Genomic DNA, 144,179 nt, shown 5'->3' with positions numbered 1-144,179 from the left:
AAATCAAGGTGTCAGCAGGACCGCATTTTTCTGGAAGCTCTAGGGGAGAAGCCACTATCTTGCCATTTCTATCTTCTAGAAGCCACCCATGTTCTTTAGCTTGTGGCACCCCTCCTCCATCTTTAGAGCCAGCAACAGCAGGTAGAGCCCTTCTCACATTGCAGACCGCTAACCTCCTCTCCTGCCTCCCTTTCCACATTTCAGGATGCTTGTGATGACACTGGGCCCACCTGCACGATCCAGGACAATCTCCTCATCTCAAGACCAGCTGTTTAGCAACCATAATTCCATCAGCCACCTTAGCTTCCCTTTATCTTGTAATTTAACATATTCACTAGTTCTGGAGATTAGGACATGGACATCTTTGGAAGGCCATTAATCTGCCTACTGCAGAGTCAGGAAGAGAAGTGTTGGAAGAGAATGCCACCAATGACCATTAGGAACAGCCTGACTCCCGTTCCAGCCAATCTGTTAGGCTGCAAGTTTGCTGCCTCCTCCCAGTCTTGGAGGAAAGGCTACAGAGAAGATTGTGTGCTGGTTGCTGACTACTTGTAATGAGTGTGTTAGTTTTTCTGGGAACAGTAAAAATGGTCTGAAGTGTGTGATACAAGGTTTTGACTAGATGGGTAAGAGTGGCATTACCAACTGCCAAGACTTTTCTTTCTAAGAATGCAATAATAGCAATATGCCAATGCTATCAGAATCATCTCTGGAACCATTAGGTACTGATGTTTTTTGGTTACTTCACTGGATAATACATAAACGTCAAAAGGGAAGCAATGATTTTGCTCTGACTCCCACAATGCTGGGTTGAGGTAGCTGGCACTTCTGTTCCCACCTATACCAGAAAATTCAAACAGCAGTGTTACTTGCTAGTTCTCAGATCAAGTTATCAAAGAGGAAAGGGCAGCAGTAAATGGATCGTGGGTAGACTTCTGCATCTATGCTATGGTGACTTAGACTAGGATTACTCAATGGAGTTCTTAAGCCAATGAAGTGTTGGAACCTGTATATCCCCTGCCCGTTAATCATTCTTTAACACGTAGAGAGAAGGAATATTTTGTCCAGATTTAAGTACTAAAGGCATTATAATGATATAAATAGTGGACTCTACAAAGGCAAAAATTAAACAACAAAAGCTTTAACAGCACTAGATAGGAAGTCAATGTGGTATTTATGAAAGAACTGAGGAGAACATAATTGAAGGTTTCAAGATGCAGTCAGTACCAATATGAAGAATGCACACTGACTTCTACAGACAATAGGTAGGATACAAGGAGATTAATCAGGTAAGAAGAAAAAATGACTAGTATTCCATCCACAGAGAGAAGAAATTTGATACTTTAAAAATACTATTTTGCGGGGCTGGCCTGGTAGCATAGTGGTTAAGTTTGTGGACTCCGTTTCCATTGCCTGTGGTTCACAGGTTTGGATCCTGGATGTGGACCTACACACTGCTCATCAAGCCATGCTGTGGAGGCATCCCACATGCAAAATGGAGGAAGACTGGCACAGATCTTAGCTCAGGGACAATCTTCCTCAAGCAAAAAGAGGAAGATTGGCAACAGACATTAGGTCAGGGCCAATCATCCTCACCAAAAAAAATACTGTTTTGTATTTTCGGCTAATTGATAGAGCTATCATAGAGGCCTTTTGAAGAGTATTTTTTGTGTCTAATTTAGTACTATCATAGTGTGGTTAAAGTACTCAATGTTAGAAGTTTTTTGGCTGTTAGATTCATTGTGAGGATCAGATCATGAACCCAGGAGTTGGGTTCACATGGTGTTGAGGCTCAAATACCTGACTCGGCATCAGGTCTCTTGACCTCAGCCACAGGTCTGGCTCCATCTCAAATGTTCAGTGAACCTCATGTCATTCAGGAGCCTAAGAGGCCTAATGAAATAGAACCTTAGTCTAGGATGGTTTAGACAGCTACCTTGTTCTTTTATCCCTCCCTCCTTTTGTACCTCTCTGAACTTTCCATGGATCCTTGTTTTGTATAAAACAAAAGTATTAAAATGATCATAAGAGCAAACTTTACAGAAGACGAAAAAGTATTTGAATTTTTGAGAAAACTAATGAGAAAATGATATGACTATCTCTGCTTCTAAAAATAAATTAAAAGGCTAAAAAACACTGAAAGGAGAAGTTACTATTCTATTCTACAAATAAGAAAATACAATCAAAGAAAAGCTGAATTACTTTCTCCCCAAAGTAGATCAAAATATAGGACTTTTTTGTGTGTGTGAATGAAGGAAAAATTCATTTTGGCCACTGCTATCTCATTTTTGTTTCGTTTTATTTAAACGTAGAGTCTCTACGAGGAGAAAGTAATATGATGAAGAAAAGAAGTATGGGGCAGTAAGGAAGATAATAAATTCAAAGTAATTTTAATTCCCTCATGTATATGTACATATTCTTATATCTAAAGCCTAGGTATGCCTTTTTCCCCTGTGGAAAAAGAGAAATATATCTGGTGATCCAGTTATAAACTGACCAATATTTATTCTTGTGTTTCAAGAGAAATAAATTTGAAGTTAACAGATGAATATACCACTTATTTGAGTAATATTGTATTTCTAATCCTAGAAGCAGTTGGAAAAATGCTATAATTCAAAGCCTCATTTCCCCCATAGGAACAGTGGTATAATCAGAGGGACAATTGTAAGATATTTATGGTTAGATGTAATAAAAGTGAAGAAAGAGTTAAAATAAAACAAGATGAGAGTCTGGCAAGAAACAAGAATGAGAAAGGAAGAGAAATTCTTATGACTTGCTGCAATTTGGTTTTATCTTTTTGTTGGAATGGATATTGAATTTGAGGAGACACAATTACCAGCAGCTCTTAGAAAAGAGTGAGTTCCATACTTAATGATTCATAAATTTAATTTCAAAGTAACTTTTAGAACTTACTTCTTTTATCTACAGCTTTCTGTAATACCAGGCAGGTGGCAGCTGGGCAGAGTCTCTAGGCAACCATATCACTGTGCTCGAAATCTCTCAGATTCTGTCAGATGCCGACACTATCAGGACAAGTTACAGTGTAATATCTACAGGAGCTCTTGTGCAAAAGTGTTACCGTACATTAGCCGCACTCCCGACTACTTTCTAAAGTTGTAGGGACAAATAGAGGTCACAAATAGAAATGCGTTTTTAAAACAAATGATTTTTTAACTCAGGCAATACAAATACATCTATCAATCAAAATCTAAAAGTCATGTGACTCAGAATATTAAATCTGGAATAATTTTTTAAATGTTTGCAGTATAGAACAAGGAGCTTAAAAGGGAAATTAGAACATTAATCAAATCAGTTTTAATCAAATATGCAAAACACAAGAATATAAATGCCTGGTCCTAAGTTAGCTGTTTGATCAAGTTAGCTTCCCCAAATTAAAGGATTTAATAAAGTATAGATAGATTAAGGCAGATCTACATGAAAATTTCTCAGCAATACAATGGAACCTCAATTTGTAGCTCATTAATCAACTCAGATACATACCACAGAATTTTGTAATTTGTGGAGACCCTAAAGATATTCAAGAGGAGATTATATCATCCAGGGCCTCAAATTATTCCTATAATGTCAGTATCCAACAGGGTCGGAGGTAACCAAGCATCCAAAAAAACAAGAGCCTATGAACGAGAATCAGCAGAAACAACAGAAAACTGAAGTAGATCTACTGGAACTCTAGAGAGTGGACTTTTCAGACAACAGGCTAGGAAACAACTATTATTATTATAAGCCAAGCTTAAAATTATCAGCAGCAAAATGGAAACTATGAAATAGTGACACAGATGATTTGGAGAAGAACCAAACGGGAATTATAAAACTGAAAAATAGAATAACCGAAATGAAGAACTCAATGGAAGGGTTTGTCAGATTATATGCAGCTGAAGAGAGAGTTGGTGAACCAGAAGATAGCTTAGAAGAAATGAATTAGCTGAACGAAACATGGAGAAACAAAAAGAATATATTTTTTTAAGTGTAGGATACACAAAAGAGTATAGCATATATAGTAAGAATGTCTATCATATGCTTAGTTGGAGACTCAGAGGAGAGAATAGTAAGAATGAAACAAAAGCAACATTTGAAGAAACAATGGCTAAACATTTTCCAGAAATGAAGGATATCTATCCACATATTTACAAAACAAAACAAATACCAAGCAGGAAAACGTAAAAGAAATATACATGTATACTTATCATAGTGAAACTGCAAAAAATCGAAAACAAATAGACAATTTTAAAAGAAGACAGAGAATAAAGGAATAGGCTTATTTAAATGACACACACACAAAAAAACAAAGAAACAAAGTATGACTTTCAGCTTTTGTTGGTCTGGAAAAGTCTTGTTTTTGCCTTTACTTTTGGAAAATATTTTGCTGGGTATAGAATTCTGGCAATGGTTCTCAAGGGGAGTGCTTCCATCAAGAACACAACAGTAATGCCTCTAAAACTTCTACCTGGCCATTTTGGACTCCTTATATCACTGAACTAATAGGTAAAAAAGATGTTGGTCTACTGAGTAGAGTGATTGCTCCTAATTACCAATGGGAAACTGGATTGCTGCAATCCAATGGAGGCAAGGAGGACTGTCAAGAACCCAGGGGATCCTCAGGGATGCCTCTGGGTGCTTCCATGCCCAATAGTAAGAGTTATTTAAAAACTACAACAAGTAAAATGACTGAGGACTCAGACCACTCAGGAAAGAATATTTGGGTCACTGTACCAGGTAAAGAACCTAGAGCAGTGGAGATTCTGAATGACAGCAAGGGAGATACAGGATGGGCATCTGAAGAAAGAGGACATAGATAGTAATGACAACCTTGTGGCCAATTACCAAAATGAGGACTACAGTAGCTTCGCTATGGGCGTCTGTTTGTTTGTATTCCTTAGCATCTTCTTCTTTCATCTTATTTTCATTTCATATATAAATTATTAGAATTTGACTTTAAATTTCACTTTTTAAGTAATAGAATATTTAATGGGTCTGTGGCTAAATTTGAGGAGGAATTAACAATACAATGATTATTGAGACTGTGTATTTTTTATTTTGGGCAAAGAATAACTTTTCCTTGTCAGATGGATGGATATATCTTGTTGGGTGCAAATGTAGAATTATTTTGTTGATGAATGGAAGCTCAAATGTGTGTAGACGAGTGCATATGGAAGCTCAGTAGTCACTAGGTGGACCATGCCAATTATTATCAATTTAGTGTCTCTCTGCTCCAAATTCATATTTCATTGTCTACTCTGCAAAAATGGATCTGGACCCTTTACCCATTTTTGCCTTTGCCAGCAGCTGTAAGTTTTGTCAATGAAGGGCACCAGGGAGACACTGCAGGAGGAAGGGGCTTTCCATCCTGGGTCTGGTGTGCTCATTTGGCAGGATCCTGCAGCACATGCAGCCAGCAGCACTCCATGGCCAGTAGCTTCCCCTGGCACCCTCCTCAGGTGGTTTTGTAGCAGGGCACCTTCAGTGAAACATCTCCCCATGAACAGCTTTCCCTAATGCCCTAGAGTGTGGAATTTTAGCAAGTTCCAGAGGGCATATTTCCAGCAAGTTCCCCAGCACGGCACCATGGTGACTTCTCTGCCATCAGTGAGCCACAGCTGTGCCCTCTGCAATGAGATCTGGATCTCAGCCCTGGAGGGTCTCTTCCTTGAGTGCTCTACCTCAGTCCTAGGGGTAGTGGCTGCTCCTTGTAGCTGCTACTCCTATAAACTCTTTAGGATTCTCTTTACTTCTTATTAGCCAACCTCTCATTACTCCAATCCCCTATCACAATTAATAATTCTTTACATGAAACTTTCTCTTTCAAATTTCTTTTCCCTTCAAATTAATGTATGGTTTCTCTCTTCTAATTTGCCCCTGACTGAGATACTGTGGTTTTGTTTATTTTTATTTTTCCTGAGGTTTGTTGATTTTCTCAGATCCTAAAATATTTTTCTGTACCACCCGCTCTTTCTCCCCTTACTCTGGGACTCTACTTAAACATGTGTTAGACTGCTTGATATTGTACCACAGTTTCCAGAGATTTTGTTCATTTTTTTCAGTGGTTTTTTCTCTCACTTCATTTTGTTACATTTCCATTGCTTTGTCTTCAAGTTCACTGATTGCAGCGTCTAATCTGATGTTCATCTCATTCAGTTTATTTTTCTTTGTGAATATTGTAGTTTTCACCTCTCAAAGTTTCATTTGGCTCTTTATCATGTCTACCATTTTTCCTCATCTTTTTTGTGTTTTCTTTTACATCCTTGAGCATATTTAAGATTTATAAACGTTGTCTTAAGATCCTTGTCTCCTAATTCCTTTATCTCTATTGGTTTTTGTTCTTTTATACTAGTTGACCTGTCTCCTGGATATGGGGCATATTTCCTATTTATATGCAAGCAGAGTGATTTTTTGTAATCATTACTGGCCATTGTGAATTTTATGTCACATGTTGAATTTTGGTGTTTTCCTTTAATGAGTTTTGGCTTTGATACAACACTTTTATGAGCACATCATTTTGACACTTTCACGACTTGCTGTTAAGCTTTCCTAGAGTGGGCCCAGAGTAGAGCACTCTAGAGTTAATTTAGCCCTGGGACGATGGTATGGCCCCGCTGAGACTTCTGCCCAATACCCAATGTGGTCCCAGATTTCTTCACTCAGCCTGGGGAGATCACAAACTCTCCCCAGGTCCCTGTGAGCTCTGGAAATCATTTGGCCCACTGCTTTCTGGTGGCTCTTTTCTTGGTTTATGAAGATTAATCCCCAACACGTGCAGATCAGTATTTAGCCAAAGACTCAAAGGGAACCCTCCACAGATCTCCAAAGCTCTCTGTCTCTGCAACACCCCCTCTCTCTGGTACTCTCCCCACAAACTGTGACTACTTTGGCTGGTCCAAACTCCAGTCTCTGTCACCTCAAGTCAGCAAACCACCGGCTCCATTTGTGTTCTGCTGCCCTCCGCTTTCTCCTGGAAACCCCCTCTCGGCAGCAACCTGGGGCAACCGTTGGACCCTCTCCATTGTTTTCCTTATCTTGTAGTCACAGTCCAGTTTTCTAGATCTTATGGAAGGAGAACAATTTCCAAAGCATTTAATTCTTCATGGGCAGATGTGAACGTTTTGCAACAGCTATTATTTTATGCTTTCTTAGTAGGTAATAGTGTAAATGCAATCTACATTTAAATCTATTTAAAGAGAATACACCGGCAGGTATTTATTTCCAGGATTATAATAATCATCACGAGTTATTTTTTCCATCTACCAAAGTATCTCTAAAAGAGATACTAGTGGTACTGTGTTATTTGTGTAAATGTATTCTTTGCAATGAATTCATCCGACTTTTTTTGGACTATTCTGTAAGGCTTTTCATTCATTCACCCAACCACTGCCTTTCTAAATAAAGTTTTATGTCTGAAACTTCAATGAGTACACTTGCTACTTGTTGGATTTCTGAAGGAAAAAAAAGCTAGAAGAAAGGAAACTGATGTTTGACAATGGGGAAATCTGAGGATTTCATATGCATATATAATACAAGCTCACTGATAGGGATAGAGGGGCACTTGCCCAAGGTCACACAGCTAATGAGAGGCCATTGTGATTCTGACCACAAGTTCAAACTCCTTCCAAACCATAACATTGTCTACACTGAGTGCCCCTATTCATTGCAATGATATTTAGCACTTATAACATATGTAGAAAAGTGAAATATTTATTTTCTGAGACAACTGCTTCATTGACTGAGCTATGACCCTCATAATCACGCAATGGAGTGAGCACTGAACTCGGAGCAATTGACATGCATTCAAATACCATCTTGACATCGGTAAGAGCTGTGTGGCCTCCATCCAGGCCTTAGTTTTTTCTTCATGAACCACAGATAAACAGAGTAGTGAAACATAAAATTCTTCATATGCAAAAATACATTACTTTGTTTATTTGTGTCTGAGAGTCTTTAATCCAATTAAATTCTAGAATAAAAACTGTTAGCACCTAAGGTTTTCACCCTGTCACTTGATTCTATGATCCCCTTTTGCTCCTTCAAATATTTGCTTAATTACCTTGCTACCACTATAAAATATTCAGTGACAAGGTCTGGCGTATGGAGGACTGGATGTGCATTGCATCAGGTGGTCTGCCTGCTGCCCTCATTTACGGAGTAACAAGGGAATCTTGTCTGTGATGATCTGGATGGTCAAGGGTTAAAGATTAGCAATCTCTGCTTCAAAAATGACAATACATTACTTGTCACTTCGTGAATCTGAGTCATTCATATCAGCCTGATAGCTGGCATTTTAAAGAATAGATCTTTCTCTGTGATTTTTTCCATCAGATTTATTTTTGTTATTTCTGAGGAAAGTGTCACAGGAAAGCAATACGTATGTACATCTTCTGAGCAACCACACTGGATAAAGCATTAATAGAATAGGATATTGGCTTGTGAGTAGATCTATGTGGAAGGGCAGGGGTCATCTGGAAGGGTGTAGGTAATCAAGGGGAAAGATGGAGAAAAAATTTTGAAAACTTGGCAAAACAAAACAGTACTATCAACACTGAAAAGCGAATAGAATTTTAGCAGCAATATGATTCTACCACAGAAGTAATTCTAAGGCTTTAGCACTGTATTATAATCTTTCCTATAGTACAAAATTTATAAATGCTATATGCTAGAAAAATTCTCATATAGATACAAAGATGGATATTTATGACGTCTTTGGATAGAAGTAATCTAAATGACCACCAAGTCAGGAACAAATAAACAAAATATCACCATAAAATAAAATACTCTACACTATGGAGAGGCAGCAAAAACATAATGTTGGGTGAAAAAGCGAGATAAAATAATACTTACATAATAATAAAGGAACGAATAAAAACAGGCAAAGTGATATTATGTACCCACATATTAGACAAACTAAAAAGCTACACACTATTTATAGTAATTGCCTCTGAAAAATAGTGAGGGGATTGGAACTGGTAATAGTTAAAGGAGATGTTAGCTTCACAGTATATTCCACATCTTTAACAAACAGAGAAAGCAAATACGACAGAATTTTTTTTTATAGTTAACCCTTGGTGATGGGAAAATAGGTCATCCTAATTTTATTGTTACTAGCTTTCTGTAAATTTTGGTGGGGTTTTTTTGCTGGGGAAAACTTGCCCTGAGCTAACATCCGTTGCCAATCTTCCCCTTTTGTTTTTTTATAGGAGGCACTGCCACAGCAGGGCCACTGACAGGCAGGTGGTGTAGTTCTGTACCTGGGAGCCAAACCCTGGCTGCCAAAGCGGAGTGCACCAAACCTAACCACTAGGCCACCGGGGCTGGCCCTAACTTTCTGTAAATTTTAAATTTACAAATTTATTTTTCAAAAGAAAAGTAAAATAAAAAGATAATCAAAGCACAAGAATTTAGCAATGATTTTCAGTACTTTGTTTGGAGTGGTGTTGGAAAGAAGATATTGGGATCCTGTGTAGATTAGAGCTGAGTAAATGTGACTTTATGTGATCTCCTTCAAGCTGTGGCAGGGGGATTTCAGTGTGTTGTGTCCCCTGGAGTCTGTGGAGGTGAAGGTGTTACACACTTAGATACAGATGCAGCAAAATTGGTACACTGAGACATGCACTGTGAGCCCCCAAGGAGAACTTCAGCTGAGGGGATAAAAAGCCATTAAAAATATATATCTCAGTAGCATTGGATGGAAGTGCCAATACAATTTACATATTTCAGCAGGGCCCTTTGAAAGAAATGCCAAAGGGAAGAAGCAATGGCCAATTTTTTTTTTTCCTAGCTATTTTTATGGTGTTGACCAATGGTGGTTTTGGACATAGAAATTAGTGAACCTTAGAGAGAAAGAAAGGCGGGAGAAAGAAGGGAGGAGGAAGTATGGAACTGGAAGCCTGTCAAAATAATCAGAACAAAATAGAAAGGGAAAAAAGACTAAAAACTATTCCTAACTTTTCAGAAATCTTTTGAAGTTTAAAAAAAATCTAGTGTCTCGTACAATATTATTTATGCATTTATCATCCACTGATTGGAATAATAAAGAATTGTAGAAGCAGCTATTTTGAACTGGTACTATTTCTAAATAAGGTTTATTTAGTTACTAATTCAAGATTATCTTTACATACTTGAAAAATAGTAGCATACATGGTTATACATATACATATATATGTATATATATCCTTATTTATTTGGCTTACAGGCAACATTTACATTATCTCTGATTCTGTGGACTCCTTATAATAATTTTGTAGACTCCCCCCTTCCCATCAGATTGTGGCAGCAGTAATCTACAGAAAACTTTTGACTTTAGGTGTAAGATAGTTAGAATAAATGGAAAAGCAATAACTCTACAGAAATTTGTAGCATGCATTCAGTTGAGTCTTCTGTGGACTTAGAAATGGATTAAGTAAGTCTGTTTGCTACAGGCTAAGAAGCAGACCCAGGCCTCAAACTAATCTGTCAGATTCCAAAGCTTGCACTCCTTTCACTAAGCACCACATTGGTTTTTGTACACAATGCTAGAATGAGTAAAACTCAACATGAGCCCTAGAGCAGAGATTTAACCTTCAGATAAATCAGCTGATGTATTATACCAGTAGACGGTTATTTTTCATTCTTCCCAGCAAGATCCTTCCTGTTTGTATGAAGGTGAGCAAATAAACCTGGTACATTTCATGAGGCAATCTGGCAATATGTGTGGGGCACTGCCAAATGGGCAATATTTATAGCTGGCTTACTGTCTCTGAGTCCGTGGACACCTCATGGGTCCTGAGACCATCAGTAAAAACTGTCTTTCCATTTTGCCAATTTTAATGAAAAGAACATCAGGGCAGATCTGAATCAAATGTACAAATATTTAGTAACTGAAGAAAGGAACCAAATAACCTGGTGCTTAACCTCCTGGTGTTCCAGACCAGGGACACAAGCAGCTAAGCAATGAAAATGGAATTCTTAGTCGTATTTCCAGGACTCAAATGCTGACCCAAATCACATTTGGAGTACGGTTCTGTGTACAGTTCTGCATCTATACTGAAATGTGAGCACCAAAGAAGCAGAAGTTGATTCAGCATATCCTCCCCCACCACTCTACCCCCAGAACGCAGAACAGTGCTTGACACATAGAGGCACTCATAAATATTTGTTGAATGAATGGATACTATCGGCTGTGGGGTTTTTAGTATAAATCATAAACATAATTCACTTGGAATAACGATACCTTAGAGCAGAAGACCAAGATTCATCTTAAGGACTGATAACTTCCCTACAGTATATGAGAGCTTAGGCCCAATGCTTACTCCCTCATCTTCCTCATCTCAAGGTTAGCGAGGCCGCTGCCAGTCCTTCACCCATGGTCAGTTCATACCATAGGTAATGAGTGTATTTCACGTTCACCTACATTATCTCATTCAGTCATCACGACAAATCTTTAAGGTAAAACCCATTATTATTTCAATTTTACCAATGAAGAACCAAAATGTCCTTGTCAGGACTCAAACTAGTCTAAACAAAACTAAACAAAAAATATAAAAGAAAAAAAACTTTGATTCTATATAACTGAAATGTCCCGAAGTGGATCCAGGTAAGTTTAGATGCAGTGACTCAAAACATGTTATCAGAGCTCCCTTGTGTGGACTTTTTCCAGCTCTGCTGATTTCTCTGTGGGTTGAAATTTCTTCTCAAGAGAGCTCATACCTGAAAACTAAGTTAATACCACCCTTAGAGCTTGTGATCCTGGAGAATATCTCACTTACTCCTCTTTTCAGGAAGCTCCAGCAAAATTCTCAGATTGGCCCATTTCAGGTCCTGTGTCCATCCTAGACTCATCACTGTGGCCATTAGAGTTGAGTGTTTAGATTGCCCAGCCTGAGTCATATTACGAATGAGGCAAGATATCAGCAACCTCGTTAGGTAGGAGAGAGGTGGTTCCTAAAGGAAAATTGCTGAGCAGACTAAATGTGATAGATGTCCACAGTAACCACAGGCCCTCCAGGATCAGTTCAACTGACCCCATCTTATCAACAGAGTAATTGAGTGTTTTCTTAGGAACTGAGTCCCCTTGTCCAGTTCAGGCTGGTTGAGACCACCAACCCTTCAGTTGGGCCTGCACAAATGCTTGACAAGTGACCTTTTTGACATCAAGGAGCTAAAAGCTCCACCCTCAGATCATAGTAATACCTCCATTTAGTGAACATGCGTCCTATGAAGAGGCATGAAACTTGACTACACTTCTGCAGGTCATCAATGACCTCACTTCTTCTCACCTCCAAGCATCTGTCTCCACACTTCAGACCGCCCTGCCCTTCCTCCCATAAACTGTGCCCCAAGCCATGGATCAGGGATACAGATCTGAGGGCACATGCCTCCTGTCTCTTTGCAGATCAGTCTCGCAAAATAAAGCTACATTTCTTCTCCCAAATGCTGATGTCGCAATAATTACCTTTTTTTATGCACATTGGATAGGAGAACCCCATTTGTGTGGTAACAACAGTACCAAAGTGCAGAAAAACTAAGCTCCATACACAAAATTCCACAGCCATGAAGAGGCTGAGCACTTGAGTCCATAGCATGTAAGTGTTTACTGACTAAACAAACCTGAACCTGTGTTCTAACCCCAAACCCATGCCATTCCCATACATGTAGTGGCCTATTTTTTGAGTAAAATATTGAACTACCCCCAAATTCTCAAAGTGAACAGGGTTCAACATGTGGATTGACATAGAAAATTGAAACATAAGGGGACTTCTTAGAAGAACAATGCTACATGATCCTGCCCTATTGTCAAATGCTCTCTGTTACTCTTGCTTGTAAGGATTTGCTAATTGATCTTGCTAACACTTTGAAAATGAATCATTTTCAGCGCACACAGCCCAAAAACATCAGAGGTAGTTTAGCTCAATAAGAATGATAGAATATGCTCCCTTAAGAGAAGAGGAACAAGACCATTACGCCCCTACTATTTCTATCTGTGTCTTTCATCTATCGTGTTTCATCTACTCTCCTTTTCTGATTCTATCCATAAGAATGCTTGATTTGAATTAGTTAGAAAATGAGTGGCTAGTGTCTGTAAAATGTTCAAAAGATCTGTTTTAGCTTTTAAAAATCAAAATGGTTTTTATTTTCCCATCAAAGTGAAAAAGAGAGAGACAAATCTGACAAGTATCAAGCCCGGATGGAGACATTTGCATTAACGCTCTGACAAGAAGGTATTTTTCTAGTGTCAACAAATGGAGGGCTTTATTTTAAATGTTGCCAGATTCTGCCTAAACTCCATTATTCCATTCCGCACCACTACAAAAAGACAGATACTCTTCCTTTATAATCTCGGATTCCTGGGGAAAGACTGAGGCATCCTTTTTGGCTTTGAGGTGAATATGTGACTTTCATTAACATTAACGAGCGTCTTTGCGCTGAAAGAACAGACTCCATGTTTCTAAATGCTTGAGTGGTGATTCACGCAAAGCTAGAAAAAGCCTTTTTGTCTTATGCAGCTCTGCCCACTGTTGCAGTGCTAGGATTGCAAATCACAGCAGGCTGTCCTTTTAAGACGGTTCATCCATCCACAGTGGTTTCGGAACGCTTGTGCAGAAAAGGATGTCATGGCAAAGCAATGCAATGTGCCAGGCATGGCTCCTCACTCCAGCATCAAGAGACAAGGCTTTCTTCAGGCAACACTCTTGTTAGACCATTGTGAAAAGAAAGATGAAGCTAATTGAAAAACTGCTTGGGGCTCTATCTTTTCTCTGATAGGTTTAAAGTAAAAGAAAAATAGTAGTATTGTCCCTGTATTTACAAAGGCTGAAGAAAACCCATTGAAATATGTGGACGTGACAAACTAATCCTGGTATTTTTTTATCATGTATTTACCCCATAAACAGAATGACACAGGTTCTTTTATGCTCACTTCTAAGTAAGAAAAAAATACAACTTTATAATCTTTTGAGTAAAATAATTATGAAATAGGAAGAGATATTAATGGTTTTTTAAAGATCTAATATATCATATAAACTAGTCTTTCCAAGCAATGTTTGTGAGTTGTTAAAGATATGAAGAGAAGAAGAAATGACTGAAATTAATTCTGAAGACAAATCTCCGTCAAAATGAGAAATAGTGCACTAGCTTACATTAAATGAAAAATCACTCAGGTGGCATAAAGCAGATAGAATAAGTCAGTTTTTTAAAGGAACACAAATATTCAGAGGAGTGCTGTTTAAAAACAAAGAAGAGTGTTAAAGACTGGACGCTGACCAAGGTAAAGGATGGGCCCGGCCAGAGCACCAAGGTGGCTTTGCCAGCTCTCCTGGGTTTGCTCTGATTCCCCGGAGACTGACTATCCCTCAGCCCGTGGACCTCCCTATTCAACCAGCCGCTGCCCCCAGCTCTCCATGGGTGGGCAGGGGAACGCCCAGTGCCCACCTCCTCAACTCCGCCTTGTAGGTGCCATCTTCCAAGTCCATTTGGATTCGTGTTATACTGCATGGTAAAACCATGTGACCCTGGAGGAAATAGGGACCTATAGGGTTACAGGATGCTGAGGAAGAGCAGAGGGCACTAGATGTGTCGCAGCTGAGCATGCATCCTCTTAGAGAACACTTGTAGAAAACAGAAACAGAAATAGAAACACTTTCAGATAAAGCTCAGAAGCTGAGAGGACGACCACACATCTGTTAGTTTTTATCCAGAAGACACACCCGTCCTGAGTATATGACCCCAAAAGACTGTGTTGTCAGCAAGTTGAAAAGAAAAAGGGTGACGCGGCTTTAGGACAATATTAAAGGCCAAGAAGCTGCTGGGTGTTTTCCAGATTGCAAATATTTTTACCATGAAATCAAGGATTCAGCAATGATTGCTGAGAAAAGATGGGGGGAAAATACACACACACACACACACACACACACACAGAGGTTGTATTTTACATTTCCCAAAAGATAAGTAAATTTGTATTTAGTTGTGACCGAGGTTTGTTTGTGTCTAATAATAAGTTCAGAATCTTTTATCTCCTTGGGAAATCTGTCAGGCATCAAGCTGTATGGGGGAGCAAAATGCTGTGAGAACCTATCAGAGAGATTGAAAACACAGTCCTTCCCTTTCAGGTTCTTAAACACCGTCTGGGAGGATCAGACACAGGCATAATAAAGTTTTTTAAGGACAGTTTGCAAGCAAGACATTGCTTGAAGAGAGAGAGAGTGCTATTTTATACCTCTTGGAGCTGAGGAGCAATGTAGAAAATTTTCAAATGACTCCCCCCACAAAGTAAGCTGAGGCGCAGCAGCTTACTTACATCTGGACGCAACTACTTGTTAGATGAGTGACTCGTGAAGTGGAGAAGAGCTTGGGGGAGGAGAAGGAGCCAGCCTTAGACACCAGCTCTCAAGCCAGGAGGCAGAGCAGGCACCTCTCCTCCCTCACCTGCTTCCCCTGAGCTCTCCCCGCCTGCCCACCCCTCTGGATGACAGGCTTGCCAGCCCCTGGTTTTCATGCATTCCAAGGCGCCATGAATGATGTGTGGGGCTCATCTCGAGAAAACATCAATCTCATGTTCAAAACTCTTCTGGGCCTTGTTGCTGCCTGTTTGAGCAAGTGGCTCTGTCTTATTTATCCTCCAATATCTCCAGTGTCTGTTGCAGTACCTGCTCCTTCAGTGCTCAATGATTAACTCGTATAATGATCCATTATCTCCTGTCAATAGATAAAGGTCAAATTTCATAATCTAGCTCTCAAAGTACCCAGGCTGATTCCTTCACCCTGTCTTTCATCTCAACATCTCTCCACTTTTTTGTATATGTTTAGATTCAGCTAAAACGCTCCATTCATCATCTCTGTGTCAGGACCCCTGTTTCAACCTCCTCTCACTCTTTCTCCTCCTGGTCTACATATCTGGATCCCTTCTCCTCACCCACCTCTCTAACTTTCCTCTCGAACTTTCCAGTCCTATGCCACCCCTCTGTGAAGCATTCCCGATTCACCCCAGGATGGCTTTTTTCTTTTTTGAACATATAATTTGTCCCATCCACATGGCTTTTAGAAGATTCTCTCAATTGTAATTAGGTATGTTTCAGACAAGAATTGAGTTTTTCCCACCACCAGCACACTAATTGATACACAGTAAGAACCCAATAAGTATCTGTTGAATACATAAATGACAGACTCACACCATGTCTCCCTCACTGCCAAGGCAGAAATGTCAGACTTGAGCAATCACGTTTAATTTACAGCAACAGAAGAGGAAGAAGAAAAACAAGTCAGAGGGAGGAGCTTAATTACTGCACTTGACTTTGCCCACCTTTCCCATGCCATCCACAGCCATCTTCCATATACCCTTCCTACTGTCCAACAGACCCTGCATTTGTGGATGCAAATGTCTATTCACCAAAACACAAAATCTGCATCAAGACATGCGTTGTATTAAGACAATACAGACTATATGACAAGCATTTAGTAAAATCATCATAATGGGCTTTTGTGACCCCAACAACACATAAACCTGATTTTATTCAACTTTTTGCTTCAAAGTGAGGCTGGCCATCATCCCAGGAGGCATCTCAGTGAGCAATAACACTTACCCCCCACCCCATCACTTAGGGAGCCCTGTCAGAGGGACTGCTCTCTAGAAATCTCTACATCTCTAGAAAAAGATAATGCATCAATTAGAAGCATTCATGAAAATAATTTCCTTCAGGATAGTTTCATAATATTATATAAGGATATTTGTTAAGTATTTCTGATGGGTAGAAATTGAAAGGCATATAACAATATGTTACTACTTAAATTTCACTGCTCCTGACTAAAGAGTGGGCCTGGAAATAAATAGAATGTGCACACTGAGAAAACTTACCAATGATAACACCATCATTTTGTGATATAAATAAATTTATAAAGGAACAAAATAAGGCAGTGGTTCAATAGGGTGGGATTAATTAGGAATGTGAGGGAATAGAATTCACAGGACTGCTGTTAACTCACACTTATATTCTGGATCTCCTCCCATAAACCAACATCCTGTCCAGGTAGTGACTTGTCCATTGTGTAAGTGAATGAGAGCTTCAGTCCCAGAGTGACCCTCAAGTCTCCTTGTCACTTAACTCTGTACTCATTGTGCTGCTGCAAAGGCCCTGCCCATTTCTTCACTATGCAACTCAATAATTCAGTAATTGCTGATGTTTTTTGGAACCTTGTTTAAAATCCGGTTAAAATAAAACTATTAAAATTTTAATGTACTAGAACTGGATCAAATTCAGTAGCTTATGGTTAATATTAATCAAATGACCACCTATTTTATCTGCTTCAGATTCTCTTGCTAGACTGTTTTCAGACAGAAACATTGGAAAGTTCTGTTCTTGTTGTATAATTGCTTGGTGGCTAAAGGGCGGCTGACAATCTACCTCTGCACAGGTTTAAGAGTTTTTTGCATACACCAAGATGGAGCAAATAGTCCATCCATTGCATTTGTTTGCCTTTGATGCTCTATCATTATGAAAAAGTCTGGATTATCAATGTAGACAGGCAATAGAGGAGCTTCCTTTCGGTCACTCATCTGGCCCTAAGAGATGCCTCATTGATGTGGGCATTGTACAGACCACAGACAAAGTCCAAATGCTGACCCTCCATTAGAGTCAAAGCAATGAGTGCTGACAGTTAGGGAATATAAGTTCTCCAGATAGCAACAATTCCACCTACCTTCACAGTGTTTTCAACTCTTTCTTATCTAAGTGGCTCTTGGAAACTAAATATTCTATTTCCATTCAAGATAAGAAAAGCTAGGAATTCTTAACCTAATTATCTAGCACACACAAAACTGGAAATAATTGATTAAAAAATATTGTCCCATGTTATCCAGATTTCATGTTACCGGATAGGAAGTCTGGTGTATTATGAGGGAACATGGGAGACTTTTCCAGTCCGGTTACAAACAGAAAGTAGCTTTTTCCAATCAGAGAGGTGATGAGCGTGACATCTATCATTACACAAGGGAGAATGCTGATATCTCCCGAGAGAAAGAAGTGCCATAGGGGACAGTGATGCAGCCTATGGAACAGGGGAAGGCAGACAGCTATGGCCTCATGCGGCTGTTTCCATTAACAAGTCCACACAGCAGCGATCATCTCACAGAACACGATGGAGGAAAGGGAGCTTCCTGAAGGAATCCACTGAAAAAGACTCAGGACTTCAAGACTGCACTTTGAGCAAGTACATAAGCAAAAACCTAAAAATTATCAGTGCTGAGAAAAAATTATAATAAGGAAAAAAGCAGTTGGCTTAGAAGAGAACAATCTGTGACGCAAGGAAATGATCCAGAGAGAACCACATTTGTTCCCTTTGCCACATCGCTTAAGGGCTAATAGCACTTCCTTAGTGAGGAGGAACTGGAGATTTACATCTGAATCTACTGTGTCTTTTTTATAGTTTGTTGTGTGTAAATAATGAATATGACTTCCTTTACCAGCTTGGGCAACAAAAATGGTCACACAACTCTTATTTTTTTTAGTGAGGCACTTGTACCTCCACATATCTTTATTAGTAGGAATTCTAAGCACCTTTTTGGGAGAGTTTCTCTCCCCGAGGCTGTCCAAGCATCCAACATTTTTGTTCAAAGGGAGCCAGTGCAGTCACTCCAGGATCATTGCTCCCACAGCCTTCAGGATCACTCACATTCAGCATTGTTATCCAAAGCTGTGAATGGTAGAGATCTTGACAAGATTCCAGCCTCAGCCACCAAATACTGGAAGCAGTCTCGGCCCACAATCCTTAGGCTTTAGCATCAATCAGGTGTCACCAGATTGCCCTGCCCCTCCCCACATCGTGCACTGCTTTGCCAGACCTTGGCATACCCTTCCCAAGCAGTTAGCTCCAATAGGTTTCCCTAACTTTAAAACTCACTTAAGACTCTTAGCTTTTCCCTCCCAGAAAGACTCTAGCTCCTTACAGAAATAGCTTCAACTCCACCCCAGAGCTCTCGTTTTCCAAGAGAGATTCCCTTTGTCAAGGTCAAAACATTCTTCTGGGCCCATTCTCCCAGCAATGAGTGCCTAGTTGCCCACATTTGTATGTTTAAGAGAGGTCCCTCAGCAACTCTGAAACACAAGAAAGTCATACCTTTGGGTGACTATCTCTAGCTAACTATCGAAGAGGCGGGCAGAGTCAACGTTCTAAATTATTTGTCTGCATCAACAGACAATAGCACACAAAATTACAGATAGTAAACACATATTGACTCCTCATTTCAGAGTATGGTTTCACTCATCCTTCATGAATTATTTTATCATCTTCCTTCAAGTATTTTGATATTCAGTCACCTACATGAGGTTGATCCTTTCTAAGGAATATAGCTATTTTTAGTTACTAGTATGTGGGAAGAATAAAAAGGATGAGAAGCACCTCAGGAGGCTGCCTTGGGGAGTGATATTCCTGTTTTGGTACTTGAGCATGTACTAATGTAGGCATATGCTGCAGAGAGATATCCATGGCTGTCCATGCAGAGGGCCCTGGTGGAGCCAATGGCACAGGAATGATTATCCTTGCAAAAAGGGAAAAGAGAATGAGAAAGAAAAGAAGCAAGGTGACTATGTTGGGCAATTCTGCTCTAACATCCCAGAGCTCTTGGCCACTGGTGGTGTGAAGTGCCTCCTTCTTCCGCAAACACATGGACCTGCCAACCATCACTAGGAAAGCACAGAACCATAAGGATGATCCATTCCTATCTCGTGACAGAGTTAACACACGTCATAACATGGTGAGGCAATGAAAAAACGAGACAGTTCTGGTTCTTCAGTCTTTATATCTTACTCAATGTTGTGAGAATTTCTAACGTTTACTATTTGGTCATATCTCTAATAAAGCTTAGAGAAAACCTACCTCTCAGTGTTCTGAGGAATGAAAACCTGTAACTGGATGTCATCACTATCAATCATCTTGGATCTGAAATGAGATCTGGGGAGTTCAGTGTGGCTCTGGTATGCTGAGAGGTTGAGTACAGAGACATGTACACTGTAAAGTCTCCAGGAAAAGTGGGGAATGGGTCAGCAAGCTGAGGTCACCAGGCAGCCTGCCCACTTAATGCCTGTCAATTCCACAAGGGCAGGGATTGCTTCTGCCCCGGTCAGCACTATGTTACTATCGCCTAGCACAGTGCCTGGAACTTTTAAAAATGCTCAATAAACAGTTATTGAATAAGTGAATGCACTCTTTTATAAACTATTAAAACATAACTATATAGTAAAAGGGCTTCTCCAATGTTTTAGTCATTCCTATAAGCAATGGCACAATAATAGCAAACACATTCAGATATTCCCATGAATGCTAAAATAATAAAAACAAACGTCTTAAGATTTGTCTTGAGATTAAAGCTAAAGAAACTGAGGCCCAATGAGATTAAGTATATTGCCTAAGGTCACACACCGTTGGCAAGAGTCAGATCCGGGATTCAAATCAAGGATATGCCTTGAAGCTCTATAATGCTGCGCTCTGATCACATGACATGATATGAACACATACGCTGGAGTTAGTCACAAGACTTTGCCCAGAGAACAGTGTTATGAATACCACTTTGATTCACCTAAGATATTGGCCTGTATCTACTACAGTCATTACTCCACTGGAGGTCTGGCTTCACTGAAATTCTCTGCTCCTTTTGTGAAGTCTTCATGGCTTCTTTCATTTCTGCACCTATCCCAGGTACATTCTCTTATTATATATCAGTTTCTGCTTGGAGGCACTGTTTGCTCTCCACTGGGCTGAGTTGTGGCACTGTTTCCACATTTCAACTGCAGAAGATATGCCATAGCTTCCTATGACTTATTTCCCTGCCTCCCAAGGTGATAGTGGGAACTAATGCTGTTGGGGAAAGTTTGTTTTGTTAAGAGTATTGTGCAATCAATTGTAAATATTCTAAGGAAATTCAAAATAAAAATAATTCTTCATCAGATGCATAAGTTTGACCACACACATTCATGACACATTTTTCTTTCTGGTCAAAAAAAAGGAAAGAAGGTTTCCCTTCGCTAAATCAGAGACAGAATTAAGAAACTCCAGATCAGTTACGTTATCCTATCTGGCCAGAGGTTTTGAAAAGGTGATTGAAAAAGAAAGAAGTTTCTCCTGGCTTAAACATTGTCTGCCTCCTTTGAGCTAACTCTCATAATATAGTGATTATGATGATTAAAATGTACTTCATACAAATGCATGAGATGGTAAAACTACAGACCAATGGTCAGTAATCCCGAAGTAGGAAAAGGCCTCCAAGGATAGTATTGAAAGTAGTATTCTCCTGCCGAAGATGTCTAAGCTAGCGACAATGGATCATATTGTCTTCTCAGGGAGGCCCTGAAACAGAGGCACGCAAGCTGGCCCAAAGGTCGGAACTGCACTGAGAAATAACAGGTGTAATCAATGTCCATAAAATGTTTTCAAATACATAGTTTTGTGCAATGACTAACAGTAATAATGGTCCTAACCCAGGTGAGATGTACTGCTCTTAGAGTTAACTGCTCACCTGCCACTTGTCTCTCACAACAGAGTACCACTTAGGACATTTTCTCACACTTCCATAAATGAGAAAATCACGGCCTTGGTGCTCTATAAGTATTAGTTCCTGAGAAGACCAACTTACCCACAAGAACTGTATTCACATTGCCTTTCTGTGGACTTACAAAATAAAACTCTGTGGAATTACAGGCTTTTCTTACCTGGTCCCTGTTTTCTCCAAATTGCTTTGGGTTTCTGGTTATGTATGAAGGCTAAGCTTGGCCATCGTAACTGCTGAGCCTAAGAGCGGAGGCAGTTCTCTTTCTGCAAAACCATCGCAAGGGACTTCACTAGACTTGCATGTGAATTTTTTCTAATTGGGCCCAAAATTTATTTACTGAAAATTGGAAACTATTTCATATGAAGATAACTTCTAAATATAAGTAGAAAAAAATGGAAAAGAAACCACGTGTACTACAGGGTTTTTTGGTATTATTTAATTCAGATGAGATTTGTTCAAAAAAGTACTTGTAAGGAAATTTATTTAATATGACTAAAATGTCAAGGGGTCGATTTTCATCCCATCTTGTGCTGTTATAACAATGTAGATTTCCTTTATGCCATAAAGAAGCGTCTCCATGTTATAAAAGACAAAATGTTTTTCATGCATGTATAGACTTTAATCTGCATTTTTAAAAAAATTCCTTTGAGCCAAATTCTAATAAAACTTCACAGGAAAATTCCTACTGAGGCTGATCGAATTCCAATATAATTTGAAAGCAATTAAAGTTTATCAAAGGAATTGTGCAGTAGAGTTATCCTGGAAATGAATCAGGCCCAAAGGGAGTAAAACAAGCATATCTAGGTCTGGAGCAGCTCTAAGATATTCCTTAAGTTCTATTGATTCACTAAGACTATGGTGTTCCAGGGCGGGGAGCAGGGAGGTAAAAGCATTACAAGGCAGTAGTTTATGCAGATTCATTTACATCTCAGAAATTGAAGTTTCTTAAAACTCAATAGCTTCATTTCCAAACGGGCATTCCTGTACAACCTGTAGTATAAAACTTCTAGAATGCTTTATTACAATGTCATCTAAGTCTGATACAACACAGAATTTCCAGTTTAAAATCCTTTCTTCTGTGTTGTTTTTATCTTTCTTAAAAATGTCCAAAGGGCCATTATCTCACACCTCACTCCCTCAGTAAGTACCAGTTAAGAGCTTATTGCAGAAGCAGCACAAGAAACAACTCTACACAAAGGCAGGGAACATGTTTAAAATAAGGAAAGAGTGTTTCTGTGTGCATATCCTTAGGAGTTGCCTTACATCATCAGTGTATAATGCTTCATGTCTTTTTATAATACTCAATACTAAGACCCAAGATAATATTCTGCATTAAATTACTATAGGTTGCTTATCGTATCAATATTTGCTATATTAATATGTTCCAATAGAAGTGGATGGATTCTAAGAAAAATGAGGTTTATTGAATGTCTATCTATGCACATGCCATCTTGGGGTTAAGTTTGTAAAGTTAAGACTTGAAAATCATTAATCAGCAAATACTAATTAATCACTTTTAATTAATAAGTTAGAAGAGAGAAATTGGAGAAATAAAATTTCAGAGCAATTAACTCAATAAGTTAATAACTAATATTATGTCAATTTCATTGTCATTTTAAGAAACTTTATCAAACAGCACGAGTCTACCCTCAATCACAATGATGATATTTGACATAAAATTTTGAAAAATATGCTTACCCAAGTGAAAAATTCCAAAAGGGAACTGATTGCCTGACATTTTGAATAATGCACTACTTTAAATAACAGAGAATTACATCCAGAATGGCAATGTGAGGAACTCCACAGCCCTGCTGCTCCCCAAAGAAACAACCATAACTGGCAGAATAAAAAAGAAGAAGAGGAAATTTAAAGTACGAAATTAAAATATTAAAGACTGTTAGCTGTATGAGGGTAACTAGGTCAACCACCAGCTATTTTATAAGCAAGAGCCAGGGAAAGAGATAGCTAAGAAGAATTATCCTGGGGTCAGAACAAACATCGAAGCTGACCTCCAAACTACTCCTGCAAAGAGGCCTCGATTTTTTTTCAATTATTTTATTGAGGTCATAATGGTTTATAACATGTAATTTCAGGTGTACATTATTATCTATCACTTTCTGTATAGAATGCATCATGCTTACCACCAATAGTCTAATTTTTATCTGTCACCATACATATGTGCCCCTTTAACCCTTATGCCCAATCCCCAATCCCCTTCCTCTCTGGTAACCACTAATCTGTCCCAAAGAGGCCTAAATTTAACTGAATTCTATATGGAGTAATTTATGCCCCAAGGCATTGTCAAAAACAATACAGCAGAGCAATCAGCTAACAATTAGTGGACCTAACAGCTAGGTGTGATACCAATGGAGGCAAAGAGCTTAGTGACAGACCAAGGAAAGGGACAATCAAAGAAAACCCAGTTAAATCACTCTCATCTGAGGGTGACTGGGCACATGCCCAGAGCTGCAGCTCTCTGAGGAGCCACATCATAGGCTTCACATCACATGGAAGAGTAGATATGATGAAAACAGTCCAGCCAAACCACTAAACAAATAAACAAGCAAGCAACCACCAAAATAAGCCCCAGAGGGGGCAAGGGGAGGAAGAGGGTAAAATGAACAGACACTAGAGAAATATGGAACACTATTAAGTGCACTAACATATGCATAATAGGAGTACCAGAAGGAAAGGAGAGAAAGCAGCAATAAAAATGACTTGTCATGCAGAAAGGAACCCCATTACATTTAATAGTTAACATCTCATTAGGAAGAAGAGGCCAGAAGGCAGTAGGATGTCATACTCCAAGCGCTAAAAGAAAAACTGTCAACCAAGAACCTAATATCCAGCAAAACTATCTTTCACAAGTAAAGCTGAAATAAAGACATTCCCATATAAACAAAAACTAAAAGAATTTGTTGCTAGCAGACTTGCCCTACAAGAAATATTAAAGAAAGATCTTCAGCCTGAAACCAAGTAAGCCCAAACAGTAATCTGAATCCACACCAAAAAACAAAGAGCATTGGTATAGGTAACTATGTAACTGTAAAAGATAGAATAAATCCATATTCTTTCCTTTTTTCTCTTAATTAAAAAATAACTGTATAAAACAATGTTATATAGTTGTACTGTTAGGCTTAGAACATACAGAAATGTAACATATTTGACAATAACAGCACAAAGGAGGTAGGTAAGAACAAAGCAATACTGGAGTAAGAAAATGACACCAGATGGTAACTTGAATCCATAGACTCAAATTTAAAAAATAAGAAATGGTAAATAATAAGGTTAATATAAGAAATTTTATAAGTATATACTTGTTCTCCTTTCTTTTCTTAGCTTTTTAAATAGACATGCAATTATATAAAGTAATAATTATAACAATATATTGATAGGTTTGTAGCATATATAAATGCAGTATGTGGAATAATAATAGCACAAAAAAGGGGAATGAGGGAATAGAAAAATATAGGGGAAGCATTTCCAATATCTCACTGTAATGAAGTTAATACAAATCTGAAGTAGATTCTGATAAATTAACATATATGTGGTAAGCCCTCAAGCAACTACTAAGAAAATAAACTGAAAAAAAGTTAAATAAAAATCATTAAAGCAACTAAAACAGTACACTAGAAAATATTCACTTAATGCAAAAGAAGGCAATAGAAGAAGAATAGAGGAACCAAAAGAAAAAAAGACATGAGACAACAAAAAGTAAAATGGCAGACATAAATCCAATTATATCAACAACAGCATTAAATGTGAATGGGTTAAACAATCCAATCAAAGGCAGAGAGATTGTCAGGCTGAACGAAAAAAAAGAACCAACTTTAACCTGTCTACCAAGATGTGCTTTAGATTCAAAAATACAAATAGGGTAAATTTAAAAGGATGGAAAAAGATGTATCATGCAAACAGAAAGCTGGAGTGGCTATACTATCTGACAAAGTATTTTTTAAAGTGAAAATATTGCTAGAGATAGAGGCATTTTATAATGATGAAAGGGTGACTCCATCAGGAGGATATGAAAATTATAAACATACATACACCTAAACAACAGAGGCCCAAAATGCATGAAGAAAAAGCTGATGAATTGAAGCAAGAAACAAACAATTCAACAAGAACAGTTGGAGACTTCAATATCCTACTTTCAATAACAGATAGAAATAGGAAGAAGAGCAACAAGAAAAGAGAAGACTCGAACAACACCATAAGCCAACTAGACCTAACAGACATCTATAGAACACAGCACCCAACAAGAGCAGAATACACATTCATCTTAAGTCTACACAGAACATTCTCCAGGATGAACCATATGTTAGGCCATAAAACAAACCTCAATAAATTTAAAAGGGTTGAAATCATACAAAGTATGTTCTCTAACCACAATGGAGGGAAATTATAAATCAGTAACAGAAATCTGAGAATTCATAAATATGGGGAAATTAAGCAACACATTCCTAAATAACCATTAGGTCAAAGAAGAAAACACAAGGCCAATTAGAAACAAAAACGTAACAAACAGAACTTACAGGATGCAGCTAAAGCAATGCTTAGAGGAAAATTTATAACTGTAAATGCCCTTATTAAAACAGAAGATCTCAAATCAATAACTTAATCTTCCACCTTACGATACTGGAAAAAGCACAAATTAAACCCAAAGAAAGCAGAAGGAATAAAGATTAGAGCAGAACTAAATGAACAGAGAATACAAACACAGTAGAGAAAACCAACAAAATCAAATGCTGGTTCTTTGAAAGGATCAACAAAATCGGCAAGCCTTTAGCTAGACTGACCCACAAAAAAAGAGAAGACTCAAATTATCTTAACTAATAAACCTTCTGAGACAATATTACTTTACACATCATCAGGTACATTAATTACCAGAGGTGCTTATATATGTGTAAGCTATGTGAAAAAACACTCGTTTGTCACCTTTTTTCCTGTGTTAGGTAAACAAAATCTACCCTAAATTAAATTTCAAGATCTGTGAAATTTGTCATTTGTCCCTAGTTAACTCCTCCCACACACACCCTTTTGCTTTGAGAGGTTCCTTTCCCAACTTCAGGGCCCATCAAATACTTTTACTTTTCTTTCCCAGGCCACAATGAAAACTGGACAGATTTGAGATCAGTTACTTGCACTTCTGCTAACTGACAAAGTACCCTTTCAAATTCATTCCTACAAAAGCATCACTATAAACAGTATTCATATTCTGAGTCTGAGCTACCTGATTGTGGAATGAAGGGGCTTTCCATATTGAAGAATATTAAGTTTCTGCACAACCTGACCAATGGACACCACAAGCTGAACCAAATAGTTCATTTCAGTCATTTGACTCAGAAAATACACAGTAAATAAATTTGACTATTTCAATTTTAAAAAAAACATTTTGGAGGGGGAAATATGAGCAAATAGATAACAGCCTGAAAGTCATCGGAATTAGTGTTTCCTGTTATGCTTCTTTTGCATTTTTCAGGGACGGACAGTTGGAGACCACAAGAAGTGTTAGAAGTTAAGTCCAAGAACACTCTGGCTGCTCAGTGCCAACCCATTAGGAGCAGAGAGGCTGGGGGCCTGTGCACTGTTTCGTTCCATGGCCTGAACCCAGGGTCTACCAAACGAATGCCGGGACGCCATCTGATCGGCCTCTCAGTCACAAAAGGATTCAGATCTCATCTTTTGGTGTTAACTATAAATGAGGCTACACCTGCAGCCAATGGTCAGCAAGGGTGTGGTACCACTTTTTGTCTCTAAGTGTTTAAATATGCCACAGTTTTTGTAACTGTGATTGGCCATTTCTTCATTTTTGTATACACCACCAAAAAAAAGCATCCAGGGCCTCTCTCTGCCTCTCCGAGGCTCTGCCTGATGCTGCCCTGATGTGGCCCATGGTGATGGGCAGATCCCACCCCTTCACGAGCCTCGGCTTTCCTCACTCTGCTGCAGCTCTAGTCCTTTCTATCCCTGCCCAGGCCTCCACCAGGAGCCTCTTCACCTCCATTTTCAGGGGTACTTGGCGTGATACTTACTTGTATTTAAGACTTTCATTATTACAACTGCTACCTAACACATCCAAAACCTCTCAACACATACTTATTCCGCCTGTATTATTTCTATTTCCAACTTAGATATTTTGCATCACAAAAATCCCTCCAAATTTGGATTATGATGTTGAAGTCATTAGTTTTACAACAATAATTATAATAACAACAAATAACCTTTATTAAGCACTTGCTTTGTGCCAGGCACTCTTACATAAATTATCTCACTCTGTCACATCTAACTGCATCTAAGCATATGCTGAAATTTTCCAGTAGGACTTAAAATTAATTAAAATAAGGATATTGTTGCTCATCTTTGAAAGAAACATCTCAATATATGAAGAAGTGAAATCCATAGAATAAAATATTTTAAATTCTTACAAAATACACCACACTAAATTATCATAGGATACTATTAAATTTATGTTTTTATCATGGAAAATAAAACTATTCTCAGTATGTCGTACCCACTTTCTTTTTATTCTATTTCTTACACCTTTCTCAAATCTCTAGAAACCACAGCTTCTAATACATCAAATAAATACAATTAGATCCACATGTTCAATTAAATCTTTTAACTATGAAAGTTATATAAATGAGTATTACGTTCTTGCATTAACTCCCCAATTGTTTTCTATAACAAACGAGCCTGACATTAACCGTCGTATGAGGGCTGAAAAATAACATGAGATACGATTTTTACCAATCCTTCACATTCCATTTTGAAGCTGTATGCTGTTCTTGATCACAACTCTTATTTTATTATCAAGAATTACATTGCCCTCCAAATGAGTGAATTTTCTGTTGGAGACAGGAAATGAAAGACCGGTAACGCTGAAAATGTATTTTTCCTATTTCAATATTAATATACAATATATATTCATATTACTAACAAGTCTGAAAACTAGTTTCATTTCTTCTACACATAAGCAATGAACAGTATGTGCAAAAATATGAATACTAGCAGCAGTGATGAGGATATACAAGATGGGGTTTCTTTTGAAGGTACAGCCATTTCAAATATTTCACTAGAGCATGTGTACTGGCAGCTGTCACACACGTCCATCGAGTTGGATTAGATGAAGACAAACAATGCAGGCTTCGAGGATGAACCGAAGCTGCCGCTCAAAAGTTTCCATTTCTCATCCAAGGGCACCACAGGACCATTGTCTTCCTCCTTCAGGCAAAAAGAATGAATCAGTTATGTTACTGACATTCCTCCCCAGCAGACTGAAAAGTCTTTTTACAGTCCAACGAGAGACAGGAAAAACTCAAAATTTCCTAAGAAAATGTGGCAATTCCAAAAATATCTTCATGCTCAAGTCTGTCATCGCTGCAATTTTTCCACAGTCCACCATATTTTATTTCTATGGCAGAATCTACTAATGCAAAATTTCATAGAAACAAATATTTTCAACCAAAATAAACTACTGTTTGAATTTTCTAAACAAAAATGTCTATATCATGTTTTAATAAAGTTTTAAGTTATTGTCATTAATTTCATGTGTAATAAATATCACAGATGGTAATCGCTTGAGCACAAAGACCACCTCTTCCTAGTCCTCAAATAACTTTACAATTCTATTAAATAAATGGGTAAGTAATATAGAATAATACATGAAACAATAGTACTTTTTGAGATAATGAATTTCCCTTTTAGTAAAATGATATTAGCTAAGATTTTAGTTCAATAACTTCTACTCGTGTTGCCAGAGATGGGAATGGTGAAACTGACACTTATACAGTTGCTAAATGTAAACTGGTCCAGTCTTTTGGAAAACAAGTATCTATTAAAATTTAGAATGCATACACTTTTGGACCCAGAATTATGCATCTAGGAGCTTAACATACAGATACAACCATCTGATCATGCAAAGATCTTATGTGTAGGGATATTCACTGCAGCAAAAAACTGGACACAAACTAAATGACTTCCTTCCTTAATAAATTACGATGCAATGGAATACGCTTTAAAATGGTCCATATATGGTGTGGATGTGGATGTGCCTGAACATATATACATGTCCATGTATGTATGCATAGGTGCATATAAATATATATATAATTTCCGGTACAATTTAATAGAAAATATTTATAAATGCTGGGATATATATTTCCAAACTACATTTCAAAGAAGATAATGAGTCATGATCATGTCTTCAAGATTATGTCTCAAAGCTATGATTTCAAAGTTAAAATAAGACATTGTTTACATGTATATTTGACAATTATAACCTATGTAATGAGAAAACAGCCATTCTGAGTTGTGCCTAGGCATTTTACAGTATGACAACCCTGTTCTCATCCAGAGTCTAGACATTTAGACAAGGACCAAAGATTAGGATTTCTGCCACAAGTTCCCACCTTGCTTCTCCCAGGGCACCTTTAAAAATGACCACTCAGAGTTAAGCCCTCAAAAGCTAGTGACTGCCACCTCAATCACCTTATAAGTAATAGGTGCTTGCTACCCTGCTCTCCATCTCCTGATGACTCATGCATGACCTGGGATAGAGAACTGCCCTTCCCAAGGTTAATTGTGCCCCTGTTCTGGGACTTGTAATTAGCAAACCTTGTGACTTTACCTCCTTTGTGTCAGTGTAGTGAAACCGTGCCTTCAATCAAAATGGCCCCAGGGTTTCCACTTCCCCAAAGTGGAAGCTCAGATGCCAGGAAAGAGTTACCAGCCAACTCCTGTGGTTGGCTGGTGTCTCCTCATTCAGCAGTAAGAATCTACATATTCAACTTAACACACCAACTCTGAGTTTTGCAATAAATTATAAATCAAAGTGACTGACATGAAACTGACTGATGATTAAAATTGTAAAGCCACAGCATTTCAGAGCTAAACGGAGCCTAAAGATCACAATGTATGAATTTTCTGCAAAAGGAAAATAACCCAGAATCCTCCGTTTCCTAAAATGTGTTCCACGTAACTCAAGAAGTTGATCAAAAAAATGAATCCACATTCAAAAGAAGTTTGGAAACTCTGGTTACATATAGTAAACTATGGTTCTTTCATACAAAACTGTCTCAGAGTTCTTGTAAATCTCCAACGAGAGGATATTATATGCAGGCTTCTCCAAATTTATGTGGACAGTCATCTCTTGATTTGACAAACAAATGTCTTGATGGACGAAAGCTCTGCAGAACACATTTGGGAAAGGCTAGTCTAGAGGCAAATATTCCAAGTTTATGAAAGTAATGAAATTTCATTTCAAGAATATATCCAACCATTTTCAAAATTAAGCTGCCATGCTCCAGAACATCAATTAAGCCAAAGACAGGTAAGTAAATACACAATTGCTCTAATCAAACAAGGTCAGGTCTTGACCCAAGGCATTTTGACATTGAACATACATCCACATGTGCATGTGCACGTGTGCATGTGCTCATAGGTGTCTCACTCATTTTTGAAGCTCTAAGGCTTTGATTTAGAGGGTTCTCAATGAATGCTGAATGAATTCCAACTTACCTGAGTATGGATTCTGCTGGTGAATTTAAGTACTCACTCTGCTAAAATCTCCTTCATGGAAGAAAATAAAGGTAATAGCCTATGCTTATTGAGCTTTTTCTCCTCTATATTTTTCAAACAAAGAAAATGTCACCTTCTGATGCCAAGACACTCTGAGGATGATGTTTATATTAACTCCCTTCCAAGATGAATGTTTGATCTTGTTCACTGCAGATACCAGATTACCTGAGTGTCTTCACTTGATCTTTCAACTGATCACAATCTAGGGTACAGATTTGGAATCAGAGACCCAAATTCAAATCTCAGCTCTGCCACCAACTTGCTGCAAGATTTTAGGCAATCTGCTTGCCCCTCCCGAGCCTCAGATAACACCACCTCCTTTGCAGAGCTTGTGTGAGAAAGTACTATGACAACAGATATAATGTGACAACAGTGCCTCCCAGGCATATAACTGAGCTACTATTGACGATTTCAGTTGATTTTATAGACATTTCACTAGCTGAAAATTGAACTACTAAATGGCCTATTATTTTCCACAATGTGTTTGAAATTTACTTTTCAGTATTTCAGAGAAAGTTTTCATGGGATGGAATCATACTTGATCTCATCTGCACTGTGTTCCCAAGGTCCAGCATAATATCTGGCCCAAAGCAAACACTCCAAGAAAATGCAGGTATTTATGTATGTGTGTGTGTGTACATACACACATAAAAAAGTATAACAAAACGGCAGTAGCAATTGCTTTTTTTTTCTTGGTGAGGAAGATTGGCCCTGAGCTAAGATCTATGCCAATATTCCTCTATTTTTTGTATGTAGGAAGCCACCACAGCATGGCTTGATAACCAGTGCGTAAGTCCACGCCCTAGATCCAAACCCACAAACCCTGGGCTGCTGAAGCGGAGCATGCAAACTAACCACTATGCCATGGGCTGGCCCAAATTTGTACTTTTATTTGTATCAAAATTATACATGCACATAGTTTAAAGAGTTAAACAGTTCTAGAAGGTTTTTTATGAACACTATCAGTCCCCTGTCCCATATGGCACAAATTTCCTCTTCCTCAACTCTTTTAGCCGATTATTTTATTAAAACCATAGAACAAGTAGTGTGATTGTATTGCTCCTTTTCAATTTTCTATTTTAGTACTGTCTGTAGACTTTCCCTATGGAAAATGAAGGTGTGACTCTTGCCTCCCATCAGGCCCCCACACCTCCCCACATCATCCATACACACATAAGCTCTTTCCTTCACTCATCCTTCCAATATGGTTATATAGTAACTTTGGCTGGATCAATCAATATTCAATTTCTATTACTGTGATGATGTAAATATTATTCAGAGCTCAACTACATGTATTAATCCAGTCATGTGCCACCTAACAATGTTTCGGTCAACAATGGACCACGTATATGATGGTGGTCCCATAAGATTAGTACCCTGTAGCTTAGGTGTGTATTAGGCTGTACCATCTAGATTTGTGGAAGCACACTCTGATGTTCACACAACGAAATCGCCTAATGACACATTTCTCAGAACATGTCCTCGTCATTAAGCAATGCATGACTGTATATCATTAGTTTTCTTTTCCTGCACAATTTTTTTTCTCTAGAGCGAATAATTACCTTGGGATTTTTCCACTTCAGTTTTCTACGTACTCTATCAAAAACTACCTATCAATTGCCTGACTCTCCTCTCAAGAAGTTAAGGCATATCCTGCAATCTATCAATTTCATCTTCCTGGAGAAAGCTCTTCTGGAAACTTCTCATCTGCTCACATCTGGACTGACATCCTCTATGCCTACAACTTCATTTCACTATCATTCTGGCAATCTCCATTGCCATTCTCCTTTATTAGATTTCCTATTTTCTAAATCACACATCTGTTTTCTCAGCTTACTCCATTTTGGTGAAGCACATCTTTTAGTAGCTTCCTGGGAAATAAATTTTCAATGACCTTGATACCTGAAAATGACTTTGAAAAGTCATTTCACATTATTGAACGTTTGACAGGGGAAGAAATTCCAGGCAGGTTGTAATTTTGCCTAAGAATTCTAAAGGTCATGCTTCACTGACTTTTAGCCTCCAGTGTTGCTGTGGAGAAGTCTGATATTCAAATTCCACGTCCTATGATTTTGGCTGGCTTCTTTTCTCCCTGTAACTTCTCCCTCTGTGTTCAGAAATCCCACAATGGTAGTGCCTTGGTGTGGGTGTATTTTGATCTACTCTGCTGGAAATTCAGTGGGTCCTTACAATTTGTAAATTTATGTCCATGAGTTCGGAGAAAATTTTTTTAATGATTTTGTTGCTGCTTTCTCTCTCCATTTTCTCTGTTCTCTCTCTAGTCTTTCTATTATTTGGATAATGAGCCTCCTAGACTGGTCCTACAGTTTTATTATTTTATTCTCTCCGCTTTTTGCTCTAGTTTCTGAGAGATTTCTTTAATTCTGTCCTACTTCTCCTATAAATATTTTTCATTTCTTCTATCATGTTTCAATTTCCAAAAGCTCTTTTTTTTAATATTCCCTCTCTTAATAGCATCCTATTCCTGTTTCACGGTTGCAATTTCTTTCCTTACCACTCTGGAGATATGAATGATTACTTTTTTTGAAGTTTTTCTCTTCCTAAGTATTTAATCCTTATAGCCTGCCTTCCTCTGTGTTTTGGGCTCTTATACATAATAGCCTCTCTTCAAATACTCTTAACTGCTCATACCTAAGAATGGGAACCACCACTACAAGAAAACCAGAGCGGAGCCTCCAAGCACACAGGAAGCGCTTGTCTGTCGTGCCCTCGCCATAGTATGAGCCAGCTGGGTTATTTCAGTAGAAAACCCTCTGGGTTTCAGATTCTCCAGAAAGACTCTTCCAGCCCTGGGTCTGAGTAGAGCCCTTTCTGCAAGTATACTGGAGGCCAAGTGGGGGAGGAGGGGAACATGAGGTATGAGGATGTTATTTACTCACCCTATTTTCAGTGAGTTATCTTGATCCTCAACTGTGCCCATGTCCCCTAATAGAGAGATTTTCTTCATCATCTCGGGAGGATAAGCATCTCCAGGTATCCAGCAAAGGCTGGGAGGGGATTTGGAGATGTAACTGCTTCTCAACCAGCTTTTAACCGATACAGAGGATTTTACTCTCGCTTCACTTCAACTTCTAGAGATAGCTGTTGTCACCAATTCCTGGGACTTTGAGAATTTCTGTCACGTAAGCAGGCTTGTTCCTCACATCTGCCAAATCCATTACCACACAACCATCTGCTTCCAGCTTCCAAAATATTATTGCTGTTGTCTCCTCTTTTGTTTTCTCTATCCTTGTAGGTTTGTGTACTTAAAAATAATCTCTTTCCTGTTATTTTACTGCAGTTTGTGGTAGAAACAAAATTAATCACCTATGTTCAATGGATTATCATTATTTGATACAAAAGTTCCTTTTTATACATTAAGTTCTAAAGTTTCTACAATAACTGTATTACTTGGTAATCAGAATGTAAATTTATTTGGTAAAACAATCTAAAGAAATGACACTATGAATATACAACAACAATCAGGCTGACTTTCTCCCCTTTGGGACTTCCTCTAAATACCCATTTATCTATATATAAATAATAAGAAAGCTTAACTGCAAAAGGAAATCTTCTACTGCACAATGATCATTGTTCATAATGAGACCTTGAAGCATGGCCATATCCTAAGAAATCTTCTAAATCATCAGCTATTTCAATATAATTATAACAGATGCTATCTTTCATGTGACTATTTCTGAATCTTAAATTATCTTCTCTGAAGATACCCTAGGGAATGAGTGAAAATCAAATCGCTACTGTAGAATTTCCTGGAAAGCTATTAAAAATAAAAAAGCATGCATGCACACATGTCCTTCTCAAAGGCTGCTGCAGGGCCCAGGGCTGACCTCCGTGCCAGGGAGTCTGGCTCAGCTAACTGATAACCCACCAAAGCAAAGCTCTCTAAGTAAGTTAATTCAGTGTAAAATCTCAAAAATGAGAGTCTTTAAAGAACTAGCAATATGCTAGACATGAGGACTCTCTCTTTCAGAACAGTCTCTTTCTCCTGGACACTTGTAGAACACCTTCTTGGGCAGCTGTCACATGCTGCTTTGATTTGGAGTTGGCTGTGTACCTGATTTACTCCCAGGACTAGGCTGGAAGCTCCTTCAGGGGAGAGCCTTTGTCTGATTATGTTCATATTTTCACACAGCCCCTAGAATGCTGCCATACACACAACAGAAGGTTAACAATTAATGTCCTTCCTTTTCAAGCAAGGGCATACAGCCACCTTATTTTTCAACATACCCACTAATAACAGTATCAGATCATGAGGAAGGAAAGTAAGGACAGAAAGGAGAAAGAGAAAGGAAGAGGTCAAGAGCATCAAACGCCTCTGAAAATTCAAAGGGAAGAGAGTAGGAATGATGTTACTGGATTTGGAAATAGAAATCCAAGTGTATCAGGAATAAGAAAGGAGTACCAGATATCACTGTTCATTATTTAACATTATTCTGGAGGTACTAGATGGTGCAATAAGATAAGAAGAATTAAAATTATAAAGGAGGAGATAAAATTGTCATTATTTACAGATGCGATCAACAGTCTATTTAGAAAACTCACTCAGCTAAAAGGTTATCGGGAACTATATGAAAGATTAGTAAGAAAGCTAAGGGCAAACTTAAGCAATATTCTTTCAATGAAAAAATATTAACAACATAATAGAAAACTACACTAATCAAAATTGTTAGTGATAATAGCAACAACAATAATAATCGTAATAGCTCACATTTATTGAATGCTAACCCTCTGCTAAGCACTCCACTGTGTATTTTACCATATTTCATTTAATCCTCACAACATCTCTAGGAGGCCTGACTCTTAGTATCTCCACTTCATAGACGAGGATACTGAGGCTGAAAGAATATTAGTAATTTGCCCAAGTTGTGGAGCAGCAAGTGGAGGTGCCACGGTCCCCATCAAGCCACATCCCATCTGATTCCAGAGCCCTCCAGATATCTCATCGTACCTTCACAACCCCCCTGTGAAGTGGATACTATTCCGGCCTTCTTTTAAGTGATGAAAAAGGAGACTGAGAGATCTCAGTAACTTTTCAAGGTCACGGAACTAATTAGTGGCGGAGTCAGATGGAACCCGAGCCGTACCCCTCTGGGCTACAGAGCCTCCGGGTTCACCAGGGACCCCAGTGCTGGAGATGGCCGGCACTGAGAGAAGGGTTTGAGAGATGTTTGCTTCTTATTCATTTCGTTCTGCATTGTTTGGATTTTCTGCCATGAACATGTATTATATTTGGAGATACGGGAACAAAGAACAAAAACAGAAGGAAATCACAGGTGACTCTTGCCACAGCAATTTCAAAAGGGAGATGGAGAGGATCACATTTCAAGAAAGTGAGGAGTAAAAAGAGATGAGAAAGAGGTGGAAAGTATACAAGAGTGACTGACTGAAAAAATGGCAAAAACACCTTCTATAAAACATTCAATCAATGGTGCAAGCATAAATAGTATAACCCTTAGAGAAGGTATTTTAGCAATATTTTACCAAAAATGAAAACATGCATGTGCTTTTCCCCAGAAATCTCACTCCCATGAACTTATCTAAAAGAGATAAGGAGGCAAAGATATACAAGGACTTCATCATTTTCTCCCTTTTGTTATTTGAAATGTGGTGGCTTGAAAAGAGCTCAAGGTTTGCAGTCAAACCTACGTGGGTCTGAATCCTTGCTTTGCACTTTACTGGCTGTGACCTTGAGCAAGTTACTCAATGCCTCCCAGCCTCAGTTTCTTTACCTCTAAAATAAAAATGAAAACATATGCCTCACAGGATTGTTGTGAGGATTAACGAAATAAAATATAGCAGAATGTCTGAAACATAAAAAAGTGTTTGTTCTTTTCCTTCTCACCACTCACTAACATGTCTACCTTAAGGTGAATGTATAAATTTTTTAATCTAAACTCCAGGATAAATCATACAGCTTAGTCATTTCTACATCACTCTGCATCAAAGTGTCATAACATTAAACTTAGCTTTTAAAGTTATTCAGAAGTAAACCTATGTTGCGATACCTTGACACTTTCTCAATCTCAATTAGAACTAAACTAATTAACAAAATTGTTCTATACACTACAGTGCATCACATTTTTCTTCCTTCTTCCCTAATCCCTGGTGTGTTGTAAGGGTGATTGAGTATCTAATTACTTCTTAATTGAATGCACATATTATACATTTTTCACTAGTTCAAGCTTAATGCTTTTAGTCCAGAAATCAAAGTCAATGAAATTAAGTTGAATTGGGATTTGGGCAACTATTATAATGAGAGAAGGTTTGTATTATGTCTAATTATAAGTAAATGTGGGTTTTAACATTATTTCCTATGGAAATATTTCAGGTATAAGAATGTGCCATAAATGACTAATTTAGATGATGAATAACATTGTTATTCTTATTTACAATCTTTTATTCCTCATTATAGTGATTTTATTGCTGGGACCCACTAAATATAATCATTCTTTAAAGAAAAGATATCATTAGAGAACCGTTGGTTGTACCCACACTAAAACCAGAATGAACATTCATATCTGTAAAAATTACATGAGTTTCTCTGCAGCAAAAAGGTTATAGGAATTCTCGCATGCTGCAAACCGAGGAAAAACATAAATCTTGTAAATATTTGTAATATAACCAGTTACATTAATCAAAAACATTTACGGCAAACCATAAAAATATTAGTATCAAAATGGCATTCCAATTCAGTTAATATTTTACAGACAGTATTTCATGAGGGCTTTTCTTTTCCTTTTTGCCTTATGCAGAAGTGAAAAAACTCTGAAGTAGGTCTTCTCAGAGAACAAAGGTTTGTTTGCTTGTTTGTTTCCAGCTATGGGGAGCAACCATCTGGAATAATTTAGTTGAAGAACTTCAGGCAGAAGACTACATTAAATCACTTTTTGAGATCCAATTCAATGCCATGCTCCTGAGACACCTCTGAAAATATCTTCTGCAGACAAACCCTAAAGACCTTTATGAGCTTCTGACCACTAAAAGTACAACAAGGATTTAAAAATTTTGATAGAGTTTCAAGAAGTACTGTAATGGAAAACAGACTCATCCAAAACCAATGTGATTTTCTTATTTTAACCATTAATTTATTGTGAGACTGTGTTTCTTAGTGGGAAATTTCTTGATTGGGAAAACCTCCATATTACCTAACAAATATTTCCGATTCTGTCCAAGATATTGGGCATTGTCTAGACTATTTTAGCTTTGTATGTTATCAAAACAAGTTTTAACTGGAATGTTTCTTTAATTAAAACTAAAGTAGCCAAAAGAATGTGGCAAATCTATTTGTACTAACACAGAAATACCTCCAAGACCTATATAGTTAAATGAACAAATTTTTTGTATGGTATATTTTTATTAAAAATATTTTAGCATTGGCCCGGTCGCACAATGGTTAAGTGTTCATGTTCTGCTTTGGCGGCCCGGAGTTCGCCAGTTTGGATCCTGGACGCAGACATGGCACCGCTTAGCAAGCCATGCTGCGGTAGGCGTCCCACATATAAAATAGAGGAACGTGGACATGTATGTTAGCTCAGGGCTAATATATATATATATATTTTTTTAAATACACTGTTTCTCACCCTTGTGAGGGTCATGTCAGTACCTACCTTTCTCTTACATGGTTTCTTCTCTAACTTACCCTTTTCCCTTCTTGAGGAGATGGCTTCCATTCCTATAAAGAGGTCTAGGCTAAGCTCCTCCATACTGCCATGCCATAATCTTCTCCTCCTAGAGTTTTCTACATCTAAGTAATTTGCTATGTATAATCATCAGGACCATAACTCCCATGTAACGAAATAAAAATATTAAAAAGGTAGATCAGGGGACTTCAGTCATTTCACCATGTTTCTGTACCCCCTGTAATTGTTAATACCAAGCTACATATTAGTAGATCTAATGCAGATCAATTTTCTAAATTTCATTTTCAAAAGTCTCTGCACCTTAATAGCTGAGACATTTACATCATATGCCAATAACACAAACTTCCATGTGGATGGCAATAACAAACTACCATACTACCACCATGCCCCAATGGAAGATGGTAAGAATTAGTCATGTCATTCTTTCCCACCGTGCTCAGATGTGGATTCAGAATCCTCTCAAGACAGCTCATGTCAATCAATCAGAGTTGACACACAAGTTTGAGCTCTCTGTGCCACCCATGTCTTTTATTTTTATACATCTTCCTTAACAATCCTATGTAGAAGAGAGGGAGGATGTTCTTGCAACAGTCTAGATGAGAAATGATACTAACTTGATGGCTTGTGATGATGGAAATGGAGACACACAGATGGATCTGGGGGCTCTCAGAGGCAAATCTGCAGAACTAAATGACAAATTGGACAGATGAGGTGAGATGAAGAAGAAAGGTGTCAAGTATGACTTGGGTTTCTAAGAAAACTGGAAGAGAGCCAGGTCTGTGAAGGAAGATCGTAAGTTCAATCGTATATATTAAGTTTGAAACGCCTTTGACATATCCAAAAGAAAAGTCATACAGACACTTGGTCATTCAATTCCAGTACTTAATAGAGAGACCTGGCTCAGGAATATAAATGAAGGGTAACAGAAGGTAACAAAAGTTGCGGGCATAGATGAGTCACCTACAGAGTGAGCGGGCCCCCAGGCTGAGCCCCAAGGACCCCACCAGGAAGGGGCCTACTGGAAGGTCCATTGGGATGCTGAGCTTTTATATTTTATAGTTCCCTGGGCTATGATGACTCTGCTTTCCTAAGTCTCTATGAACTTCATCATGGAAAAGAGAAACCAGAGAGAACAGACAGCAGGTAAATGAGAAGGAAACTGAAATGAATGCCTCTTTATAAGGTTTTCTTAATAAGTCTCAAAATGGAAGAATAAAGTTAAAAAATTGATTTGGGGAAATTACCAAAAATGAGCACCCATGAGGTAAAAGGCATTATACAACAAGTTTAGATGAGATAACCTGGTCTCAGTGATTTTTTTTATGGAAAATAAATTCTTCAGGTTTAAAATCATGAAACTACTATATTTAAGGTATCAGAAAATATTAATGCTCAAAATACAAGCTGGCCCATGACAGCAAAATGTTCTCTTTTCTTCTTCCAAACACAATTTTGTTTAAATTCATGGGAGGAGAAAGAAACTAAATCATTCAGGAATTTTTATCCACAATAAATTATTAGCATTTCTAAAACACAAAAAGTTAAAGAAGACAGATTTGGAACCAGGGATTATTTTCCTTGTTCAATAATCTGGGGGAAAAAAGGCCTATACAGCATTGATATTTTTCATTCTTGGGTTAATAGCAATTTTTATATCTCATAATCAAAACATAATAACTAGGTTGAGCATCCTTGGCATTTTGGCATTTTCCTGAAATCATTTTGAAATCCTTTAGGAAATCCATTCCATTTTCAGGAAATTCTATATGCTACAGTAAATAGAAAACAGCTATATCCATTGAGCTTTCATTTCTCACCCTAATGCTGTGCAACATGTTAAATTATTAGAGTGAGGAGAGCCCAAGTTCTATTGACTGAAAATATGGCTTTGAGCTTTCCATTTATCCTGGAAGGATAATAGCTTTTACCTACTTGATCATTCAGAGTCGACATTCCCCCTTTCCCCACAAAGCCCCCTCCCTTTCTATAATGCCTTATCATTTTCTAACCTAGAACTCTTTTAGGTTATAAAGGAAAACTGATATGAAATTGATGTTAGCTATAGCTTTCTTAAAGCTAAGAAGACAATATTATTAATTACAAAAGCATAGTGGGGAAGAGTTCAACACAGTCAAGGATGACTCCAAAAACCCAGAAAAAAAAACAAGCACAAGTTTGACAAAAAGATCATTCCGAGATGCTTGCTTCATAACCCCTCTTTTTCTTCTTCCCTTTGTTTTTTTTTCTGACCTATTTGGAGTATACCTATATTTTCACCTTTTAAGGGGAAAAAAGAAACTATTTAAAGAGCCTTGTGGCATTGGCTTTACAGAAAATAATTATAATTAATTACAGTTACTGTAAATATGTGTGCAGTTTAACAATATCTGAGTCACAGGGGAAAGACGCAAGTCTTTGAACAGACAGAATAACCTTTAAAAAAAAAAGGCTAATACTTAATGAAACAAATAGGCAAATAGTCATGTTGTCAGAAGGTTAGTACCAATAGTATGATGTCAAGAACGACAAGTAAACTGCACCTTTCACTTGGTCTTATTTCTTGTTTGCTGTTAAGATTTGGTTCTCCCACATCATATAGAAAATTCAATGGGTAAAGGATCATTTAATGTCAGTTTGCTCCCGGGAATCTGAACTAGCACCGCTGAACTAAAGAATTCCCAGCACCTGGGTGAGTGATATGCCAATTCTTCAAACAAGTACAAAACCATAGTTCATACTTTTAAGTGGTAATATAAAAAGGCACAGATTATTCATGGGAATAATACGTCTTGGTTATCAAAGCCCTCCAGATGTCTAGACATGTCATTCAAAAAAAAAAAAAGTCACTTTAAGTCCAAAAACTAAAGTTATTTTATAAAACATAGCTAAAATAAATCTGAATTATTTTAAACATTTTTTAGAGAACTATCAGAAAAAAAATTTTTCTCCTTTTCGGTTCCAAGAGCTTAAATGAAACATTCATGCATTAAATTCAAAGTCAGACTGCCAAATCATTTCACTTTAATAAAAATTTGAATTACCTGCCTTAGGGCATTATTAAATATCAAATAAAAAGCACACATCCATAAGCCTGATTTCCCAATATAATTTTATGTAGAACTATGACTAGATTTGTATTACACATTTCAAGATAAAAGGATCAAAAATGTATTCATAAAAGGATGAAGTCAGAATTGGAGTTGCCTTTGAAAGAATTCCTGCACCATTCTTAGGAATTTTTGGAAAAATGACTCCCTTTAAGTAATTTCAGCAACCAAGATAAGGACACAAATCCATCCTCCTTTTCAAAACACCTAAATTGTAACCAATTTAAAACTTTGAAAAATTACATATTATCCTCCTAATGAATATGAAGTATCTGAAATAGATTTAATCTCATAAACAACATTTTAGTCTTTGTGTGTGTGTGTGAAAGAGAGGGATAAAACAGTGACAGTTATTCAGCTATTTAGAGAGAGGCAACTCTGATCTAGGACCAGATACGGATCAAAAATTCAAGGCAACAATCTTGTTTCATAAAAAGTGTCACTTAGAGTTGCTGATATTCACAGAGAGTATACTAAACCTAGACTGGAGACATTCATAAATTCATGTTCACCAAACCTCATCGCACCTCATTGCCTGCCCCTCCTTCCTGGGTCACTGCTATAAGCCTACCCTTCCAGCCTCACTCTGCTCCAATCTCCCGTCTTCCCTGCTGCCCTCACCTCTCCTAGCTACTACCCAATTCTTCCTTAAATAATCAAAGTAAGTCATGGGAGCATCATGGTGGAGTGAGCTTTCCCCATAAACTCTCCCCTCTAAGATACAATGAAAAGGACATTCATATTAAAACAGAGGACACCCACACAACACAAAAGGCATCTGAGAGACCCACGCAGCCATACATCAGAAAGCAGAGGTGCTGGAGCTCCCTGCCCCAAGGAAGTGGAATGATGTAAGAGAAAGCTTCTGGACAGCAACCCAGGGATTGCATGTGGCTCAAAGAGGAAATGGGGGAGGAGATTTTGGCCCTCTACAGGAACACCATCAATCTCTGAGGTCCCTCATAGCCCAGGGGAAAAGCCCCACACAGAAGTGACTAGCTATCACAGGGGTTTCTTCATCAAGCTAACACCCCAGGAGAGCAGATAGCAAGGGCAGAGCAAGAAGGCCCCAAGATCACACAGGAGAAAGGAAGTGTCCTTCCCCACCGTCCAGCACCCCAGTACAGCACCTGGGAGCTGTGGTACGGATCATAGCAGGCTCAGAACACACACCTCTTGACCCCCATCCAGTGTCAGCAGGTCAATTACAGAAGCAGCCATTAAATATTACCACAATGTGGAAGCACAAAGCCACACTGTCTAGCAGTATGAAAAAATATATTAAATCTCCAGATCAGAGGGAAAATTACGAGTACCCAAAACCAGTCCTGAAGGCACAGAAATCTATAATCTAAATGATAGAGAATTCAAAATAGCTATCATAAAAAAGTCAGTGAGTTACAAGAAAATGCAGATAGACAGTTCAATGAATTCAGGACCTACTTCACAAAAGAGATTGACACTATAAAGAAGAACCAATCAGAAATACTGGAGATGAAAGACAATGGATGAGATGAAGAACATGGATTCCCTGAACAATAGAGCTGATATTATGGAGGAACGAGTCAGTACTACTGAGGACAGAAATATAGAAATGCTTCAGATGGAAGAGGAGAGAGAATTAAGACTAAAAAAAAAATGGATAAGTTCTCCAAGAAATATCCAATTCAATTAGGAAATGCAACATAAGGATTATAGGCATTCTAGAAGGAGAAGAGAAGGAGAATGGAGCAGAAAGCTTGTTCAAAGAAATACATAGCAGAAAACTTCCCAAACCTGGGGAAGGAGATGGAAATGCAAGTGAAAGAGACAAACAGATCTCCTAACTATATCAGTGTAAAAAGACTTGCCGCAAGGCATACAGTAGTGAAGCTGGCAAAAGTCAATGACAAAGGAAAAATACTAAGGGCAACAAGGCAGAAGAAAATAACTTACATAGGAAACCCTATCAGGCTTTCAGTGGATTTCTCAGCAGAAACCTTACAGGCTAAGAGAGAGTGGAATGATATATTCACATCTTTGAAGAACAAAAAACTCACAGCCAAGGATACTCTATCTGGCAAAAATATCCTTCAGATACGATGGAGAAATAAAAACTTTCCCAGATAGACAAAACCTAACGGAGTTCATCGCCACAAGATGCCCCCCTACAAGAAATCCTCAAGAAGGCCCCCATACGTGAAAAAGAAAGAAGAAAAAGATTAAAAAGCCCTGAGTAAGGAGATAAATAGGTAGACAAAATCAGAAAATTGTAGCTGTCCATCAGAAAAGGTTAGCAAATATTCAAGTATAACATTAAAGATAAAGAGAAGGAAAAAAACAAAAGTAAACATAATCTTGTCATTTTAACCACAAACTCATGACACAAGATGGAGTAAGATGTGACAAAAACAACTTAGGAGGGGAAAAGGAAAGGATTGGATCAGCTTAGTCTAAAGAAATAGGAGGTTATCAGAAAATGGGCTATCTATCTCATCTATGAGATTTTTCATACAAACTTCATAGTCACCACTAAACAAAAAAGTAGAACAGAGGCACAAATAATAAATAAGGAGAAAACTAAGAAAACCAGCATAGAAAACTACCTAACCAAACTGGTAGTCTGAAATACATGGGACAAGAAACAAAGGAAATGCAGGAGAACTGAAAACAAGTGATAAAATGGCAGCATTAATTAATTAAAAAATTAATTAAAAAACTAATTAATTAATATGGCCCTCACATATCAATAATCACTCTAAATGTAAATGGACTGAGTTCTCCAATAAAAAGACACAGAGTGATGGGATAGATTAAAAAACAAGACCCAAAAATATGCTCCCTCAAGGAAACACATCTCAGCTCCAATGACAAACACAGGCTCAGAGTAAAGGGATGGAAGACAATACTCCAAGCTAATGGTAAACAAAAGAAAGCAGACGTTGCCATACTTATATAAGACAAAGTAGACCCCAAGATAAAACAGGTAAATAGAGGCAAAGAGGAGCAATATATGATGGTAAAAGGGACACTCCACCAAGAAAACATAACACATAAATATATATGCACCCAACGCAGGAGCACCAAAGTATATAAAGCAACTATTAACAAACCTAAAAGGAGACATTAACAACAACACAATAATAGTAGGGGACCTCAACACTCCACCCATATTAGTGGATAGATCATGTAGACAGAAAGTCAACAAGGAAACAGTGGAACTAAATGAAAAACTAGACCGGATGGACTTAATAGATATATATAGAATACTCCATCCAAAAACAGTAGAATACACATTCTTCTCAAGTGTGCATGGAACATTCTCATGGATAGACCATACACTGGGAAATAAGGCAAACCTCAATAAATTTAAGAGGACTGAAATAATAACAAGCACTTTTTCTGACCATAATGCTATGAAACTAGAAATTAACTACAAGACAAAAGGTGAGAAAGGGACAAAGATATGGAGACTAAATAACATTACTGAGCAACTAATGGATCATTGAAGAAATTAAAGGAGAAATCAAAAAATACCTGGAGACAAATGAAAATGAAAACATACCATACTAACTCACAAGGGATGCAGCAAAAACAGTCCTAAGAGGGAAATTCATCACAATACAGACTGACCTCAACAAATAAGAAAAATCCCAAATAAGCAATCTCAAATTACACCTAACAGAATTAGAAAAAGAACAAACAAAACTCAAAGTCAACAGAAGGAGGCAAATAATTAAAAACAGAGCAGAAATAAATGCAATTGAGACAAAAAAGACAGCAGAAAGATCAATGAAACAAAGAGCTAGTTCTTTGAGCAAATAAACAAAATTGACAAACCCTTAGCCAGACTCACAGAGATAAAAGGAGAGAAAGCTCAAATAAATAAGAGTAACTCATGGAAACGCTAAATCTATAAACCACCACCTCCATCTTCATTCCTATTACAGCACAGAAAGTGTCCATTCTCTTAACAAAAGCCATTCTCCACATCTGCTTAGGATTTCATCCCCTTTCAACCTCTCAGAGATTTCATTGCTAGGATTAGTCCCACTGAGAAACAGCATCTTCAGCCTCTCCCATGTACTGGCTCATGCCCCCCAGCATACAGAAAAGTTTTTGTATTTCTTTCATTTAAAAAAAGTCTCCCTCATTCCCATCCCATCTCTGTTGGGATTTCTGCTCAGATTTCTGCTCCCCTACCAGCTCAGACTATCAAGACCTGCCATCACATGGTATCTCTACCTCCTCCTTTCACACTCATCTTCAGCCTGCTGCAACCTAACAAGCATCCCTCATTGTCATGCCACCCTGGCTGACAGTGCTGGGACACTCTCTGATCTCTGCAACGTAGTGGTTAAGAAAAAGGGCTCTGCCAGTCAGGCTCCCTGGGTCCAATTTCCAGCTCTGCTGCTCAACGACTGCACTACTTTGGGCAAGTGACCTAACTTCTCTGTGCTTCAATTAACTCTTCTATAAAGTCTCATATAAGATCTTGTGAACACTTAATGAGGTAATCTCTATGTGGCATTAGAACATTACATATATACACATATTATATTTTATTTATATATTATATATATTACATATATTATAATATATATATATACACACACAAAATCTGTATGCCAATAACTCCCATCTTCAGTTCACACCTCTTTTCTGATCCCCACTCCTGAAATTCCAGCTACCTTCATGATGGGTCCACTATTGTGATTGACAGGCATCTCTCTTTCAAATTGCTCCCAGTCAACTCTTTATCTTTCCATCCCAAACAGAGCCTCTTCCAGCTTTCCTTCTGTCACTCAATGGCACTCTATCCACAGTTTCTAAAGCCCCAAACCCCAGAAGTTATCTTTGATATTTCCATCTTCCTCCACCCTCATCCACTTGATCAGTAGATACCACTTTCAATGTCTATTTCACATACATTAACTTCTCTCCATCTCCACTACTATTCTAGTATCTGAGCCTCCATATCTTTCACCTTGGCATACTGGCAGACTTCCAAAATATCTTTCTACTCCTGCCCTAGCCCACTGTAACCCTATCCATTCATTCTCCAGCCACTGTGATCTATTAAAAACATTCATGCGATCAGGCCACTCCCCTGAGTAGAAGTCTTACAGGTTCTCAATGCATCAACAACAAAATAAAGATGCCTTAACATGGCTGACAAGGCCCCTAAAATATGGGCCCTGCCTAACTCTCCCCTTTGATTTCTACACCCAAGACTCATAGGGCCTTCTTTCAGGCACCTCAGTGCATCAAATTCTTACCTCCTCCACAGGGAGTAGCCCCGCAGGGCCTTTGAAGAAGAAATTTCCTCGATCTGAAATCTCCTTCAGTACATTTCTTTGTTCTTCTCATTCATGGAACTTATTACAATTTGTATATCTTTGAAGTATTTCTTTTTCCATTATCAGGCTCCCTACCTCAGACTCTAAGTTTTAGGAATACAGAGACCACATCTGTTCTCACCTCTGGTATATTCAGAACCAATCACAAAGTAGGCGCTCAATAATAATTTTTGATTAAATATTATTTTAATTTTTTAGCTCATCCATGATAAGGCCTAGCTTGAAGCACTCTTGGATTTTCTCCACTGTTACCATATATGAATTACTGGAAGCTTCCACTCATTCCTACCAAAGTCAAGTTAGAAGAAGGGGGAGATGAGCCATGCTGGCTAACTTAGACACTGAGAACAAATGAGAAACATGGCCGGCTGATCCAGGACATGTGTAGTTCTAAGAGACTTCTAATTTGTCTAAAGACATTCAAGACACACAGTGTTACGTGTCATGATCGAGTCAAAGAAAATAAATGTTTTAACCCTTAAGAAGCTTGAAATTAATGGAGAAAATAAATACACAAACAGCAAACGGACAAAAGAACGTGAAATGAGAGGTACGATCGAAGGAAGAAGCAGAGAGCTCATGCTGAGAGCAGTATTTGAGCTGGGCTTGTAGGGCAGCTAGGATTTTAAGAAGCAAAAGGAAGGGCAGGAAGGGCTATGTGAGCAAAGCACGTTCACAGAAGAAAACAGATAGTTTGGCTGGAGTCCTGGGTATGTACAGTATAGTAATAATGGAGAGGCAGGAAAAACGGATTTGGAAACATGGACTAAATGGTCACCTTTAAAAATTCCCATGTCAACTGTCCAGCTCATGAGACTGTGAGCAGCTGGAGGCCAGAGGCTTCTGCTCATCTGTGACTCTCCAGCCCACTGGACCACTCACACAGTATGTGAGTACGTACTCACAAGGGTCCATCAAACAGTCAGAGCTCTGTCCTGCTCACCTAGGAAGCTGTTCCAACAGCTGCCTTCCTCTACGGGAAGCCTTGTTGGCCAGTGATGTGCACCGACCTATGTAGGCGCTCTTAAGCAATTTGCAAGGTAAAGAAATAACCCAGTGTACAGTCATTTACGTATATTTTATCTTCTCCACATTTGTGACACATTATTCGGTTAGCTCCTTAAGGGTAAGGAATACATAGACTGAATTCAATATATTGAAATGTATAGGTTATGTTTCAATCAATAAAGAAATATACCATATTCAGATAATTAATAAGGGCTTCTTGATCTATCAAATAAAAGCACTTCCATAGGACAAGCATTTTCATTCATGCCAGATCTGCCCTCACCTACCCCGATAAACAAGACCATCAAAACTGCATGAGACAGCGAGGGTCAGCTCTGGGGCTCCCATACTCCTCTAACCCTGTCGTTTACGTTCCTCAGTCATCAGGTGGTGATTGCTGCAGCTTCAAGGGTGCAACACAGTAAAGTACTAAAGAGGAACTGGCATACCACTGTTTCTCTGCCTCAGGGTGACTTTCCTTATGAAAGCCAATATTAAAGCAAAACTTGGAATTAAAGGCTGCTGTGGTAGGAAAATATAAGGATTGTAGATCTTTTCAACACTACATGAAATTTTTGAAAACCATGTCACTTGTAATTAATGGCGCTTGAGAATGTGTCACAAATTTTATCAAAATAAAGTAGACTCATACTGCTAAATTATCAGTATCGCCAGGAAAGTAACTTTGGCATGACAGGTTTACATAACTATGTGCCCATTTTCCTTACTTAATCTGCACATACCCAGACAAAGATGGACTTGTTCCTATTCTCTTTGGCTACTGAAATGCAGCTCTAATGACTCTGTCACTAAGTGGCTGAGTGGGTCTAAAATTGTCCCCAAGAATCCCATCGCAGCCTTCCACAAGTTCTGCCCCCTTAACGTGTGTCCTCAGCCTTCGAAATTCTTCAATCTGAAAATAAAAGCAGAGCAAAATAGATTAGTCATTTACCAGACATTAACAAAACTGGAGTTTCATAAATGACTTAAAACATGCATAAATTACAACTAAAAGAGAAAATTAAAATTAAATTTCCAAAAACAGAAAAACAGACTTAATTCTTCCAGACCAGAGACATTAGACAAGATAAGATCCCTGCAAGAGAAAGGAAGACAGAAGAAGTAGAGAAGTCAAGGTATCTAGACAACCCCACTACCCATAGAAACCTGCTGGATTTGTTAACGCAAAAATGGTATACACCGCTCTCAAAAAGCTTTTATGCCTGTCTGTAACATAAAAAGACAGAATGAACAAATGAATGGGTTCTTAAATGCTTCCCAAATATATCTTTAATTAATGAATTCTGACATCACTGTATTATAACACTGACTAGCTGTTAGACTTATTAGATGGAGGTTTTCTTCATCAAAAGATTCTCTTTGCTGCCCATCTAGCCCTTTGGAGGGCACAGGTCCAAAGAATACCTCTAATTTTCCAAAAGTTTAAGCCCAAGTTCTCTTAGCAATATCGATTTCCAAGTTCATTTCCCTTTCTCAGCTGTCCTCTCCAGGCCCGGTGGCTTCCCATTATGTGAGAAGAGGCTCCCATAGTCCCGAGGGATCTTTCCCAACAGCCGCACTGCAGTTTCTCTGACTTGCCAGGTCTGCATCTCCTAAGAACCCAGAGTCTTCCAGACACGACCCTCTGAGAAGTATTTAAGCAACGAGCAAACATATGATGAACATTCGTCAGACTCATTCCCCATCTATTAGTTGATCTGCCTACGGGGCTCCTCATCTGTTATTTCATCTAAATGCCACATAGTCACATGACACAGACATTCTTCATTCCTTGCAAAAAAGGAGAAACTGAGGCTACAGAAGTTAAGAAAATTTCTAAATTAGCTAGGTCTGACAATTCCAAGTCCACCTGCTCTTTTCCCAGCTCCACAGCCGCCTCTTCAGAACTTCTAGTCAACTCAGTATAACCCAGATCCTGCATATGTCTCAGAATGTTGAGCAAATGTGATCTGAGCAGCATCAATGCACCAAAAAGTTCATCATCTGTGTATCATATGGTTATGTCTACAAAGATTCGTCATACAGCACAGCCACAGAGCTCTGCCATTCATAAAGTGAAAGGAAATACAAGAGGGCAACTAATTCAGGGTTCTAACAAAAGTCTACAAACCCCTAGAGACTTTAGGGGGGTGCATGAAACCCCTGAATGATACACAAAATTTTACATGTGCATTTTCCTAAGAAGAGGTTCTCTGACTCCAAAAGAGTTGGATCTCACAAGGGTCCAATTCAATCCACTCGTACACATGTCGGGAAAAAGTTGGGGGAAAACCAAACGGCCTGTTAGATTAGAACCCTGGTTAGAAATCTGACTTCTAATGTTTCATTTTTCCATGTCTCCAAGTCATGTTTGATTTCCCTAAATGTGATAAGTCTGACTCAACTGGCATTGTCCTATTTTTTTAATAATAACTACAGGCTGTATTTACATAGAAGTGTCAGTCGGATAAACAATTAGCTGTTTAATCTACCCAATGGTTTTTCACTAGACCTTCTTAAGGTCTTAGAGTGGGAATATGGGTACCATGTACTGCTTGCCACATCCGGAAAATTTCTAGAGCCAAGGCTGCATGAGAATTCCCTGTAATTATCTGTGGAATGTATTTTTACTCAGTTCTCCCTAAGCTTGGAGTGGAAAGGAAGTTGGTCAGTCAGAGGATCCCGTGCTTTTTCAAAAAGGAGAATATGAAGGTGAAGGCAGTGGGCTCAGCATCAAAAGGCCAGTTCTCATCCTGGCTCTGCCAGCTAAGCCCCAAATGACCATATTACTTCACCTCTTTAGCCTCAGCTTCCACATGTGTACGTGGAAATGAAATAACAGCATTCACAAGGATGGTATAAGAAGTAAACAAGGGAATATAAGAAAATCCTCCAGGATAGTTCCAAGCACGTAGAGAGTATTCAATCAATACTAGCACAACTTCTTTTGAAGTCCAACCTTTAGCATTTTGAGATAAATATTTAGCTATGATTTTATATGCAAAAAAATAGACTGGAAATAATAAACCAATTGACTGAGAAAATAGAAAGTCATCTCTCTTTATATTCACTTTACATGTCTGTAATAGCTGCAACTAGAATCTATAAATCATGGACAGGGGACTGATGAGCAATGTGGACTAGAAACTTTACTGCCTAAACATCTTGTAAGAAATATTCCATTTTTTTACTGACTTTGAAGCTTATTTTAAAGCTAGGTTAATTTTGCATTTACATATTCTGAACTGAAGATAAATCTTTTAAGCCTCAGGCCTCAGCCTCAAGCACATTCTGTGAAAACAGCTTCTCCTAGAAGAGAGATGTGAATGAACTGCCAGCCAGTCTCAAATCTCCACATTCTTGGAGAGAACTATTTCACAAGAAATGTTTTTCTCTGATCATAGCAACACTTTGACGACTTCAAACATCAACAGAGATCGAGGGAAAAACACGTCTTTCTGAAATGCCAATTTTTCTGCAATAACCACCCCTCAAAACCCTTTAGTTACTTCAAATGGTTTCAAGTGCACACTGCATTATCCCACACTGAAAGGAGAGAGAGTGAGAATGAGCAGAATGATATTGCAGGATAAAAGTCTTCAACAAATTCAAATGTCAGGGCAGTACAGAGACTATGATTATCACACATACCAGGACGTATGATTTCGTCAAGTTTTAATGCTACTCTGCTTAAGCACAGAATTTGTTTTTAACCAACTTAAGAGAGAGATAGGACAGAGATCCAACACTTGAGAGACACACTCTCGTCTTCTGAAGGTAGCAGAGTTGAAGAGCCACTGTTCTCCGAACCCAGGTTGCACTCCAATTGATTTAAGACATTTATTCCAACCTTCACTGACTCATGAACCAGGTCATTCACTCCAAGTTCAGCTTTAAAACTGCTTTCTTTACGAGTGCATTTAAAGGGCTAATTTGCGGGGTTTGATGTTTGGCACCAATTAATTTTAGGAGTTCCCAGGTTCCTATGCACATCCTCTAACAGACTTATTTTGACTTACATTTCGTGAGTCATCGTGTTAAAAGAGAAAACACACAAAAATTGTTGTTCTTATTTTATCATTAGGCAACGACAATACATGAATTGGAGTAATATAATTCCTTATAGTAGCAATCAAATAAAAGAGTCAAAAACAAACGGTTCTTATACAGCCCACATATATGTATATATAGTGAGATTACATATATCTATCCATCTGTCTATCTCCACCTTTCATGTAATGCAGTCTTCTTGGTTTTGTTTCATTTTCTTCTACCTCATTATCTAACTTTCTTCCTAAAATCATTGCTCACTCTTACTGACCTATTAATCAGCTCTCATTCTGTCACTGACTCCTTAATCTAATCTTTCTAATTTTTTGAGGAAGAGCTTAGAGAAGACAACATCATTTCCTCGGTAACACTGATGTAAACCTTCCTTATTCCAATCCCCAGCCCTGGTTTTGGCCACTGTCTTCCCATCACCACTCTAGGATGGTCACTGATGAGCCACACATATTGAAACTTACTCAAGAATTACAGATTGGAGTTCATGACCCCAGGGAAAGTGCTACCGTGGAAGACACTGAGGAAATACATCCAAAATTTCCCACAAGAGCCTAAAAATGACACATTTTAAGAAAGGAAAGAGGGAGTCTCCAGGAGAGAGAGAAGATCCTAGAGATTCACTGTCTAATAGAGTAGCCACCAGCCCCACGTGGCCACTGAGCATTTGAAATGTGGCTAGTCTGAACTGAGATGTGTGGTATTACAGGATACACACCGAAAGTCAGACCTAGTATGAAAATAAGAACGTAAAAAATCTCATCAATGATGTTGTATGTTGATTACCTGTCAAAATGTTGTTTTTCGATATATTGTGTTAAAATATACTACTTGAACTAATTTCACCTTTTATTTTGACTTTTTTACTGTGGCTACTAGAAAACGTAATCTTACATATTTGGCTCTCATTGTGTTTCCTCTGGATAGGGCTGGTGTAGTGCTGCCCTTCAGAAACTTAGCATTCTGGTGTTAGAGTGCTGACCTAAGTTATACATGGAGGTAAACGCAGGTAGCTAAGAAACAGTGTGCTTCGGGAAGAAGTTCCTGCCCCAGACCCACTGAGTCAGCAACTCTGGGGTGGGCCCCAGCAATCTGTGTTTTAACAAACCCTCCAGGGGATTGTGTTGCACACTGAAGTTTGAGAATCACAGATACAGAAGAAAATTTACAACAAACATTCCAAATCACTTAAGATCATTTTCAAACATGACCATCCTGTGGCCTTGCAACAACCTGCTCATTAGGGTTAAAAGCTCCTCGAATTCCACAGGGAGCATAAAGACAAGAAAAGCCTGCTGCTGAGTCCTTGGATGTCGTCAGACCCACTCGGCTGCCCAGGACCAGATCTGCTCCTAGATCCCACAGGCCGAGCACACACGGTGCCCTAACTCGGGCTGTCAGGGCTTTGCAATCCAGAGGACAGATGGGATGGGGAAGGATGAAAAGGAGGCAAAACTGAGAAGAAAAGAAAACTAAAAATGGTTTTCCAAGTTCCAGCAGACACATATCCACAGAGGGAAAAACAAACACATTCATATTCCTTTGTTTCACTGATGTTACTTGAAGTTGCAAGAGACAGGAAAAAACAAACATAGACACATCTAATTTGAGAAAGTAGGTAAGTTAAGAAATAGAAAAAGATACGTAAGGGAAAAAGGCAGAAAAAGAAGGGAGGAAAAAGCAGGAAAAGGAGCGTAAAACAATGATTAATCATTTCTCTGTGTGTGTGTGTTGTGTGCACACATATTTGTACATATGCCATTATATCAAAATGCCACATTTTATCAATTTGGAGTATTTTTCATATTTTAATGTCTCTGTGAAATCAAAATGTGTCTTACAATTTCTGTTGTCAGATTTGATGAAATTTGGTATTTTTATTCTGCTGTTGGAATCTCAATTCCACACAAAACAATATAGCTGAAAAAAGGTTTTTTTACTTCGGCTTTCCAATGCTTAGACCATTGTTTATCTTAAAGTAATTTAATGGTTATAGATGCTTAAAAAAAAGAAAATTACAATCATTCAAATCCATTTAATTGTGTCTATGTTTTTCCCCTAGCATATGGTATGCTAACCAGGAATAATACGAAAAATTCAACTAAGGAAGGGCTTCCAGTTCTATATTCTAGAATCCTTAGTACTCAGGAAGATGTAAGTGTTCCATGACAGGCTTAACCATCAAAACTATGCTTCAGCAGAAGCTGACTCTTCCTTGAATGGAGTTGATGTGAATTTCCTAGGAAAGCATTATGATTTAGAGCTTTTTCTTTAATGTTGCTATTGCAGACATGATTATCCTGTGGCAGATGATATATTTCAAGATCCCAATTGTTTCCATAAAAATACCCAGCAGTTTAATTATATATGTTAATCCTATGATATGAGGAAACGTTTTTTTCAGTACAAAGTTTTATATTTCTCAACATAATCAGCTGTGTAGAGACTCCACCTGCCACTCACCATTCCTTTTGTTACTTTATATGTAAATCCTCCCAACCTTTCTCTCTTCTTCTTTAAGTGCAATGATACAAGGCTTCTCGATTTTTCCTGGTCTAGATTCTAGAATTACGTCCTCGCCCTTTGCTTTCTCTCATTTTTACTGCCTTCTCTGGACTTTTTTAAATTTTTACTCTACTTTGAAATTATATGAGCAGTAACAGTGAAACTTTACAAGGACAGATTGATTTATACTCTTCTAAGACTATAATTTTTTTCAGAATCACTCTAAATTGCATTTTAATATATATGCAAGTGTGTATGTGTACATTTTAACATTGCTGCTCTCAGAACAAATGCTGTAATGAGTTTTGCTCTAAGAACACCTAAATCTTCTTTCTTGAAAACCTACGGCTAATTGGAAAGTCATCTATGTTCAAGAGCAGTTGAGATTATTCCTTCTAATACACATTCCTTTGGCTTTGGCTTCCCATTAGGAAGATACAGCTTATTTCTCCATTACCAAGGAGCATGAATTAGTGAGTTAGGGTTAAACTTTGCCATGGCCTTACTCGGAGGACAGTACAAAGCAAGGTTCCCTTTGAAACCAGTAAGACCCAAAGATATAATGATCTTCCCTGGATCTTTGCTTAACATACCGGTCAACATGGTAGTAAAACCTTATAGCTCCATTTACAGAACATTCACAATACAGTTCAACATTAACATTCCCAATGCCATGCTAGCAAGGGAATCCTTAATGGAATTCTAAGCGGAATTGAGAATATTCCTTGTTGTGGTTTAATAAGATTAATCCTACCTGACTTTCAATAAATAGAAATTTTGTGGTTAGAGAAAAATGTTGCTTTTCACTGAAAGGTTTAATCTATTTTTAGAAATTTACCCCTAAACAAAGATCACGGGGTACTGAACAACTGAACAAATGAGACTACAGACCCTCAGCTTCCTCTACTTCATCTCTAAGTCTGAGACTTCTTGTGGCTAAATCCAATTAATACTTTTTAGTCCTTAATTTAATGACTGTGCATAATCTGATGCTTTTCATCTCTCTACTCCCTCTTTCTTGAAGACCACACCTCCCTTGGCTTCCAGACAGCAATCACATCAACCTCCTGACTTTTCCCACTTCTTAAATCACTTCCCGGGGACAAGTCTTTCAATGCATGCCCATTATCAGCTGCCACTCCCCAGTTCTCTGCATCACTTCTTTTCTCTCCCTGAAGGATCTCTTCTTCTAAACTTAAGGCTTCAATCACCACCTGTATATTGTTAGCCTTTCCTGGATGTCTCAAAGGCATTTCAAACTCTCAATATTTACAACCATAAACTCATAATATTCTCATGAAGCCTTCTCTTCCTTCTTTATTCCCTATATGGTGAAGAGCCACATCTTATACTCACCCAAGTCACCAGTCACCCAAGCCAAAATTCAGGGAGCAATGTGTGGGTCCTTCCTCCCTGAAATCCTGCCTATGTCATCAGTCACCAAATTCTACTCATGCTACTTCTCTGTTATTTCTAAAATCAGTCCCTCCCTTTCATCTCACTTTTTTTCAACTCACAATCTTAACTCAGATCTACATCTTCATACTGTAGCTACAGAGACATTTCTCAAATTCAAACTTGGCCATGTCTCTCTCTTTCTCACAACGTTCCAGGGGTTCCTTGCTGCCTTCAGGAGAAAGTCCACTCTCCACAGTACGAAATCAAAGCTCTTTGATGAAGGTGGGTCCCTCTCCAATCTCAGCTCATGCCACTGGCCTTTTACACTAACAGTGTGCATCCACAAAGACACTGTGCTCTTGCCTCCACGCCTCTGCTTCTTCCCCTGTTGGCAGTACCCCCTAACACCCATGCCACACCGCACTACGTGGCCCAGGGAACGTCTATAAGATGGCTAAATCTCATCCAGACACTTTTCCTATGTGAAACCACAAGGCCATATTCATGTCATACTATGGCACTGTTCACATGAAATTATTGTTTTTTAAATGTGAACATATTTGCCTTTCCTCCCACATGGTGAATTCCTTGAGGATAGAACCTTGTCTTATTGGCCCTCTACTTTCAGTGACTACGACAGTGACTGGCACATAGAAAATGTCAAATAATTACCAAATAAATCAATAAATGCATGAATTAATGAATAAATTATCCACATCAGTCTCAAAGGAGCAATTCCACATGTTAACATCTCTCTGTAACAAGGATAAAGGGAGACAGGAGTATGACATATATTACCTTATTATATCAGTAAATTGCTTGTATTAATAGAGTCACAGACACGTAAAGGCCAATGAATACACCCCCAGTATCACAACATACTGTATATTAAGCCTCAGTGCTTTGAAACTTAGTCATCTAAGATTTTATGCTACCTGCAGCAAGAATAAGGCAGAATCTATCACAGTCCTAGAGTCACACTAAAGGAAAAGAAATGAAGAGGGATGTTTGATCTTTTAGAGATATTTCATCCACAGAACAATAGCAGCTGTACCACCCCAGCTCAGGACAGCTCAGGTTGCAGTCTCTCACGGTCTGACCTGGACAGGCAGCCAACAGCAAGCATGGCCTTCACATACCTGCCCACTGATCCCAGAACTTCTTCCCTGCTTCAGAAATACAGTGTCAGTGGGAGAAGTGACTTGGAGTCACAGATGGCAAAAGGAGGATACTAAGTCCCACGGGATCCTACTAGCTTAGAAGGGTTTTCTTATAAAGGAAAGGTTACCCTCGGGAGAATGTCCCAGAAAACTGTCTCTTTCCGTCTTCTCTACTCTACTTTTTTGGTCCATTTCTTTTCTTGGGCATCTGTCTGTGTCATTCAGCTCCTTCTTTTATGTCAATGATCCCTAACTCTGTACGCCTGGGCCTCAGCCTCTGACAGTGTTGTTTTTTGCTTCTAACTCTTTGAAAGAAATCAAACTCCTCCAACCGGGGACATAAAACATATGGATGAAAAGGTAGAAACCTTCTCTAATACTATTGAGATTTTCCTCACAAAGTCTCATTCAGAAACAGAGTCTCAAAAAATTGTAACACCAAAAAGGGCAGGAGTTGAAAGGGGCTAGTGGTTAAGCACCCAGCACTGAAATGACACAGAACTGAGCTCGATCCCTAATCTACCCTTGCTACCTGTGTGACCTAGACAAAGATTTCTTAATCCCTACCAGCCTCAGTCTCTTCATCTAAAAACCAGGAATGATAACGGCAGTCACTATATCACGAGACTGAGTGTTCTACTCTCCAGCTCCTTCCACCATGCCTACAAAGCTTTTGTCTCCCAAGACTTAATTAAAAAATAAACAAATAAAACACTTTGCTATTCTCTAACTCTTGTCCCTAAATCCCTCATTGCCTTTCCCATAAAATTTCTTGAAAGATAGCCTATGGTCTGTATTTATGCTTGGTCCCATTCTCCTTTCAGCTCAACGTTCTATGAACTTCTTACTTCAGCTAACAATGACTTAATTGGCAATTACAGTCCTTGTTCATGCCCCTTGCTCACAATGATGAGACAAATCTGAAAAGAAATGAAAGCTTTCTCCATGGTAGGCGCCTCAAGACAAACTGGGTGGATGGGCTAGAGTGTTTACTTGGAGCAACCAGAAGCAGTATAATGGAAGGGATGATAGAGGAATGCACTGGAGAAGGGGAGCCAAAGATCAGTGACAGACGAGAAGTACTAATACCAGGATCAAGCAGTGGACACACATGGCCAAGGAAAACAAGAGTGAAGGGTGTGGACCCAGCAGTGGCATCTGGGCCCATTTTCATAAGGTACACTTATTTGCCACCTGGGTGGGCAGCACTCATCCTACTTAAATTCTGTGTGGCATCTGTCACTATAGTTCCCTCCTCCACATTTTGGAAATACTCTCTTCTGTCCTGGATCCCAGGACATCACTCCCTCTTGGCTCTCCTCAAGCCCCTTGGGCAAATCTTCTTAGTTCTCTGCCTGGTGCCATCTCCTCTACCTGCAATGAGCGTCTACACTCAGCTGGGCTCTCTTGTCTCCTCTCAGCTTGGGCTTATGTGATCATCAAATCCATTTCTGCCTCTTCTTCTTGGACAGGAAGCTAGAATACAGTTCCCAGCCGCCCCTGCAGTCAGGCGTGGCCACATGACTGAGTTCTAGCCAACAGAAAGCAAGCATAAGTGATGTTCACCATCTCTAGGACTGGCCATTAAAAACTCTCCCTTGAGATCCTGCACACTCTTCCCCTTCTTGCTGGCTACATGCCCACACCTAGGACAATCTTGGAAGGGAGGCACTGAAGATGGCAGAATGTCTTTCTACCTGGTCCCCTGAATGACTGCACAGAGAAACGCCCTCACTGTGAATCAGAAACACATGTTGGAGTTTATGTGAGTAAGAAATAAATTTCTACTGTGACAAATCACTGAAATTTTGAGGTTTATCTGTTACAGCGGCTACCATCTTTGTTGTTAAATCCCAAATCTGTATATCATTAGTCCAAACCTGTATTCTTAACACTAGACTCAAATTTCTAATTTCTTCCCTCTTCTTTACCAGACTAACTCCTAACGCTTTTCAAGAATGATTCCTTGGACCTGCCAGTTTGGCTTGGGTTTCTTTCCTCTGCGTTTCCGCAGTGCCTTACTTATTACAGTTAACGTAACTGTCTGTATAATCATCTGCCAACTCTATGGTGAACTTTTTGAGGGGAAAGACAGTGTTTTAATCTCTGTATACTCTGTGACCAGTTGGAATGCAGGAATAGTTTGTAAGAACAAATAGACTAATGAACAAATAAAGCAATTAGGATTTGTCATATTAAAAACATGAAGGCCCAAAGCTGATGTGATCAAAGTTTATAAAATAATGAAAGGGTGGAGAAGCTGAATGGGAAACTTTTAAAATTAATCCTCAGAAAAAGAGAAAGAAGAAGAAATGGCTAAAGGTTGAAAGAGGGATTTTAAAGATTTGAGGAAAAACAAAAGACGGCTTTACTGAGTAGCTAGTAAACCTGAACTTCTTATAAAATGATGGGAGATATGATAAAACTTTGTACAACGTCACGAAAGGAACCTTGGTTTATCTAGAGTATTGCCCAAGCCTTTGGAGTTGATCGCAAAGAGAAAATACAGGCTTCCGGAACACATTCCTTAGGTCCCTGGAGGAGAGGAGACATTTAAAGCCCCTCTTTCATAATAATATCAAAATCATTGTTTAAATACATTACAGTGATGTTGCCTCATGTTCCACCAGCTAATATCCCAGTGACAATTCACCACGGTGCCCCCACCCTCTGTGCATTAGCACTTAAAGCATCTAAGCTGAGCCCAAGGTGGGAGGCAGGTGACCAAAAGTGGGACTAGAGAACAATCCAGAACTTTCCAGGGCATTCTTTCTCGCTCCTTCACCCCTCTGCATACAGAATTTCCCTGTGCAAGCCAAGGAAGAACTATTACAAAGCCCAGGTGTGACTTACAGAAGTAACCAGCATTCTCACTCTACTTCCACAACTTTTCCCCTCTCCGTGCCTGGGAAAATCCACACAAAGGAATGACTAGACTAATCAAAAGTTTGACTATTTCAGTGACTTCTATTTACTCTATGAAAACTGACTTTTAAAATACAGATCATAAACGATAGCTGGGTCTTGTTCATCCTTGACCTTTCAATTGCTTTCACTGGTCGAGACATTTACCTTTCATCTGCAAAGACGTGACTGATCTAAAGGGAGCTGAAACATAAAACAGACACTTCCCTTTTACAGAAACAATATTTAACCTTTAACTCAGAATTTCATTCTGAAAGATTGAAAGTATGCACTCACCTGTAGCTGGGATATAGTTAAAGGGTATCGGAATAATATCCAAGTAACACCTTCACTGCAAGGCGGAATAGTAAGAGAGCCTTCGTACACCCAATAATCACGCAGCAGGGGGTCTGTGCAACCACGTGGCCACGTCACGGAAAGGCAAGTTAGTTAATAAGAATTTTGAAGATCCGACAATAATTTTCAAAATTATAAATTGTCCAAACAACACTGCTTAGACTGATGTCATTTTTAAACTAGAACCTCACATGTGTATCCTTAAACTAATCATCATGGAGAAAATAACCAATGAAAAACATGATAAATTCTTTTTCTATTATTAATAGTGATTTCTATCAATGGATTACATATATTATACATACCCGAATATGGCTAAATAAATTTTAGATATTTAAACTTGATATATATGTATATCAAGTTTAGTCACTCTAGGAGATGTGTACCCATGGTTTTCTTTTTACTTTATTGGAGGATTTACCTGATTGATTATTCCTAATATTTACTGAATGCTTACTACGTATGAGGCACTATTCTAAGTATTTTACCTTAACTCACTCAATTCCCAAAACAAATCAATGAGACAGGTACTATTATCAGCCCCATTTTTCAGATGGGGAAATTGAATTACAGGGGGTTACGTAATTTGCCTAAGGTCATTCAGCTAACAACAGGCAGAGCCGAGATTTGAACCAAAGCAGTCTGGCTTCACAGTCTGTGTTTTTAATCATTCTGTTCTAGCTACCTCTACTACATTGCTTTTCAACAGAAAAATATTAAAATCTTATTATGATAGGACAAAAGAAAACATTCCTATGAAATCTTTTAGCTCTGCACTAGAGGAACTCATGATTGAATATGATACGTAAATATTCATCATATGGCAAAAACTGGTTTGTTGGAGAGCAATGAAATGTAGAAAGTAGAAGATTCAATGCATCAACCTATTCGCTTTTGTTTGAAACACTAAGAAATTTCACATAATTTAGGCAGAGAAAAGTGAAGACCCAAATTCTGTACAAAACAACCTGAAATAACTACAGACTATATTCTGAGTAATTTATACACAATTCTTACCTTTTGGGGCATACTTAAATATGTAGAATAATAGCTAAATAACAGTACCATTGCAAAGAGATAAGTTACCTTATAAAATTAGATATACTCACTCTAGAGATTAATAAGAACTTCACTCATCAATCTGAGAAGCACATCAAGGTTATGTTATTATGCTACTGCTGGACATAGAGGTAGCAATTTTTACAAATGAAAATCCAAAGAAAACTCTTCATGGATTAATGGAACTAGTGGCAAAGTATTTATTATTGTAAAAGGTTTACTCCCATGTTTAGAGCAATTTGAAACTGGTACCTACTACAGAGAAGATAAATTGTAAAGAAACTTTATCAACTAATAATATATAGTTATCTACACTCTGACGGACACAACACAGTCATATCAACCCAGTTAAAATTGACCTTATGCAATCAGATGAATACTTACCTGGTAATAAAGTGTTAGGATTAAAGCAGGGTATGGTTTTGGACTTCCCCTGAAACAGAAAAAAATTTACCCCAAGTTACTGTAAAATTTAGAAATTTTAGAATAAAAACTTTATTAGCACTAAAAATCCAAGTTGAAGTCTTGTCTGAAAGGCATCAATGGACCCCAAAGATTTGTGGGTATCTCATTCTGTCTTCTCACTGGAGCAACAGTGTCTGGTTCCAACATACTCCTGCTCTGTGTCTACGGCTATTTTCTTTGCTACTGCAGTTCAATTTTCCCTGTAATTCCTGGTGTGAAAGTTACAACTGTCCATCTAGTGTCTGTTTGTCCCACGTCAGCTACTTTTCCTGCTCCTAGCGCTCCATCCCAGAGATTGGGCCTTGAGGTAAAACACCTGAACGCTGGCTCGGAATTCTTTTGAAAGGGCTTTCCTCCAGTTGCACTGACCTCAGCTCCTAACTTGCTTGGCATTACCACCAGGCTCCCAAAATTATGTTTGGTCCCACTTGGATATGGTAACTCAGCTCTGGGATTGACTCTGGATGGTCTCCTCCAGAGAGAGAGAAAGGATGTTCGGATGAAAACATTTAATTTCAATCAACTTCTATCAAAGCTAGATTTAAATTTCAATAAAATATTTGTGCCATTATTCAACAATTCACGTTTATGATCACTATTTTAAGTAGTGCCATTTAAATTACTCTGGCTTTAGAGGAAAACAGACCCAGCATGGCAGTGGGATGTCTCTTATAAGATTTCTAACGCAGACATAATGGAGAGAGTTAATGCATAATCTCGAAGTTTCTTTCTTACTTTTAGGGACTATTTGACACACTAAAGAATCCAGCTTTCTTGTCTCCAACCTTCCTCCTGCATTTCAGAATGGCTGATGTCTTATTAGCTGAAGAAATAAAGAAAAATTTCTCGACCCATTTCTATTGGACAAATGTCAGTCAAAATGTGTGCTGGATCCCTTTCTACCAGCTTCTTTGACTAGCCTGTGCTTTCCCTTGGTAGCTGGATTCATTCTGAGCCTGCTCAAGACATCTCCAATAGAGGTTCTTGCCTGGTTCAAGGTGCCCTGGGCTTGTGCTAGTGTAGAGCTAATCAGACTTCCTTCCCAGATTGGTTTTAGAATTGGCCTTGGGTCTTTGGGTCCCTGTGCTGCATCTCCAGTAGCCATACAAGATCAAACTACTCCCCCACCAAGACCACTCAGATTCAACTGACTCAGTGTGAGCATAAAAGGCTTATACTGTTAAGACCTGAAACCATAAAACTCCTAGAAGAAAATATAGGCAGTACACTCTTTGACATTGGTCTTAGAAGGATCTTTTTGAATACCATGTTTACTAGGACAAGGGAAACAAAAGACAAAATAAACTAATGGGACTTCATCAGACTAAAGAGCTTCTGCAAAGCAAGGAAACTAGGATCAAAATGAAAAGACAACCCAGCAACTGGGAGAAAATATTTGCAAATCATACATCCGACAAGGGGTTAATCTCCATAATATATAAAGAATTCATACAACTGAACAACAAAAAAACAAATAACCTGATCAAAAATTGGGCAGAGGATACGAACAGACATTTTTCCATTGGACAGATGGCCAACAGGCACATGAAAAGATGTTCAACATCATTAATGATCAGGGAAACGCAAATCAAAACTACACTAAGATACCACTTTACACCCATTAGAATGGCGATAAAAACCAAGACAAAAAAAAAAAAAAAATGTTGGAGACGCTGTGGAGAAAAGGGAACACTCATATACTGCTGGTGGGAATGCAAACTGGTGCAGCCACTGTGGAAAACAGTATGGCGATTTCTCAAGAAATGAAAAATAGAAATACCACATGACCCAGTTATCCCACTACTGAGTATTTATCCAAAGAACTTGAAATCAATAATTCAAAGAGATTTATGCACCGCTATGTTCATTGCAGCATTATTATTCACAATAGCCAAGATGGGAAAGCAACCCAAGGGCCCACTGACTGATGACTGGATAAAGAAGACATGGTAAATATATATATACACACAACGGAATACTACTCAGCTATTAAAAAAATACAAAATCGGGGCTGGCCCGTGGCTGAGTGGTTGGGTTCGCGCGCTCCGCTGCAGGTGGCCCAGTGTTTCGTTGGTTTGAGTCCTGGGCGCGGACATGGCACTGCTCATCGGGCCATGCTGGGGTGGCGTCCTGCATGCCACAACTAGAGGGACCCACAGCAGAGAATATACAACTATGTACCAGGGGGGCTTTGGGGAGAAAAAGGAAAAAGTAAAATCTTTGAAAAAAAAAAAAATCATCCCATTCACAACAACATGGAGGACCTTGAGGATATGATATTAAGAAAAATAATCCAGACAGAGAAAGACAAACACCGCATGATTTCACTCATATGTGGAAGATAAAGAAACACACAGACAAAGAGAATAGTTTAGTGGTTACCACAAGGGAAGGGGGTTGGGAGGCGAGCATAGGGGTAAAGGGGCACATATATATAGTAATGGGCAAATAATCACATACAACTGAAATTTCACAATGTTATAAACTATTATGACCTCAATTTAAAAAAAAGGTGTATATTGTATGTAACAGAATTTGGCTTCCCATCAATACTGGGCCAAATCACTACAAGGTCAGAGCAAGCTAAACCACCTTATCTTGAATATATTACCTTATGGCTTATGTGCACTGTCTTTTTTTGTTTTACGTAAATACTGTCAAGTATGGTTGCCACAATTTTTGTTTCATTTACACAATTTTCCTATAACTAATGCGTGGAAAGGGTTAACTCAGCAGGCCTGGGTTGCTCAAATCCTGCACATTCCAAAATAAGGCCTGTCTTCAAGAATGGTCCTTGGCTGGCTCCTGGTAAATAGCCCCTGAGTCCTTGAACCACACTAGATTTATGGTGAACACTTGCGTTTGTATGCCTAAGGCCTTGTGCCATACTGTGCAAGTTCAACCAGATAAAATTTATCCTGACAATGTGACTGATAGTGAATGCCTGGTGTTGCTCAGGGTGAGGGTGGGAGGGCTGGAAGCAGAGTAGCTGAGGTCACTCACACAGGCACTGCATGCTTACATAACTGACCCCTAATAAAACCCCTGGACACCAAGGCTCAAGTGAGCTTCCCTGGTTGGCAACCCCTTGCACATGCTGTGACATGCTGCTGGGAGAATTAGGTGCATCTCCATGGGACTCTGCTTGGACGGGACACCTGGAAGCTCATGCCTGGTTTCTCCTGGACTTTGCCTCATGCATCTTTTCACTGTGCTGATTTTTGACCTGTATCCTTCTACTGTAATAAACCACAACCACGAGAAGAATGGCTTTTCTGTGAGTCCTTTTAGTGAATCACCGAGCCTGAGGGTGGTCTTGGGGAGCTCTTATACAACCAGTAATTTTATTTTCTCTTAAGTAACGACTTACCTTATACTGAATATCCTGGAGGATTTCAGTCACAGCCTTCAGGCCTGCATGCTCTTTTCCTATCTGAAATATGTAAAGCGTGATCCATAACCACAAAATTGTTAAATGCTTAGCTTTTACTCAAAATAACTAACAGAAGCAAGGCTCAAGTCCACCTGAATGCCTTTCTTGGGGAGTAATTAAATGACCTTTTTATTAATAACCAGGTCAACATCTACTTAACGCAATGAAAGTTGTAACAGAAGCTAGTAAATAAAGGATTAGATATGCTCTTGGACATTTCCAAGAATCCATTCTAAATTCATCTTGCTGTGTACAGGTATCACCCACTGTGCTCTATATATCAAATGATATAATACTGCAATGTAAACATTTCAAGGATATTTCTGAATTAAAATTACTCATCACCTGCCCAAACTCTCCTCTTTTTACCTTTGGCATTTCTAGATCACTGTTATAAAGATTTTATCAATGTTGAAAAAATTTTATTAACTCAGAAAAGTGAGCATGTAATTTCATGTTAACATCACCAAAATCAGGAAATTCCTTGATTGCCACTGGACACAATTCTATAATCACCTTTTCATTAAGTAAATCACAATAAGCTGTTCATAGCTTTGTATTTTAAAACATTATATATCATTACATATTTTTAGTGTATAAAATGCTCCAAAGAATTTGAGACTTTAAAAAAGTCTGATATTAAGTATTCTTGACTTTAAAAATTATTAATACAATCTGATTTCCACTTTTCAACCAAGTTTTGACAGTCCATGATAATGGAGGACAGTAATAGAGAGAATTTATAACCTCAGACAAACAATCATTGTTATCATTCACTTTTTCTCTTCCAATAAATTTTCGGAGAATGACCAATAAGGAGCTAGAGTAGCTGTCAACATGTTCACAGTTTCTGTTTCTGTTTCTCTCCAGGTGAACCAACTGTGAAACAGACTAGGAGAAAGGGCACCAAAGAGGAAGGAAGAGAGACAAGAAACTTACGTCATCTAAGTTGGTCAGTCAGTTCAAAATAATCAAGACTTTAACTATTTTCCAAGTGGCTGTAATTCCCTAGATAGGCTGTAAAAACAGAAAATGAATTCTCTAAAGTTAAAAAAAAATGCCTAAGGCAAATGTACTCATGAGTGCAAAAGCCTGGCCCTTTAGGCAGAAGCCCTCACCCGATCTTCAGGGGAAATGGACCTCTCTTGGTTTTATCGGTTTAACCATGATGCAGCATTTGAATGCCTAGGCCAACAGCTGGGGTCTGTTTTCATTTCGTGCATCTCCTGTCAGATGATAACTCTTTGAAGAGTCCACATGTGAACACAATGTGGTAGTGCAGGAGCAAGGGCATTTGCATTGGCTGCCTGAGTTCTGAGTGTGACTTTTTAGTTTTGGGCAAGTTTACTTAACTTGTATGTCCTTCAGCTTCCTCATCTATACAGTTAGGAGGATAAAAATGATACAGTTGAAGATAAGACTCAATCAAACAAAGAACTTAGAATCGGACATGGTGTGTTGTAATTCAATTAACATCACCCATTGTAATTCTTACTCAGAATGCCATACGGCATCAAATACAGTTTTTATGTATAGTAGCACTTAATAACTATTATTGGCTCTTTCCATCTATAAAGATTCTTTACTTTGTGTGTAAAACTTTATATCTTGCAACAAACTCCAGTTATTGCTCTATCTCTTTCCTTTCCTGGTAATTAATTTCTAGCTTTATAGCATTATAATCAGAAAAGATGCTTGTGATTATTTCAATTTTTTTAAATTTATAGAGGCTTGCCTTGTTTCCCAACACATGGTCTATCCTTGAGAATGTTCCAGGCGCACTGGAGAAGAATGTGTATCCTGCTGTTTTTGGATGGAGTGTTGTATATATGTCTATTAAGTCCAACTGGTTTAGCTTTTTGTTTAATTCCACTGTTTCCTTGCTGATTTTCTGTCTGAATGATCTATCCATTGATGTGAGTGGAGCGTTGAGTTTGCCTACTATTACTGTGCTATTTTTAATATCTTCTTTTAAGTTTGTTAATAGGTCTTATGAACTTTGGTGCTCCTGTGTTGGGTGCATAGATATTTATAAGCGTTATTTCTTCTTGATAGAGTGCCCCTTTGATCATTACACACTGCCCCTCTTTGTCTCTCTTTACCTGCTTATCTTGAAGTCTACTTTGTCTGATATAAGTATTGAGACACCTGCTTTCTTTTGTTTGCCATTAGCTTGGAGTATTGTCTTCCACCCCTTCACTCTGAGCCTGTATTTGTCATTGGAGCTGAGGTGTGTTCCCTAGAGGCAGCAAATTGTTGGATCTTGTTCTTTAATCCATCTTGCCACTCTGTGTCTTTTTATTGGAGAATTCAATCCATTTATGTTTAGGATGATTATTGACATATGAGGGCTTAATGCCGTCATTATATCACCCATTTTCTGGTTTACCTGCATGCATTTCCTGTGTTTTTTGTCCTGTGTGTTTTGGTCTACCCATTGTATTATGTAGTTTTTTATGATGTGTTTCTCCATTTTTTCCTTATTTATTTTTTGTCTCTGTTCTGCTTTTTGTTTAGTGGCTACCCCGAAGCTTGAATTCAGAATCTTGTGTATAAGATAGTCATTTTCTGGGGCCAGCCCAGTGGCGGAGTGGTTAAGTTTGCACGTTCCGCTTCAGCAGCCCGGGGTTCGCCAATTTGGATCCCAGGTGCAGACATGGCACTGCTTGGCAAGCCAGGCTGTGGTAGGCATCCCACATAGAAAGTAGAGGAAGATGGGCATGGATGTTAGCTCAGGGCCAGTCTTCCTCAGCAAAAAGAGGAAGATTGGCAGCAGTAAGCTTAGGGCTAATCTTCCTCAAAAAAAAAAAAAAAAAAAAAGGTAGTCCATTTTCTGATGGCCTCTTATTTCCTTAGTCTGAACTGATTCAATCCCTTTCCTCTGCCCCTCCTAAGTTGTTTTTCTCATATCTTATTACAACTTGTGTTGTGAGTTTGTGGTTAAAGTGACAAGACTGTCTTCGTTTTTGGTGTTTTCCTTCCGTTTAGCCTAATGCTGTAGTTGAATATTTGCTATCCTATTCTGATTCTGTCTACCTATTTATCTCCTTACTCTGTGTTTTGTGACCCCTTTTTTTCTTTTTTCAGGTACAAGGGCCTTCTTGAGGATTTCTTGGGGGGGGGGGGGCGGGCATCTCATGGCTATGAAGTCCCTTAGCTTTTGTTTGTCTGGGAAAGATTTAATTTCTCCCTCAAATCTGAAGGATATTTTTGCTGGATAGAGTATTCTGGGCTGAAGATTCTTGTCTTTTAAAGTTTTGAATTGTCATTCCATTCTCTCCTAACTTGTAAGGTTTCTGCAGAGAAATCTGCTGAAAGCCTGATAGGAGTTCCTTTGCAGGTTATTTTCTTCTGCCTTGCTGCCCTGAGTATTCTTTCTTTGTCACTCATTTTTGCCAGTTTTACTACTATACGCCTTGTAGTAGGTCTTTTTACATTGACAAATCTAGGAGATCTGGAACCTTCTTCCACACATATTTCCCTCTCTTTCCCTAGATTTGGGAAGTTCTCTGCTGTGATTTCTTTGAACACGCTTTCTGCTCCATTCTCCTTCTCTTCACCTTCTTGAAGACCTATAATTCTTGTTGCATTTCCTCATTCAGTCAGATATTTCTCAGAGACTTTCTTCATTTCTTCTTAGTCTCAGTTCTCTCTCCTCCTCCATCTGGAGCATCTCAACATGTCTGTCTTCAATTATGCCAATTCGCTCCTCTATGATGTCCACACGAGCATTCAGGGAATCCGTATTTTGTTTTATCTCTTCCATTGTGTCTTTCCTCTCTAATATTTCTGATTGATTCTTCTTTATAGTTTCAATCTGTTTTGTGAAGTAGCTCCTGAACTCGTTGAATTGTTTCTCTACATTTTCTTTTACCTCGTTTTTTGATGATAGCTGTTTTGAATTCGCTGTCATTTAGCTTACATATTTCTGTGTCCTCAGGGCTGAGTTCTGGGTGCTTGTCATTTTCCCTCTGGTCAGGAGATTTGATGTAGTGTCTGACGTTGGAAGGTCGGCTTTTTCTCATTCTGATATTATTCAGTTGCAGGTACAGCCTATTGCCACTGGGTGGGGGTCGAGAGCCACATATTCTGAGCCCTCCACCTTTAGCCGAGATGGTGCAGGGCAAGTAGGGGGAGGGGTGCTTTCTCCCATGTGCAGTGCAGGATTTATCGATCAGCTCTCACTATCTAGTCTCCTAGGGTCTTGGCTTGATGAGGTCACCCCACATGAAAACTTTCACCCCATTAGAGGGCTTCCCTCTAGGCTACAAGAGCCGGTGGGAGTCCTGGGTGATCCTGCAGACACACAACCCCTCCCCGACTCCTTCTCTCATGGACCCTCCCGCAGCAGCGATCCAGAGTCTTCACAGGAGGAAGTAAAGTTCTCTCATACCCCATTCCAGCTCCTCCGAGGGGGGAATCCAGCCTCTCCGCCCTCTGTGGTGTGGCTGCATGTCTCTTCGAGGTTTTTGTGTTGTTAGGATGTCTTCTGTTGGAGAATGGTTGCCCCTTTTTGTTGTATGTTGGAGAGGAGAGAGTCCCGGGCAAGTTCACTCTGCCATGATGCTGACGTCAGCCCTCATTCCTTTCCTTCTTTGCCAAACTTCTACATGAAGAGGTTGCAACAACCAAAAAGCAAGTATAGATGATACTCTGCACATCCCAGCCCCTAAAATCCTCTAGCAATCCAGGTGGCAACACAACCTGGTGCCAAGAGTCCACTAGGAATCATCAGACCAATTAAGTTCTTATCTCTCACATTTGCCACTTTTTCACCATCACCCAAAATGCAAACCTTCTGGGAAGTTTCCTCTCCTGGAACCTCAGCCCTGCATGGCCCTGTATTTTTCCATTTCTAACTCTAATCTCCTCTCATTTTCCACTGTGCCCTCCAGAACATGGGGATGACTCCCCGTCTTTGACAAGCTCTCCCATCACCTCCTGGTCTGCGTGAACTCCCTCAGGTTTGCCCAGGGCCACATCTCTTCCAGGCCTTCCAAGTGGACACTGTGCATCCTCCCTCAGAGACAAGACTGAAAGCTGTTGTCAGAGCCCTGCTGTTCCCTTCAGTTGGGTACTCTGACCCACATGCATTAGGCCACCCTTCTCTGAGTAGACCATCCTACTCTGATACTATCATGCTCTACTTGTTGCAAAGTTAATCTGCTGCAAAGTTTTAAAAAGAATAACCCATTGGTCATTCCCTCGTAGTCATCATCTCCTGCTGTCACTCTGGAGGATTTCAACATCCCTATGGGTGACCTGTCCCCTGCCTGGCCTGTTTACCCTTCAGTCTATGGCTTTCAGCCCCATTCCATCTCAGCAAACCAATCCTGAGAACAGACTCTAGATTTGTGTTCCCAGCTCCAAAAGACCATTCCCTCTGACCATAACTTCTCATCCATCCTGGTCTGCCTCTCTTTTCTCTCTTCCCATTCACTGACCACAAGGGGCCAAGGCTCTTAAGAGTCTCTTGGCTTTGTCTCTTTCCCTTCCTGCCTATACTGAATGGCATCTCTTCAACCACTCTCAATTCTCTAAGCCTTTTGTCCTCCTAAATCATCTGTTCTTCAATGGGTCAATGCAACAATTTTCTAGAATTCTCTACTCCTCTACCTGGATAGAGAACAATCCACAATACATTGTCCTGTACCATCTGGGATGTCCAATCTGAAGTGAGTCTCCCACAGTGACTGTAAAGTCTATTATCACTCCCCCCAGACTATTTCACAACCCAATCCCACACCCATGTTTCCCTTGCTCTATAAATAATTTTGCTTCGTGTGTCTCAAAGATAATAAAGGTCATCAAGCATGAAGTCCCCCCATTTCCTGTCTTTCTTCACCTACTAATTCGCCCCATTTGTACCCACCCTTTCCTCCCAGCCCTCTATTTCGGAGAAAGGGTGTGTCCCCTCCTATCCGAGGTTAGTCCAACCACAAAACCTCTCCATCCTCTGCCCTCCTGGCTCCTCTAGGACTTTCCTACATCAATTATCCCCTTTCTTTCCGATATTTTTAAACTCTACCTCTGCACTAGTTCTTTTTGCTCAGAATAAAAACATAGGCAGATCTCAGATCTCAAAATAAAACAAACAGACCCTTGCTGCACATCACCACTAGCCATTACCCTGTCTCCCTTTCCTCCAGTTTCTTGAAGGGAAGTCTACCCTCACTGCCTTCCGCTTCCTCTGCTCCATTCTCCCTCTCCTCTTGCCTAAGTGCAAGACCCGCAGGAAGACTTCCTCTCCTCTCTGCTTCAGCTGGTACTCCTGATCAGTCCTACTTTCCTTCGTGAACTTTTGCTCTTATACTTTCTGCAATTCTATTCTCTCCTGAGGAAGGCATTTTCACACAGATATCCTGAATTTTTCCCCACAGCAAATTTATGGAAAGTTAAAACAAGTATGCATGCTTTCAAGCTTCCCTTGCCTACAATAATGAGTTGGTTTCAGGAAATACTGATGCTCATTCCAAGAGTCTTGGCTTCCAATCCAGTGCTCTCTCAGTCCACGTCACCTTTTATATGCTAATAATCAGTAAGTGAAAATGTTGTTACCACATTTAATTCCACTCACAAGTATTTATTGAGTACCAACTCCAAAGATGAAACTAACATGTCCTCTTCCTTTCTATATATGACTACTCAGTTATTTGTATGCTTATTTTATTGTATTGTATTATTATTTTTATTATTTTTTTATTTTTTTGAGGAAGATTAGCCCTTAGCTAACATCTGCCACCAATCCTCCTCTTTTTGCTGAGAAAGACTGGCCCCGACCTAACATTCATGCCCATCTTCCTCTACTTTATATGTGGGACGCCTGCCACAGCATGGCTTGCCAAGCAGTGCTAGGTCCGCACCCGGGATCTGAACTGGTAAATCCCAGGCTGCCAAAGCAGAATATGCAAACTTAACCACTGTGCCACCAGGCTGGCCCCAGGAGACATTTTCTAAATCATTTCTCCAAAGACCTTGAATGCCTCTCTGAAGAAAATTTCTAATGAGTAAATGAATGATGTTCTACCAATGAATATTGCTGCTCTCTCATGACCCACAAAGATCTAGTTTTCTATTTTGAAATTATCAGTGTTCTCTGTATATGTGTTTAATGTCACCTGTAAGTAATAAAACTGAGACAGAACAAAAAACATTCTGCAAAATGAATGTGAAATAAGCACCTCTAAAAAATACGACAATTAGAGCTGGAGACCATTTACCTGAACAAACAAAGCAATGATGGCGATCCCATGGGGCTTCCCAACAGCCTCATCAATACTGCTGAACAGGGTGGAGTTCCAGTGGATCAGATGGAGCTGGGTAAGCAATAGACAGGTCACCTCATTACTTAATATACTTCTGTTTAGAAAAACAACAACATATCAACTTCTCCTTAACTGTATCTATACTTTATCATATGCAACAAGAGTATCACAAAGACACAAATAGATAACTGCTTTAATACCAGTTTTCTGTAGGAATGCCTTCCTTCTTTTTTTATTGGGATCAGATTGGTTTACAACATTATGTAAATTTCAGGTGTACATCATTATATTTAAACTTGTGCATAGACTACATCGTGTTCACCACCAAAAGTCTAGTTACCATCCATCACCATACACATGTGTCCCTTTACCCTTTTCACCCTTCCTCCACCTGCTTCTCCTCTGGTAACCACCAATCTGTTCTCTGTATGTCTGTGTTTGTTTATTTATCTTTCACATATGAGTGAAGTCAAATTGTAGTTATCTTTCTCTGTACGACTTATTTCACTTAGAATAATATCCTCAAGGTCTATCCGTGTTGTCCTAAATAACAAGATTTCATCTTTTTTTTAGGCTGCATAGTATTCCATTGCATATATATATATATATATATATATATGTATACCACATCTTCTTTAGCCACTCATCCATTGATGGGCACTTAGGCACTTAGGCTGTTTCCAAGTCTTGGCTATTGTGAATAATGCTGCAATGATCCTAGGGGTACACATATATTTTTGAATGTGTTTTCATGTTCTTTGGAGAAATACCCAGAAGTGGAATAGCTGAATTGTATGGCAGTTCTATTTTTAATTTTTTGAGGAATTTCCATACTGTTTTCCATATTGGCTGAACCAATTTACCTTCCCACCAGCAGTGTATGAGGGTTCCCTATTCTCTACATTCTCTCCAACACTTGTTATTTCTTGTCTTCTTAATAATAGCCATTCTGACAGGCATGAAGTAATATCTCATTGGGGTTTTAATTTGCATTTCCCTAATCATTAGCAATTTTGAACATCTTTTCACGTGCCCATAAGGCCTTCCTTCTTATTTCTGAACAGAAGCAATGCTTAGAGGATCGCTGCCTCTCACATTCTGCTTTAGTCCTACAGGAGCACATTTAAGGAGACTTGCAGATTTCATATTGATTTAGTTGTCTTTCCTTAAATGTCATCCCCTCTAGATCGCAGTGGAACAAAACTCCGGACCTGGGCACAAACACTAGAACTCATTCACAGAATTAGTTCCTGCATAATCAAGTACCAGTATTTCCACTAAGAATAGTACAAAGCCAGTCTCAAATTCTGGTCAATTATTTCAACTCTCTAAGAACATCCAGAGATCACATCCTATACAAAATGCTGCATCTTTTTAAAGCCATGGTAAATTAATGAATGCTGACGTGGCTCTAAAAGAAGGCCATTTTCTGCACTAGAGATAAAATTTTATCTGTGAAGGAATCATAACCAATGCTCTAGAGGACTCCTCATTCCTAGCCTCATAAAGCTTTGTAGCTTTCAAGTTTGTCTAGCATATGCACTTGCTCCTACGGCACTGATAAAACACTAGCAAGAGGCCAAATGCAATCCCTTGGTTAAAATCAAATGGCCACTGAGGTTCTTAGCATAAAAGTGGCTACGTAAACCTTCTCCCTGGCATACTATCTTCATCACTATAGCTTTTAATCAAGTTATAATTACTCAAAACACTGCCTCAGTTAAAACTTAGTTCTAACCCAAAAAGATACAGCTAAAATTCAATCCCCATGTCATTTTAGCATCCATATTAAAATATTAAGGAAAATTATCACGAGGATGGCCACAAATTTGATTCTTCGACTGCTGAATTTGTGCAACTAGAATTCAAGATTATAAGGCTGACCACTAGAGGGAGTAAGGAAGTCCTCTGTCTAGAAGACAAGGGCTAAGTCAGGATAGGCCAGGCTATGAAACACCCACCCAGACTGTGACCGCCCAGCAAACGCAACAGTCAAGGCACTGCCTCTAGGAAAACAATGTTCTACAATCTTTCAATTACTAACGAAGGACAGACCAATTTTAATCTTTCCTTTTCTGGCTGCAACAATAGCATAGGCATCCCAGTGGTACACACAAGGGTACAGTGATACAGATAAGTGTACAGTGGTACAGATAAGAACTGATTGCTTCGATTAAGTCAACAAATAAGGCCCAAGGTTGAAATCTATTTTTATCCAACAGATTACAAAGTTCAAATCAACATTTTTCTTACTTCTCCTAGCAACATTATGGGGTATTTTTTCTGAAACAAAACAAACTGAAAAAGCATGGTTGGTTTGGTGTTTTTTTGACACTCCTCATAATTCAGCATCATCACACACACCTACTCCTCAAACACAGCTTCACATTTTTTTGCATTTACAAAACTGAGGGTTCCCCCTCCCTGAGTGTGTGCTGCACATGGTGACCTTGTTTCAAGGAGGACAGGATGGAAAAGTAACTGCACAGCAGGGAAACCTGATGAACACCACCTGAGCCAGGTGCTCAAGGTCAGCAGCAACAGTCACAGACGTGTTTACAGTCCGGACCCTTGACATGGTGTGAGGAAAATGACATTCCACCTCTGCGGTCTTCTTCCCAATAATCCACAACTCCAGTCTAATCCTGAGGAAAACAGCAGACAGATCTCAATAGAGGGACATTCTACAAAATGCCTGACCAGTTCTCCTCAAAACTGTCAAGGGCAGGGCAGCCCGGTGGCATGGTGGTTAAGTTCACACACTCTGCTTCAGTGGCCTGGGGTCCGCCGGTTCAGATCCCAGATGTGGATCTACACACCGCTCATCGAGTCATGCTGTGGCAGTGTCCCACATACAAAAAATAGAGGAAGATTGGCAAGTGTTAGCTCAGTGACAATCTTCCTCAAGCAAAATGAGGAAGACTGGCAACAGATGTTAGCTCAGGGCCAATCTTCCTCACCAAGAAAAAAAAAAAGAAAGAAAACACCTGTCAAGGTCATCAAAAACAAAGAAAGCCTGAGAAAATGTCACAGCAAAGAGAAGCCTAGAGAAACACGAGAGCTGACGTAAAGTGGTATCACAGGTACAAGAGCTCTTGGAACAGAAAAAGGGCATCAGGTCAAAACCAAAGAAATTGAACAAAATAAAGAATTCATGTATCAATACTGGTCCACTAATTATAACAAATGCGCCATACTAATGTAAGATGTTAACAACAGGGAAAATTGGTTGTGGGTTATATGGGAACTTTCTGTACTATTCTCATAATTTTCCTGTAAATCTAAAACAGCTCTAAAAAATACACACTATTTAAAAAAAAAAGAAAGAAAAGAAAAGAAAAATTAAGGAAAACGCTGGCACTTCCACAAACCCACACTAATAATGATAAAAGAAGATCACCATGACTTTTGTGTGACTCGCACAAAAACACAAAATGAAAATAGCAAAAGAAGTTCCACCATCTGGTGCGCATTCTACCATCTGGGTCTTAATCACTTGAGACGGCGGCTCAGCGGCAGAAAGAGTCTTCTCTCACAGTCAACAAGGGACCCAAGCTTTAAAGCAAAGCTCTACCCTGGTACTTACAGAGAAATCCTCTTCTCCTGGAGGCGCTTTCTCTCATTTTAAGACCAAACAAAACATCATTAGAGATCATCTTTCCACATCACTAAAGGATGGTTAATGCAAGTACCAGGCAAATTTCCAATACAATCCGGAAATCAGCTGTAACCTCGTAGAAGTAACTTAGATGCACAACCCACAAACATAACACACTTGACACTTCTATTGCCTCTCGGCTTGAGCTCACTCTGTGCTCCCGAGCCCTCCCTGTCTCCACCTGTATTAGTTTGCTAAAGCTGCCGTAACAAAGTGCCACAGACTGAGTGGCTTAAATCATAGAAATTTACTTCCTCACCGTTCTGGGGGCTTGAAGTCTGAGATCAAGGTGTCGGCAGGGTTGGTTTCTCCTGAGGCCTCTCTCCTTGGCTTGTACACGGCCACCTTCTCCCTGTGTCCTCACATCGTCTTTCCTCTGTGCATGTCTGTGTCCAAATTCCTTCCTCTTATAAGGGACCAGTCATGCTGGATTAGGACCAGCCCCAGTGACCTCATTTTCACCTAATTACTTCTGCAAAGATCCTGTCTCCAAATATGGTCACATTCTGACGTCCTGGGGGGTTAAGACTTCAACATATGAATTGGCCGGGGTAGGGCAGTGGCAAACACAATTCTGCCCCTAACACCATCTATCTCACCCTTTTCCTTTCTTTCCTCCTGAATGAAGTTTTTTTCAGATCTCAAAAGCTAGAGCTATTCACATCGACTTCTGTTTCCCCCGTAGCCTTTTTTATTCCTATCATCTTATATTTTGCCTTCTATTAGTGTTGGCTCAGTTCCCTAAAGCAAAGCCATAGAGACAGGAAAATTATCAGTGCATCTGAAGAACCAAGAGAACCTTTGCACACAGCTCGAGGCTATATATGTCTGACAGGGCAGGAGAGATGACTCTGGAGAGTCAGTCAGGTTCCAAGTGCACAGCTTTAAATTTTTCCATAACTGTATTTTGGGAAACATTAAAGCAATATGTTATTGCAGTGAATATTATTATTACTTATACTGCTTTAAATCAATCAAACTCCCCTATCAACATCTTTCCTTCAAAGGTCCTTTTGGCAGTATGGGGATGGACTGGATGCGTCAGACATGGGAAGACATGGGAAGATAAGCTAGGAGCCTACCGCAAAAGTTCCGGCTGAAAAGTTATGACAGGGCTGTGAGATGGCTCATTTTATGTGTCAACATGGCTGGGCTATGGTGCCCAGTTTTCTGGTCAAACACCCATCTAGATGTTGCTGTGAATGTATTTTTTAGACGTGCTTCGAGTAAAGCAGATACCCTCCACAATGTGGGTGGGCCTCATCCAACTAGTTGAAGGCCTTACAAGCATAGGCTGAGGCCCCTGAAGGAGAAGCAATTCTACTTCCAAATTATAACATAAAAATTCTACCTGAGTTTCCAGCCTTTGGCCTACTCTATGGATTTCGGACTTGCCAGTTCTTAAAATAAATCTTAATTCTTCTTTCTCTCTCAATCTCTCTCTCAACAGATAGTGGGAGCAATATTCTCTCTCTCTCTCTATATATATATACATACATACAAAAAAACAAAAAAAAGTGTGGAAAGGAAAGGAGGTTCAAATCCAAACAAGACTAGTAGCAATACGACTAATGACAAAGGGCTCTAACAACTAAAGTGACAATATTTGGAATTTATTCTCCTAAGACTAAACACACTTCCTTTGGCCGGGGGGGTGGGGGATTGGGGGTGGGAGGAAGAGAAAGCAATCCAGTGATGATCAGAAAGAACATATTAGAACTTCAACTCACATTTATTTTTATCCAATGCCTCTTTTTTATTTCAATTTTCCTATGCTTTCATAAAATAAATTTTATATAGATAGATAGATATAAAATATATATTAGTGCATGAATGTAATTTATTAATACATATGCACAAATTAAGGATCTGTGTGCCAGAATTGTCTGGGACAAGTGGGTTTGAATGGAAAGGCACATGATACTAAAGACATGGTTTAGAAAACGACGAAGCAGCCCATCAAGTCCAAGGGAGGCTTAGCAGAGGTCCACACAGACAGTTACTATCACTCAAGGGGACTCGGAAGATGGACTTCAAAGCCTGACGGTACAGATGGGCTGTGGGGGGTGACTGGTCCTCAGCAGAGTACAGAACGGAGAGGTGGGAACGGTGTGCACTTTCGCAACTCTATTGATAAACCGTTAGATGCAACATGCTCTCGTAAAAGATCTCTGAGCTGGGATCACAAGTCTTAGATTCTTGTTTCAGTTCCTCCACTCTCTAGCTCTGTGAACTTCACAAGTCACTAACTTCTTTGAGCATCAGCCTCTCTGTAACACAAGGAGAGCTATGTCTTAAAAGCTTGGCTTCTTTGCACCTTTCTCTGTCCTCACCTGGCACTCTCTTTATTCCTATTTTCCTGCCACATTTTGCTGTCATTAGCATTAGTTATATGTAGCCAGCAAAGGCATGGAAGCAGGATGAATTTTGAGAATGGAGAGCAGCTTACCAATTCATAGTGAAGCCCCAGTGTCTAAGTGCCCTTACCATTTCTAAGGAGTATAAGGATGACCTAGTAAGATTACTACATCTGCTGCCTTGACTCAGATCGTCTCACTCTTCCTCACCTCCCTCCTTCCAGGTCCACTGGACTAAAGGTGACCGCAGGCAGCACTCAGCGCCCTGAGGTCTTCTGGCGCCCAGTGCCTGGAAACACACAGTACAGCAGGTGGCAGAGGGGCTGCCTCTCGCAGTTGGAACCCAAACACCTACTATGGCCAACAACAACAGTAGTTGTAAAACAAGGAGACGAGAACTCTACTGACACAACGGGCAGTTCTCCGCTCTCCCTTCAGTGACTCTCCCTCAAAAGGCAAAAGGTTTGGGCTTCCTCCCAACCTGGGTATGTCAGAGTACAAGAAAGTGGTTTTCTATAACAATTAAAGTGGAGTGTTTCTTCCCTTCTTCCTTTTCTCCCCCCTACCTCCAGCACTCCCCAACCACCAAAGCCTCAATATACGTGGCCTCGTGTGTATCAGTATATATATTACAAAGAAATAAAAAAGCAAAGATCCATTCTTACTCTATCAGCATCATGACCATCATAAAAAATCTGATGGTAGGGTGACAACTGTAAAGCATCCTTTCACAGTTTGAGAGAAAATCTTTGACTGAGCTTCTGCTATAGGCTCACAAATTCAAATTTCCTGCAATTGACTGTGCCGCTTTGCCATTAGTACCTGTGAAATGTTAATCTTAATGTACTTAACTCACAGTAATAGATAAATTTGTCCGAAGTTATGAAACTGTGACAAGCCGTAGCCTTATAATCATTTATTTGTCACCAAGAAAAATAAGTTTGAAGATTTCATGGCAGCCTAACAGAAAGCTATCTTCAAGATAAATGAGGTTTACTATTAACATAAATAACATGACAGCATTAAAGTACAAAAGAATGAATCATGAGGAATGGAAAAAGCAGTAAAAACTGAAAAGGCAATTATGACTCACAAATTTCTTCCCCCAGCCCTGTGCACTCACACAAGTTCTGTGAAGTCTCTCTTATCTTCAGATGCCTAATGGACATTTCCTTTCAAATGGCTTCATGTCACCTCAAGCTGAATGCTTCCAGAACTGACATCAGTTCCCTTCACAGACACCCTATCACTGTCTCTCAGTGGAGCCCCGAACGTCCCAGGCTTGAGACCTCGGACCTACCTCCCTTTATCTCCAACTCACCAAGGCCTCTCCTGACCCCTAATTGTTTGTACAAAGCCCAACTAATCTCTCTTTCATGCAGCTTTCACCACATTTTCTCTGTCCAAAAATGTCTATTTCGTTTATTTCCTACCCATAGCAGGCTTAAATTTCTCTAACCCTATCCTTCCCATCTTATCCCCAAAATACTCAAATAAAGTGTGGCTCCTGACCCCGGAAAACACCCTCCCCATATGTTCCACTCACTTGGAATGCTGTTCCCCATCCTGTCCTGCCATTTATCCAAATTCTACCTATCCTCCTAGGCCTTGACAGGCATTTGATGGACAGATGGACAGACTGGATATGGAGACAGAGATACAACTTGAACCAACAGACATGAAGGAAATGGGATACCTGGGGTTTCCATCCGAAATCACTTAGAAAAGTAGAATGAGTGCAGTTGTAGACAAGAGTTGAAAGTGACATGGGAACAGTCACACTGGTCTCCCATAAGTAAGAGATGCAGCACTAGAACTGCCTGAAAAAGAAGGAGCTAGAGGTGCAGACTGCAGACGTCCCGAGATATCTAGAGAAATGGCCTTATAGAGTCAGTCAGTTCAACTTGGGGATCGAGTCACAAGGAGACCCACAGAAGGCAAGGACTGAGCTTTGGGAAATGGTGAGATGAGAAAAAGGAGAATATCAAATAAGCAGGAGGAAACCCAGAAAATTCCAAAATCCTGTTAGGACAAAAGAGAAAAGAACTTTCTAGAAGAAAGTGTGGTGCACAGTATCAAGGCTCTATCAGCAACAAAGCTACAAAGAAACAAAAGAAAACGAGGACACAAAGAGATTTGGGATCTATTTTTTTTTAAAGATTATTGAGAAGGTGGTTGTAAGACAATGAAAGGAGCAGAGGCAGAACATAAAGGTGTCAGGATAAAATGAGTGGGGCAAAGCCACTCATCCTAGAAGGTGGGCAGTGAGAACCAGAAAACAGAAATCAAAAGATAGCTGAAGTGAGTGCTAAATGATTTTCTTTTTTGTTTTTTGGCAGGGAAAGATTCGCCCTCAGGGAACATCTGTTGCAATCTTCCTCTTTTTTTTCTCCCCAAAGCCCCACTGCATGGTTGTATATCCTAGCTGTAAGTCATTCTAATTCTTCTGTGTGAGCCGCCACTACAGCCTGGCAACTGACAGACGGCTGGTGTGGTTCTGCAACCAGGAAATGAACCCAGGCCGCCAAAGCAGTGAGTGCCAAACTTTAACCACTAGGCCATCAGGGCTGGCTCTGATTTTTTTTTTTTTTTAATAAGGAGAATCAGTATGCTTGAGTTTAAGCAAAATTCATTTTTCACTTTTAGTAGTTTTTTCATCTATTCTTTTAATGAGCAAAAGTAAAATCTGAAAGAATCACAGGCTGCTATAAATTTTGATAGCTCAGACATATTCAATGCACCTGTGAACTCAAGACACAACTGAAACTGAAAACCATTTTTCTGCCAAACTGCAGTCATCAAGAACTTTCCTCTGAGGCAGGCCACAAAAGGGTACAGATTCACGGAGGAAAAGGAGTCATCAAGAGCAGGCCCTGGTTTCTGCGTCCTGCCTTGGCTTAATCGCTTCCTTCCCTCGGTCCCCAAAAAATTCAACTATGGAGAGTTGAGCAGCTCCCCAAGTGGATTTTGAGTCTCTTGGCTCACCCATGCTCGATCTCACCCAAAATACCCATTCTCAGAGCATTTGGAAAGACCTATGATATGAGAAAAAGGAAAAATAAGGTTAACGTCTCAACTAACTTATGATACTGAGGGTTGAAAGAAAGAAGATATTAAGTATTAGAATTAAAAAAAAAGAAAAGGAAACTGGAAGTGAAAAGTTTGAGTAACAAAATGAGAACATTAACTGAAAAACAGCAGAGAAAGCGCCCTCTCTCTCCAGATCCACTCGTAATCATACGAAGCAGCCATTCATCGGCAGACAAATTGAGATTTAGTGTATACTATTTTCAGGTGCTGCTGCACTTTAAGATGTCGTTGTCAATATTTTATGCAGCTATTACTCAGAGAAGGACATTCAAGGTGTAGACAGATATAATAGTGACAAAGTGCTGGACAGCGTGGAATGGAAAATAAATTGCCTGAAATTCTATCTCTGTCACCTCCGTGTTGTGTTTGCCTAAACTTAATTGAGTATCTTCTGAGATAGGTAAAAGAGAAATAGGAGGATGTGTTAAGAGCATTTCAGAGCAACCTCATCTATTAATATATTAATACCAAAAGGTATTTATAGTGTTCTTAGGGTTCAGGATCCTCAATTCAAAAAATTTATAAAAGGATTTATTTCAAAGCAGAATGATTTCCTCTTTGAATGCTAATTTCCTGTTATTTACTCTGATATCGCTGCCCTCTTAGGAACAGGACGCTGGATCACTGTTAGGGCTCTTCTCCCAAAAAATGAAGCTTCCTTTAGGAAATTCACTATGAAAGTTTGGAAAAGGCTTGTTGGATCAGTTATGTGAATCAAAGAAAAACACTATATCATCTTGAAATATTTTTTATTTAATGTAAGATTAGAAGCAATTAAAACTGATTCTTTGACACTGGTTTCTTGGTTTTCCAAGAAATATCTTCTGTCTTATTTTCTGAAAAAGAAAATCTCAATTGTGGGTTATGGCTGAAATTAAATTGCCGTAACTTAAATTCTCTATATTTCATTTGTTATTCTATAAAATAAAGAAGGGAAAGAGACTGTCAAAGGGTCTTGGTATTACAGAACATGCCATTTACAGATTGCATCTGTTCGGTCTGTACAGTCAATCAGTGAATAATGGCTGTATTCTCTCCCCTTCTGCCCCTCACTGAGAACTACATTTCACAAAAGAGTTCTGAAATGACAGCAGCATTCATCAAAACATTTATTGAGCACCGATAATATCTAGGGTTTTAGCGTTCACTGCTTCCAACATTAAAAACACAAAGACCTCAAATCTTTTTATAAAAGAATTCAAGATGTGAATAACTAAAAATATAAAATTGATAATTCAACAGAAAAAAAGATGAGTGAGATGGGTTAGCATGCAATAAAAATGATAGCAGATGCTTTGGATATTTGTATTGATTTAATGAGCACTGATGTCACACTCTCTGCCAGGTACTGTTCTTTATATTTTAATATTACCTCACTCAACCCACACTGTCATCTTCATAACAGCAGAGGCTGTGAGTGTCACCAACACCCCATCTTAACAAGAAGGGAATGGAGGCACAGAAGGTGAAGTAGTCTGCCCAAGGTCACACAGCTAAGAAGCAACAAAGCCAGGACACGGACCAGGCAGTATGGCTCCATTACCTGCATGCCAGCTCTCTTCTCCAAAGATGGGGGGTGGAAGAAGACTGATCAGGGTGGAATTCAGTGTGAGTATTCACAGAATACGTGCAGAAATGACAAACAGTGTTCTCCATAGACAAAGAAAACCAGAGAAAAGGAATGGAGAGTGTGCAGCCAACAAAATAGCCAGTAATCCAGTTGGGCTGTGCCCGATGCCAATAGCACACGGTGCTGAGTGCACACCTGGTGTGAATGAACACTCTTACTCACTACGAGCTCCTGGGAAAGCAAATTGAGCTCTCAGAGTCTCAGCTGTAAAAGAGAGATCACACTATCTAATGTCTAAGGCCATTACAAGGCCAAGAGATACTATCTGGAAAGCTCCTGGTAAATATCAAGTAAGCGCTGGCCGGAGCCAATCAAGAGTGGAGAGAAGCAGGAGGTGCCAGTGGAAAGTTAGGCAGGGTTGTATTTCAAGAGTGTGGTCTTTGAAAACAAAGTTGTGCTCATCTACCTTCAGTTTGGTCATTTTCTCATCATGCTGCCTGAACTCACCTACTTATTTTCTTAAGGTTTAAAGATAAGTAATAATGCCTTCCCTTATAAAAAGCCAGATGACTTTCATCAGAAGCACAAATCAAAAGGACTCCAGGAATTAGGCTGATAAACGAGGGAAAGTATAGGATGAAGCAAGGAGAGGGAGAGCTGTGAAAACCAGAAATCGGCACCCTACCCAACGGTGATTAAATTCCAAAATTTAAAAAACACAGTTCCAGCTGGATCCATCCCTAAATCCAGCCACGAAGGCCACCAGTTTGCAACCCTCATGTACATAGTTTATATTCTAACACCAAGATCTCCTGCCTGGAAGAGAAAATAAAACCATCAGCAAGGAATGGTCTCTTCTTCCTGCCAGGACATCCCGCCATCCTTTCCTCCTTCCTCCTGACATGATGGTTGAATTGTCAGTCTTCTTGTCTAGTAGCCCACACCTGCCTCTGCTCTGCTCCATTCTCCCCCCGCCCCCCAATCGAGGGTCTTTGGTCCATCAGTTCCTTACTCTCCAGAGCCTTTGACTTGATGTCTCCCTCTCTATTAGTTCCTTCTCATCATTATTTAAATACGTGCAGATTTTTCTCATCTTAAAAAAAAAGCAAACCCTTCTTGACCTCGCATACCCTCCTACTACTTTCTCTTGGCAGACTTTTTCAAAAACTTATCTACACTCCCCATAACCACTTCCTCCCTGCCCTTTTCCTCCACAATCCACTGAAATCCATCTCTCGTCCCCATCACTTTAGTGAAACTGCTCTCCCCAAGTTCACCAGGAACCTTCTTCTGCTAAATCACACCTTTCTGGCGTTGGCTTACTTGACAACTCTACAGCATCTGAGACCATGTGCATTCTTCTCGAACTGCCCCCTTCCTGTGGATTCCATGGCATCACACTCTCTAGGGTTCCTCCTCCTCGATAGCTATTTCATCTCGTGCTCCTTTACTGATTCCCTTCCCCTGACACCCCCTGAATGGTGGTTCTATCCTCTCATCTCCTCTATTCTCATTAAGCATATTCTTGTTAGGTGAGCTTATCCACTCCCATGTCTTCAATTGTCATCTCTATGCCCGTGATTCCAAAGTCAACATCTTTAACCAAAATTTCTGTACTGAATCGAGATCCCTTTACTAAACTGCCTACTGAAATATTCTGAAATTAGCATTTCATAACTGAAGTCTCTCCGCCACCCCTCAGACCTATGTCCCCCTCTTTGCTGCTAGCTCTGTTTACAAACCCAAGCTAGAAATCTCTTCCTTCATCCTCTTCCCTTACAAACAACCAAGAGCTGTGTCCTGCCATTTTCTACCTCCCTAAAATCTCCCAAATCCATTCACTTGGCTTATTCCTATGGGCAATTCCTTAGTTTAGATATCCATAATCTATTGATAGAATTATGGCTCAGGTCTCTTAACTAGTCATCATGCCTCCAAAGTTGGCTTTTCAAATTCATTCTTCATCTCGTAGTTATAGAGTGCAAATCTGATCATGTCACCCTCCTGGGACAGGTCACCCGAGGCTTCTTACCATCTGCAGAGTACAGTCCAAACTTCTTAATACACAATGCACTAAAACAACATGTCTTTCTATAATCTTTGAAAGTGTGGCAAATTTGGTTTGTGTTTTAACTGTTTCACGTAAATTGGTGCTAAGTATAGTAATAAGTTCTTTTTAGTAATAAGAATGCAGATAAAGCAATTTTTAAGTGAACTCAAAATTCAGCACTATTTCACTTCTCTGTGAAATACCATTGTCAATTTCATACTCCAACTTTCTACAATTAATACATTATCTAATAACCTAATTTTCAGGAACAATATTTTTTAAATCCAATTACAGTATCCAAAATATTACAATTTACAATAAAATGCATTTATCTGAAAATGTTAAAGAAAATCCATTTTAATCCTCCGTGTACCTGAAAAGGGACTTTGTAAACACAGCACACTCAGAGGCTTTCACTTTTTGAATAGCAATTATCTGGAGCAAAAATCAGAACGATTTTATTAGAAATATGAGAAGGCACATATTGTAGAGGGGAAAGAATGGTTAGTTGGTCTGAGTCGCCGTCATTACCAGTGTGACCTGGGGCAACTTACCCAACACCTCTTGACCTGATTATTCAGCTGAAAAATAGACATAACATCTTCCTCTAAGGGATGTTTTAGTGATTAAATAAGATATGGCATGTGCCTGGCACAAAGATGGTCTTCATGGGCATTAATGCTGTCCCCACAATTCCCTGAGGATTGAGGTAAAATGAATCTTGCATTAACTCCACGGCCATAAGATAATGCAAAGACACAAAACTTCCCAACAATATAAACGTTCTGCATCTTCAAAATATTGTAAAAAGAGTGAACTATGACAGGCTAAACAAAGAAATGTAAACATATAGACATATGTAACAGAATTTCACCAAAACCATTCCCCATGGAATGGGGGAATCTGCCCCCATGGACAACTAAATGGAAACAGAGGAGGGCTGCCCTAATCGTAAGGACAAAAAGCCCTAAAAATCTACACCTATTTTTCCCTCAAAGTACTGCCTTATTTACCTAAGTTTTGTAATTTTCTTTAAAATCATAACAAACTAATCCAACTCACTTCTCGCTCAAGAGAGTTGCACAAAGAACCCTTCTTTAGCAAACTCTCCATCAACCACATCACTTCTACTGCTAATTTAAGGGAACCAAGCTGGAGAGTGAAGAAGGCCGACAGGAAAAACAAACTGATTCATCTAAAATATGGTGTTGGAGGAGAGCTCTATGGATACCCTGGACTGCCCGAAAGAAGAACAAGTGGCTCCTAGAGCAACTTAAGCCTGAACTATCACTGGAGACAAAAAGGACAAAACAAAAGGTGTCCTAATTTGGGCACGTCATAAGAAGGCAGGATTCTCTGGAAAAGACAGTAATGCTGGGAAGAGCAGAAGGCAGCAGGAAAAGAGGAAGATCAAACATGAGGTGGAGTGAGTCCACAAAGGAAGCCATGGGCATGAGCCTACAGGAGCTGAGGAGGTCTGCTGAAGAGGACATTGCCGACATCACTCATTCACAGGGTCGCCCAGGAGTCCGAGTCGAGGACAGGTAACAACAAATGCTTCCCTGAGATTTCTGTAAGACTTTCCTGCTAACACTGGAGCAGGGCAATAGGGAACCAAATATGAATCAAATTATTTTAAAGGACATTCTAGAAAACTGGATTTTAACCTACTACTGACCTAAAACAGAGTTCAAGTTTCTTTTCAATGCTGTGACAAGGTAAAGTATCCCTTTCCTTGAGTGAGGTAGAATTTGTACCAAAATAGCTTGGGTTAAAAAAAAAATCAACTAGGAACAGGAAAGGCATCAATGGGTGTGAACCAGAAAAAGCACAACAATTCAGATAGGAAACTTAACTGCGTTTATATGACAATGCACTTCAATTTTGTACAGCTCATACAGGCTTAGAGGAAAAAACATACCTAAAACAGGATGCTTACATTTTATACATAATCCAAAATGTATAATCATTAATGATGAAAGCACTTTAGATGTTCAAAAGGCAGATATGGGAACACTTATTAGGAAATGAGGACTTCACTTACGCCTGATCCTGCCCACACTGGGCCTGCCTCTGCAGGACTGGTTAGTGTCTGCTTACAACACTTCTCATTCCTCTAATCTACATAGTCCTGGCTGTCTAACGAGTATATACACTGCACTAGTCAACATCGTTATCACCTTGGCCAACCAAACCATTCTCCAAAAACCTACATAAATTAATACAAACAAAAGTATTGTTTTCTAAAAGTCTTTATGATAGATAGCATATGTTTTAGACAGATGAAATATATCAATGAGCAAACTGTATTTTAATATGTATATGTCCTCACTGAGATGGACCCTTAGAAAAGCAAGAATCTTCCTCGCTCTACAGTAACATAAGTCAGCAGACAATTTGGGTATCTAAAATTATTATAGAGGTGTACAGTTATTTTATTATCCTTGCTTTTATATAACAGTATTATAGACTTTTAATTAATTTCTATTAAGCCTTTGACAGGAATGAAAGTTTAATAAAAACATTGTTTCTGTGGTAAAATAGTAGCCACTTTATCAGTCAGCACTTCATAGCATATTTCCAATAAGGCACTGTGATGAAAATAAAAGTGACAACTATTAGCTGTAGTGTACAAAGGTGGATTCAATCTATAATGGCAGGCCTAATGAAAATATAATGTTATAAAAATGTAAATTTAAGATCAAAGAATCCTTAAATTTATATGAACAACAAAAGGCCCCAAATAGCCAAAGGAATCCCGAGAAAAAAGAACAAAGTGGAGGTATCACACCTCGTGATTTCAAAATATACTACAAAGCTATAGTAATCAAGACAGCATGGTACTGGCATAAAAACAGACACACAGATCAATGGAACAGAATTGAGAGCCCAGAAATACACCGACACATCTATAGACAGCTAGTTTTTGACAAAGGAGCCAAGGACATACAATGGAAAAAGGAAAGTCTCTTCAATAAATGGTGCTGGGAAAACTGGATAGCCACATGCAGAAAAACGAAAGTACACCATTATCTTACACTATACACAAAAATTAACTCAAAATGGATTAAAGATTTGAATGTAAGACCTGAAACCATAAAACTCCTAGAAGAAAATATAGGCAGTACACTCTTTGGCATCAGACTTAGCAGCATCTTTTTGAATACCATGTCTCTTCAGGCAAGGGAAACAAATAAAAAAATAAACAAATGGGACTACGTCAAACTAAAAAGCATCTGCACAGCAAAGGAAATCATCAACAAAATGAAAAGACAACCCACCAACCAAAACAAAATATTTGCAAATCATGTATCCAATAAGGGGTTAATATCCAAAGTATATAAAGACCTCATAAAACACAACAACAAAAAAACTAACAACTTGATCAAAAAACAGGCAGAGGATATGAACAGACATTTATCCAAAGAAGATATATAGAGAGAAATTCCAGGATGGCGCCGTGAGTAGTCCTCTTTGTCTCTCGCCCTTCGAGTCTACAGTTATTTGGACACTTATCGCTTGACAAAGGATATCCAGACAGCATCTCAGGACGTCTGAGACACCCACGCGACTATACATCGGAAGGCGGACGGACTTTCCTCCGGGAGGATGTGGAAATAGGTGAAAACTCTCCGACCCCGACGGGCAGCCTAGTACCCGCAAGCGGCTTTCTTCCAACGGACGCCCCCAGAGGATCCACACACATCTAGGGCAGGAGCGAGAACACAACAGAGGAGCGACGGTGGAAACAGGTGACCAGAACCCTACTTAAACCCCCTGCAATTACTCCTAAACGCAGAGGGAAACTTTGGAGTTGCACACCTGAGCCCGCGGGGAGAGTCTCTCCCCGCCATTGGCGGGGAGACCCAGCCTGGTGCTCGGGGCGCCCGGAGGGTCCCAGAGAGACGCCCGCCCCGGGGGACTAGGGATTGCCGGAGATCTCGGAGAGGACCGGGGCGGGGGAACTTTCAAAGGCGCATCCGGCGACCCGGTGGGGAAGCGCCGGAGCTCCGCCAGGCAGCAGACAAAACTCTCTGTCTGCCAGTAGCAGAGGGGCCACGCTGAGCACTCAGGGCTCCCGGCAGAGACCCGGAGAGAAGCCCAGAGGGCGGGGCGACCCCCAGCTGCCGTTGCCCGCCCCGGGGGACTAGGGATTGCCGGAGATCTCGGAGAGGACCGGGGCGGGGGAACTTTCAAAGGCGCATCCGGCGACCCGGTGGGGAAGCGCCGGAGCTCCGCCAGGCAGCAGACAAAACTCTCTGTCTGCCAGTAGCAGAGGGGCCACGCTGAGCACTCAGGGCTCCCGGCAGAGGCCCGGAGAGAAGCCCAGAGGGCGGGGCGACCCCCAGCTGCCGTTGCCCGCCCCGCGGGACTAGGGATTGCCGGAGATCTCGGAGAGGACCGGGGCGGGGGAACTTTCAAAGGCGGGTCCGGCGACCCGGAGGGGAAGCGCCGGAGCTCCGCCAGGCAGCAGACAAAACTCTCTGTCTGCCGGTAGCAGAGGGGCCACGCTGAGCATTCAGAGCTCCCGGCAGAGGCCCGGAGAGAAGCCCAGAGGACGGGGCGACCCCCAGCTGCCGTTGCCCACCCGGTGAGGCTAGGGATTGCCGGAGATCTCGGAGAGGACTGGGGCTGGAGAGAGTTCCAGAGACCCAGCTTAGTAGCCTAGGGGGAAACCCTACAGGCTCACAGAAGCCTTAGGGAAAGCCTCTGCACAGCACCAGTAGAAGGCACCCAGCCGCCAGCCACAAGGCTGGAAGACCCCAGGGCAAAAGCAGCATAGCTAGGTGTACTAACCACAGACTGTAGAAGATGCCAATAGCTCTCCTGCGACCCATAGAGGACAAGTGAGATTTGGTGGGTGCCGACAGCAACGGAGCGACAAATATAAGTGATCCCACCCCTGGCCGCTGGAAAAGCCCATAACACCGTTGCAGACCCCAAGGAGAGAGCGCATCTAGGTGGGCAACAACAGTAGGCCCCTGCAGCCTGAAGCCCCCCGTGACGGCCCCCACGGCAGAGGAGGGAATCCAAAGGGCCACTGTGGCTACGAAGAGGGGCCCAGGCCCAGTTAGCAACTACGGACAGGGTTCCTGGTTGGTGGAGTATAAACAGCTGCTCCCCCCACCGCAGCAGCTGAAACAAGTGAAAGGAGCAACTAAACTCTATCTCCATGCGGAGGCACAAATCAACATCATCAAGCAATATGAAAAAATACATTAAATCTCCAGAACAGAAAGAAAGTAACAAATACACAGAAAACAATCCCAAAGAAAATGAGATATATAACCTAAATGATGATGACTTCAAAACAGCCATCATTAAAATACTCACTGAGTTAAGAGAGAATTCTGACCGACAACTCAACGAGTTCAGGAGCTATGTCACAAAAGAGTTTGATACGATAAAGAAGAACCAAACAGAAATATTGGAAATGAAGAACACAATAGAGGAGATTAAGAAAAATCTAGATGCTCTGAACAGTAGGGCCGATAATATGGAGGAAAGAATTAGCAATTTGGAAGATGGCAATATAGAATTGTTGCAGGCAGAGGAGGAGAGAGAAGCAAGACTTAAAAGAAATGAAGAAACTCTCCGAGAATTATCAGACACAATTAGGAGATGCAACGTAAGGATTATAGGTATACCAGAGGGAGAAGAGAAGGAGAAAGGGGCAGAAAACCTATTCAAAGAAATAATGGCTGAGAACTTCCCAAATCTGGTGAGGGAGATGGATCTTCAGGTGACAGAAGCCAATAGATCTCCAAACTTTATCAATGCAAGAAGACCAACTCCACGGCATATAGTAGTGAAGCTAGCAAAAGTCAACGACAAGGAGAAAATATTAAGGACAGCCAGGCAAAAGAAACTAACCTACAAAGGAACCCCCATCAGGCTATCAGCAGATTTCTCAGCAGAAACTTTACAGGCTAGAAGAGAGTGGAATGATATATTCAAAAATCTGAAGGACAAAAACCTACAGCCAAGAATTCTCTACCCAGCGAAAATATCCTTCAAATACGATGGAGAAATAAAAACTTTCCCAGATAAACAAAAATTAAGGGAGTTCATTGCCACAAAACCTCCTCTTCAGGAAATCCTCAGGAAAACCCTCATTCCTGAAAAATCCAAAAAAGGAAAGGGGCTACAAAACCAAGAGCAGAGGAGATAAGTAGAAGGACAACAACAGAGAGTAGCAGCTCTACATCAGAACAGATTAAACCATGGGACGAGAAACAAAGGAAACTGAAGAAAACCGGAAAACAAGACACAAAATGGTAGTGGTAGGTCCCCACGTCTCAATAATCACTCTAAATGTAAATGGATTGAACTCCCCAATCAAAAGACACAGAGTGGCAGGATGGATCAAAGAACAAGATCCAACAATATGCTGCCTCCAGGAAACACACCTCAGCCCCAAAGACAAACACAGACTCAGAGTGAAGGGATGGAGAACAATACTCCAAGCTAATAATGAACAAAAGAAAGCAGGTGTCGCTATACTAATATCAGACAAGGTAGATTTCAAAGCAAAACAGATAAAGAAAGACAAAGAGGGACAGTATATAATGATAAAAGGGACTCTCCACCAAGAAGACATAACACTTATAAATATATACGCACCCAACACAGGAGCACCAAAATTTGTAAAGCAACTCTTAATAGAACTAAAAGAAGACATCAACAACAATACAATAATAGTAGGGGACCTCAACACACCATTAACACCAATGGACAGAACATCCAGACAGAAAATCAACAAGGAAATAATAGAATTAAATGAAAAATTAGACCAGATGGACTTAATAGATATATATAGAACACTTCATCCGAAAACAGCAGGTTACACATTCTTCTCAAGTGCACATGGAACATTCTCAAGGATTGACCATATTTTGGGAACCAAAGCAAACATCAATAAATACAAGAGAGTTGAAATAATATCAAGCATCTTTTCTGATCATAACGCTATTAAACTAGAAATCAACTACAAGAAAAAAGCAGAGAAAGGTGCAAAAATGTGGAGACTAAACAACACGCTTCTCAACAAACAATGGATCATTGAAGAAATTAAAGAAGAAATCAAATATTATCTGGAGACAAATGAAAATGAGAACACGACATACCAAATCATTTGGGATGCAGCAAAAGCAGTCCTAAGAGGGAAATTCATCGCAATACAGGCTCACCTCACTAAACAAGAAAAAGCTCACGTAAGCAACCTCAAACGACAACTAACAGAACTAGAAAAAGAAGAACAAACAAGGCCCAGAGTCAGTAGAAGGAGGGAAATAATAAAAATAAGAGCAGAAATAAACGATATTGAAACAAAAAAGACAATAGAAAGGATCAATGAAACAAAGAGTTGGTTCTTCGAAAGAATTAACAAAATTGACAAACCCCTAGCCAGACTCACCAAGAAAAGAAGAGAGAAATCGCAAATTAATAAAATCAGGAATGACAGAGGAGAAATCACAACAGATACCAATGAAATACAAGAGATCATAAGAGAATACTATGAAAAACTATATGCCAACAAATTGAACAACCTGGAAGAAATGGACAAATTCCTAGACTCCTACAATCTCCCCAAACTGAATCAGGAAGAAATGGAGAATCTGAATAGACCAATCACAAGTAAGGAAATAGAAACGGTAATCAAAAACCTCCCCAAAAATAAGAGTCCAGGACCAGACGGCTTCTCTGGAGAATTCTACCAAACATTCAAAGAAGACTTAATACCTATTCTCCTCAAACTGTTCCAGAAAATTGAGAAAGATGGAGAACTCCCTAACACATTCTATGAAGCCAACATCACTCTGATCCCCAAACCTGACAAGGACAACACAAAGAAGGAGAACTACAGGCCGATATCACTGATGAACATAGATGCAAAAATCCTCAACAAAATTTTGGCTAACCGATTACAGCAATACATCAAAAAGATTATACACCATGATCAAGTGGGATTTATACCAGGGACACAGGGATGGTTCAACATCCGCAAGTCAATCAACGTGATACACTACATCAACAAAATGAAAACCAAAAACCACATGATCATCTCAATAGATGCAGAGAAAGCATTCGACAAGATCCAACACCCATTTATGATAAAAACCCTCAGTAAAATGGGTATAGAAGGAAAGTACCTCAACATAATAAAGGCCATATATGATAGACCCACAGCCAACATCATACTCAATGGACAAAAGCTGAAAGCCATCCCTCTGAGGACAGGAACAAGACAAGGGTGCCCACTTTCACCACTCCTATTCAACATAGTTCTGGAGGTGCTGGCCAGAGCAATTCGGCAGGAAAAAGAAATAAAAGGAATCCAAATAGGTAACGAAGAAGTAAAACTCTCGTTGTTTGCAGACGACATGATCTTATACATAGAAAACCCCAAAGAATCCACAGAAAAACTATTAGAAATAATCAACAACTACAGCAAAGTAGCAGGGTATAAAATTAACGTGCATAAATCAGTAGCATTTCTATACACTAACAATAAACTAACAGAAAAAGAACTCAAGAACTCTATCCCATTCACAATCGCAACGAAAAGAATAAAATACCTTGGGATAAACTTAACCAAGGAAGTGAAGGATCTATACAATGAAAACTACAAGACTTTCTTGAAAGAAATAGGCGATGACATAAAGAGATGGAAAAACATTCCTTGCACATGGATTGGAAGAATAAACATAGTTAAAATGTCCATACTACCTAAAGCAATATACAGGTTCAATGCTATCCCAATCAGAATCCCAAGAACATTCTTCACAGAAATTGAACAAACAATCCGAAAATTCATATGGGGCAACAAAAGACCGCGAATTGCTAAAGCAATCCTGAGCAAGAAAAACAAAGCCGGCGGAATCACAATCCCCGATTTCAAAACATACTACAAAGCTACAGTGATCAAAACAGCATGGTACTGGTACAAAAACAGGTCCACAGATCAATGGAACAGAATTGAAAGCCCAGAGATAAAACCACACATCTATGGACAGCTAATCTTCGACAAAGGAGCAGAGGGCCTACAATGGAGAAAAGAAAGTCTCTTCAACAAATGGTGCTGGGAAAACTGGACAGCCACATGCAAAAGATTGAAAATTGACCATTCTTTTTCACCACACACCAAAATAAACTCAAAATGGATCAAAGACCTAAAGATTAGGCCTGAGACAATAAGTCTTTTGGAAGAGAATATAGGCAGTACACTCTTTGACATCAGTTTCAAAAGAATCTTTTCGGACACTGTAACTCCTCAGTTGAGGGAAACAATAGAAAGAATAAACAAATGGGACTTCATCAGACTAAAGAGCTTCTTCAAGGCAAGGGAAAACAGGATTGAAACAAAAAAACAGCTCACTAATTGGGAAAAAATATTTACAAGCCACTTATCCGACAAAGGGTTAATCTCCATAATATACAAAGAACTCACACTGCTTAACAACAAAAAAACAAACAACCCGATCAAAAAATGGGCAGAGGACATGAACAGACATTTCTCAAAAGAAGATATGAATATGGCCAATAGACACATGAAAAGATGTTCATCATCGCTAATCATCAGGGAAATGCAAATCAAAACTACACTAAGATATCACCTTACCCCCGTTAGATTGGCAAAAACATCCAAAACCAAGAACGACAAATGTTGGAGAGGTTGTGGAGAAAGAGGAACCCTCATACACTGTTGGTGGGAATGCAAACTGGTACAGCCACTATGGAAAACAGTATGGAGATTTCTCAAAAAGTTAAAAATAGAAATACCCTATGACCCAGCCATCCCATTACTGGGTATCTATCCTAAGAACCTGATATCAGATATCTCAAGAGTCCGTTGCACCCCTATGTTCATCGCAGCATTATTTACAATAGCCAAGATGTGGAACCAGCCTACATGCCCAGAAACTGATGATTGGATAAAGAAGATGTGGTATATATACACAATGGAATACTACTCAGCCATAAAAAAAGACGAAATTGGCCCATTCACAACAATGTGGATGGACCTCGAGGGCATTATGTTAAGCGAAATAAGTCAGTCAGAGAAAGACGAACTCTATATGACTCCACTCATAGGTGGAAATTAGCATATTGATAAGGAGATCTGATCGGTGGTTACCAGGGAAAAGGGGGGGTGGGGGGAGGGTACGGAGGGGGAAGTGGTGTACCCACAACATGACTAACAAAAATGTACAACTGAAATCTCACAAGGTTGTAATCTATGATAACATTAATAAAAAAATAAATAAATAAAAAAAATAATAAAAAAAAAAAAAAAAAAAAGATATATAGAGAGCCAATAGGTAGATGAAAAGATGTTCAACAACACTAATTATTAGGGAAATTCAAATCAACCACAATGAGATATCACCTCACACCAGTCAGAATGGCTATTATTAAAAAGACAAGAAATAACCAGTGTTGGAGAAGACATGGGGAAAAAGGAACCCTCATAGACTGCTAGTGGGAGTGTAAACTGGCACAGCCACAATGGAAAACAGTATGGAGTTTCCTCAAAAAATTAAAAATAGAAATACAATATGATTCAGCTATTCCAGTTCTGGGTATTTATCCAAAGAAGATGAAAATAATAATTTGAAAAGACATACGCACCCAATGTTCACTGCAGCATTATTCACATTAGCCAAGAATTGGAAGCAACCTAACTGCCCATCAATGGATGAATGGATAAAGATGACGTGGTGTATGTAAACATATATATATGTATATACACAAACACACACACACACACACACATATATATATGATGGAATACTACTCAGCCATAAAAAAGATGAAATCTTGCCATTTGTGACAACATGGACGGACCTTGAGGGTATTACATTAGTGAACTAAGTCAGATGGAGAAAGACAATTACCATATGACTTCACTCACATGTAGAAGATAAACAAACAACAAATATATAGATAGAAGACCAGACTGGTGGTTACCAGAGGGGAAGGGAGTCAGGGGAGGGCGAAAGGAGTAAACAGGCACATGTGTATGGTGACGGATGGCAAACTAGACTTTTGGTGGTGAACATGATGCAGTCTACATCAAAGTCAAAATATAATGATGTACCCTTGAAATTTACATAATGTTATAAACCAATGGGACCGCAGTAAAATAAATAAATAGAAAGAGGTTCATACTACGCAAATGACAAATGAGAAACAGGTGCCAGATAAATTGATAAAGTCTTGGGGACACCACATATCTAAATGGGATCAGCATACCCACTGTACTGGAAGTTTGTCACATTTGTGGCCGCTCAGCATCTTCTGAATACCCTCCCTGTATCTTGGGAGTTTCTCATGTTTTGAGTCCACCTCCCTCTCCCAGTGTCCCTTGGTTCCAGGGCACAGACATGTGACCCAGTTGTGCCAATCAGATGCCCCTCTATCAGACCGGGGCTCTGGCAGTACTGATCCAAGAAGGGAGGGGAGGAGACTTGCTTTATCTGGAGGGTGGGGGTCAATGAGGATGTTGAGAAGGCAGTGGCTACAATGTAGTGTCTGGGGCTCAGAAATGGCAGTGGTGCCAACTGTAGAGTCTAGTGCAAAGTGGCCCAAGCAGGGGTGTCCTCATAGATCAGTTTTGCAGTGTAGTTTGGACATTGTTTCTGGAACCTGAGCCCTAGCTGGGCCCTCCATCCCTCCCAATGAAGCTACTTAATATCCTTATAATAAACTCATTTTCTGCTTAATCAGAAAAAATAATTTTAATTAAAATGAGAAAAACGATCACTATAGAAAACATTTATTCAGCAATTATTTACTATATTTAGCTACCCTGAAACTAAAAGACCCAGTAAATTCAAAATAATTCCAGAAAAGAAAATTACTGGAATAAAAAGTCACTTTTTCAGATAAGCATTTAATTGGTTTAACTGGATGTTCCTTTCTTGAGCAGACACAGTTGACTTCCACCCACCACCCAGTCCCCTTCCCTTTCCTCCACTCGAACAGAAGCACAACTACATATATCAGGAGGCCAAGTGCTTGTGGGAAGGCTAGACCCCTCCTCAGCTCAACAGGGTAAATCTTGCTGATTAAGCTAAGAAAAGTACAAATTACAGCCTTCTCATTTCCCTGGAATGACTCTTTCAGGTACAGAGATTCTGGCCAATGCTACATGAGGGGAATTCTGCTGGAGGGTAGGGGTGACGATGGCTTCTGGGAAAACGTTTCCTAATTCATAAAACCTGTAACAGCCTGGATCAGTGCGACCACTTTGGTTAACTCCTTGGCAGTATCCACAAGAGCTGAACTATGCCTATCCTATAACTCAGCCTACACTTCTAAGTACATGTTCACCAAAAGGCTAGAATATTCACAAAAGCTCTATTCCAACAGACCAGATCTGAACGCAATCCAAATGCCTATCAACAGTAGAAAAAACATACTGTGTAAAATTCACATAATGAAATATTACACGTGAAAACAAACAAAAAATACACACCACAAAGTAGATGAGCCTCTAAACATAATGCTGAATGAATAAAAGCTAGACACAAAATAACACGTGCTCTATGATTCAATTTATATAAAATCCCAAAATAGGCAAAACTTATCCATGACGTTAGAAGTCAAGATCATGGCCAACCCTAGAAGAGCCACGAAGGGAACTTCTGGGACATTGGTTATGTTCTGTTTATTAATCTGAATGCTGGTTTCACAGGTATACTCACTTTCTGAAAATGTAATGAATTGTACACTTGTGATTTGGGCACTTTTCTGTACGTATTTATCTATAAAAATTTTACTTTAAAAAATAGAGATGGTACCAAAAGCACAGCCAATAAGAGAAAAAATGACAGATTAGACTTCATCCAAATCAAAAACTTTTGGACTTCAAGTAACACCATCAAGAAGATGAAAAGACAACCCACAGAATGAGAGGAAATATTTTCAAATCATGTCTGATAAAGCACTTGTATCTAAAAGAAAGAATTCACACAATTCAATAATAAGACAACCCAATTTTTTAAATGAGCAAAGAATTTGAAGAGAAGGATATGTGAACAGCCAATAACTACATGAAAAGATGCTCAACATAATTTATTGTTAGGAAAATGCAAATCAAAACCACAATGATTGGGGCTGGCCCAGTAACAATGTGGTTAAGTCCGTGCGTTCTGCTTTGGCGGCCCAGGGGTTTGCAGATTCAGATCCCAGGCATGGACCTACTACCACTCATCAAACCATGCTGTGGCAGCATCTCATACAAAATAGAGGAAGACTGGCACAGATGCTAGCTCAGTGACAATCTTCCTCAAGGGAAAAGAGGAAGATTGGCAACAGATGTTAGCTCAGGGCCAATCTTCCTCACCCAAAAAAAAAACCCACAAGGAGTTACTACTTCAAACCCACTAGAATGGCTATAATCAAAAAGATAGACAATAAGAAGTGTTGGTCAGGATGTGGAAAAATTGGAACCTTCATACTCCGCTGGTGGGATTGTAAAATGGTGCAGCCACTTTAGAAAACATATCAGCAATTCCTAAAAAGTTAAAGAAAGGGTTGTCATATGACACAGCAATTCCACATCTAGGTATACACGCAAAAGAAATGAAAATATATATCCAGACAAAAACTTGTACACAAATGTTCATAGCCACATCATTCATAATAGCCAAAAGTAGAAACAAACCAAACATCCATCAACTGATGAATAGTTACACAAAATATGGTCTATCCATACAATGGAATACTCTCCAGCAATAAAATGAATTGAAGTACTGATACAGGTCACAACATAGATGAATGAACCTTGCAAACTTTATGCTAAGTCAAAGAAGCAGTCAGAACAGACCACATATTGCATGAGTCCATTTATATGAAATGTCTAGAAAATCCTTAGAGACAGAGAGCAGACAGTGGTTGCCTAGGGCTGCAGGGAGAGGAGACAGATGGGGAACAACTGTTTCTTTTGGGGTGATAAAAGTCTTCTAAAATTAAATTGTGGTGATGGTGCACAACGCTGTAAAGATACTAAAGCCATTGATTTGTACACTTTAAATGGGTGAATGTTATGGTATGTAAACTATTTTTAAATGCAACAGAATACAGTCTCTCCTCTTACAACATTTAACAATTAATTTGTGAGGATTTGATGCTTAAAGGTGATACAGCCATCCTGTGACCACAAGGGAACAAATCAAAGGGGAAAAGCTCAACTCTTGAAGTGACTTAGCAGAAAAAGGCAATGAAACTGGCCCTCGGAAATGGCTGAGCAGCTGCATTAACCAAGCATGGAGCTGCCCTTTGGGGCTTATTGTAATTTGGAAGGAAAAACTTCTTATTTCTTGGTTGTGTCTTCCATTACTTGTCTGAAAGCGAGGCACTCCTAGGAAAGAGATGTAGGATGCTTTCACTTCTTACATCAAATCTTTTATATGTACGCATAGCATACTTTCACTTCTTACATCAAATCTTTTATATGTACGCATAGCATAAATAACAATAAATAAAAGAGAATTTTATTACAATCCAAACTGGGGCTTCTGATAGACAAAACGTAACATTTCCTGAAAATAAAGTTATATCTAAGAGCAGACAAGAGTGAGTTAACTCACAGAGTGAGTTGCTCTGATATAGAGCTTTTCACAGACATATTCTGAAGCATTTTCTGTATTATCATTGTATAATACTCTGAAAAATAAAGACATGAAGAATTTAAACCAGTTATTAATGAGCATAAAATGTACAATCAACAAAGGCAATTTTAGGAGTATAAAGCTAATACTGAATCGCTTACACTCACATTAATATTTCTTAATAATAAGCAGTGGATTTTATTATTATTGAAGTGAGTAGCTTAATAAGTTTCAGGAATGCATTAATTATTGATGTAGATAAGGATAACGTATGCTACTATTATAGCAACAATCATAATATGTAAACTAAGGGCATAAAATAGCCATTACCTAGGATCAGGAACATAATTTCCCCTTGGTAAAGTACTGCATGATCAGGCTTCCTCAGGAACATTACATATTCCTGTGATACCGATAAGCACTGGGGATGCGATACCAAATTAAAATTGCAACCGTTATCCCCTGACACTGGATGAAGAAAACATACCATGTGTTCTTATACAAACTCATTTACCTAGAGCCCTATTCAAATAGATACATAAGTAAATAACATTAGCTGCTGCAATAAATCCTGTCTGGGACCTCTCTTCTGAGTTACAGACCTGCATTTCCAGCCCGTTACTGGGCACTTCCATTTCTATTAACAGCCACTGTCAAATCCAAAACATATCGAAGTATGCATCACAATTTCCCACCAAAACAGTCCCCCTCTCTGGCATTCCTTGAGAGCTCCACCGTTCTCCCAGTGACTGGAAGAGGCTCCAATCGTAGAGGGATCATGGACTCCTCTTTTCCTCGAATCTCCAATCAAAGCCCCAGGAAGCTCTGAACGTTCTCTCTCCACATCGTTTCTAACACTCCCTGCTTTCCTCTGTCAAGGCCGTCATCCAGCTGATGTCACGTGAACATCACGCCTGGTTTTTAAAATGATTTCTTAAAGGGCATCATCTCTACTCATCAATGAAATTGATTACATTTCACTAGAAATGCTTTAGAAGGGAAGCGGTTTTTGCATATTTTGTCACTGGTGTGTTCCCAGTACCTAAAACTGCCTGGAACGTACATAGTAGATGCTCAATAAATATTTTGTGAATGAGTGAAAAATTCATAACTGTGAAATATAGAACAGTGATACCCGCTTCTCTTGGCAAAATTCTACATATACATCATACATCTCTCAAAAGAAAAGCTTCTTGATGGAAACCTGACATTCAAGAGCTTGCATTCTTTGTCCTCAGCCTGCCATTCTAAATCTATCTCCAGCTACTTAATTTCCAGATTTCCTAAGTCTAGCTGGAACAGATTACCATAAAATAGCTATAGTTATATGTTTATACATAGACAGCATATATGTATAAATAGCTATATATATGTATTCAACTGCTATGAAATGCCACAGAGAAAAACAAATTAGAGAAGAAGGACATGGACTGCAAGCAGGTTAAGGTTAGCCTCACTGATTACACGACATTTGAATAGAGACCCAAAGGTGCTGAAGGAGCAAGCCATGTGGGGAGAATTCTAGGGGGAGAATATACCAGACAGAGGAGAAAGTAAGGCAAAAGTCCCCTAGCAGGGAGAAGGACATCTCTGTCCTACTGACATCCTCAGCACCTGGCATCATGCCTAGAACTTTCCATCTACTCTTCCACCTACTTGTTTATATTTATTTAAAGCCCACTATATGCCAGGAACTGAAATTCTATTAGAAGCCAAACCAAACTTCAAACATGAAAATTCCTATCCTAGAATTTGTCTTTCAGTTTAATTACATAAAAATCTCAACCAATCTCAAATTCAGCATGACTACGGTTGACCTTGACATCTTTCCTCCAATTCCTTCTCCCTCCTGGCATCCCCATGTCATTTCACAACACACAGTGTCCCCAAGCCTCCCACTCAACATCTCCGTTCATTTGTGACAAGCGTAGCATTACGTACCTGCTTACTGAATATTATTCCAAAGAAAAATTACAGTAGTTGTTCAGCCCAAATTTATACCTACTATTTTCCCCAAGACCCCCCAAAAAAAGGGTTGAAGAGAGAAAGGCAAAGTCATCTGCCATTCTCTCAAATCTTTGTCCCCACAGAATTCGGCATTTACTCAATAAGAAATACAACCAACATGTTTCTGACATTAGACTCAAACAATCAAGGAGAAGAATTATCCTTGGGATAACTCCAAAGAGAGGGCTCAAATTTAACCAGAGTCAAGAAGCAAAAAGTCGGGGCCAGCCCTGTGGCCAAGTGGTTAAGTTCGCGTGCTCCATTTGGGGAGCCCAGGGTTTAGCCGGTTCGAATCCTGGGCACGGACATGGCACCGCTCATCAAGCCATGCTTAGGCAGCATCCCACATGCCATAACTAGAAGGACCCACAACTAAAATACACAACTATGTACCGGGAGGTTCTGGGGGGAAAAATAAAATAAAAAATAAAGCTTTAAAAGAAGCAAAAAGTCTAGTTCTCCAGAGCCGTTTAGCTCACCCAGATCTGTAAGGCCCATAAGAGAAATTCTAATAATCTAAAACAAAATTTTGTGTTACTTGTGCAAATATGGTTTTCATACTAAATTCAAAATAAAGTCTCCACTAAACTTTAGATATTTGTAAATAGCCATGTAATTTTATGTATCTTCATTTGCTGCTTTCACGGTCAATATCTTTTTTTATTTCTGCCACTTTCTTTAATTTTTAACATACAGAAGCTTGTAAGAGCCATCAGGCACACTGACAGGATATGGACATCTATGTGGAAAAATACACGGGCCACAGGAAGAGTGTGACAGAAGAGAAAGACTCTGGGAACAGCAATTGACAACAACAAGTTGTAGCAAGTCCAAGGAGTAGAGATATCAAGAAAAATCTCAAGGCCAGCCCAGTGGCATAGTGGTTGAGTTTGGGTGCCCTGCTTCGGCGGCCCGAGGTTCGCAGGTTCAGATCCCAGACATGGACCTACACACCACTCACCAAGCCATGCTATGGTGGCATCCCACATACAAGATAGAGGAAGACTGGCACAGATGTTAGCTCAGGGACAATCCTCTTCAAGCAAAAAGAGGAAGGTTGGCAATGGAGGTTAGCTCAGGGCCAATTTTCCTCACAAAAAACAAAAAAAGAAAAATCCTCTCAGAAAACACCACAAAGAGGAGACGTTCTGCCGGGTGTCGTCTAGGAAGCCCAGGCAGAAATACACATTACCCTGTAAATATGAATAAATTCAGACCATTAGACTAAAAAGGGGATGAAAATTCCAAAGCTGAAAATGTTTTCCCTTGAGAACACAAATCAACTCCAATTAACAATAAATAAAAACTAAAATCTATTAATCCTTAGTTTAATTCACTCCTCTGTTGTGTGCAAAAAGATTAGAACTGCTCCAATTAAGACTCAAAGTATACAAGTCTTAGTAAGACATTTCTTAAAATAGTATCATTTATTAACCCAAATTCATCAGCTTCTCCCCACCATGGTACCTCACTTTCTGATTCCCTTTTTTTCCTACTAATTGTTTCATCACTGTTCAAGTTACTCAAGCTCCATCTCTCAGCATCATATTGGCCTTTTCTCATCCCTCATCAAGCCCTATCCATTTGTCCTCTACTACGCTCTCAGATTCATCTCTTCTTTTTCCACGTCATTTTCATCCAGCAAACTCCTTCTCAGTCATTAAGCCCCAGCTCCCATATCCATTCCTTTCCACAGTTTTCTCTGAGCCCAGCAGAAATCTATTATTCTGTGATGTGTGTTTCCCTTTATATTTCATCCCCTAAAAGCTTTTTCTAGATCTAGATTATTTCCCATTTATTGACACATGTTCAGCCCCAACCACAGCAGCAAATACACAGTAGTTGCTTCCTAAGTGTGTTCTGAATTTATTTACATTGTCATTTAACTCTTCAGTTATTATCTTTTCAGGTTTGTCTTAATTCTACCTCTTCCAAACTGACTGGGGAATCATTAGAAAAAGATGTTGTTTTCTTATATTTCACATTTCTCACGGGGTTCGCCTTTAAATACAGATACTTAACAAAGGTTTGTTAACTGACTGGGATATACTCCACCATCTTGCCTCTCTAAGAAAAACAAAATTCAGTAATATTTTCCTTTTCATTTGCTCATGGGGAAAACAGCCTCTGGAAGAGAGCTACAAAGAAAGCAGCCCACTGGAGCTCAGCTGAGGAAAAGGTAAGAGGCATTACTAACGGTACAGCCTTTATTCCACTGTGACCCAAGCCACTGACTGAACATAGTCAAGCTCTTTAATATAGTCAAGCCTTAGATCAGTTATAAAACAGCAAGATTTGGAACACAGTTAAGGCATGTTAGGGCTGATAAGTTAATTAGGAACAATGCCTGCTGATAAAAATCTATATTTGTTCTCCATAAGAAGGAGGATGTGATATTTGCCTTTTTAAATTATTGCAAAATATTCCCACTGCCATACAACCCAAATTCAGACTAGGATTAATGGTTTAAGCCCTGGACCCAGGTCACAATTTTTGAAAACTGAAACATCCATAAATCACCTTTAGTTATATCTCTGGTTTAGACAATGATCAGCCCAAGCTGAGAGGATGAATTGGACAAAAACCTATCCAAGTAAATTAGAAAGAAGAAAAAAATAAAATCCTACACGCTTCCAAACCCTTGTTCACTCTACTGCCCAATGTGTTGTAGAAAATGGAAAATTCTGTGACGATCTTAGGGACAGTGGAGCAGCAAGCAAAAAGGGACGTGGTCCCAGATGGTAAACAGATGCAGAAGAAACTTGCAATAAAAGGAAATGGGACTTCCTTCACTGATTCCCAGATGTGGCTGGTCTCCTGCTAGTGTCCTGTGCCATAGAATTTTAAAGGTACGTGGGAAAATTTTGAAGAGTTGGTCTTATTAACAGGAAATGCCTGTTCCCTGGTTCCTGGTTCCTACAAAGAGGGATTTTCCCTAAACAAGATAAGCCTTCCTTTCCATTCCTCCAACTAACTCCTCCCTCTTTTTTGAGCTGCCCTTAGAGAGCAGGCTAACCATCCTACCTAGAGCCTGACTCCCTCCCGCCCCCTCGCCCACCACTGCCTACAGCCAAGTAGGCAGACCCTTTCCTCTCTCACACAGAGCAATGTCTCCTCCTATCTAGTTCTCTCCACAGTAGAAGTGATGTTTTGTCTTCCATCTGACTTCTCTAATAAAGTCTTATTTCTTATTTGTTCAGAACTCAGGCTAGGGAGAAGGGAATCTCCTTATGGGATCTCCTCGGAGAACTCACCAATTTATAGAAGAGAAGTCACCAAGGGATATTCATGGGAAGTACATTAACTCTGAAATCAAATAAGTTGGTTCCACCAAATAAACTCTCATCCAGAGCTCTACATGATTCATTAAGCTGGGTTTAGAGAATGTGCTTGTCTTTGGGTCCCTAAGTGAAACATCAATTGATGAAAAAAGGTCCCTCTTTAATTTATAAGGTCTTACAAGCATAAATGTCTTCCTTTGATACTTCATGTTTATATTCAACAGTTTAAAATCTGGATTTCTGGGGCCGACCCAGTGGTGCAGTGGTTAAAGTTCATGCACTCCACTTTGGCACCCTGGGGTTCACAGGTTCAGATCCTGGGCCAGACCTACACACGACTCATCAAGCCATGCCATGGTGGCGTTCCATATACAAAACAGAGGAAGACTGGCACAGGTGTTAGCTCAGCAACAATCTTCCTCAACGAAAAAGAGGAAGACTGGCAACAGATGTTAGCTCAGGGACAACCTTCTTCACCAATAAATAAACAAATAAATAAAATCTGGTTTTCTTTTTTTTCTACTCATTTCTTCCAAAAAAAACAAAAAACAACTATATTGTCCTAAGTTACAACATTTTCATCCAATACAGCTAATTATGCCCTTAAAATGCTTTTAGAAAGCACTTTAAGTGAATACCAGATTGTGTTTACTAACAGTATTTTCCACCACTATACAAGATATTCCATATATGGTGCCTCCAATATTACACCATTAATTTTCATAGCCTCTCCCTAAGTTTCATGAGGGTAGGTACAATTGAATTATCCTTAGGGACCAATGAAAGAATTGATGTTAGACAACTACTCAGATGTCCGGTAGCAAACACCATGGTGAACTGAATCAGAGTGCACCTCTCCCCGACTAATAGTTTACATCAGCAGAGCAGGCTGCCTCCTAGCGAGCCAGGGCATCAAAGAGCCCAGTGTCCCAGAATAGGCAGGGTATGATGTTTTAATAGTCCATAAGGAGTTTTTGTTGAGTTGAGCTCTAAGAAGCTAAAAGAAAAAATGTACTAAAGCACAGCAAAGTAGTGGCCAGAGCACAATTATCTTACTAACATCACTGTGCCATTTTAAGCTGTCATTCTTAAACACACACACACAGAAAAATATATATATACACACACACACACAGCTTTTATACTGGTTAAGATCTTACGGAATAGAAAAATCTCTTTAACAGCCTTCTTCTCTTCAATTAGACGTTTTGTCTTACTCTTACCCAACTATCTTACCCAGGAAACAGTTACTTGATTTTCACTACAAAATAAGCTAATAATATAAATTCTACTGCATATACACGCATAATAATCATAAAAAGATGTGTCAGCAAAAATAGCCAGAAAAAGTGTCATATTGATTAGATTTATAAATGAAAATATATTCAACTAAAAAGGGAACAGGAGTCCTAAGGAAAAACAAAAGACTTCAAAATTTTTCTCCATTCATATTCTCCGCATTTATTTGTAGTAACAAAAAGGCTTTTGGTTTCCCCCTGAGGATATTTCCACTAGATATTTATCATCACAACCACATCACCTCTTTGATTTCCTACCATCTTTTCCTAATAACAGGAAGTACATACTGAAGGGTTTACTCTCTGTCGGCTTCTGAGCTCATTTCTAGCCCTTACATAGACAGGAACATCGAGGCTGCAAGAGTTTTACTAGCTCGCCCAAGGTTGCAGAGCTCGGATTTCAATTCTGGTTTTTGTGACTTCAGATCCTAAACTCTTACCAACTATACCCATGGGACTCCCTCCCACACAGTGCCCTATTCATCGAGGCAGCAGCACTGGTCCTGTGCTCTGTAGCGGCTTTCCAGAACCTAGACCCTTCTTAACTCCTCCCGACCAGCAAAACTTTCCTACCCTGTGTCTCATTGATTCTAATTTTGTAGTATTGTAGTCGTTAATCTAGCCTACAACCACCCTTAACAAGGTTATCCCTAGCACAGTACCTTTCACATACTAGCTGATAAATTGTATGTTTGGTTGACAATCATTTGCACGTCAAATAACATATTTACTTTCTAATAAGTGTCTTCAAAATTTTCTTCTAATTAGCTTCTCATGGCTGGAATTTGCATACTACACAGGTAGGGTAGAGGGGGTGAGGCCCTTTCAAGGCGACAGAAACAATTATATCTTCTAAACGCTCATCAAGTTACGGGGGGAGGAGACAAATCATATCCCGCATTTGAACTGCCCCAACGTAATAAAAACTCCATGAGTTCTCTGTTGCACTCAGTGCTGCAGCCCTGGCACTGAGCCCAGGGCCCAAACAGTCGGTTCCCAAGAAATACTTGTTGACTGGATGGATGGATGGATGGATGGAAGGATGGAAGGACAGATGGAAGGATGGAAGGATGGAAGGATAGATGGATAGATAGATGGATGGATGGACGGACAGACAGACAAATAGATGAATGGGTGGAAATGAGTTATTTAAAGATGAACACTTTGTTGGTTACAGACTATATGGTTAAATCAGAGTCTCTTTTTTATCTGAAGGTATATTAAGAGGAGACATATTTTACTGTAGAATTTAGATCTGTTAGAACCCAATTTAAGATATTTTCTATACACAGCAAGTCTATAACCACCTATAAATCAATTATGTATCATATTCATTTATAGGAACTAATTTTTCATTTTGCACAAATTTGCCTTACATCGTAAAAGCAGCTATATTATAAATGCTTCTAGTTTGCCAAAAAACCTTTTATACATCTTCAAGCAATGACAAAGAAAAATCTACTAAAAGAAATACTTACAGATGCAAAATCAAAACTAGGTTCAGAGTGACCACTCAAAGCTCAGGTTGCCTTACACACTTCTCTTTCAAAGTGGGAATCATGCCACACCACGTGGTACAGCTAAAAGAACATTTCTGTTTGTTCAACACTAATTTATTTTCTATTCAGTAAACTGTGAAGTTTCTGCACTAAATACATTTTAATGAATGAAAAAATAAACATGCTGAATCAAAGCAGGAACTATGATTTTTATGGCGTAAAAATCCAAGAGTTCATTAGAATTCAGGAAACACAAAATTTGTTACTATTTTTTTTATCCAACGTGCAAGGGAGTTTGTGCAATGATGACCACTGAAGAGGCCGTAGCACAAGGTTCAAATTCCTTCATCTGTTTATCCAGACGCTCAATCTGCTAGCCCTGTGGAAGATTCCAGGATGCCAAATCATAATGATCATTCTATTTAGAGACAAGATGTTCCTTTTTCTGGTCAAAATAATAAAACTTCCCAGAGAAGCTGAACACTCAAATTTCAAATTGTTTCCTTTAGAATCAGTCTTAACATCTCTTAACGGCAAGTTTTCTTTTTTTCCCATAAAGCAACTGATTTCAACCCAAAGTATTAACTACCATTAAAACAAATCTCAAACTAGAGTTGATTTTCCTAGGAATTGGCTTTGGAAAACGAAAACAAGCACTCCTTGGAGCAGAAGTCAGTCCCCAGGTCTGCATGTGCCCTGCCATTTCCCAGGTGTGCGACCCTGAGCTAGTTCCCTTCCCCTCCAGACCCTGACGAGCACCTCAGCAAAGCAGGTGGGACTAGATGATCCATTAAATCCACCCCCATTCTCAGGGAGCAGCAAGAGTTCCACACTCCTATACCTTCACAAAGCCACGCCGACTTTTGTCTTCATAGCCTGTAAGGCCAGGGCACAATGCCACAACTTCACTACAATCCTCCTACGCAAGGATAAACCATGCCCGTCTCTGAACGGGGCTGCATGCAGACAGAAAAGCCCCTCACAGGGCCAGGGGCCAGGACAAAGACTGTTGGGTTGTCTCTTTCAAGCTAAACCATTACAGCAAAGACCAACAGCAAGGATAATTCTTTCTTAAATGGCATATTGAACCAAAATACACTCTTCTTCATTCAGGCCATACATCATGGCTTCCTATAAGTTGCCCTGTGATCCTTAATGTTTTGGAGCCTCAGAGTTCTGCTATGTTAAACAGGAGTTTGGAACAAGTGATCTCTAAAGTTCCTTTTAAAAATAAATTCTTTAATTATATATCTTATAGGTCTAATCCTCATCATGTTGTGTCTCACTAGAGTCATCCTATTACATTTCCTTGGAAAGTCAATGGAAGTCTCTATTTTTGGAGAGATTCACATACATGAAGCTCTAATTGAGATGTCCTTGGAAGTACATAATGAAAAGATCATCACTTCACTATTAACCAGGCGAACTCTTCCCAGTATCTCTTCAGAGTAGTCAAATAAATGAATAAAAATAAATGTCTATATGTCAGGTGAATATGTCAATGACTTGGGAGGCAGCAAGCCCAAAAGCCAGGTCATTTTTACTAAAAGAACATTTAAATGGTAGACATTACCATTTGTCTGAAAAGAAAAGAAAAAATGTAGGATATCTGAAGACCTGGGGTACTGGGGGAGTGGGGTATAACGTTCATGACTGGCAGTATATGATGAGATACATCCTTCATAATGTTTTATTGGTCTATTTTGCAACCAAGGCCTGGACTCTTCACAATCATAGAATCCTGCTCTACACAATGAAACTCACTTCCTTTTTTTTTTTCTGTTTACCTAATGTACTCAACTTTCCATAAACAGCTGGTATGTGGTGTAATTATCACCGAGCCCTTTCAAAGCACACATAGTAACAGCTGCTCTTTAAATACAACTATAAATAAAGATAAGGGTCTGCCCTACAGTATGGCTGTGCCTCTTTCTCGGTAATTCACTCTCAAATCACAAACTCTCAGGCCCAAAGATCAAGAAAGTCACACCCACCACACACGATCTCCTGCTGGTCTGTGGGCAGGATCAGTGCCCAGCCTGACAAGACCATCCCTCATCTGTAGTGAAACGCGAAAAAGGGAAATAATGTAGTGAGTTCTTTAAAAGCTAAATCTATTCAATTTATAGGTTTGTGCTTCATTCTGAGACCACATCCTTCCATTTGGCTACTAAGGATCCTCTCTTTATAAAACGATGGGGCCTGCAGAGATCTAGCAATGCTCTTATTTGGAAAAAGTAAAACCCGGCCACATTGTTGGTCTCCCCCTCTCTAATTATGTTATTTAATTTTACTGAAACAGCATAAAATCTAAATGCCATGGAAGTACTCTCCCATGGAAGTATGAAAGTAGCAATTCATGTAAAGACTAATTATAATTTACCAAGAGTTACACAGGCTACAGCGTTAGGCTACCTTAAAGTGGCAAAGAAGATGATAGTCTCCACGGATAAACCATGAAAATAGAATACAGAGCCTGAAAGTTGAATGTGAACCTAAATACCTAGAAGTTCCTCCATCAGTTAGATTTGTAACAAAAATTAATATGAATGGAACAAAGAATTCTAGTGGAGTGTTGGATGCACAGAGTATACCGGAGTTAGCAAAATGGTAAAATTCATATAGCATCAAAGTTGGACTCTAAAAGAGTTGACGTCTAATGACATCCAAAGAAAAGATGAAGCTTCCACAGCCACCAGAAGGACAAACATACAGGAATTAATTTGATTGGATCTCAAATTTGTCTTAAATCAACAGCCTTCCACTCACGTTGCTGTCTTGATTAAATATCACGATGCAAAACACCCACACTTTAAAAAAAGAATTCCAGCTCGCAGACGTGACCCAGACATCTGTAAGAATATAGCTAATACATGCAAACCATGATGTTTCCAGGTAACAGGAAGAAAAACGCAGCACAATTTTTTTTCTCTTGTTAAGGCACTGTCCTTCAAGCATAAACCTGGAGTTTTCATAATAGAATTCAGGTTTACAAGCTGAAAGCATGGCAAGAAATGTCAGATAGGCGTAGAAGAACGTGTTTCTGAAAACTAAAAATCTCAAGAAGGAAAAACAGAAATGGCAGGCTTTTTTCATCTTGCTTAGAAAAAGGGCCGCTGTTTAAATTGTTTAAAGTCCCAAATTGTCTTAATTTTTGAAGCAATATGGGTGTTGGCTACCAGTAGATCAACAATGTATTCAAGAATGTTTTTATATCCGCACTTATCACTTTAAAAAGTCAAAAGGGGAGGTTGACGAATTTCTATTAAAAGCCATTGCTGCATTACATGTAACAGACATGGTAAATAGCTCTTTATGGTGTTTGTTTATTAATAAACCATCCATTTAAGCGAAATCAACAAAAAGGAAATATAGATAGATATGTGATTTGGAAATTGAAGTTAGTCATAAATGTAAATAAATATGGAAAGTGTCCTCAAAAAAATATTTTTTTAATTATGTACTCAAAAGTTTACCTGGTCTCCTAACTCTCTGCTGTCCTATTGGTCACGCCCTTGTGTTCAAGGTGGCCCTTGATGGCAGCTCAGGACCTGATGACCAGTGGCAAGTTATCTACCTAACTCCACATTAGCATCTCACTCCCACACCTGGACTGTTCTGCATGGACTCTCTCTCTCTCCTCTCTTTCGCCACACCACATAAGCCCTCTCCTCCTTACAACTCAGCTCACTACTCAAAGCCTCCATTTAAAAAAAAATAGGGTCTGGGTCGGTGGCACAGCAGTTAAGTTCACGTGCTCCATTTTGGCAGCTTGGGGTTTGCTGCTTCAGATCCTGGGAGCAGACCTATGCACCGCTGCTCAAGCCACACTGTGGCAGGTGTCCCACATACAAAGTAGAGGAAGATGGGCATGGATGTTAGCTCAGGGCCAATCTTCCTGAGGGAAAAAAAAAAAAAAAAGGACTAGCAGTGGATGTTAGCTCAGGGCTAATCTTCCTCAAAAAAAAAAAAAACAACTAAAAACTAAAAACCTGGCTTGCAGAGATGGTCCTCTAATTCCACACACTTACAGTCCATCTAGGATGGAGTATTAAGTAAATGTCAGATGCCTGACACAAGTATTTTCTCTAGGGCTGGATCAGGGATAATCTGTGATAACAAAGAGCATAAATATCATTCATCACCTATTCTGGAAAAATTACAGTCAGTAATTCCATTATCCTAAATATAAACATTTCTGCAGAAACAAAGCCTTACTACAAGAATTTGCTCTTTGCTCAAAACAAACCATTACCTGTGCCTAAGGGACCAGAGCAGTTAAAACATCACCAGGCAGCAGGACCAGTCTGAACATTCGGTCTGGAAATTCTATTTGACTGCAGAGCAAAGAGCACACACATCACGGGCTCACCTAAGCTCATTAAACTTCCCCAAGGCTGTAAATTCTGTGTGTCACAAGCAATGCCGCTGAATTCCCATCCAGAAATTGTTGCCTATCCCATTATTCCAGCTCGCCCTAAAATTTTTTTTAAAGACTTTATTTTCCTTTTTTCTCCCCAAAGCCCCCTGGTACATAGTTGTATATTTTTAATTGTGGGTTCTTCTAGTTGTGGCATGTGGAACGCTGCCTCAGTATGGCCTGATGAGCGGTGCCATGTCCACACCCAGGATCTGAATCGGCGAAACCCTGGGCTGCTGAAGTGGACCACGAGAACTTAACTACTCGGCCACAGGGCTGGCCCTTCCCTAAAATTTTTGATCATTAGAGTACGCCTTTGAGGGCTGGTTGACATGAAATGATGAAATGGCCTTGCAAACCCAAAGAAGAGGTCAGGGCGGAGACCCTGACAGCCCAGGGGTGCTTTCCCCTGCCCCTCACTTTGCCCTCCACCACCCATTGGGTTTAATTGCTCGAGATTGTTTTGAGTCCTCTCTCCTCTTTGATACATTCTGGTGTGAACTTTTCCTTCTCAGGCTGGGTGAAGATAAGGCAGTAGTGGCAACAGGGCAGAATTGTTTTAAGGCCATAAAAGTGAGAGGAAGTCTGTAGACATTGAGAAAAAAGCCCCTGGAAACATTTGAAACGTTTGAAAACAACCTTCCCCATCATGGCGTGAAAGAAGCTGTCTTCTCTCACTGTCCTCGCTAGCCCTCACCTCCCATACTCTTCAACATACCACAACTTGGTTTTTTTCCCTCCATCCTTAAAACATCTAATATTTCTCTTTGAAGACTTGAGTCTTTTTCAAAGAAAGGGACATCTGAACTTCCAGAGGGACTTTTTTAAAAATTCTAATTAAAGCAATGTTGAGAAATACTTTCTCTACCATCATTTTCTAAGGTACATACATCATTCATATAAATTATACAGTAGTGCTTTCCAGGCACTGAGACAGGCCTGCATGTGGAATCTGACCATGAGCAATTCCATACTTCATTAACTATATGTGCAACTGGGAACGCAAGGAAAGAAGACAGGCATTCCAGCAGCCCCAAAAATATAGCACTACATGCCGCTGCAGGCTACTTCCTGCAGAGAACTGCAGGTTATCAGGGAAGGAAATATAAACAAGACCAGGCCAACAGGGACGTCTCAATCTCCCCGCCGTGGATTGTTTGTCTGATGTACCTAGCAGCGGACTAGAGGATGTGAGTGAAAGGAGAATGAGAGGGAGACTGTCTTTAGGACGTGCCTTAGCTTGGGCTGCTATAACAAATTACCATAGACAGGAGCTTAAACAACAAACACTTCTTTCTCACAGTTCTGGAGGCTGGGAAGTCCACGACCAAGATGCCGGTAGATCTGGGGTCTAGGGAGAGCCCACTCCCTGGCTGTGGATGGCTGTCTTCTCCTTGCTCCTCACATGGCAGAGAGCAGAGAAGCAAGCTCTCTCTGGACTCTTCTAAGACCACTAATTCCTTTCCTGAGGGCTCCACCCTCATGACCTCATCTAATCTTAATTACCTCCCAAAGGCCCCACCTTCTGATACCACCACATTGAGGGGCAGAGTTTCAATATATGAATTTGGGGGGGGGACACAAACACTTCAGTCCATAACGGGAGCCCACAATCAGGGAGAAAGACACTTTAGACACTAAGGTTACAATCCATAAGATCAGTGGCACGACAGCAATCTAACAAGTACACTGGGAGCACAAAAGAGGGAGAAAAAGTCCCATAGAGGAAATGACACTTCAACTGGACATTGAAGAAAGAGCAGAAGTTGACTAAGAAGATAACAGGCGAGGGAATTCATCAGACAAAAGAAGGACTCTCTAAAAGTCGCTCTTTCTCTCTAACTGCTTGGGGTAAATAAAAGCAGCCTACCAATTTTAATCAGAGTTAAACTAGACTTTTAATTACCATTGAGGTTTTCTGAAAAGTTACTTGTTTTCAGTTTATCTTCTATTCATAGCATCTAAAAAAAGTGACCTACTGAATTTGAAGAGGCAGCATATTTACAAGACTAATGATACTAGGATGAAACTTAATAGCATAGATTACCTTCATGGCCAATAGCCCACGTGCATTCCTCCAAGCCCAGTAACGTGGACAGGAGGCTTCATTTGCTGCCCCAAGCTCACATTTCATTAAGCACTTTTTTATTTTAATATAAATTGATAATGCATCTACTTTTAAACTAAACCATTTTCAGTAAACCACTGAATACTTTATATGAAAAACCAGAGTTTTCATGAGATGCTCTCTTATTCTTACCTCCATGGGAAAAGCTTTGAAATTAACCGTGTGCTCAGAACCACGCTGGTTTTCTCTTCCCCAGTGAAATCTAACTTCATACAGTTCAAATTCGTGCCCTTGAGGCAATGGACCTCCCAATAGAACTGAAAAAAGAAAATAAATTCTATTTAATTACATCTCAAACACAATCATCAGTACAGCATTATAAACACTGGGGACGTTTTTTTGCCAAAAAGCTCTCATGAGCTCTACAAATTAAATTCATGTACCCAAATGAAAAATATAGCACAACTGTGACATGGATTGACACTACCTCAAGTGTAGCTGAAATTCTTGTACTGGCCATTCAGATACAGTAGAAGTTCAAAAACTCTGAAATACGTGGTAATGATATGTACATGTTAACGTCTTGTGTGTTGCAGGTTTAGGAGTACACAAGGAATACAAATGCAGAATATGGTCTGAGCCTCAGACCGACCAATAATTCACTGCAGACCTATCAGTAAATTAAACCTAGTTTACAGATCATCCATTTGAACTACCAGGCTTACAATTTAAAGAACAGGTGGAAGCTAACAAAATTATCCATGAAGAGAGTTATTATTAAGCCACTCTGATTTTTCAACAATGAAATCCCACTTAAAAGGCAATTTACCATTCAGTGTCACATACAATGCAAACAAAAGAAAACTGTGATAAAATATTAACAATCCTTAAAATATTAACATTAGTTCTACAGGGTTTTGTCTTTATCATTTCTAGATATGACCCAGAACTTTTATTTTATGTCCCAGACAAGAGCACTTTAAAGGATGATAAAAAGTACATCTGTATGAGAACCTGTCTTGAAGCAATAAAATACTTTCTTTAGTTAAACACTCCCCGATATTATATGTAAAAACCTAAAATAAAGTCTATTACAATTAACTAACTTCAACACAAAGGTTGTTTGCATTTTTCCTGTAAAAATTGTTAATTCTAGGGGCCAGCCTGGTGGTGTAGCAGTTAACTTTGCATGCTCCACTTCAGCAACATGGGTTTGCGGGTTCAGATCCCAGGTGCAAACCTACACACCACTTGTCAAGCCTGCTGTGGTGGCATCCCACATACAAAATAGAGGAAGACTGGCACATATATTAGCTCAGGGACCATCTTCCTCAGGCAAAAGGAGGAAGTCTGGCAACAGACGTTAACTCAGGGCCAATCTTCCTCACCAAAAAAAAAAAAAAAAATTGCTAATTCTAAATAGTATCAGCTAAGAATTACAGGTTATTTTTAGTCATGGAACTGAAAAAATTCACCTCCACGCCCCAGAAGTGGCCTCTTTGAAAGACACTTGGGTGCCATTGTGGAGGAAGAAACAGCATCCAGGCCTCTCTCTTAAGGAAAAGTTTTGTTGTTCATCCTTATTCTAGGACTCAAAGGAGAAGAAAAGGACCTGATGCAGCAATATTTATTTGTTTGGTTGGTTCTCCACCTAATAACTTTTTCCAAAAAGAATTTAAGGCTGCTTACAAAAGGCACATATAATACAGCCCGACAGCATCAATTAGAAATAAGAGCAAAAGCAAAACAAACAGAGAGGAAGAAAATAGATGGGGAAATGACTCTCACACAAAATGAAGGTCATGAAGTCCTTGCTAAAAGTGCCCTATAAATTTGGTTCTAAGCTTTCTACCAGCTCAAACAAAGAAGAAAAAGAACGCCAATAGTAAAAACCAATTTTAGTTTTTCAAGCGCATAAACCTCCCATCAAGGGGACAAAGGGAACGAGACACATGGCCCCTAGGATAATACTACCTCACACCATCTTAATGTTCATCCTCCTGCTTGGGCTTAAGTCTCACACCAAATTTGAGGGGTCAGCGTTATGATCCCCAGGGACAGGGGAGAAGAGTGACTGAGAGGGGCTATGTGTGACCTGCCCTCGTCATGCAGCGAGCAAGCTCCAGCAGCCTGGACTCGAAACTTCTGACCCACATCCCAGGGTGAGACAGGGATGGGGAAACCCAAATTCCAGTATCTGTGAGAACGAACCAAAAAGCAGTGAGTTCTTGAAGCCTAGATTTCTCAACTGCAGTCCTCTTTGAGTATACATCTCATCCTCTTTCCAGGGACAAGCAAAAAAAAATTTTTTAATCAGTCAAAAAGGTTTACAGATATCCAGAGCTGCAGGGCAGGCTCATTGCATCTCCTTCAATAACCATCCGTGCTGTGGAAAGCAGAAGGTATGAAATGTTTTTATTCCAACCAGAGTACCACAGTTTCTGAATAACCTCAAGCGGGCTCCTTTCCCTCCACTGTCCAAACTCAGTCTTAAGAAAAAGCAGGAAGGAAGCCTGAGTCTACCCACTGTGGACCCACCTCCCAAACCAAAAAGAGGAAAAAGCTTCTTGGAAGTCTCGTCCTGCACTCAGCCTGCATCATCAGAACCAGAAAACACATCCCTCACATGTGCAGCATGACCTGACCCGAGGTTCTGGAACACTCTACTTTTAAAAGAAGGCAAAAAATTGTCTCGGAGGAGGCTTAGCTCCACATTGCTAAGGGAAAAGAAAGAAGTATTGTGAAACCAAGCACATGTGAAATGGGAAAAAAGATTTTAAAAAATCTTTCCCCAAAACCTCTTCATCACATACACTCAGAACACACACACACACAGTCCTTCTGAAACTGATACCGACCAGTCCACTGGTACTTTCTTACGAAAACAGATACAGCAACTGATACTGACAGTGATTTCAGGGGACCAAAAAGAGAGCCATAATTCAAAAATACACCCCCCACCTGATCTATGCCCATTATTTCTTGGGCACAATAACAGAAATGAAGATGATAACAGAAATGAAGCCGTTAGTTTAAAACTGGAGGATTGAGCCTATGTTTTAAATGCCCTGGAAACTCAAACTGCACAGACCTGTGTTTGACAGAAAGGCCCACAGGGGTCCATTTACTCATCCTTTCAACAAATGCTTTTTGATCACCTACATAGTACCAAGCACCGTATTATGTGCTCAAGATACACTGATTTTGACAAAACAGACAAAATTCCATGGTCTCGTGGATCTTACATTCTTTAAGGATGAAATGCAAATTCATACATTTATGAAGATCAAATTTTTGCTGAGTGATATTTGGTCATTATGTGGCAGGTTTGTTAGCTGTGATATCATTATGTTCAATACAATTATAATGAAACAAGAACGTCGTGTATCTTACATTCTATTAGGCTGAAAATGAGGACAAAGAAGGGAAGCATTTTGCCCAGGCCTGGTCCCCAGGGACAGGTGACAAAGGGGCAGCCTTCAGCCAGGAATTAGACTCTGGGTACCTTTCATTTCTGCTGCAGATGAACAATTCAAAGTTAAACAACACTAAAATCACACGGCTGTACAAAGCCATAAAACATGACAAAATGCCGAATTCAGAATTTTATGAAGTGCCAGGGAAAAGCATTACCTGTTCATCCCCCAAGAATGATTGCATTTATAGACTAAAGATAAATAGTAGCTCTGTTTTGCCCATATGGCAACATCCTCTTAAGGCACTATTCTCCCTTTTTTTTAAATAAGGAAACCAATCATACCAAAAGGGGTACACTTTTCATACATTTATGAATATCAAATTTTGCTGAATGATATTTTGTCACTGTATGGCAGGTTTATTAGTTGTGAGGTCATTATGTTCAATAACATTACAATGAAACTCTTGCCGATGACATGCTGCATTTCCTTAGAAAAACAAACTTGTAGAAAGAATATAGAATAAACTGATGCCATTGCTACTGCCTCCGTTTTCTTTAATGTTCTTTAATAGGCATGGCCATTACATTTACGAGACATCAAAAGAGCTCCTTGCAGAAGCTGCTGCAAAATTTGAGAACCCCATGAAGACGTGATATATACACATTTGCCTAAATCTATTTAAGCTGCTATAACCCTTTGCGGAAAACAAATTTGCCAGATAGTCCAAAGGCTGTTGATCAAAGCTTATTCCGTCTCTTTTCATTTGAGTTCAACACACACGTTTTGAGAAGGACTCCATGCCCAGCCCTGTGCTGAACACTGAGTATATAAAAAGAAGGACATATTGTCTCAACGCTGGCAAGACATTCTCAGGCCTTAAGGAACCAAACTTAACAGTTTGCATCAGCAGCAGTAAGAGAAAAGTGCACGAGGAACCAGGAAGGCATCCAGCTAGGGTCAAGCCAAAACAAAGAGGCCATCAGAAAGTCAGGGAAGACTTCTGGAGAAGATGACAGCTAAGCAGAATCCTGAAGACTAAGCTAAGAGAAGAAGAGAGAAAGTACTTTCCAAGCAAATAGAAGAGGCTAAGAAAGGCTCAGAGATATGAAACAGCCTGAGCGTGTTCCAAGAGAATAAAGCTGGAGGTGACCAATGGCAGCCTTCGACATGTAAGCATCAGGAGGGACCTGCAGCCTATGGTTAGGGGCTAGAGTTTATCATGGAGGGAATCACAGCTTTTAAGTAGGGGACTGATACTTTTGCATTTTAAAATATTACTCCCGGGGCTGGCTCCGTGGCCGAGTGGTTAAGTTTGCGCGCTCTGCTGCGGTGGCCCAGGGTTCGGATCCTGGGCATGGACATGGCACCGCTAGTCAGGCCACGTTGAGGCGGCGTCCCACGTCCCACAACTAGAAGGACCTGCAACTAAGATATACAACTATGTACGGGGGCTTTGGGAAGATAAAGCAGAAAAAAAAAAAGGAAGAAGAGTGCCAACAGTTGTTAGCTCAGGTGCCAATCTTTAAAAATAAATAAATAAATAAATAAAATAAAATATTACTTCCGCATATGCATGGACGGTAGACCAGCAAAGGGCAAGCCTAACTGGTTAGAAAGCTGCTATCATAGGCCAGGCAGAGACAGCGAGGCCAGAAGACAGACGGAGCCTGCTAGAGCCACATTTCCAATGTGGAAGGAGATTAAGGCCAATGGGCCCTCATGCGTACCCGCCAGAGACTCCAAAGGCCCAAAGAGTTCATTCTCAACAGGTTTAAAGATTTTATAACCTGTTTAACTTTTAAGGAATCCCAAATGTGTCCATAAAACATTCCCAAAATAGTATTAATTAGTTCTTTTCGAACATTTGAAGTCTTAAAAGCAAAAATCACTATTTTTTACTGTCTTAGCTGTTAACCTACAGCTTTATTTCATATTAAAGAACAAATATCATCTGCTCTTAAGGTCAGAGACAACACCAACAGTACGGAGAGGAGGCCAGTGAACTGGGTCTGTATAACCAAAGTGAAGCACATTAAGGTAACTGTCCAGGTAATTCAACTCCCCTAAAGTTAGCTAATAATAAATATGATAATACAGGAATTTGGGGGCTGGCCCAGTGGTGCAGTGGTTAAGTTCGCACACTGGGCTTCAGCAGCCTGGGGTTAGCCAGTTCGGATCCTGGGCATGGACCTCCACGCCACTCGTCAAGCCATGCGGTGGTGGCGTCCCACATAGAAGAACTAGACAGACGTACATTTAGGATGTACAACTATGTACTGGGGCTTTTGGGAGAAAAACAAACAAAAAAACCCCACCATATTTAACTGAGTAGTGAAGATCTAACTGACTTTAAAAAATAATAACTATTATAATACTACAGAAATTCTACCGTAACATTTCATACAAATAAACAATATAGAGCCTCTCCTTAAGTGAAAATAATTTTAAAACATTTTGACAATTTCATCTCTAAATCAGTAAGGTTGCTAGAAGTACTATAAAAAATTGTCATGCTTTTGAAAAACAAAGTATGAATCATAATAATAATAATCTACCCTAAATTTAATATTGAGAATTATAAAAGACCCAGAGTAAAATTTTCTAACTAAGATTTCCATAATAAGTTACAGTGAAGGGCACAAATGACTTATCCTGATTAGCAATTTCTCCCATACCGATGGTCCATTAAAAATGTCATTACCTGTAACACACTGCTTGTCACCAGATGGAATGACATTCTACTGCACAAGCTTGGGCAGTCTCACATTTTTTCACAACTTAAGTATCAAACCATTCAGGCTAGAAATCTATAGTTATATTTTCATACTTCAGCTACTCTTTATACCACTGTAAGTATATTCGATTTTAATTTGCCTGTATGAACTAAAATGTTAAGATTCCTGTGGTAGAGTGATTCATGTGTCCTACAGAGAAATGAAATGACTTATGTGGCAGCCTTAATAAACTTCTCCATACTCAAGGACATAACAGGACCGACAGTCTGGTCAGGCCACACCTGGAATGTGATGCTTGGCTTAAGTCCACTTTAGTTTGCCCTCTGCCACCTTGAAATATGCTCAGAGCAGAGGTCGAGGAAGGGTAACAGGATCCAAAATGTGATCCAGTCACAGGGGCTCCACACCAGCCCATCCCTCAGATGATTCCCTCCTTCCTCCTTTTCCACATAATCGATCACTGAAGTTCCGCAGATGGCATCTCAGAAATCCCTCTTGTGTCATCTCTCTCTTTCCCCCCACTGTCAACTTAACAGCTGGAGTCTTGGTTAACTGAACCTCTTGCAATAACCTTCAAACTGGCTCCCAATCTCTCCCAGATCCCATCTTATTCAGTATGGCCAGGTTAATTTTCCTAAAGCAACATGCTAATTATGACTTTATCCTATAGGAAAAAAAAGGTCATACCCTTTAGACATGGCTCAGGATCCCTCATGAATTTGCTCCAACATGGCCTCTCCATTATATTCTCTATTAACCTCATTTAACATGAATCAATCTTTTCTTCCAGATATACTGAACGATTTTCTTTTCCTCATACACTCTCTAGACTTTCCCATATCCATGTCTTTTTCGCATACTGCCCTCTCTTCCCACACATCCCAATCTTCCCAATCCAAATGCTATTCACACTTCAACATTAACTGCAAAGGCTACTTCCTCCACAAATGCTTCCCTAATAATTTCAACCAAAAATAACCTCTGCCTGTATACCTATCTTTCACAACCTATCACTGAGGGCAGGCTTTGGGTCTGATGTATATTTACCTGATCCAAAGTGTGTAACACCTTGCGTAAGGTAAAATAAAGACTGCCAACTGACCTTGCAGGCCAGATAAAACCAGTGAATGTGTGTTTGGTTCACACATCCAATCTCCAGCTTCTCCTGACACATTAAACATCTGGCAAACTAGGCAGCTGGCTGATTTCCCAGCCCCCACCAGTCCCTATTGCCTCCCAACACTTCAGATAAAGCAGAGGGTCAGTAGCTATTTACAAGTTTGCTCTCCTGCCTGCCCACATCTATAGTACCCACCTGGCTCTCAGAGACAAATGAGTTTGTAATTCCCATTGTAAATGATCAATAAATATTGATGAATGAAGGACTATCATATGAGGAGCAGTCGAAGGAACTAAATACGTCTGAAAGGAAAAATGGCAACTGCATGATAAGTTGATGGAGGTCAATATTTTAAAAGATGCCATGTGAAAGTACAATTTTATTTGTACTGTCTAGGTCCAGAATCCCAAAACAGAAACAATGAGGGAGATCACAGAACGTTTGATCTTTGGAATTACTCAAAAGCAAAAAGGATTTCCTCAAAGAGGAATGAACATCCTCTCCTGAGCTGTTCAAGCTGAGGCTGCCCAGCCAATTGCCAGAGGGTCTGAGGCAGCAGGCTGGACGGGGCCAGCCAGGGGCCCATTAAGCTCAGTGAGTCTCTGACTCCAGTCCTTTCCAAAACTCATTCGCTTACTGGAAAACTCATCTGCTCCTCCTCTTACTGGAAAACAGAACATTGAACAAAGTAGCATGTAGTCTGTACGGGTGCAATGCTTACCGGGTGCATGTAGTACAAGAGAAGAGGGTTGAGGAGGAAACTTTGAGAAATCCCACTTTTTTAAGGATAACGGAGAATGGCAGAGAAAAGACAGTCGAAATTAAGAAGAAACATCAAGAGGTGATGTGTCACTGAGACCAACAGGACAGAGAGTTTCCATTGCAAATGTGGCAGAATTAAAGTATTTTAAGAATTTTAAAGTGCCCATTTGATTGTAGGATGAGAAGCTCGTAATGACCTTGGTTTGGGGACTTTCAACAGAGGGATGGGGGATAGACGGCTCATGCTCATGACATCTCTCAAATTTAAATTAAGGCAATATATTGGGCTGGCCCCATAGCCGAGTGGTTAAGTTCACGTGCTCCACTTCAGTGGCCCAGGGTTTCACCAGTTTGCATCCTGGGCGCAGACATGGCACCGCTAGTCAGGCCAGGCTGAGGCAGCGTCCCACATGACACAACCGGAAGGACCTACAACTAGAATATACAACTATGTACTGGGGGGCTTTGAGGGGAAGAAGAAAAAGGAAAAATAAAAAATAAATTAAGGCAATATATCGAGATGAGAATATATATAGAAACTATATCATTAGGATTCCATTAGAAGTTTTAATTTAATAACAGCAAGCATTTAAATCATGCTACAATTGTTGTAACTCTTTTCAGAAATTCTTCATTATTTTTTAACATAAACAAAGCAAAAAAAAGAAGAAAAAACAACTAAGTAGCCCAAGCCACTGACAGCCTCTGTGAGGCCTCAGGTTCCAGTGGAGCGGTGCGTATGAAGTGAGCTTTAAACAAAAGTGTGCTTATTCTGTGAATATTTCTATTTAAAAGGACAGCATCCAAGGGAACTTAAACACATATTACTAAGTGAAAGAAGCCAATCTTTAAAGATATTATATAAATCTTGATAAAGATACTATATTATATAAATGCCATAAATATATAACATTCTGGAAAAGGCAAAACTACGGAGACGGTAAAAAGATCAGGGATTGGCAGACAGGAAGGGATGAACAGCGAGCACAGAGGATTTTTAGGGCAGTGAAACTACTCTGTGTGACACTATGACGGGGGAGACGTGATTATATATTCATTCAAACTCACAGAATGTACAACACCAAGAGAGAACCCTAATGTAAACGATGGACTTTAGGTGACAATGGCATGTCACTACAGGTTGCTCCACTGTAACAAATGCACCAGTCTGGTTATACTCCCTTGCCGGTGGTCAACAACCAGCTGCTGACAGCCAGGTGTGAGCCACCACGCCCCCTCCTCCAGACAAACTGACAAAACCTACAACGCCTCCTCCAGCTACGTGGCCAGGTCGGTGCCTGATCCTATGACTGTGAAGTTCACCAGACCTCAACCCCTGCCCATGTGCAGAGCTTCTAATTCTCTTTTTAGAGCCATTCTTAAATATAAACAAAGAGCCAAAGATCACTCGACATAGGAGGAGAACCTCCACCATAAAAGAGAGAGGCCAAAACAAACAGGAGGAGGAACCCAGAATAAACAGAGCCATGCAGGGAAGAGAAAAAAGCAGTATAGAAAAGAACAAGGAGAGAGTGTGCATTTGTGCATTCATGAAATAAAGAGTGGATGCTGTATTTTACAAAATTTTTTAAATTCATAGAATAAGCAAAATTTTTTACAAATGAAAAATATAACAGCAGAAGTTAAAAGTTCAATAGAAAGTCTGAAAGATATAAGTTGAGGAAATTTACAGAAAGTAGAGGAAAAAGACAAAGAGAAAACAAGAATCACTGGAAAAAGAAAAAAAGAAAACCATGGGGCCGGCCCTGTAGCTGAGTGGTTAAGTTCATGCCCTCCGCTTTGGTGGCCCAGGGTTTTGCTGGTTCAGATTCTAGGAGCAGACATGGTACCACTTGTCAGGCCACGCTGAGGTGGTGTCCCATGTGCCACAACTAGAGGGACCCACAATTAAAATATACAACTACATACTGGGGAGTTTGGGGAGAAAAAGCAGAAAAAAAAAAAAGATTGGAAACAGTTGTTAGCTCAGGTGCCATTCTTTAAAAAAAAGAAAAACAGAAAACTTATCTATAAAATAATATAAGAAAATTTCTAAGAAACAAAAGACACAATTATCCTAATTGAGAGGGCCAACAGAGTACCCAGCACAGAGTGCAAAAAGACCCACAGCAAGGCACGTGGTTGCAAAATATTCCCACCAAAGCGATGGGAATAAAGAGGAAATTAGAAAAGTTTCCAGAGAGGGAAAAAGAAAACAGCCACATGATGTCGAAAAGGGAGGGAAGGAGGTTGAAAAGCAGGATGCCATGAGATTTGTTTGCTAAATCGTTCAACCACAACCCTGGAAGCCAGGAGGTAACGTAGCGATGCCACCAAATATCTGAGGGAGAACACTTCCAGCCTGGACTGCTCTGCCCAGGCAAACAGCAAACAAGTATGAAGGGTACTAAAGACACCTGCAGACACACAAGGTATCTAAACAGGTACCATCACGTGCCCTTCTTCTCAAGAAGTTAGTGCAAGATGAACCGTAGGAGGGAATAAACCAAAAAACTCCCTGAAATGAGGGAACCCCACAAAAGGATGTCACAGCATCCAGGAAACACGGAACTGGACACAGGAGACAAGCAAAGGGACTTCCTAGGCTCAAGGTCCAAGGAGCTGCAGGTGATGGCTACACAGTAAGGATGGAGAACAAGTGGTCGAGACCAGGGCGAGAAGAAACGAAGAGATGCCTCCAAGGGCGGGAGGGAAGGACAAGGATGGCCAAGAGAGAAGGAACGACAACCCACGTGTTGAATGCCCTGGGAGAAGATTTGCCACCCATCCGAGTTTTGAAATGAAATCATGAAAGATAAATAAAAAAACTAAATAAAAAATTAACTCCAGGAAAAAACAACACATTATTCAGTGAAGGAAATAGAATACAATCTCAGCCACAAACAGCAGTTACACTGTCATAACAATAAAAACACTGAGTATTAATTTAAATAAAAAGTACAATTTAAAAAAAAACAAAGTGGGCCGGCCAGGTGGCGCAGTGGTTAAGTTCGCACGTTCCGCTTCTCGGAGGCCCAGGGTTCGCTGGTTCGGATCCCGGGTGCGGACATGGCACCGCTTGGCACGTCATGCTGTGGTAGGCATCCCACATATAAAGTAGAGGAAGATGGGCACGGATGTTAGCTCAGGGCCAGTCTACCCAGCAAAAACAGGAGGACTGGCGGTAGTTAGCTGAGGGCCAATCTTCCTCAAAAAGAAAAAAATTACAATTTAAGTACACAGGGACATTAAGGGAACAAAACCAGGATGGGAGAGGGCAATAAGAGAACTAACCTCATATTCCATAGTAGGGAATTCCTAGCTACCTTAAATATCAAAGCACGACAGTACAAACACGTTACTAAGAAGTATGGAGGCGACAACAGAAGAAACAGCTAAGAGTTGGAAGAGACTGTTATCTGGGCAAAAAGCTCCAGGTGGGGACAGCTTGGGGGCTAACCAGAGGCACAGAGAAATACAGTACTAGTCAACTGATTAAAGTATGTTTATGTTCTGTTTTGCTAAAGATAAAACTTGAATTAAATAAATGAATGACAGGGTGTTCAGAGCTTACAGACTATTCCTTTGAGAAGCTTAAATATCCTAGAAAAAAAATAAACTGGTCCAGATATGGTACTTTTCTTTTGTGAGGAAGATTGTCCCTGAGCTAACATCTGTGCCAATCTTTCTCTGTTGTGTACGTGAGACGCTGCCACACAGCATGGCTTTATGAGAGGTGCATAGGTCCACGCCCAGGATCCGAACCTGCGAACCCTGGGCCACCAAAGTGAAGCATGCAAACTTAACCACTACACCACCAGGTCGGGACTTTTTATTACATATTTTTAAGTTTGGAGAAACATCAAAAGGGAAGAAACAACAAAGAAGAAATGATTTAGTAGCAGAAAGGAGACAGGGCGTCTGAAGGAGCAAGGTCTCCAAGGAGGCAGGGGCAAGGGGTCTGGGCCATGTGTAGCCAAATTAGGCCTCAACAGAAAGAGAGACAGCTCATCTCCCATGCTCAGGGGTGGAGGATGGAAGAGAAGCCAAGAGCAAAAAAAAAGCTATGTGAGGAAGAAAGACACCTTGTGGTTAGAGAGTAGAGACATTGCTTGACAATCTCTATTTTGGGGTGAGGTAGGAGGTGAAGGAAAATTGCAAACGTTTGAGAAGATACCAGAAGAAAATGTTAAATTCAATTTGATCAATTAAGTATGATCTTAGAGCAGGAATGGACACACACTGTCTTAACTGACAGGATTTGTACTCAGTCCTTCCTGTGTGCTCCCATAATACTTTTAACACTTACCATATCATATTCACACTAACACTTTAAAGGATTTGCTTTCACTAAACTATGAATTCTCAAGAACCGTCTTATCCATTTGTATACAACCAACACTCACTCACCACGGTGCCTGATGTGAAACGCATTTGTGTTTTATAGATATACAAATATTCTATTTCCAGAAGTACAAAAGCATGTCAACATACCAATACACACGTTTCTTATATGCCAGAAGTCAGCATCCAAGAATTTTACTACATATTTAAAAAACAGTACATAATGTCCCATCATAGATAACCCCTCGCAAAAATTCCAATTTAAGTTCAAATGTATACTTGAAGCTGACTCTTTGACTAAGTACATATAAAACCCAGAATCTGTTTGGGGTGATGCCCATACTTTAAATTAGAACAGCAGGGAAGACCACATGAATCTAGGACTAGCTCATAGATTCTAAATCAATGCTCAAGAACACTCACAATGAATAAAAAATCCATAGTTGGTCATCAATACCTGTTCTGCCTAATAATATACCTCAAGAGTTTATGGTTTTAATTATCAAACTTATCAATTCAGAATTAATTTGAGCAGTCTCTAATTATTAAGCACTTCCTAATATTTCAACATACTCTAATTTTGAATTCTTTCCAAGAGGGAAATACAGCTATTATTCACTATGGAAAGCATGATATTAATGCTAATTTTTTAAACTCTGCTTTCCTCTCCCACACATTTAAGCCAAAAACCAATTTCCTTGATAATTACCCAACACTTTTTCCACAAAACCTTTCAGATCCATCTCAAATAGGTTCACAGGGGAGGACAGGAGTTTAAAAGTCAACAAAAGCAAGAGTTTTGTTCACCATTTAAGTCTTTTGCTGAATTTAGAGAATGTTTTGATTGATATTAAAATTCTCCTTGTGATATTAACAGAGTAGAGAAAATTAATTTGAAAAGTCTATCTTGAATGCCAGATTATCTCAATAAATTCTAATCTTTAGTTTTACAATGCAGTAAAACAGAGAATTATGATTATTTAAATGATTTAAGCTCATCAACAATTTAGGACAAAATGCGCATTGGTCCACCTGCGTATACCTTTTCTCAAATTCCACAAAGCGTAAGTTGACCAACTGAGGTTGTTCCAGACACATCATACAACATAGAACAACCGAACTGACATCTTCATAGTTTCATCTTTTTATCCTTTCAAAAACGTTTCAGAAAATAATTCCAAAAAATGTATTTTATAATATATAAAGGTATCCTGCCAATAGAGCTATGCCATTGCTACCTTTAAGGTCATACAAGCTGAACAAGAGTTCACTAGCTCCAAGATGACTTCTTTTGCAAGAACCCGCAAAAGCATCTTCTAAAATACCTGATTTTGACTTCAGGATAACCTGAATGGTGTGTCCATCATTGGTGACTTCACAGTCTCGGCAGACCACATAATTGGGCGAGAGGCGGACATCCAGCAGAGAGGGGTCATATCTAGCTTCTCTTGAGTTTAGGTTAATGGGAGACTGGTATTCCCCGTTAGCATCAGGAAACACCAAGCCCCACTCAACACCTAAGGACAAAATGAAGCAAATTTACAACAGGTTAAAAAAAATAAGTTATAATGAAATTTAACAAGTAAAAACTAAACACTGTTACGACCTTTGACATTATTAAGGGAGTTATGACTACTGTCTCTATACAGATGAAGTATGGTAAACATGTGTGAATTTTTGCATTCATATTTTCAGTGATCTAATATTACTCAATACCACAAACAAAATCTCGGACTAACAAAATATTCCATTTGTATTTGTCCACATAGATGTAATAATTTATGACGCTAGGAAATTTAGGTCATCTTTAAGTGATTAGAAAAAAAAATACCACAAAAATTTCCTCTGCTCCTTAGTTCAATTATGTGTCGTACTTGGAAAATACTTGTAACTCTCAACATGCTTGGTGAGAGGCAAAAACCATAAATCTGATGCTAGTGAATAAACACTTCTTATCAGAAATGCAAATACAGCAAAGTGTGCATATGGACACATACCTATATATTCAGACATATATAGTCCTCCATAGTTTTATAATTAAAATTATACATTTTTTTTCAATATATGTAGTCAACCTCAGCAACAGTGGTTAGCTCTATCAGGAGACTTACCTCCTCAGGGTTAAACTTAGGAAATTCAACTTTTTAAAAAGTCAACCCTGTTCCCGCCAAGCTCCCCGCTTCAGCCTGAAATTTAGGACACGTTTTGAAGGTGAGCCTTGTTAGTATCCTTCAGGAAAAGAGTAGAGCAGAAATATTTTCTCCCCCCAAGGTCCTCACTGCAAGCAAGAAACTAATAGATTCACTAGGGTGTTGAGTAAAATGTAACGCTGCTCTTAGAGGCTCAGAAGAGAGGAGTGTCGCAGCCGCAGCTCTAAGGCTGGCCCTGCGGAAGGCGGCAGGTGCCAACTGCCGCCCGGCAGGAAGGCCAGGCTCCCCAACGCGATCGGAGGCGGCGGGCACGCCCGCTCTCCCTGCAGCGCCTTCTGCCCTGAACCCGGCCAGGGGACGGGCAAAGCGACAGAGCCCCACGTGGGGAAGAGGGGACGCGGGGGTGCTCGGAGCGCGCGAGGGCAGTGGGGCGCAGACGGGACACAGGCAGCGCGCAGCATCCCGACGCGCCGTCCCGGGACCCGGGACACCGCGACACTCGCGCGGCGAGTTACCTTCTTCGTAGCCCCACTCCACACCCTCTTCCTCTTCTTCCTCATCCTCCTCCTTCTCCGGGAAGGCGACGGAATCTTCGATGAAGCTCAGGTCAGCCATTGGAAGGCCGTGGGTCCCCTCGGCTGACTGGCCGATGGTGCCTGCGCCTCTGCAGGTCAAGCGGGCTGGAGTGGAGTGTGAGCGCGCGTGTGCGAGGGTGAGCCCGTCGGAGTGAGAGTGGGTGCGCGTGACAGTGCGCTTGTGAGCGCGAGGGGCTGCGAGCGCGCGAGTGTGAGTTTGAACGCGCGCGTGTGAGTGTGGGCGCGCGTGCGAGGGCGAGCGGGCGGGAGGCGGACGGCGGGCGCGGGGCGCGAGGAGCCGCAGCTCCGGGAACCCGAGCCCGGCGGATTATAAACCCGGCCGGGGCGTGTCTGGCACCGCAAGACCCGCCCCCTTCGCTCGGTGGCCCGGGGGCCAGAGCTTGGGCTGCAGGAAAAGGCACGGGGGCACCCGCCGAAACCACACAAACAGCAGAAATCCCCCAGCTCTGCCTGATGGGGCGACTCGCCGTCTCACCCTCCCACCCTGGCTGCCCCGCTGGGCCGCGCGCGCCTCGCGTCGGGAACCTCGCGAGTCACCTAAGGTCACCTCAGGACCCCTGTGCGCAGGGTCCAGGCCACGGCCTTTCTACTCTTATTTCTTTCCATCCTTACTCGAGGAAATACCAAAAAGAAAGAGAGGGGCTTGGGAGGAGAGAGATGGATTGTCTTGGGCAGGAGAAAAGAGAGGGATGGGAGACTCCCTAACAAGATAAAAAGTTTCCCCGCTCCTAATCTTTATGACTCACTTCTGTTTGCTTCTTAATTCGTCCTTGGAGCACAGTGGAAACGAGTACGGAGAAATTTCCAAGAAATTTGTAGTTCCTAAAAACATTTAAGAAAAAAAATTGTTTTAATCTAGAGAAGTGAGTATAATTTAGGAAAAATTTTCCCTTGAAAAAATAGTCTTTCAAAGGCAGGAGTTATGAAAGGCAATAAGGAAAGCGTGTTTGGTTTTAGTTTCAGACTCTGCGGTTCCCCTGCAGGCGCAGCTTGCTGTGTAAACAGCTCCCAATCGACTATTGAAATCCGTGTAAATAATGAAATGCACACATTGCATAACAAACAGGAACTTTCCTGATCCAAAGCGGTCGTATTATTACCTGTTAAACACGCTTCCCAATCCAGTGTTAATGACTTCAGCCGCCTGTTCCAACGCCTTTTAAAAGCTTTAACCAATAACCCCTAAGCAGGTTAATTCCACATTTTTAGAAGGTGTGTGTGCATAATAAGCTCAGATTTGGACCTTAAGTAAAATTTGCTTTTATATGATATGTGCATGGACCAAAATGTCTGTTGGCAGTTTGAGTAGCCGGTTCCTAAATCATACCGTCCTTATGGATGCTTAATTGCTCACGTAAGGATGGAGATGGGGGTCAGCTCCGGGACTTTTAGATTCTGTGCTCCTAGCCTTCACTACCGGCTCAGCCCTCCACTTTTTAAAAAGGCCGCTTCACAGGCTGTTAGAAATTTCTCCAGAAGGTGAATCAGGACTGAAAGAGGGAAAAAAATCAAATCAATCCATCTACCACTTTCTGGAACGTTTAGCAAAATAAGTGAAAACTATTGGTCAACTTGAGCTTTGAGGCTAACCTGTGGATTTCATGTAATTTGTGTAATTTCTCTCTCTCCTTAACACAGAGACCAGAAAGTCCACCATTCAGAAGATTGAACCCCAGTGTGAGAGGGACGAAATTCATTCTTCACGCACTGCCTTCTGGGTGTTTTTGGTGGATTGTCTCTCTCCTCTGCACATTAGTAAGCCTGGGCTTGCCGGAAGCAGAAGGCTACCCCAAAGCTATAGCTATTAAAAATAATAAACACTACCCAAAATATTAACCACTTTCCCCTGAAGTTATTCTAAAAGGAACATTTCATTTCTTTTTTCTTTCTTGAAAACTTTCTCACAATCAAAATTTTTATTAAACTTTGTTTTTAGAAGTATGTTCACGCATTAATCCCATACTGTAGCTAATGGATCCCATGGAAGGTGCCACAATAAAATCATTTTGCCACCCCAAGCTCATTAGCAATGTTCATTTCCCTGTGCCCCCAGATGTACAGAAATGCCACACCATAGCCATTGTGTGACCACTGATTGCATTGAAAGTAGTGCATGAATTATAGAGATGTTTACCAAACCAGAGGACAGCAAAATCACCATGGCAAAAAACTCAGTTTTCCTTGAATAAATGGTGTGTCATATTTACAGCAGCTAGGCTGAAAGGTTGAATTGTTAATATTGAATTTTTCAGCTAACAGACAATTTTGTGTATAGCCAACAATATATCACCATTTGTAAATGCAGTTAACCACTAGACAACCATGTTTACGCATATTTGTTCTTTCTGAATTTTTCAACGTCATGTATACAGTATAACTCTTCTCCGCAAGCCTAGCATACCCTGTCCAGCAACATATGAGCCATTCCACTGTGCATCCAGATATTCAATTAACGGCCTTAATTGCTTTGAGACTGTGTGCTTCAGATTTCTGCTAATTAACAGCACCTTAAGACCTTCTCTTCTCAAGTCCCTGTACTATATTATCACTAAAGATGGAACTTCTATTTCTAGTTGTTATAAAGTATCTGTCGCCATAAAACCTAAACACACAGATCAAAGATATAGGCCAATTCTTTGATTTACAAAATAGAGCAAGCACATCTAAATCTAATATCAGAGAATCTAAAAATATTCATGCTCTATATTATAAACATAAGTACTCCACATATCCCTCTATATAATTTTAATGCATTTCAACCTAATGTCATATTTGATTCCTTAAATTAACCTTTTATTACTCACTTTTAGTGTTTGCATAACTGAGGTCAAACCACATCAGTAGGACAGTTTATTAAAACTAAGACCTCTATAATTAATTACTATTTGATACTAAAAGAATATAAACAGAAATACCTAGAAGGGACAAGCTAATCTCGATGTCAAAAGGGCCAAGAGATATCAAGATTGCTTCACAGCAACCTGAACCTACCCAACTCTCTCCTCCCAATCTTTTCTCACCCTTTGCTTATCTTACCAAGCTTTCTTGTTGGATTGGTGAGTTTGGGCCCTAGAATACTCATAAGCAATTATTACCTTCTTCTTGTGTGCTCTGGGAACGCCAAGGAAACAGCTAAATATGTATGTCAACTGGCTTCTAACCAGAGTGTAAATTTCTGAACTTCAACAGTGAATTCTGCTCCTTCATGTATACTGCTCTGCACTTGACATTGAGGGAGACCCAAAAATGAATAAAACACTGTTTCTGCCCACAAGGAATTTACAGTTCTCTTGGAGGAAAAGTAAATCATATTAACTATAATAAAGGCAATATGTTAAATAGAGAGGGAAGTACCATTACATCCAAGGAAGATGCAATTCATACACACAGGAATGACCAAGGAATGTTTCTTGGAAAAGATGTCATTTGAGGCAAACCAAAAAAGAAGAACAGGATTTTGGTGAACAATGAGTGAGCATATAGCGTTCCAGGCAGGAGCAATGATGCTGAATAATGCAAGTGCTCGTTGTAGATCCATTTTCTCCTCGAAGCATCTTCTGTGACCTGCCAAAACCTATCCAGATTACTCAAAAAATGTGGTTTCAATGGGCTCATGTCTAAAGTAAGACACTTCTCTAGTTGTTTAGTTTATTAGCCTGATTTTTGTTTTGTCCATAAAGACACCAAAATTTTCCTCAATATATACATTTTGATTTCTGAAGGTTTCAGTCTTTGTTTATAAGGCAAGAAATTCTGATTCTTTCATTCATCTCTCTTTCTTCAACAGATTAATCTTTTATTTTGCCTGTTTAAAGTTGCATTTATAAACCTACATTTGTTTGACCCCTTCTTGGTCTTTTGTCTTCAGAACCATCAGCTTTTAGTCTAAGAGTTCAGTGTAGCTGTGGCAGATCATATTATTGTTGCTGTCATTTGCTGCACCCCTCTGTGAGATTATACCTCACTACTTTGAGCAATTAAATAAGAGTAGGAATGCATGCACCACTTCCTAATAGAAATTTTAGGAGTTATCGTGTGGTTCCACCATCATTTTTGTCCCTCTGCCCCAAAATTGCACAATCCAAAAAAGACACCATTCCTTCAGTCTGGATCCTGGAATGAGGGAGAAGACCCATACATCAGAGCCATAGCCAACCAGAAGTCGACATGTCATGTCAGTGGGAAATAAACCTCTGTTTTATAAGCCACTGAGATTTGGGGATCATTTGTTACAGCAGCATAACCTAGCAAATGCTGACTGTTACAGTTGCCCTCAGGTAAAGGCGAGTTCAAGGGTTATTTTCATTTGCTCAAATGCTTTTTTGCATGCCTTTTTCTTCAAAGTAAAAAGTGCCTCTCTGGCCTACAGGGAAACTAAACCGTCTAAAACAGTGCCCTTATCAACACCTTGCAAATTTCTTGGAAGTCCTGGCCCTGACTAGGATCCTCACAACTCCAGCACTCAGTGAGAAAGCCCTTATCCGTAGAAAATCCCTGTCTCCTCTAAGTAGACATGGTGTGTAGCTCTCTTCACTTCTCTGAGATCATGCCAGTTATGCCTGGGTCCCTACATCTACTTCGGCACCAAAATGACAGCAGCTAAAGTGATGTTTGGGATCATTATACTGATGACTCAGAAATCTACCTTCTCTAGGGAATCTTCCTAGTATTCTGCCAAATGAAACCCCAAGTGGTTAAAAGACTTCCATGATACCCTGTGCTGATCTCTAGCCCTGAAATGAAGATTGTGCTTTAAGTATGGATTTTGTTCTTATTCAATAGACACTGAGCTCTCCAAGAGCAAGGGTTTGTATCCCTTGCTCTTGTCTGTATCCCCCCGTGTAGCACATGGTAGACACTTAAGAATTGGTTTCTTTGTGCCACCAGCCATACAGTGATCTGATTAGCCTTTATCGATAAATTAGTGCAATAAAATTCTGATTACTAAGATAGAAGCTTTCAAGGTGCAGTGGGGCCACAAAAAAGGTAATGATCAAGTTTACTTGGTGGCTGGTGTGTTAATAGGGGCTTCATAAAGGAAGTGACATGTGAGCGCATCTTGAAAGATGTGTAAGTGCCCTTTTGCCCACAGAAGGGAGGAGGAAAGGAGGTGAGAAGAACATACCAGTCAAAGACAAAAAACAAAGAGCAAAAACTCAAATCTAGAAGCTCCTGTAGGTTCACCTTTTGATGAAGATTATTTTCTTTCTCTGTGGCATGAATAAAAGTACAAAATGACACATTTAAATTGTATGTCTATATTTGTTTTAATTTTTTTTTGAAACATTCAAAATAATCTCATGACATGAAATAAAATACAAAGTAGATGATATGCTTAGATGAGCACATGCTGTTGACAGACAACAATACTATAAAGATATATTTGGCCCTTTCTGACCTTAAAAGAAGATGCAATGGCCCCTTGGCCACACCCATACTTCAGTTCCCACAGCAGCTGGGACAGCTCACTCCTTTCTACAACATGCTGTTGGCTGTAGGAGATGCAGGAATGCCTGTTATGCAGAATGGCAAACCAAGTCACAGGAAAATAATAATTTGAGCACTGTGGTTTTCTCCAAAGATGGCTGCCATAATTCCTGCCCTCTTGTAGGCACATGTTGCTCTTCCTTTTGAGAGGGGCGGCTACTTCCCCTCCCCTTGAATTAGTGCTGACTTTGTGACTTGTTTTGTCCAATAGACAGTGGTAGAGTGACCCAGTGCCAGTTTCAGGCTTAGCTTATAAGAAGGCTGGCCAATTCCTCTTTTGTTCTCCCAAATGCGTCGTCGTGTAAAGCCTACTACTCTGAGCCTGCCATGCTGTGAGGAAGCCCAAGTAGCCACATGGGGACACCCAGGGGAGCACAGAGGCACGGGTAAGTGAGCAAAGCCCTCTCAGACCTGCCAGCCACGCTTGGCCACCAGCTGACTGCAGCCAAGTGAGTGATCCCAGCTGATGGTATGCAGAGCAAAAAGATGCACATCTGAGTCCTGCCTGAACTCCTGGCCCACAGAATCATCAGAAATCAGAAATCGTTTTGAGCCACTAAGCTTTGGAGTGGTTTATTATGCAGCATAGACAACTGAAACAAGCGCTTGCCATGTACCAGACACTATGCCAAGCGTTTCCCATAGATTGTTTCCCTTCATTCTCATAAGAGCCTTAATTATATCATCCCATTTTCAGATGAGACAATGAAGGAGCAGACTTGTCCATGGCCGCATAGGTGGTGAGTGAGCTGAAGTCTGTCTCTCCCCAGAAGCTGTGCTCTGAACCACCAAACCTACTGCCCTCAAAGTCAGTGAACTCAGCAAATGTGCTCTGTCTCCACCAGCAGGAGAACGTGAGTTGAGGGAACACTGTTAGGAACCAAACACCAACTCAAATGCACACTCCAGCCGTATTATGCCCTGCCTCCAGGCAAACCAGGAGATATGCTGGACCAGTCTTAACAGCTGGGCTCAGAGGGGTCTAAAAGGGAAGAGTAAAGGAAATCAAGTTGGAAAAAGAGACATACGACGATTGAAACGCTTTTTCAATTAATAGACTTCATTTTTTTTGAGCAGTTTTTTGTTGCAGAAAATTGAGCAGAAAGTACAGACAATTGCCATATACTCCCCACCTCAGCCCAGTTTCCCCTATTATGAACACCTTGCATTTGTGTGGTACATTTATCATAATTGATGAGCCTATAATAATACGTTATTAACTAAAGTCCAAAGTTTACCTTAAGGTTCACTCTTTGTGTTGTACACTCTTTGTATAACTTTAAGACTCTGCTTAGGTGTAGAAAAGGGAATGGTGGCTGGAATCCCACGTTGAAGAGATTTGCTGCTAAACCAGTCCTATTCTGCAGCCATGGCTTAGTCCCTCTCTGCTTGCTCCAGCTCTGACCTCCACCCTCTCTGTCCTTCTGGCCCCTTTTTGTCTGGCCCATTCTCTATGATTGGATGCCTTGTGGAATGCCACTCCCATTCCACAGCTTTTCTTCAACCTCTGGCTTGTCCCACTCAGACTAACAACCTAGGAATTGATGTCTTTTTTTTCCCCCCGGAGGAAGATTAACCCTGAGCTAACATCTGCCAATCCTGCTCTTTTTTCCAAGGAAGGCTGGCCCTGGGCTAACATCCATGCCCATCTTCCTCTACTTTATATGTGGGACACCCACCACAGCATGGCTTGCCACATGGTGCCATGTCCACGCCAGGGATCCGAACCAGCGAACCCCGGGCTGCCGAAGCAGAACGTGTGCACTTAACCACTGCGCCACGGGGCCAGCCCTGGAGTTGATGTCTTGATGGACTGCAGAGTCCTCTCTCATTGTCTGGTAATTTACTAATAGCTTCTTACTATTATGTGTGTAATGTGATTTGGCTTTTTTAATAGATGAAGCAGCTGAAACTCAGAGAGTTAAGTACTTTACTCATGATCACACAGCTAACAAATGGAGGAGTTGAGATTAGAACCAGATCCAACCAGCTCTACAGCCAGTGCTCATTCTGCAACCCTTGCCCACCCCTCACCTCAGTCAGGTTTTAGCTCCTGTTGTACCAAAAAGCCCATTCAAAGCGTCATTAGTTATTCATCCATTCGCATTTGCAGCCAGCTCTCTATGGGATACGCATTAAGTGCCTGCTTAGCAATCTAAAATGCTACTCCTCAAAAACAGAAAACATTCAAGATGTTTTATATTAAATATTTCTATTCCTTAAAGAATCTGTGTAATGAGGAGGAACCAGGGACACTAATGAAATACACAAAGCAATAAACATTTTTAATACTAATGGAGCACAGCATGTTTACATTGGGATTGGAACCCCATTGATTAGGCGTCACTGAATATTACTTTTAGCGTAATTATCAGTGATGGAAGAGAAGGCTGGCTTGGTGCTGGGTACATTCTGGGCACCAAATAAGACTGACTGCACCAGTTTCAGCTGGGCCTTAATTATTTAAGGGGCAGTAACATACCACATTATAGCTTGGTCTTCCCCACCTTGACAGGGGAGATAACAGAAAAATGGACTAAAACTACAGCCTGGGAGAGTAAGGTGAGACACTGTCAGATATTAAGAATTATTTAAAGTGGTGCACTTCTAAAGCCAGATGGAAACATCTTATTAAATGTATTATTATCATTAGCATAATATAATATGTTGAAAGGCATGTCATTTAATGTTTTGATCATGATCATTTGCCTCAATTAGCTGCAGGTTTCCACGGACTATACGTAATTATTGGCTCTACTTTTCTTATGGTCTGCTCGCTACCCAACTATTTCCTCATCCATAAAACGAGGACAATAAGAGTACCAAACCAAAGGGTGTTGGAAAGATTAAATGAGTTAATAGAGATGAAGCACTTAAACTAGAACAGTCAGTTCTACTAGAATATTTGTTTTGAAAATGCAAATTTGTTCCGATGCAGGTGATATGTTAGGGAACAGTTTGAGCATAACAAGACTTCCCTGTTTGCTCATGTCACTTTTGTCTGTAAGAAACGCTAGACAAATGAAGAAACTGCACCCAGTTGAACTGAGTCACGTCGGGAATACACAGAAGGCATACAGGCACACACCTCCAACAGCCACCAGCGACCTCAGTTCCCCGTGTGTTAGGAGCTGAGCCCCCCTCGTGGCTGTTACAGCTGTCCCTCAGATTTCAGCCACCCCTCCTTCCACCCCATCACAGTAACTCACAAGCTGCAATCTTTCTAACACTCACTTCCAAGCAAACATTAGGTCTTTTCCGAGTTAAAATGCCACAATTATTTCAACATTTATGTATTTCTTAACCTTTGAGCATGTGTAAAAAAAACTGCTACCATTTCACTAGATTTTTTTAACATGTAACTGATGAAAGTTTTGAGTGTTGTGCCCCTAAAACCATTTTCCCCGTAAACCCTCTAATTGTTATTGCCAGTTTTACATACGTGGCACAGTGGTTTTTAGGAACATGTGTGATGTGGCAGCAAAACTGTATCTGGCACGTAATAAGCACTCAAATAATGTGATTATTATTGTAATTATTAAAAACTGATGTTTGGTGTATATGACCTGCATATTTTCTTAGATCATTTTATATTTGAGTTAATTTGCTTATTATCATTATTAGTTTGAATACCGTCCATGTTTTTCTCATTATGATTATTATATTCAGGATTGTCTTTATGATTTGCACATTTGTGAGACTGCTCAAAGTTTTTAAAACAATGTGGCCACAGTCCATCACTTAAGGATTTCAAATGTATTGCGGATCCCAGTAACGTGACTGTAACCCTTTGAGACCATAAATAAAAATAGGACCTGCTGGTAATCAACAGGCAACTCTAGGTATCTGACTTCAAGATAGTTTGGTTTTAGACAACCACATGTATTCTGGACTAGTTATCCATAAGCATCTTTAAACAACGATCACATAGATAGGGGGATGACATTTACATTTTGGGTATGAGGAAAGTAAACAGCAAGTCCACCAGAGGAACTGAGGTCGTGGGAATAAAGCAAGAAGATTGTTTGAGTTGCGAACTTTCTCCACTCTTCCTGTCCTACTCCTTATGCACTTTCAAAAGCCCAAGTCACGTGTGAACTACCCTTGAGGACACGATGAGAATACAAACACCAAGTCCTAAGATTCTTTCAGGCAGTCTGTCAGTATGCAACTGTACTGCTCTCCCTAAGCTTTGATCTCTTGAACGTCCTCTTTCACACACCCATCCATTCATCTGGGAAACATTTATTGATTAAGCACTCTGTGGTAGATACTGTCCTAAAGGCTTGGGATACCATGATGAATAAACCTGGTCTTTGCCATCAAGGAGCTTACAATATTGAAAATGGTGTACCCACACTCAGAATGCCTCAAGTAATGACCTTGAGAAACAGGCTTTACAAATCACAGTATAGCCATGGGAAAGGATCCCAGAGATGAGGAGCTTCTTAGGTTTCCTACAGAGCCATCAACAGGGAAAGCCTGATTTACAAAAGCTCTGCCCAAAAACTAAAGGACAACTTGTGTACCTTCACTGTGAAACAAACCACACAAACACACCTACACACACACATACATCCACATTCATGGACTTTGCTTTATTCATATTTATACATTGACAAAAGTCACATTCTCTTCTGTATGAAAGGCAAAAATATGATACTATAATAAATCAACTCACGATTGTAAAAAAAAGTTAAGACACGTGAAGTTTCTTTAAAATTGTAAATAATTATACAAATGTAAACTAGCTTCATAATCATTATTGTTAAGTTGCTTCTCAAATCACATCTAAAACTAAATTCATTCCCAACTCACCACACCTGCTCTCACCACCTCACTTTTCTTTCGTTCCTTATTGCAGCTAGGGAAGCTACCATTCATCCGATGTAGAAAGCTTGGGATCAACCTGCACTACTTTCCTTGTCACAACTCCATTCCTCTCTAATTCTATCTTGTTAATCCCATTTTAAAACATGTCTCTCAACCTGTGCCTTCCTTTTCATCCTCACAGCCACCGTCATAGTTCACAAATCTGTCAGCTTTCACCTGGACAATGCTGCCCCCACTCTCTTTCCTCTATTGCTCATCTTCCATATCAATGGTGAAGGTAACATCTTGTCACTTTCCTATTAAATATCCCTACTGACTTCCTGCCACATACAGTATATAAGATTCATTTCCTTCAGTACAGAATACAAGGCCCTTAAAAAGCTGGAGAAATCTTACCATTTAACCTCATTAAATTCACTCTCTATGATTAACTCAAAACTCTAACGGCACAAAACTTATTAACTACAAAATAATCAAGATTCTTTTCATATCCACCATGTCTTTTTTGCATCACATTCCATCTTTGACCCATTCTCTACTCATGGGTAGACTTCAGGATGGGGGAGCTTATAGGAGCACAGGTAAAGAAAGATTCAATATCAGTGAGTGTATGTGTCTCTTCTTCTAGGCTAGAAACTGATTGAAAACCTATCTCATCTATCTATCTTTGCGTTGCTAGGACCTAGTAGGTTCCCAGCCTATAGTAGCAGCTCAATAAATTTATAAACTAATGACTTTAAGACACCCTTTCTATCTCTACAGAGTTGCAAAATAGATCAGTCAAAGGCAATCAAAGACTTACAGCCCCAAAGAATCAGACTATCCTGGGAGGGTCCCTAGGACAACCCCAGATTTCCACTGAAATCTCTTTTGCTGATTTCAAATGTCTTTCACAACTTTTCCTAACAGAAGAGATCTTGCAGATCCCTTAAATTTTAAAGGCAAAGTTCAGAGAGGTTACATGATTCTCACAAGTTTACATCCCTAGTTGATGGAAAGCTAAGACTAGAATCAAGTTTCAGGTGTCTTTTTGACACTTAATATTCTTTCCACTCTCCATAGTCTTTCAACATTTCTCTTCAGCTAGAAATTCTCAACCTAGAACTCTAGCAAGCTTCTCTTTTCTAATTGATGCTCTCTGCGTTTCCAAGTTTCTCTCTGACAACACACTTTCTTGGATTCTCTTAGTAGGGACTTCGTAAAAGTTCCCTCATAATTGATGGCAGTATCCTAGATATTTATAACACAATGAAAATCCAAACACTTTCAGCAATGACTTTAGTAGTTTCACCATCTGTCTTACACAGGTTACCCTGTTATACACAGAGGAGTGTCAGGATTCTGCATTTGTCTACTTGCGTTCTCCCACCCTCTAGATTCTCTCCAGCTTGAATGTCCTCTGCTCTCAAAACTTCCACGTGCTCCACACAGGATCTATCTCAACTGGATTGAATCAACCTCTTCTATAACTCCTACAACACAAGATACTTTCTGGTCCCCAGGCATGCCATGTATTTCCAACCGCACGTATTGCCTATGCTGTTCCTTCTACCCAAATGAAAAGCATCTGTCTCTCATCATCCTGTTCTCCCCTCTTCAGCCCCTTTTAGTCCCTTACTGCCTGCAAAAGTCTGCTCACTTTCTTTTTCCCTATGAAGCCTTCCCCGAGTCCCACAGTTTGCAAAAGCAGGTGCTATTCTTGAGGCATTTGCGCCGTAATCATTGCTTACATGTCGTTCTAGCGCTTGAGCATAAACTGTCAGTGGCTACACTTTATTCATCTTTGAATCCCCAAGACCTAGTAAGAGTTAGGCTCATAGGAGGTACTCAAAATAAATTCTTGTTGACTAATGCACATGACCAGATTTTAATCTTTTTTTAATAATCTTTAACAAATGTTTTGGGAACTCAATAAGTTTGACTCTAAAAATGGAAACCTTGGGTCTGCTGAGAATGATTCAGAACACTTCCAAGCAAAAATAACTGAAATATATTGTTTCACATGCTACACACTTTGATGGTCCAAATCCTGTGCCTGCACGGCATCTCTGAGCCAGAATACATCTGAATTCATTCTTTTTCATGGAAACCTTCATAAAATTTTAATCTACATTTCGAAACTGTCTATATTGTATGTTTCTAATCCATTGGTTCTTGTCCTCTTGGGGCTTGTCCAGGCTTGAATAAGCTTCCCTCCTATAACAGAAACCTGATGGGAACCTCGTGTCACTGACCAGCAAGCACATCCAAGCCAATTTATATTTGGAGTTGATGAAAACCTTGTGCATTTGCGACGACTGTGAGAAAATGGCCCCTGCTGTATTCCAGAACTTCCTAAGAAGGAGAAAAACGTTTGTTTCTTGGTTACATGAAAATAAAGATCTGCGTTAATTTGTTCTACTGAGAAGAAACTTTTGTCTTCTTGGCTACCAAGACTCACCCGGCCTGTCTCCTTTTCCAGTAGACTGAAATGCAATTCCCCCTCCCTTCTTTTTCTTTTCATAAAGGCTTTGATATTAACTGATCATTTTTAAGGGGCCAAACCAAAAAACTTGTGCAAGAAATGTGGGTTTTGATAGCATGCATTAAAAAAGGAATTCCTGATAGATATAAATGGATATAGCCAATGGATGAGCACCAATGGGTAAGACTCTAACTAAACTTCCTAAGGAGAGATGTAGACACATTTCTAGTTGAGAAGTGACATAGTGTCAGTAAATTAGATATGTGTTCTCCAAGTTTTGGAATAAGAAAACTCCTCTTGGAGATGGAAAGATGTAATTTTAGGAAAAATAAAAAGAAAGTCTACTTTATACAATTAATGAACTTCAAAAAATTATCACATAGTTTGGCAAATTCATAGTTTCAAGAAAGATGTAGATAAATTCATGAGATCAGAAGCCAATGGACACGTTATAAAAGAGAAACAGGGATATTTATGCCTCTGAGGTCTAACACATTGGGAAATTGTGTCCCATCACAAAATGCCCTTTAAGAAAATACAAGAAATTTTGACTCTACCTTTAACTTACTCGTACATTAATGTTTGTGCATTCTCAGTGAAATTTATAAAAGTACTTGGTTGAAAGTCAAATGCAAATAAAACTTTAGGAGCTCAAGAATAAGATAATTCTATAGTAGAGGAAACTCTCAATAAAGACTGACAAAGGCAGAACCATTTGGAATCAACCCAGAAAGTTTCGATTTCACTGCAAAAGACCATCGTCTCACAAAAATAAAAGGCAAATGTCTAAAATGTATACCGACTGTCAAGAAAAGCATTTCTCACCTTATGTGAAAAGATCTTAGGTTCGTTCGCCTAAATCAGTGGTTTTTAAAGTGGGGTCCCTGGAAAAGCAGTATCTGCTTTATCTGACACATTATTAGACATGCAAATTCTTGGGCCCCACTCTAGATTCACTGAATCAGAAACCTGGGGCATGGAGCCCAGCAATTGTGTTTTTTTGTTTTTTTTTTTTTATTGAGGTTATAAAAGTTAACATCTTTGTGAAATTACAGTTGTACATCATTATTAGTCATGTTGTAGGTACACCACTTCACCCCTAGTGCCCTCCCCCCACCCCCCTTGCCCCTGGCAACCACCAATCAGTTCTCTTTGTCCATATGTTAACTACCACCTATGAGTGGAGTCATACAGAGTTCGTCTTTCTCTGTCTGGCTTGTTTCACTCAACATAATACTCTCAAGGTCTATCCATTTTGTTGTGAATGGGACAACTTTGTCCTTTTTTATGGCTGAGTAGTATTCCATTGTATATCCAGCAATTGTGTTTTAACAGATTCTCCAGGCTAAAGTTTGAGACCCAGTGGCCTAGACCTGTTTTGTCCAGTAAGAGAATTATTAGCTACATGTTGCTATTGAGCATTTGAAATGTAGATAGTTCAAACTGAGACGTGCTGGTCAGTGTAAAATACACACTGGATTTCAGAAACTTAGTAGAAAAATAAATAAATAAAAGATGTCATTAATATTTTTATATT

General features: G+C 39.7%; 1 protein-coding gene and 1 pseudogene across 1 annotated transcript; one reads left to right on the top strand and one right to left on the bottom strand.

Annotated features, from left to right (window-relative positions):
* Nucleotides 1-27,718: 27,718 nt before the first annotated feature.
* CA8 (carbonic anhydrase 8) lies at nt 27,719-130,853 on the bottom strand. The gene is made up of 9 exons (XM_001496473.7): nt 129,778-130,853; nt 128,438-128,629; nt 114,925-115,049; nt 72,772-72,867; nt 65,489-65,551; nt 62,038-62,086; nt 60,535-60,647; nt 48,952-49,121; nt 27,719-28,738 (listed from the first exon to the last, which is right to left on the bottom strand). The coding sequence occupies exons 1-8, from the start codon at nt 129,875-129,877 to the stop codon at nt 48,987-48,989; spliced, it is 873 nt and encodes a 290-aa protein (XP_001496523.1). The 5' UTR covers nt 129,878-130,853; the 3' UTR covers nt 27,719-28,738; nt 48,952-48,986.
* Nucleotides 86,958-110,966, top strand: LOC111775059 (ubiquitin-conjugating enzyme E2 variant 2 pseudogene; annotated as a pseudogene).
* Nucleotides 130,854-144,179: the final 13,326 nt, after the last annotated feature.

Source organism: Equus caballus, chromosome 9 (genome assembly GCF_041296265.1).
Source record: "Equus caballus isolate H_3958 breed thoroughbred chromosome 9, TB-T2T, whole genome shotgun sequence".
NCBI lineage: Eukaryota > Metazoa > Chordata > Mammalia > Perissodactyla > Equidae > Equus > Equus caballus.
Note: the sequence above shows the minus strand (reverse complement) of the source record. Positions and strands in the feature narration are given on the sequence as shown.

Bases quoted from the DNA above. Each gene is read 5' to 3' on its own strand.
- CA8 (XM_001496473.7), bottom strand. From the start codon at position 129,877: ATGGCTGACCTGAGCTTCATCGAAGATTCCGTCGCCTTCCCGGAGAAG. The intron at 115,050-128,437 runs GTATTTTAGAAG...TTCTTTTTTCAG, and splicing joins TATCCTGAAGTCAAAATCAG to TTCTATTGGGAGGTCCATTG. The intron at 49,122-60,534 runs GTGAGTGCATAC...TTTTATTTTCAG, and splicing joins TAACTATATCCCAGCTACAG to ATTGAAGAATTTCGAAGGCT.